The following is a 134878-nucleotide window of genomic DNA, read 5'->3' as shown; positions in this document are numbered from 1 at the left end:
CCCATTAGTCTGGACTTATGACAATAGAACATAATCTCAGTTGTATTCCAAGCTGATGAATCCAGCCATATGGGTCACAATAAATGTATTTCCGTTCCCTTCCTGGGTCACATGATAAAGTGACTCACCATAGCATTGGAGAAGGAGAGTTGAACCAGCTTTCCAATTTGGTTTGCTGAATGACTGTGATCACTAATCTCTTTAAGACTCAGTTTCTTTATCTCTAAAAACCTTAATCACCTCCCTTACCCAGTAAGGTCATTGTAAGGATCAAAATAGATATAATATAAAATACCAGGCACCTAACAGATAACAGACCCACGGTTAATGAGTTTCCTCCTTTGTTCAAGAGAGGCACTGCCATATTGTGTTTTGGAGCCTCAGGAGGACCCAACATATAACATAGCACAGAGAGAGTTCTCAGTAAAGGTTTATCCCTTTGATCCCTGAATCTCTTCATATTAGCATGCCCTCCAAATGGATCCACACATGCCACCAGACTTGGAGCCAAGGGGTTGTTAAGGTGACAAGGAAGGAGGTTTTTTCCTCTGGACCATGCCCTTTTCTTGGCCTAGAGTCCACACCTTTGTACTCACCGCCCTGGACAACATATCCTGCTGTTACCGGAAAGCTTAGCACTGGTAAATTCTTCAGTTCTTGTGTCCAGCTAAAGAAGAATTTAGGCAAAATGTGAAACTGTACTAAAAATAATAGTAAAGTCCATTAGGAAAGGAATTTAGTATAACAGGAAAAAAAAGAGAAACATTTCCTTGCTCCCCATGCAGGAAATGGGAAAAATTCAAAATGGCAGCCCCTATCTCTTAGTTTTATCCTTTCTGAGCTGGAGGAATACACATAGTCATTATGATACAGGATCTAGGTGGCTAAGATAAGTGCTAAAACAGGGAGGTGTCAAATCACAGGGACAAAACATGCTTTTTTCCATTTGCTAGAAATATCTTTTCCTCCCCTCCCCTCATCCAAGGTGCCTTGGAGCTTATTAACATCTCAAAGAGAGAAAGGTGATGCAGATTGCCCAGAAATGAAGACAGCCCTATTCTTGTAACTTCACATCCAATAGGAGATGGGAAGAGGTAGCTAGCTGCTCTGGCTTTTTGGTTTTTACTCCTTGTTCCAATGTCTGGTCCTTTATATATTTAATAAAATAGTATAATTTCCCCCAACTCCTCCTCCATCTATCCTGCCTCATTTCCCCCCTAAATAACTTTGATCTCTCTTAATCTTAAAAGGGCTGCAGAGGGACAACACTGTCTTCTATGGCTGCTTCATGCTGAGATTAAGCACTGGCCCTACCTAGAAGAGAACCAAAAAGTCATTTCCCTTTCTTAAATTTAAGAGGTAACAAGGAAAATTTGGTTGGCAAGAAATTTAGTTGATGGATTACCAGGATCAGGACCAGGAGACATCAAGTTGTTTTTCTAAAAGATAATTAGCAAAAACCAAAAACCATCTTTTTAAGTAAAAAAGATTGTTTTTATGTGTGGATAAAGTTAATAGGATTTTTAAGAAGAATCATAAAAATATGAAGGAAATGTATAAAGTCTATGTATTTAACATACTGAAAACACCTAGCATCCACAGAAACAGTAGAGTAGATTGATATATGCTTTAAAGATGGCAACAGGTATCCACCTGCTGTCTATTTTAGATAGCAATGGTCAGCATCTGGTGGCATTGGCCCTTGAATTGTATCATCTATAGTTTTATAGCTTGGAGACAACAGGGGGAAAAACTTGGTTAAAACATTAATAAAGTTCAACATACAAAAATCAATAAATGTAATAAACCACATTAACAGAAGCAAAGACAAAAACCACTTGATCATCTCAATAGATGCAGAAAAAGCCTTTGATAAGATCCAACATCATTTCATGATAAAAGCTCTAAGAAAACTAGGAATAGAAGGAAAGTTCCTCAACATTATAAAAGCTATATATGACAAACCTACAGCCAGCATTATACTTAACGGAGAAAAATTAAAACCATTCCCTCTAAAATCAGGAACCAGACAAGGATGCCCACTATCTCCACTCCTATTCAACATAGTACTGGAATTCCTAGCCAGAGCAATTAGGCAAGAAGAAGGAATAAAAGGAATACAAATAGGTAAAGAAACTGTCAAAATATCCCTATTTGCAGATGACATGATCCTATACCTTAAAGACCCAAAAAACTCTACTCAGAAGCTTCTAGACATCATCAATAGCTATAGCAAGGTAGCAGGACATAAAATCAACATAGAAAAATCATTAGCATTTCTATACACTAATAATGAACAAACTGAAAAAGAATATATGAAAACAATTCCATTTACAATAGCCTCAAACAAAATCAAATACCTAGGTGTAAACCTAACAAAAGATGTGAAAGACCTCTACAAGGAAAACTATGAACTTCTGAAGAAAGAGATTGAGGAAGACTATAGAAAGTGGAGAGATCTCCCATGCTCATGGATTGGTAGAATCAACATAGTAAAAATGTCAATACTCCCCAAAGTAATCTACATGTTTAATGCAATTCCCATCAAAATTCCAATGACATTCATTAAAGAGATTGAAAAATCTACTGTTAAATTTATATGGAAACACAAGAGGCCACGAATAGCCAAGGCAATACTCAGTCAAAAGAACTATGCAGGAGGTATCACAATACCTGACTTCAAACTATACTACAAAGCAATAACAATAAAAACAGCATGGTACTGGCACAAAAACAGACATGAAGACCAGTGGAACAGAATAGAGGATCCAGATATGAAGCCACACAACTATAAGCAACTTATCTTTGACAAAGGAGCTAAAAATATATGATGGAGAAATAGCAGCCTCTTCAACAAAAACTGCTGGGAAAACTGGTTAGCAGTCTGCAAAAAACTGAAACTAGATCCATGTATATCACCCTATACCAAGATTAACTCAAAATGGATCAAGGATCTTAATATCAGACCCCAAACTCTTAAGTTGATACAAGAAAGAGTAGGAAATACTCTGGAGTTAGTAGGTATAGGTAAGAACTTTCTCAATGAAACCCCAGCAGCACAGCAACTAAGAGATAGCATAGATAAATGGGACCTCATAAAACTAAAAAGCTTCTGTTCATCAAAAGAAATGGTCTCTAAACTGAAGAGAACACCCACACAGTGGAAGAAAATATTTGCCAACTATACATCAGACAAAGGACTGATAACCAGAATATACAAGGAACTTAAAAAACTAAATTCTCCCAAAACTAATGAACCAATAAAGAAATGGGCAAGTGAACTAAACAGAACTTTCTCAAAAGAAGAAATTCAAATGGCCAGAAAACACATGAAAAAATGCTCACCATCTCTAGCAATAAAGGAAATGCAAATTAAAACCACGCTAAGATTCCACCTCACCCCTGTTAGAATAGCCATCATCAGCAACACCACCAACAACAGGTGTTGGCGAGGATGCGGGGAAAAAGGAACCCTCTTACACTGTTGGTGGGAATGTAGACTAGTACAACCACTCTGGAAAAAATTTGGAGGCTACTTAAAAAGCTAGACATCGATCTACCATTTGATCCAGCAATACCACTCTTGGGGATATACCCAAAAGACTGTTACTCCAGAGGCACCTGCACATCCATGTTTATTGCGGCACTATTCACAATAGCCAAGTTATGGAAACAGCCAAGATGTCCCACCACTGACGAATGGATTAAGAAAATGTGGTATCTATACACAATGGAATTTTATGCAGCCATGAAGAAGAACGAAATGTTATCATTCGCTGGTAAATGGATGGAATTGGAGAACATCATTCTGAGTGAGGTTAGCCTGGCTCAAAAAACCAAAAATCGTATGTTCTCCCTCATATGTGGACATTAGATCAAGGGCAAACACAACAAGGGGATTGGACTATGAGCACATGATAAAAGCGAGAGCACACAAGGGAGGGATGAGGATAGGTAAGACACCTAAAAAACTAGCTAGCATTTGTTGCCCTCAACGCAGAGAAACTAAAGCAGATACCTTAAAGCAACTGAGGCCAATAGGAAAAGGGGAACAGGTACTAGAGAAAAGGTTAGATCAAAAAGAATTAACCTAGAAGGTAACACCCACGCACAGGAAATCAATGTGAGTCAATGCCCTGTATAGCTATCCTTATCTCAACCAGCAAAAACCCTTGTTCCTTCCTATTATTGCTTATACTCTCTCTACAACAAAATTAGAAATAAGGGCAAAATAGTTTCTGCTGGGTATTGGGGGGGGAGAGGGAGGGGGCGGAGTGGGTGGTAAGGGAGAGGGTGGGGGCAGTGGGGAGAAATGAACCAATCCTTGTATGCACATATGAATAATAAAAGAAAAATGAAAAAAAAACATTAATAAAAGGTTTAATAAAGAGCATCTGGATTTCTCCTGGAGTATAGAAATAACAGGTAATAAAGAGGCAAGAGTTCTTGTCCAGTTGGGAGGTACACAGGCTTGGGCATCGGGTCATCATGATTATGAATGATTCCTTTTTAATCTCTTGCCTTTAATTGCTTTTGGATGGGCAGAGCATAAGTGACTCCTTTTAGAATCTGACAATTTCTATTTCCTCTCTTGTCTGAACAGTTCAGTCTTTCTTTAAGCTTTTTTTGAAAGATCCCTTGTTGCTGGGATAGCTTTGTCCTGGCAGGTTTTTCTTCACTGCCAGGACCCCAGTTGGTCTGATTTGGTCCCACGTTGGAGGGAAGTAACAGGCAGGTCAGGTGGAGTCAGTGCCATTAACACCCTTTTTGACCAAATTTAAGCAACAAAGAGGTTTAGAAGAAGTGGCTCCTAGCTGGGTTTACCTGAAGTCCATTATGCTTAATTTTGTCTGCCTTATAGGTTATGTCCTGGCATAAACTGTAATCCTAGCTACACAGGAGACAGAGATCAGGAGAATCTCAGTTCAAGGCCAGCCTGGGCAAATAGTTTATGAGACCCTACCTCGAAAATACCTAATATAAAAAAGGGCTGGTGGAGTGGCTCAAGTGGTAGAACACCTGCCTAATAAGCATGAGGCCCTGAGTTCAAAGCCCAGTACCACCAAAAAAAAAAAAAAATGCTCCTTAGTTTAGTTTGTTAGATTGAAGTTGTACTGTTGTACTTCCATGGAAGATTGACAAAAGTTAAAGTTTACAAGGAAAGTGTGGGGAGCAGATTAAAGCCTATGAGAATTGGACACAAGCAAGGTGAGATACAATTAATTGTTTTCATCTATAGGTCGAGACAGGTACAGCCCCAGCCACAAAACAAGGAAAGGCAGAACATCTGAGTCTCCTAAGTTGTGTTCAGAGAAGAAGGAACGCAGGTTTCTACTGTTGCAATGTCATGCCCCTCCCCGTGCCTCCACCCTGTTTGCTGCTATAAAAGACCCCTGAAGGAGGAAGAAGGGCTTTTGCTTTTGGCTTTTGCCTTTTGCCTTTTGGGGCTTTACTTTGGGCTTTTTGGTGTGGGAAGCTTTTGGAAGGGAAAAGAATTATCGAAGTAAAAAATTGCTGAAGGGAAAAGAATTGTTGAACGGAAAATGCTAAAGAGGGTTTGATAAAAAGTCTGCACTGAGAACTTTAACATAGGCTTCAGAAAGCAAAGCTGAGAAAGACCTTCATACATATCCTTAGGAAAGCTAAAGCTAAAGAAAAACCAAAGAGAACATGGGACAGTGCTCAGTGCAAGGCTAAGGACTGAGACCTTAGGAGTTATGCAGGTGCAGGTTGTAGGCGAGGCTGTTTGCAAATCTGAGCACCCAGGCTTTAAGAGAGCTAAAGAGAGATGAGACAGTGCAAGCCTGGGGGCAAAAGCCTTTAAGAGCAATTAAACTAAAGATAAGCTAAGAGCAAACATGGGACAGTGCAAGCCTAAGGAAAGAGGTTTTAAGCAAGGTTTTAAAGAACTATAAGGAGAAAGGCCTTAAAGAATCAAGATAAAAAAAAGAAGCAATGAGGGTTGTGCGTCCCCAGCCGAGCGTACAACACACCTGACCCCAGATTTCTTTGTCTATCCTATATCTTTTCTAAAATCTCCAGTCGCCCCCTAGTTAAGCCCAGTTAGGCCCAGTGATAACCAAGGAGTGAGAGAGAAAACCTCGCTCCTGCAAGAGAGGGAGCACAAGAAACAGCACCCCCTTCAGGGTATAAAACAAAGCCAATTAGAGCAAATACGTAAAGAAACAGACGTTTGAAAAATGAGTACTTGCTAGACATGTTTTCTATGGGTTTGACTGAAATGTCTTAGAGAGGATTCAAACTGCAGAACAGTCATCTTCAAACCTTTAGTAATTGTCAACAGTTGAGTTATTTTTATTATATATAGCATTTTAGAATATTAATTATAATTGACAGCATTAGATCACTACAATTAAGCTCTCCTTGTTACAACTGGGAATACCTGTACACAAGTCTGTAAACTGCTACCACCATTAACAGTCTTAATTTTTTAAAATGCAGTGTTTTTAAAAGTGCTATATCAAGCTGGTGTCCTCCAAATTAAGACTGTCTTTAATGTTTATCTGTATAGGTTATACTTTTAGAAGTATTTAAACTGCTTTTGCTTTAAAAATATTGACTCCTCACTCAAACCCACGAATTAACCAAAAAAAAAAAAATGGAGAAAAGCTTGGCATCTCTATCTCCATTTTGTACCCATCATCCTTTGCTCTGAGCCATTCTTAGAATCAAGGAAGGACAGGAATGACCAATAACATCTTTATGACAAGGGACAAACACTATCCCCTAGAGAACAGAGGAGTCTTGAGGACAACTACCTATAATGATGAAGTTGCACTAGGGGGCAGAAGCAATCATCTCATGAGAACCAGATTTCTCCCCTCAAGTGATGACAGTGATAACAATTTCTCGGGATAACCAGAGACAATGATCAACCAGGCCACACCTCTGACTGGGACTGTTTAGCTATACATACCTTTGTCCCCTGCCCTAATCCTTTGTCTCTTTAAAGCTAAAACTCACGTCTGTACTTCAAAGATGGCTGAAATTGGGCTGAAGTGCTTACTTTTCCTCTTGCCATGGCATGCCCAGGGCCATATAATAAACTTCCTTTCTCTGCCCTTCACCATGTTTGTTTATTTGGTGTCCAAGGACAAGTGGCCAGACCTGACAGGTGGATGACCAGGAGTTTGGGCCTGGGTATGGAATTATGTTTTTAAATGTTTATTTCAAGTGTATTTGTTTTCACACATGTTCTCTGCACTTCCCAAACTCAGAAAGTGCTGAGAATGAAGAGTTCATTTTTTTCCTAAAACAAACCTAAATTTGTATTTCCCCAGTAAGAATATGACCCTCTGTCTTTTGAGGTCATTAAATGTTTACAATAAAAATACAATTAATAGGTATGACTAAATGATGTGTTTGTTTAAAAATTTAGCTCCTCCCTTGAACAACAAACTCTATTGTTCAACTGAGAAATGACCTCTGTTGAGGACATCAAAACATCTTTACTGTGTTTCTAAACAGTATCCAAGAAAAACTAGTCTAGTTGTTAGATCAGAAGGTGTCACCCTAAATTGAGTTTTAAAGAACTTATTTTGGATTTCAGGAATGTAAGTTGTTCTCTTTGCCACCACAAAAGCAGGAATTGTGGCCCGGCCACAAGAAAAGATGAGGGACAGAATGTTGGCAATAAATCCTTCTGCCCTAGAGAAGAGAAAAGGAGCTAGCAGAGAGGGAGGGCTACAAAATCCAAATCAAAGTAAGCTGCCTGTTTAACTTTTGCTCCTTCTACCCTGGGAATTTCTCTGTGGAAAAACAAACCCCTAAGAATCCAGCTAAAGCTCTGTGCTTTTAGTACATTTGCTTTCCAGGTGATGGAATGCAGATCTCTATGGTAATGGGAGATTGAACTGGAGGAATTTATCCAGAAAAGAATTTCCACCACTGAGCTGCCTATAACGTGTGGAGTAAAATTAATGGAAGTGGAGTCAAATTAACTCAAAAGGGCCAGAGGTGGGTCTTAAAAGAGGAAAGGGGACAAATGTCATTGTCAATGCTCCAAATGGGTATAGTACTAAAAGCAATGATAACCATCTTATGCTAGCCTTCTTTGCCAACTTTAAAATATTGCAAATGAGGAACTTAATCAACCAATGAGGATTCTAAAGTAGGAATTCATTAGTATACATATTGCCGGATACATTTCTCCTTATGGGATTTTACTACATGGCAAACCTAATTTGCAAGGAGAGAAATTTTTACTGGTGCATTTGGTTATTTTGTGACGATACAGAGCCAGGCACCAGTGGCTCACACCTGTACTCCTAGCTACTCAGGAGGTTCAAAGCCAGCCCAGGCAAATAGTTCAAGAGACCCTATCTCAAAAAAAAACCAACACAATAAAGGGTTGGTGGAGTGGTTCAAGTGGTAGATAGAGTGCCTGCCTGGAAAGCTCGATGCTCTGAGTTCAAACCCCAATATGCCAAAAAAAAAAAGATGACCACATGCTTTATAAGCAGTTAGGTTCCAGTTCAAGAGGCCAGTGCGCAGGGGGTGAAAGATTTCACAGAACAACAAGAATCAAAGCAGAAGCAATATTTTCCAAGGGAGGAAATGGGCCAATACTAAGAGGTATCAGCCCAGAATAAGGTTGGGGCTTATAAGCATTTGAGATGTAGAAGGAATATACTGTTGACATTTTGGGGTTTTTTTGGTACAGCTAGCTGTTCCAGGAAGTGGCTGGGATGGTCAGTTTCTTAATGTTTTACCAGGGTGGTTGTTTTTAGCTTGTACAATCTTTTCTATGACATCATGAGGTCGACTATATTGTCAACAAGATGCAAGTGGGGTTCCACTTGCATCCAAAAAAACAGTTTCTGAAAAACAAAGTAAAACAGCCTTCCTACCAGACAAGATGGCGTCCTCTACAAAATGGAATTAGGCTAATTTGAGTTGGAGGCCTTACATGCACCCGTCCAGGAAGGGATACAATGTTTATAAGCATAGATTCTGATGACCATCATAAAAATGTGCTTCCTAGACAAGTAAAGCCTGCCATTTCGGCACTGTTTTTGAACAAAGTATAGTCTGGCCTCTATGAATATATTGATTTTTTTCCCCCTGTGGCTTTTAGTCTCACTAACTTACTTTTCTCTCTCTTCCCAAAAAGTGATTACCCTCTCACTGATTATTATGATATTGACATTTTACCTCTCTGAGCCTTTGAATGAGGTGTTAATCTTGCAGCCAGGATGGCCAGTCCTAATGTCTTTGGTCACAAATGTCCAGAGTGGTATAGGAGAACTCAGCAATCCACAATGTCCTTCTCACTCTTGCTGAGAGAGGCATACCTGGCACCCCTCACCTGCCCAAGCCTCTCTTGGCATCTGTGGTAAACCCATCCCATTGTGGAGGCCTGCCTAGGACTTCTCTCCTCCCCAGGTCACCTTGAGGCATGTATATAACTTACAGCCAAAGCACCTCTGACTATGAAGCTGCCCCTGGTCTGACTGAGGTCAAGTTTTCATAGACATGATCTGGGTAGGCTGCCTTGTGATCATGCATTTGGCCCTTCACCATTGCCCATTTTAAGTCATCGAATTAGAGACAGACTGGGATGAAGAAGAAAAGCCAGTCACCCACCTGGAGGCAGGTTAGTGGGTTAATGGCATTGGCCATCATGGAAGGGATAGTATATAAATTTATTCATTAGTCACCATAATTATTTTCCTTTGCTGTCACCCTCCATGGACTTCCACAAAGCCTAAACTACCATGGTGTATATTTCAGGTTCCTGAGCAAGCAACTCATTTTACAGCAAAAGAAGTGCAGTACTTGTCTCAAGTCCATAGAATTCACTGAAGTTACCATGTACCTCCTTCCCAGAAGCACCTTGTTGGACACAGTGTTGGGATACCTGCTCAGCAGTCCATAATTACATACTTACCTGGCAGGGGAGATACCATGATCACGAAGGTGATTTTCCCAAGGCGAGGCTTATTCATTGCACTCCGGATGTGCTGACCCCTGCAATCTCCCCAAATGTGGGAAACTCAACTGCATAATTTGTGGTTGTGAGGGACTGCGTTCACGCTCTCCCCTGGAAAAAAAAAACTCCATAATCATGCCTGTTGGGAGATAGCCCCCTGTAAGGTAAGGCTGCCAGCCTACAGGACACCCTATACATCTTGAGCAGTAGCTCCCACAGTCAGATTTCACAGGTCTGGAAATCAAGGTGTTCCTCTCCTGGATAACTCTCCTGTGTTTGACTTCTGTTCTACCAACTTTAGGAGTCATCATCCCAGGGTTGGCAGAGTGGCTTATGGTAGAGCACCTGCCTAGCAAGTGTGAGGCCCTGAGTTCAATCCCCAATGCCACCAAAAACTAATTAATTAATTTATAATAATAGGAGTCACATCTCAAAGTGTGAAATTCTTCCACCAGGAAACAACTGGTTCCACCCAGAGACTAGCTTTGTGGAAAGCCTGGTGTCCCTAAACTTGCAGATCCTGCTGCACAGCAGCGATACTCAGACAGCAATGTGAGTTCTCCACCAGTAAATCCAGCATGGCCACTCCACGTCAATTGGAGGTGCCCCTGGAGGTTGCACCAATTTTGTGTTCTAGGAAGTTGGAAATTTGATTGCAACAACTGTAGGAGGTAGTATTTTTTTCTCCTTTAGTTTGCAAAACTCACTGGGCACATCAGAATTGGCTGGCAGTTTTGGAGGCAACATGCCTCCCATGGAGGTCAGCAAGAACATTTCTTCTTCCCCAGCAAAATATACCTCTCTGAACACAGTGCAAGATGAGTGAATCCTCAATGTTTGTCCCAAACTGCTAATTTGGGAAAGAAATAACAAGTGCATACATACCTTGATGTTCTGTGATTCACATAACATATGGAAGAGAACTAAATGCATTTGATTTTAAGTATAAAATATTTTGGTATCTTGGCATCTAATTTCTTTTTTAGTTGGTGTTACATTACAGAAAGAGAGCTATTTTATACCTGTTATTATTATCCTGTCAAAAATGACAGCATAAGCACTATAATTGAAAATCTGGATATAGAACAAAGTGTGCTAAAGGAATGGGTGTGTAGAAGATATTGTATTTGGCAGAAGGGTCTTTAGAGAACCAACCAATAGAAATATATCACTGAATGGTCAGATTCTGAAAAGCACTAAGATATTGTCCCTGGGATGTTCGCCACCATGCAGGGTGTGCATTCTGTGGCTGTTTCAATGGGTTTTGATTTTAGAGGGGGGATGTCTCAGGTTCTTGCTTCATATAAAAGGAGCCATAGTGCTTTTGTATCAATTCTATTTTTTTTTTCACCTTTGAACCAGACTTTTTGAGAAGTATCATTCCAGGCATTAGGAATTGAGAAAGATAGCACATAAAAAATAAATTACTATCATCACCAAATGTAAAAAGGGAAAGTGATGTCCACCACCCTTTACTCTATCTTTTCTCCTCTGATGTGAAATTCTTCCCTGATTATCTACTGAATTTCTGTAGGTGCATGGATGTAATAAATATCTATTCTTTGGTTTACCAATCCTCACCTCTAACCCCTTGATCACCACCTCCACCTTTCTGTGAACTCTTGCACTCTTTTCTATACAGTCACTATAGCAGCAGTGTGACAACCCTTGGCTCCAGGTTATTAGTACAGTATAAGTCAAAGGACTCAAACAGAGTCAACAAGTGTCTCCCCAGTAGCTTAAGGAGAAGGACAGAAACAGAGAGAGAGAGAGAGAGAGAGAGAGAGAGAGACAAAGAGACAGAGACAGAGAGACAGAAACAGAGAGATAGAAACAGAGACAGAGACAGACAGAAGAAAGGATCTGTAAACTATGAAGCCTGGGAGTGTCACAAGGCTGTAACATGAAGAACAGAGAAGCCAAACCACAATAAAATTAGAACAAAGCAGATGCTGTAAGAGAAGTATACCTCATACACAAAGAAAAAATCCTAGGTCCTCTACGAAGCACCAGCTCCTGTTTTGACACAAGGCCCAGTTGTACCCCTGCACAGAGATCCCTCAAGATGTTCCACTATCACTGGGTGCCAGTGGCTCACATCTGTAATCCTAGTTACTGAGGAGGCAGAGATCAGGAGGATCATGGTTTGAAGCCAGTCCAGGAAATAGTTTGCGAGACCATATCTCAAAAAAACTCATCACACACAAAAAAAAGGCTGGTAGAGTGGCTCAAGGTGTAGACCCTGAGTTCAAACACCAGTACCACCAAAAAAATCTCTTTAAGATATTCCACTATCCTGATTAAACTCCCCTCTTTGCTTAAGCTGGTTCCCATTGGATTCCTGCCACTTACAGCCAAAACACCCCCTACTAATTCCCCAGCCCGTCTTTGGAGTCTATTCTATGTCACTGACTCATCTGTCCATTCCTGTCCAATGTCAAATGTGTTTTAATTGCACAGCTTTATACTATATCTTAATATCTGATAAGGCAAGTTTCCTAACTATCATTTTTAAATTTTTCTGTCGTCTATCCTTATAAGTCAAATTCCAAAAAATATTGCTCAGAAGTTTTGACTTGAATAATCCTGAATTTATAGATTAATCTAGGGAAAATTAATATCATCGCAACACTAAGACTTCCTAGCCAAGAGTCAATAGGCTATAACAAATACTTTTATAGCTTTCATTAGCATTTCACAGTTGTTTGCACACACATTTCACACATTCATTCTTAGGTATTTTATGTTTGGGTTACTACTGGGCATCCTCATCATTTTTGCAGAAGTTTGGATATGGGGACAATAATAGATGCCTCTGGTGCCTCACATCTCATCCCCTTGACCCACTGATTTCAGTCACAACACAGTAGACAGTTCCATAGGAGTTCAAACAACTCCTTATGCCAACAGCAATGTCCCGCTGCAAGCTTGAGCCATGTGTCTCAGAGCTTTTTCTATGGCCAACTGGACCATCAGTGTAGCCCAGACCTGCCAGAGGATTAATACCCATGAGGAGCAGGGGCTGGGGGAGAAATCCTCCAGCCACCTTCCCTTAGGTCAACCATTCTGTACACTTAGGAAATGCTAATGAGCCTTGGTCACCCATCATGGGCAGCAACCTACACATGCCTCCCTACTGGACTTGCCTCCTTCCCCCACCTGTCCTTCACTCTTACTTTTTGGCATCAGCTCCCAAGAAAATCACCCTGGAAAGTCCTTCTCTCGGGCTTTGCTTTGAGAAATACTCAAAATAAGACAGTCTTATCCTAGGATTCTGACTCATAATGAAGCAAATGAATTTTATAGGAGAAACATTCAAACAGTTGGTTTCTCAAACATGCCTGTCAAGAGCTAGGACAACCTGGCTTACAGTGGAGAGCCCATGCCCTGTGTGGCTTCAGGTGGGGAGCAAACATGACAGGAGGGAATGGCTAAATTGGCCCTCCAAAGAACCAGGACTAGGGGGACCAAAAAGCCCTAATGGCTACTCAGGAGACAGAGGCCTCAGGCAGTTAGCTTAAAATTCTGTCTGCAAAATTAAAAGCAAAAGGACTGGGGGTGTGAATCAAAACGGCAGAGCAACTGCCTAGCAAGTGAGAGGTCCTAAGTCCAAACCCCAGCACTGCAAAAAAGAAGCTCTGATGGATATGGTTCCCTGTCCTCTGACTCTCCTGTCCAGCATACTGGTGACACGGAGCACACAGACTCACACATTGTCTTGCTGTAACCCAGATCTCCTTGCATTCTTCAGCATGTGGCATCTTACCCTACAGTTCCTCCACAACTCTACTCAGATCTGGGTCTGCTTCACTCAAACTCAAGCCACAGCCTACACTTTATACTCCAAAGTTGACTTCAGGCAATACAGACAGAAACAAGACAGTGTCTGGAGAGGGGCCAGGGTGTCAAGTGAGCACTTTCTGATGGGAAAGGAAAGCCTTTGAGAAGGGAAGAGTCCATGGAGGGGAGCTGGTGAGTACACCAGAACAAAGCAACAGCCATGGGTGTGGGTTAAGGAAGTGCAGATGCCCCTGGCTTATGATGGTTTGATTTAGGATATTTCTACTTTACAGTGGTGCAAAAGTGATTCTCACTCAGTAGTGACCATTCTTTGAATTTTCAATTTGGATCTTTCCCCAGCAAACAATATGCTGTACGACCCTCTCTCGAAATGCTGGACAGCAGCCAGGTGCTGGTGACTCACGCCTATAATCCTAGCTACTTAGGAGGCAGAGATGAGGAAGATCACGGTTTCAAGCCAGCCTGGACAAATAGTTTTGAAAACCCTGTCTCAAAAAAACCCATTACAAAAGAGGGCTGGTGGAGTAGCTCAAGGTGTAGGCCAAGTTCAAGCCCCAATACCACAAAAAAAAAAAAAAAAATTTCCAGACAGCAGCAAACAGCCGCAGCTTCACAGCAGACACACAATCCCAAGGGGAAATGGCCACAGTTTACTGCATTGCTAAACTGCGATGGAGGGGAGGGTTGGTTTGATTTGGTTTTTGGAGAGTGGCTACATAGATAAGCTCATAGCTGTATACATTATTTTACAGCTTGTATCTGTTATTTAATTTCTTAAAGCGAACTATTGCTACCAATTTTCACCATACACTCAAGACACAATATTCTGGAAGGAGTGGCACCTTCTAGAGCTCTTGCCCATCCTCAGCTACTTTAGAGAAGCAAAAGGAAAGATTAGAGAGTTCCTAAAATAGAGATGACAAATATTTACTACAATACCCTTTGCCCACTTCTCTGTTGGGTTATTTTTGATTCCTTCTTTTGTAGGAGTTCTTTATAGTCTGGATAATAATTTCTTGTTATAAATGTTGCAAGTATTTCATCCTAGACTATTGCTTGTTTCTAATTTTAGTTGTCAGATCTGCCAATCTTTTCTGTAAAGGCAAAATATTATTTTCCCGCATTGCACTTGTAAAAAATTTATCATCTGCTGTATTTTTGTTAAGTCATATCTTTAGGTCCTTGAAGTTTCTGGTTCAGCTCTAATGATTAAGACATGTGCAAAAATTGAGAGAAGCCAGATGACAATAATCCTAGCTACTTGAAAGGCTAGAATTAGGAAAATCTAGATTCTAGGCCACTCCAGGCAAAAATTTTGCGAGACCCCATCTCAACCAATAGCTGAGGGTGGTGACACACACCTGTCAGTGGCACACACGTGTCATCCCAAGCTACAAGGGAGGCTGAAATCAGGAGGATCATGGTTCCAGGCCAGCCTGGGGGAATGTTTTCAAGACCCCATCTCAAAAGAAAAATGCTGGATGTGGTGTCATGATCTTGCTATCCCAGCTAAGGCTGAATGCATAAAATAGGAGGATCTTGGTTCAAGCTAGCCTGGACAAAAACAAGACCCTATCTCCAAAATAACCAGAGCAAAATGGAGTAGAGGCGTGGCTCAAAGCAGTAGAGAGCCTGCTTTGCAAGCATAAAGCCCTGAGCTCAAAACTCCAGTCCCCAGTGCTAGAAATGGGACCACTGAAGACCACCGGAGTCACAAATTGAAGACACAAAATCAGTGAATTGTCTCAGCAACGCAATTTACTTCTGCCTCTGACTTCCTCACTGGTAGGATCAGGGTGTTGAAGGGGGACATACAAGACTCTAAGAGGCCATCTCTCAGCAGTCCCTCAACTATGGGTTTTAAGCCCAATTTCCCTTCCAAGGAAATAGGGTATTGCTTTCTTTTTACTGTCTCTCCAAGGGTTCTTAAGTCAATATGAATTGGGGGGGATTTCTAGTCTTCTTGGTTCCCATCTTTTGCCCAGACCTCAGGAAGGATCCTGTTTTCAGCCTGAGCTGTCATTAAGTTATGAAACCTTAACCCTTTTGTTAATGATTTTTTACCTCTATCCATGGTTTGGATATCAGGTCCCTTCCCAGGAGGTTGGTCACTGCTTCAGGTACAAAAATAAAATTTATCCAGGCTTCTCAGTCTTGGAATCTGACCCGAGTATTTTCAAAAAGGGGAACACTGTCTCTTTTCACTCCAGAGAGTAAAAGCTGGCCTGAAGAAAGAGATAAGCCTGGGGGTGGAATGCTGAGGGACGATCTGCCAGCTCCAGAATCAACCAAGAAGGTGATCTCCTCTTCTTTGGGACCCACTGCTAAGTTTGTCAAGGGTTCTTTGGAGGACCCATCTAAATAGAAGAGCCCCTGACTCTCCCTCATTCTTCATCAAAGGTCATGAGGAGAATCACCTTTTCCTCCTTTTTTAGTTGGCATTCTCTTTTATAATGTCCCAACCCTTTCCACATCTGTAACACTTGTTCTCCCTTGTCCCTTGGAGTCTGTGATTTTGGTCTCCCCTTTGGGACTCCCTGAGGAAGCCTCAGTCTATTGTTATAGGGAGCATTTTTTTCCTGGGTAATCTGTCCAGTGGTGGACAGCATGATCGTAGCCTTTGTCTTTGTTTCCCTTTGTCCCATCTAACATAAACCTTTTTGGCCTCGTTCAGTAATTCCTCTAAATGCCTGTCTTTCCAGTTTTCTATTTTTTTGTAATTTCTTGGCAACATCAGGCCAACTATTAGCTATAATATTTAGTTTAAGCATTCCCTGCCTAAAGGGGTCATCTAAATTTAACACTGAGTACTTTCTCACTTGATCCTTTAGCTTATTAAAGAAATTGGCTGGGCCTTCATCTTTTCCCTGTTGTATATCAAAAGCTTTGGCCATATTTTGAGATCTAGGAACTGACTCCCTGATTCCCTTGATAATCAAATTTCTCAAGTCCCCCATCTCCCTCCTGTTGGCTACATCATTATTGTACCAAAGAGGGTCCTGGATGGGAAATTTTCTATCTGCAGCTTGGACGCCTGGGTCCACAGGATGTTCTTGTTCCCATGTGGTCATGGAGGCCCTCCTGATCATGGTCCTTTCCTCCCCAGAGAATAAAATTCCTAAAATGGACCTGAGTTCTGCCCAGGTGTAAATTTGTGGTCCCAGGAACTGATCAAGTTGATCAGCAACCCTTTGTGAGTCCTCAAAAGGTGGGGCACTGACAAAGCCAGTATTTCCCTGCTCTGATTGGGACCTCTCTGAGCAGATAAAGGGTCTGAGGTTGCCCCTAGGAAGAAGGGCAGAAAGGGAGGTTTTGACACTGTTAGAGTTCCTTCTTGAGCCCTGGAAAGGATGGCTTCTGACTTGGGACTGAGACCAACAGGGAGTTCAAGGGCTCAGGTTAGGGTTTATGGAGTTCCTGATTAGGGTCCTTTTCCTGATCTTGGGGTGTTGCCTGAGAGGCCTCAGGGTTAGAAGGAGGAGGCAAGCAGGAAAGAGAATCCCACTTGGGGGACTTTTCCTTTTGTTTACCCCTGTCCTTTTTCCCCAGCTTCAGGGGAAATAGAGTTACAAGTCCCTGTCTCCAACAGAGCAGGTAGTCAATTTCCTCCTGGCTCCCTGGACTTTTGTCATTAACATACTCGATGAGCAGACCCAATCCTGTCTGACCCAAATTTTGGCCAGAAAACTGCAGGCTTGAGGATGGGTCCCTGAGTACAGATAAAACAACAATATGTGATCATTTGTTGCTTTCTTTGGTCTTTGGTCCGAGATTTTTGGACCAGTATTTTAACATCTGTCCTAACGGACAGTCTGTTGGAATCCTATTTTTAGTTTCATTCTCCTTAGATCTCTTTTTACTTGGGTTATTTGCCATCCTGTACTGCCTGGTTGGTGAGATTCTCGAGCAAAGGCTCAATCCCCCCTTCTCTTGGAGATGTCTTGCACTCCACTCCACCTGCTTCCATCTCAGACCAACTCCCTCGCAAGACAAAATCTGGTTGGTAGTGCTACTTGGCAAAAGGCAGGTCGGTATGAACCCCTGACTAGGGTGAGCCATATGTAGTCATCAGGATATGTATGGAAGAGCAGATCTGGACTCCACTTTCACCCTGTGTCTCAGACACATCTCATTCACTCTCACACACCCTCCAGGGTGACCCAACCACCAATGAAGTACTTGCCACCCAGTGGTGTTTCTTACCTTGGTCTGTGCACAGAGTTACCTAGTTGCCATGGTACTTGCCAGGGCTCTTTTCCCCTGAGTTGCCAAGAGAATTCAGGTCCAGAATAAATTTCCAGTCTGGGAGCACCGGTCACCCAATGCTCCAAGGCTACCACAACGAAGCAGAGCGGAGTATCTCCCTCGGGGGAAGAGGCTTCCTCACCACCTCTTCTGGATGGAATTATCCTGGTCAACCCCCCAAATTGTTAGAAATGGGACCACCTAAGACCACTGGGGTCACGAAACGCAGTGAATTGTCTCAAAAAGGCAATTTACTTCTGCAGAAGAGTGTGCAGGCACAGAGGCACAGCAAGCATATGGAGCAGGAAATCTCCCATTTTATCTCTGAGGCGGTGGGTCCTGCCCCTTTACTCAGATTAGTCCTTGATCCCCACGGTCTCCTTGCAATTGGCTGAAACTTGAAGCCAGGGGAGGGGTTAGCATTCATACTCTGGCGGGGAAATGTAACTTAACTTTACAAAAACCCAGAATTTACACAAGCTAAAATGGCGACCTTATTTCAGAATGGCCCTTTGGCTATTGAGACACTTCTTGACAGAAAAGACTAATTCCTCACACCATGCTGGGGGTATGGCTCAAGTGGTAGAGTGCCTGCCTGGCAAGCACGAATTCAAACATCAATATCACCACCAAAAAAAATACACAAAGTCCAGTCCCACCAAAAAAAAGTTGAGAAAAAAACATAATGAACACCCTTGTACCTTCACCCACTTCAATACTTATCCAGATAAGTGGGACCAGTTCTGTTTCATTTACACCCTTCCCTTGTCTCCCCTAACCCTGATTAATTATATCAGAGCAAACCCCAGACACATCATTTCTCCTGTAAACATTGGAGCATGTGTCTTGGAAATATAGAGTCTTTTCTTTTAAATTTAACTCCAATACTATTGTATTATCATACCAAAAAAATTTATAAGAATGCCTTATCCAGTTACCATTTGAATTTATGTGATTTTTCCAGGTCTTTTTTGCAATTGGTTTGTTTCAAAGTCCGAGCATTGTACGTAGTTGTGATGTTTCTCACTCTCAAAGCTCTTTTAGCCTGTAACTATTCCTCCATCTTTTTTTTTTTTTTGGCAGTACTGGAGTTTGAACTCAGGTCTTCATACTTGCTAGGCAAGTGCTCTACCACTTGAGTGACTCCACCAGCCCTTTTTCGTGTTGGGTGTTTTTGAGATGGGGTCTTGTAAACTATTTGCCCAAGCTGGCCTGGAACCGTAAGCTTTCTGACCTCTGCCTTTGAGTAGCTAGGATTGCAGGCATAAGCCCAGTTTCCTTCCTTTTTTTGTCTTGCCACTGTTCTTCTCATTAATGAAATCAGAAATCAACTGTGTAAAATCTTCCATCCACAAATGCATACCCATGTAGGTATTTCTCTCTCAGTACATTTCCCATAAACTGGTAATTAGTGCTGGAGAACTAATTAGCTTCAGGCTCAAGGTTCTGTTACAATCATTGCATAGGTGAGGATGTGACATCCCTGTGGCATCACAATAGAAGGTACATAATGTCCACAAATGGAGCAAGCTTTCTCAAGCTCCTGTTCTCCCTGAACCTAACTGGGGACAACTGGAGATGCAGAAAGGACAAACAATAAAAGACAGACATGCAGAAAGTTGGGGTCAGGTGTGCTGCACTCTGATAGAGAGGCATGACAGCCTCATTACATTTTTACTTCTCTTTATTCTGCTTCTTTTCTCTATCTTTAAAATTTCCTTCTAAAGTTTTCTTCTTTTCTAGTCTTTAAAACCTTACTTCTAACGTCTACTTCTCTATCCTTTGAAGTCTCTTGCCTTAGACTTGCACTGTCCCATGTTCTCTCTTAAAGTCTCAGTGCTCAGACTTGCAGACAAACAACAGCAGCCACATCTAAAAACTGCATTAGCATAACTCTTAAAGTCTCTGTCCTTAGACTGGCACTGTCCCTTGTTCTCTTTAGCTTTTCTTTAGCTTAGCTTTTCTAAAGCCTATGTATAAAGTTCTCGGTGCAGAAAGCTACTCTGGTGGAGAAACACAGCTAGCAGCAGCCAATCAAAATCCCCATCAAAAAAACCCATGTGTCCTACTTCAGCAAGTCCTTTATATCCAGTGGTAAACAAGGAGGTGGAGCAACAGTTCTCAGGGAGGAGCAGTGACATTGTAACAAGAGAAACCTGAGTTCTTACTTCTTTGAACATAATTTAGGAAAAGCAGCTGTGCTGCATTTTGCCTCTTGCTCTCTTCACGTTCTCATAGGCTTCTCATAATATACTCCCCACACACAAACGTTTAAAAACTGACTTCCCCTTTTCTAGTTTTGTATTCTTATTTCTTTCTTTTAATGGGCCTCCAGAACTAGTCCAGGTGGCAGTGCATTCCTCCTCTGGATCCCTTCGTTAATGGAAACACTTCCCATCTCTCTTGGTTAAGGGTCATGTCACGTGTGGGGCTTGAGATGCACACACTTACATTGTTCCTGCTGGACTAGAGGTGAGGTTCCAGCTATCCCCACTCTGCAGTTCAAGTCACCCTCTCACCATCAGCATCTTCTCATTTGCATGTTTTCCCTTCATCCTGGTTGCACACTCCCAATCTCCTTCCTGCCTAAGCAAACACTTGAACGAGTTTGACACTTTGTCCTTGAAAATATATGGATCCTGTAATACTGTGTTGTGCAATGTGTTTGTAGGTTTTTTACTTTAATCAATTTTATTGTGTTCTAGACTGTATTCTCTTTTTACTTCTCATCCAATGCTGATTTTAGGTCTATTCATGTGGCTGTATATCTAGTTATTGTTTTAATGTTGGATAGTAACCTTGAGTATACCCCATCAGGCACACTCCCCACCATATGCTCTCAGTAGGCACTAGGTTGCCTCCAGAAGTAAGATATCTTGATTCATTGCACATGTGTGTGTGTGTGTGTGTGTGTGTGTGTACGAGAGAGAGTGCTGGAATAAAAATCAGGGCCTTGTGCATGCTAAACAAACACCCTACCATTTGAGCTATATCATTAGCCCTATGTAGGCACTCTTTTTTTTTTTTTTTTTTTTTTTGGCAGTATTGGGATTTGAACTCTTGCTAGGCAGGCGCTCTACCACTTGAGCCTCTCCACAGCCCTTTTCTATGTTGGGTATCTTTGAGATTAGGGTCTCTGAAACTATTTGCCCAGGCTGGCTTTGAACTGTTACCCTCCTGATCTCTGCCTCCCGAGTATAGTCAGCCACTGGTGCCCAGCTCCATGTAGGCATTCTTAATCCCACTAAATACCTTGCACAATGGCTATTCCAATTTATGTTCCCGTGAACAATGCTTAATGTTCTAATTTCCTCTACATCCTTTCCAGCACTTGACGTTTTGTTAATTGGATGGAGGGGGCTCACAATGTTCTAAATTGCATTTCTATACTTGCTCTCATATAAACATGTCCTCACATGCACAAAGACCTGTGGGTTCCCTGATCTATGAACTGCCTGTTTCTGCCCTTCACTACTTCTGCAATGGGTCTTGTCTATTTCTGTTTCTACATTCTTTCCACACTGAGTGTCTTCCATTTGTCCCTCCAGACCTACTTTCTACCCTTTTTGTTCTGTGGCCTGGAAGGCTGAGCAGTACGACTGCATCAAATTGCTCCCAAGCCGTCTGTCTTCCAGCTCTAGAAGAAATCTAAGAGAGAAAGAAGAGGGTGAGAATGTTGACTCTTTCAGCTCCTTCCCTGCAGGACTACTGTGGACTAGCTGCCTCCTGCAACCAAAAGTCACTGCTCCTGTTGAGAGACCCTCTCCTCCTAGGTCCCATTCTGGGACACCTGACTTCCTACCCCATTTTTTGTGGCGTCCCTAACCTTGCTCACACACCTTTCTTTTTTTTTTTCTTTTATTATTCATATGTGCATACAAGGCTTGGTTCATTTCTCCCCCCGGCCCCCACCCCCTCCCTTACCACCCACTCCGCCCCCTCCCTCTCCGCCCCCTCAATACCCAGCAAAAACTATTTTGCCCTTATTTCTAATTTTGTTGTAGAGAGAGTATAAGCAATAATAGGAAGGGACAAGGGTTTTTGGTGGTTGAGATAAGGATAGCTATACAGGGAGTTGACTCACATTGATTTCCTGTGTGTGGGTGTTACCTTCTAGGTTAATTCTTTTTGATCTAACCTTTTCTCTAGTACCTGTTCCCCTTTTCCTATTGGCCTCAGTTGCTTTTAAGGTATCTGCTTTAGTTTCTCTGCGTTGAGGGCAACAAATGCTAGCTAATTTTTTAGGTGTCTTACCTATCCTTCACCCCTCCCTTGTGTGCTCTCACTTTTATCATGTGCTCACAGTCCAATCCCCTTTTTGTGTTTGCCCTTGATCTAATGTCCACATATGAGGGAGAACATATGATTTTGGTCTTTTGGGCCAGGCTAACCTCACTCAGAATGATGTTCTCCAATTCCAGCCATTTACCAGCGAATGATAACATTTCGTTCTTCTTCATGGCTGCATAAAATTCCATTGTGTATAGATACCACATTTTCTTAATCCATTCATCAGTGGTGGGGCATCTTGGCTGTTTCCATAACTTGGCTATTGTGAATAGTGCCGCAATAAACATGGGTGTACAGGTGCCTCTGGAGTAACCTGTGTCACAGTCTTTTGGGTATATCCCCAAGAGTGGTATTACTGGATCAAATGGTAGATCGATGTCTAGCTTTTTAAGTAGCCTCCAAATATTTTTCCAGAGTGGTTGTACTAGTCTACATTCCCACCAACAGTGTAAGAGGGTTCCTTTTTCCCCGAATCCTCGCCAACACCTGTTGTTGGTGGTGTTGCTGATGATGGCTATTCTAACAGGGGTGAGGTGGAATCTTAGCATCACACACCTTTCTTAAAGCATCCTCCAATTAGCCATTTTTGAGTACATAATGTATTTATTGTTTGATGGAAATCTAACTGATACATTGGCACTAAACTGAAATTTCTAAACTTCATGCAACTTCACTAAATTATTCTGGCTTTCTGGTCTGTGTTTTGGAGGTCTTATTGAAGAAGTCCTTCCATATTCCTAGGATATAGACTTATGCCTTCCTGTATTTTCTTTTCTAGTAGTTCTGTAGCTTTACCTTTTCTGTTTATGTCTTCAGTCTTTCCAGGATTCACCTTTGTCTGCAGTGATAGAGATGAATCCAATTATATTTTTTCTTCTTATAGAGCCAATTTTCCCAATAATGTCTTTCTTCCACTAATTGAGATGCCCTCTTTATTATATAGTAAGTTCCCATTTACTCACAGGTCTGTCTTTGATCTTTATTCCATAACACTGTTTTCTTCATCTGTTCTTGTATCATTAACAGTACTGTTTTTTATTATGGATTTTTTTATACATTTTAGTGTCTAATAAGGCCACTTTTCCCTTCCCCCAATTTTTGCTTTTTTTCTCAAATTGACTTTTATCTTGCCATATGTTGTGTGTGTGTGTGTGTGTATTTGTTGTTGTTGGGACTGAGTTTTGAACTCAGAGCTGTTTGCAAAGTAGGTGCTCTTCCACTTGAGCCACGCCTCCAGTCCATTTGCTCTGCTTGTTTTGGAGATGGGGGTCTTAGGAATTATTTTCCCTGTCTGGTCTGGAACCTCCATCCTCCTGACCTCAGCCTCCCCAAGTAGCTAGGATTACAAGTGTGAGTCACCAGTACCCATGCTTTTAGTGGGTATGAAGTTGCTTTTAAAAATCCAGCTAAAAATTTCATTTCTATTGCATTAAATGTATACACTATTTTGGAATTTTCTCTTTTTCTTATATATTCTTTATACATCATTATGTTGCTAACTAGTACACCTGCTAAAACCTGTTACTAGTTCTAATTATTTTTGTTATTATTTTGGTTTGGTTTGGTTTTGGTAGGACTAGAGTTTGAACTCAGGGTTTCATGCTTGGAAAGCAGGTGCTTTCCTAACTTTTTATGCTTTTTCTTATGTATCTGTTCTGGGTTTTTCTTCTCCTTTCCTATATTCCTTTAAATTTTTTCTTCCTTCCCCAAAATTACAACCTCTACCACCTCTACCACTAAGGGATTTACCCAAGAATTATAAAATGGTGGTTAAAAACATTGTTTTTACTTTTCTGTTTTAAATCTATGCATTTGAAAACCTTTGCCTTTCTAAAGCTGTGTTGGGCTGGGGTGCAGCTCAGTGGTAAAGCATTTGCCTGTCATCCATGAGGCTGTGGGTTTGATTACCAGCGTGATAACCTAAAATTGTGTCCATAATCCTTTTTATCTCCTTCATATTTATTTTATTTACCTTTCCAAGAATCAGATTTTTCTTCTCGGTGGTACTGGGGTTTGAGCAGGGCCTCACATTTGGTAGGCAGGTGCTCTACCACTTGAGTCACATCCTCAGCTACAATTTTCTTTTATTGATTGTATCTACATTTTTATTTTCTAGCTTTGCTTTATATTTTTATAAAGTCCTTTGTTCTATTTTGGGGGGGATTTCTTTTGTTATTCTTTTTCAAGTTTCTTCAGTTAAAACATAGCTTTTTCTAATTCAGTTCTTTTAATAAACGTGCCATGGCTCCATGCACTTCCTCCTGAGGACTGCTTTAGACCATCCCAAGGGCTTCTGCATGCAGTGCTCACTGTACATAGTTCTAGAAGACTTGACCGGTTCATTTCCATTTTCTCTTATAACTAAAATTATTAGAAAGATGGTGAGAAAATTATATGTAAATGAAGCTTTTTTAGGTTGTACTTTTGTGTTCATTTCTAACTGCTTTACCCTGGTCAGAGCATTGCTCCATTCTGGAATTAGTTGAGGTCTTATTTATGGGCTAACATTTTCTCCACTTTTGTTAACAAGGCCATAAGCATCTGTAAATCCTAATTAGCTTGCCCTTGTTCCCATCCTTGGTTGTGGATTCTTCCATGGTCCTGGTTGTCCTTGTGTGTTTGATGACTCTGGGTTGCTTTTCATGGTGTTTGTCACCTTTCTATGAATGCAGATTCTGACTATTGTGATGCATGGCAGTGAGTGTCACTCACACAAAGTTCCTGGGATGGTTCAATTTCAGGGGAGTGGCTGCCAGTAGGTGGTCGCCAGTAACATTTTATCTTACAGCTGAGACTCAGAGAGGAGAGTAAGGTGCCCCAGTCCACATGCCTGTAAATAACACAGCGGGCTGCTAGTCAGGCCATCTGGCCCAAAGCCCACTCAGTTCTCATGACGACCTTGCTGGCCCAAAGCTTCCCAACACCAATGAGCCCACTCCTGGTTCCTAATTCTCAATGACCAGACAACTCAGAATATTTAAGTATACTTCTCTTCTTTTTACTCTTAAAAAAAAAAAAAAAAAAAGAGGTTAAAACTGCACATAGTGTCATGGGCTTCAATCTCCCCCAAACATCACCCTACATCCTCAGACACTGTCCTTTTCCCCATCTCTTAAAATCCTACATGTTGTTGGCTCAAGTGGTAGAGCACCTGCCTAGCAAGCATGAGGCCCTGAGTTCAAACCCCAGTATGCCAAAAAAAAAAAAAAGCCTACATGAAAATTCCCAAGAATGTGGAGACCCCCAAGGTAGGAGGATTCCCAATTCCAGACCTTGGCAGCTCAAGGCATTAAGAAAATAAATTAGAGGGAGGGAGACTCCTAGCTGGCCTTGCCCAACTCTGTCTCGCAGACCCAGCGGTAGGGCCTCTGGCAGACATCATCATTCCAGCGACCATCGGGGGTAAAGTGAGCACAGTCCTCGCCTCCTCCGAGCCCATGTCCGAACCAGTTATCTGGCTGCTCTGGTCTCCAGTTCCTGCAGACAGGAGATAGCCACGTGCACCAGAAGTTCAGACTCTCAGCCAGGTCTCAGGTGCCCTGCCCAGCCTAGGGCCACAGGATAGGAAGGCAGGGTGTTCCCAAGTGGAGGGAGCCAGCTGCAGGTAGACGCACACACTCACTTGAATCCTTTTTCATAGTCAGTCCCGTCCACCCATCTCCAGGGCCCATTTTGATCAGTTAGGCCCATCCAAGTGTTTATAGGGCCCATGTGGTGCTGAACAAATCTCTGGGGAGAGAAGATGGGGCTAGTGACCTCTCCTTTACACCAGCCAGTCTCCCAGAAGAGCCTACCAGGGCCTCACCTGCTCCTCCCAGGAGGTTACCACCACCAGGTGGGCATTCTCCAGCTGACAGTACTTATCAGCCTCAGGCCAGGGTTTCGCAGAATGGGAAAACCAGTAGCAACTGCCTTCGAGCTCCACCCAGTTAATAGGGCAGCAGGTCCTTTCAGAGCCTGAATGGGAGATGGAGGGTGAAGGGCCGAGGTGCTGCCTAGGGGAAGGGGCAGGAAAGTAGAGCTGGATGCCCTGGCCCTCACCATTGCCCTGAAGGACAGCCATCTGACAGCTCAAGCTTCTCAGGTCAGACACAAACTGCTTCACGTGGAGCAGCAAGCTGGAGTGATCTGGGGAGGCAGAGGACAGAAGGAAGAAAGTGGGGAAATGAGGAGAAATGAGGTGAATATGAACATGAGGGGAGGGGCCTGGCATCTCACTGGGAAAACCAGCCACCATGTCCCCCACACCTCACACACACACACACGCACACACACACACACACACACACCTTCACTCAGGTCCTGCTGCTGTTTCTCCAGCTGGGACTCCAGCAACTTCATCTTTCTTCCTACACTGCCTCCTGAGGGAGAGACTTGCTCACTGTCACGACATCCCCACCACCCCTCAGCCCTCAGGACTCAGCTCCAGACCCCTTACCCTGGGTGCTCAGGGCCTTGACTTCCGCCTCAGTGCTCACTGTGAAGTTGCTGAAGGTGTCTCTCAGGCCCTGCAGCTCCCCCCGCAGCTGGGAGTCTGCGCAGGAGGGAGTACGCCAAAATGAAGTGTGTGTCCACTGCCACCATACATACCCATCACTTCCCTCACTACTGTCCTCCACTAACATTACCCCAAAAGTTGCTCCCTTCTCCGCCCACCCGTCAGGCACCCACTTTGAGATCCAATCACACAGACAATAACCAGCAGCAGGAGGCTGAGGCCCAGTGACAACAGGAGGAGGCAGGGTCCGGAGCAGAGACGCTGTAAGAAGGGCTTGGGAGGTGGTGGCCCTGCAAGAGAAGGTGTCAGGAGCTATGGGATACCAGCGAGCCGGGTGCAGCTCCAGGGTCCTAGGAAGGAAGCAGGCTAAGCATCTCTAGTAGACTAGGAGGGACCATATAGGTTAAGAAATCTGGACAACAACAACGAGCAACCCTGTAGGGCCAGAGACAATCTGATGTGGGTAGGAAAAGATATGGCAGGGGTGCAAAGCTTTGACCTTCCCTTACACTACTGAAGCCCTGAGTCTTTGCTGGCACCTAGTGGCACAACTCTGTCATTGCCGCTTATGAACCTCATCAGAGTTGCCCCCTGGGGAGTCGCTGCTCCATACATGAAAGTAGAAAAGAGGTTGATTTCTCTCTCCATGAATTCTGCCCATCTTTGGTTGCTTGCCGGGAGAGCAGGAGGGGTCTTTCCCATCCAGAGAGAAGAGAAAGACGTAGCCCTGTCAACATGAGCTGGAGTATGAAGACCTACCCTCCCCTCTCCTCCCTTCCCCTACGCCCCTTCATCTTGGCTAGGAGGACGAAGAAGTGGCAGAGGGGTTTGTTTTGAATGCAGTGGGGCCTTATTCTCCCTCACAGCAGAGATCCTCAGCCTCCTCACAAGCATCCCCAGCCTATCCCCTTACACACACACACACACACACACACACACACACACACAACCCATGGCCAAGGCAGAAAAGGGGCCTAAAAGGGGCATAACTTCAGAAGAAACAGACAATAAACTCATCTCTCCAACATTCAGTTGCTCCCACACCTTAGGTCCACCCCGTCCATGGGGTCCTTGGAGATATGTGACCCGATTAGGAAGGTTGGGCACCTGTCACCAAAGAAGGGACTCTAACCCCATGCCCTGAACCTCTGCTAGCAGGGACCACTGAGCTGCCATTTTCTGGGAGAGTGGGGCACAGACAGAGACAGAGAGATAGCCAAGGGTCACAGAAAAAAGCAGGAGCTGAGAGGTGACAGCCACCAACTGCTCGCCTTTCAGATGGGGCAGCCTCCCTCACCTTTCCAGCGCTGATGGTGGTCATTCTCCTCATTATCCAGATGCTGGAGATCTTGATACTCCTTCGTCATGATAGCACTGGCACTGGGCCTGGGACAGACAAGGCTGTGGCTGGAAGGTGAGGTCCTACCCCTTTTTACATCCAACTAGGTTATCCCCCATGGGGGTGACCCCATGGAGACCTTTCTTCTTTCCTCCACCCTTTTCCAAGTCTCACATCCAAAATCCAGCCTTTACCATTTTCCCACTTGAACCCACACACACGAGGCCCCTCTACCCCCTCCCTCAGTTGCCCCCACATCCTCAGCCTTTCCCCCCATTTTACTTGCTGAAGTTCTGGAGATCTGACTTCCAGGTCCCTCAATGCTATGCAGGTCCCAGGCTAAGGCGGAAGCTGAAACCAGGAGAAGCGGGGTGGGTGGACAGCCCTGGACAATGGGAGGGGAGGGGACAGGGTCCGTATGAGGGCCCTATGGGTGTCTGAGCATGCCAAACCTGGCATCTCCAGTGCCGGGGACTTTGGACGGTAAACATACGTGGCAATGGATGTGTGGGGGTGGGAGTGAGGGGGATGGGCTCACACATATACACACACACACATACACAGTCACCTCATTCCTCATTGTGTAATGTCAGAGGGGGGATCAGGCTTGAAGGGGTGGAAGACACAGTTGATGTTTCCCCTCTGTCCCTCCCCTTTCACTTCCTGCCTCTGAATTTCTCAGAATTATTGGTGTCTCCAAATATTCCTGACTAGGATCAGAAGGACCGACCAGTTACCTGCTCTTGCCCAATCTGGGCCTGTGACCCTGGCATCCCAGTCACAGCCTGCAGCTCTGCCCCAGTCTCCCCAGTCACAGCCTGACCCCCTCACTCTCCTGTAGTCCTACAAACAGATAGGCCATGGGGATGGAGGGAGAAGAGGGGCAGCAGGGAACCTCCACTGGGAGTAGGGCCAGCAAACCACCATTGATTCGGCTGTATAACCTAAGGCCTTTTGATTGTCCAGTTCATTGTCCCATTCTGTACAACCTATTCTGCAGAAGAGAGAGTAAGCGCTTGCCAGGATAACACTGCAAGAAAGCAGCAGAGGGAAGACTGAAACATGGGCAGCCTGACTCCAGGCCATGTTCTCATTCAGTCCACACAGCAGGGCTCTGCGTCCCCAGAGATACTAAAATGTGGCACCTCACAATCTGGGGGCTCCAAAGAGGGCTGTCCGAATTTAAGTTATGCTAACTTGGAAGCTGGACAATATTAAAGATGATCACTTTAGACTTCAAATGTGAAGGCTTGCAAATCCCACTTTACAGCTATTTCAAGGAGAAAACTAGACTTAAATTGTGAGAGTTTTAAATTATGTGGGATATTCAGGAACACATCACTTGCATAAATTGTGACAGCTTTGTGTGCGCCCTCATTTATTGGTGTCCTGAAAACCCTCGTGTTGTTTACATGCTCTGGACGGGCAGCCAATGCTTTTGGTGACAACTGAGCTGTCAATTTAACACTCTAATATTATCACTTATGATTTGGTTTATTCAGACAAATGAACCTACATTGATTTGGTGAGAATAGTGGTTAACCAGAGAAAGTTATGGAAGGGAGCAGAGGAAACCTCTGTCTTCTTGCTCTGAATGCTGTTTACATAATGGTGTTCAGCTTGTAAAACTGAAAAAGCCATATACTTATGATCTGTGCATCTTTCTATTTGCATGTTGTCTTGAAAGAAGACATTTTGAAATCTGGTTTCTATCCTATAACTCTGTGTCCCAAACTCATTGATTAGGAAGCAGTGCTTCGACTAGTGCAGAACATGTGTATATGTATATTTTTAATCCCTTTTCATTAGATCTCTATTTTAGAGAGATATGTTTTATAGTGTATATGTAATAGATTTGTATACTTGTGAATATGTGTTAGTTATCTATTGGTACAAATAATTACCCCAAAACTTGGCAACCTAAACAACGAACACTTAATTTCCAAGGATCAGTGTACAGCTTAGCCCATTGATTCTGGTTCAGGTTCTCTCACAAGGGTGCAGCCAAGATGTCAGTCTGGGATACATTCATTTGAAGACTGGGATGGAAGATCAACTGCCAAGGTGACTCACTCACACGTGGACTGGTTAGTGCTAGCTGTTGGCAGGAGGCCTCAGTTCCACTCCACATGGGCCTCTCACAGGGCTACTTAAGTGTCCTCATGACATGGTCACTGGCTTCTTCCAGAGCAGGTGATCCCAGGACACAATTCCTTTTATGGCCTAGCCTCAGAAGGAACAGTTCAGTAATTCCACACTACCCTGTCAGGTCGTCCCTATTCAGTGTGGAAAGAGACCCTTCAAGGATGCAAGTCCCAGGAGGTGAGAAGCATGGTCATCTTAAAGAATCACTGAATACATATTGAGAAAATAAATGCTCAAAAATATTTTACTTAGAGTAACACAAAACCGACATTTAAAGACTGGGACTATAAAGTATGAAGCCTATAAAGAGTTGCAGGAAGGGCTGGGGAAGGAGCTCAGTGGTAGAGCACTTGCATAACATATGCAAGGCCCTGAATTTAATTCCTACAACCACCAAAAAAGAAAAGAAAAAAGAATTGCAGATAGGACAGTAATAAGGTCAGATCTCAGATCTCTAAGGTGAACAATGGTCTGGCCTTAGTGTGGAAGATGAGTCAAGGGTGGATGGCCCATAGGCAGGGAAATTGAGAAGTTGTTAGTCCCAGTGAGAAATTGTAAGGCTTGAGTCCAAACAGGGAGAGCCACATGGACTGAACATTAGCAGAAGAATGGAGTAGGTCTGGAGCTGCTGAATGTGCACTGAATTAGGGGACAGAAAGGGGAAGGGGGACAGAAGTGCACCTAACCAGGGTCCAGAGGCTATTGTAGATGGGTCTGAACAGAAGGCAAATCTTGGGCATAGCCTGGTGTGGCAAAGTACCCTGTGATGAGCTCCACTCAGTAAGAGGGCAGGACAGAAAGAAAGCAGCTTGAGATGATGTTACGGTTTGAATCTAAAAATATCCCTCGAAGGCTCCTACGTTAAGGGTTCAGTTGGCGAGATGTGATTGGATCACCATAAGGGCTCTAACTTTGTCAGTGGATTAATCCATTGATGAACTCATAGCTGAATGGACTATTACAAAGTAGGTCGTGGATGGAGGAAGTAGGTCACTGGAGACATGCCTTTGAAGGATGTATCTTGTCCTTGGTCCCTCCTTCTCTCTCTCTGCCATGAGGTGAGACATCTTCACCACCATGATACTCTGCCTTAGCACAGACCCATAGCAATGGAGCCGGTCAACCACAGACTGAAATATCTGAAACCATGAGCCAAAATAAGTCTTTCCTCTTTTGTTTTCTTATGTATTTTGTCCCGGCAGCAAAAAACTAACATAGATGGAGACACAGATGGGAAGTGGTGATGACCTTCTGGGCTTCCTGGGGACCCCAAGGGCCAAATGAAAGTCTGCCAGAGCAGGGAACCAGTGGCTCATGCCTGTAATCCTAGCTACTCAGGAGACAGAGATTAGGATTGCAGTTCGAAGTCAGCGTGAACAAATAGTTTCCTGAGACCCTATCATGAAAAAACCCTTCACAAAAATAGGGCTGGTGGAGTGGCTCAAGGTGAAGACCCTGAGTTCAAGCCCCAGTACCACAAAAAAAAAAAAAAGTCTGCCAGGAACAGGAAGTCTGGGAAATATTTTTCAGGTTCAGGGATGCTGGCAGAAAGGGAGCACATAGATACTAAGAGTGGGCATGAGGATGCTGAAGACTAGAGAGTACCCGGGAAGAGGCTGGAGGGAACAAGCCTGACGCTTGCTAATAGACAGATCTGGGATCACCTTGTACTCATCTGGAAAGTGAATTTAATGCTTATCGCAGTGATTGTCAAGGTTAAATGAGACAGGGAGTAAAACACACTTAGCATGGTGCCTGCACATACTAAGTGCTTGGCACATGCTGGGTGTTTTATTTTTATTATTCCCCAACAATAGCACAGAGTTGAGTTGGACCTCTTCAAGTGAGTGGAAAAGGGGTTGGGATCCAGATGGGAGAGGGTATTTCTTTGCACTCCTCAGAAGGTGGTTAGCTATTTCTCTGGGACAAAGCTGAGGACCTGGGAGGGTGGCTGAGTTCAGACAGCCCCCTTTCCTTGCACAGAGGAAGAGACATGGATTCTGAGCTGCCCCTCAGAGCACTTTCAAATTCGAGTGGGGTGGGCCCATCTTGATCTTGCCTCATTCCCAGAAAGTGGGAGCTACATCACCTGCTTCTCAGCACCCCTGGCCTGCAGAGACTGGCATCAGCAGATCTCAAGCAAGGCAGGACTAAGAGGTATAGCTCAAGTGATAGAGTGCCTGCTTTGCATTCGTGAAGTCCTGAGTTCAAACACTAGTCCCACTAAAAAAAAGAAAAAGCAGCTCAGCATTGACTTTCTGAAGAGGGTGGCCTACAGGTCCCCATAGCAAGAAAAGGCCAGGTAGGGCTAGGGCTCAGATGAAGCAGGAGAGGTTATAAGAGATGCACTCAAGTTGGAGGGCTCAGCACCAGGGGGTATAAGTGAGGGAAGACAGGCTGCCAGGGCCCAAAGAAGAAGGTGGCACTCTGCATATGAGTACACAATCTGAACTGACATGCCCCCCCCACCTTCCAAGGGCTTCAGTATCCCCTCTCTGCAGTTGACAGGGGCCCTGCCTGTGGAGCCGAGGTGCCTGAGCTCCCTGTCTCTAGCAGGGGCTTTCTCCATCCTGGCTCTCACCTCCCACTCTCCACCCCAAGCACCTCCAAACTTTCCAGCCTTGGCACAACTGGGATTCTGTGACCCAAAGCCCTCTCTATTCTTCTTTCCTACTTTTAGAGGGTAACAATTTAAAGTTTAAAACTAGAGATGTTCCTGGGTTTCACTTTCAGTTTTATCCAATATCGGGAAAAAGACTAAGAGGTCAACAACAATCATCATTGCTATTTCCTACAGTGTGCCAGACACTGGGCTAAGGGCTTTGCAATTACTGTCCCCTTTATTACTCAAGAATCCAGCAAGGTAAGCCACCACTTTACAGCCAGGGAAACAGGCTGAGAGGTTAAGCTACTTGCCCAAAGTGACAGTGATGCCACCATAATCTCTCATAACTTCAGCAACTACCTGCTGGGCTCTGTATTGCCCCCTACTGTATATTCTCCACCAGCACCCAAAGCCCTTTGCTAAAACAGAAACACTGTCACTCCCCTCTCACAGCTTCTGACAGCTTTTCATGGCACTTAGAATAAAATCCACTTAAAGGCTTTATGCACCAGGCCTTGCTTACTTCTCTGCCCCATCTGTTTCTCTCCACCCTGCTGCACCCTGTGCCCTCCTTCTGTCCTCCAACCTTCCAAACTTAACCCAAGTTGCTCTTCCTCTCCTTAGCACTCTGCCCCTACCCAGGTCTTTGCTATCATGCAGGTCTCAGCCCAAATGTTGCTCCTAACAAATATTGCATGTTTTCTCTCATATCTAAAATTATAGGAATATTATATTGAAAAAGGGAGACTGTTTGGGAAAAACAATGGAGGGAGGGTGATGGGGTGAGTGTGATCAAAGTACATTATATATGTGTGTGTGTGTGTGTGTGTGTATGAAAACAGCATAATGAAACCCACTAAAAACTTTTAAAAAAAAAGCTGCATGATGAGAGGAAATCAAAAGTAATAGGGGAGTGGATCTGATCAAAGTACATATATGAAATCCTTTTGTACAATATACGCTAATTTTAAAAAAGGCCTCCCTAGCTATCCTGTATAAACCAGCATGGATATGTCCAGTGGTCACTTTTTTTGCTTAATAGTACTCACTTCTAATTATCTGCATTCGTTTACTTCCTATTACCTGTCACCCCCACTGAATGGACCCAAAGTTCTCTGAGGACAGAGATGTTGCCTTCCCAGTACTTAGAAGATCCAAACAAGGATTTGTTGAAAGTCATAGGTGGGGTGAGAAAAGGAGCCAGAATTTGAATCCAAGTCAGTTTGGGAGACTAGGGCTTTTGTCCACTAAAGTAGCTGCCACCTCAAGGACCCAGAGGAGTTCTCCATAGACTTTGGCAAATCCATCCTACAATGTTACCATGAGGCAGATGTGCCATGAAATGGAGAGGGAACTTTTGTGTAACGATGCATATCTCTAGACCAGAATATTTTTCAGGTATACAAATTACTTTTATAATTTAAAAGTAATGCATGTAAAGTTAGGTGATTCTACTCCTTCCAGGTAAACTATACTTAACCTTAGATCAGACCCATTACCTCGTATACACCTTCCTCAGCTCCCAGATTTCTCCCCCTTGGCCCTCAGTAGAGAACCCCTGCTCAGTCTCTCATCACCTGCTCGAACAGAGAACAAGCCAAGATGATTATATGGAAAATGTCCTTGGAAGCATGATTCTCACCCCAGCGGGACCTCAGAATTACCTGGGAAGTTTCCTGAAATGCAGACCCCAGGATCCCTAACTCCCAGACTCAGGGGATTGGGTCCTGTGGGACAGGATGCTACACAGAAAATTCTGCCCAGCCATCCAAAGTGACACCCCTTTAGGGATCTCTGCCTTGATCTTTGCATCTGTTCAGCCTGGTGCATCCATGCCCTCCCCAGAGTCGCTGCCACTTGTGCTGGTCTTTTGCAGCCATCTCTCAATTTTGCTAAGGGGTGGCTACAAAAAGTGTGCTTTTGAAACTGTTCAGGATTTAACTTTCAATTCTTATAGCCTGCACCTTGGCCTTCCCCACTGGGGCTCTTGAGAGTCAGAAAGACAAGGGTGGTATTGCAGCTCGTGCTAAAAACTGGCTTATCTGTGTCACAGCTGAGGTCTTCATAGTGGGAGTTTGTCAACCACATGAATAGTGGAAGGAAGGTTGAGAACCACTTTTCTATACAGCAGCAATCTGAGATACTTCAGGTGCAATTTAGGGCCAGAAAAATGTGATTCTGCAAAAGAACTAAGATTCTCCTTTATAATAAAGAGCTAAGTAATACACCACTTCCCTTTTTTGCCCTAGCCATCAGGAAGCCCAGAGATTATATTTATTCTCGTAACTAGTACATTTATCATATTTTTAACTTTGTTACCAAATTTCTATTTTCCTACCCTCATTATTTGCAAAGCTGCTCCAAATCTTTCCTGCCAAAATGGGACATAAAGAAACCCAGTGAATAAATATTCATACAACATTCCTTATCAGAAAACCTCTGGAAAGATTATCTCCAAAGCCCAGCTCTGTCCACAACTCCAGGAACATAAAGAACATTTCCTCTATACACAGTCCAACTTCTAAGGGTTTCACCTGCAATTTTTCAGCTTTACAATGGTGTGAAAGCAACGCCTTCAACAGAAACCGTAGGTTTGATCTTTTGCAAGCTCATAATACACTGTGCCATTCTCTCTGGATGCTGGGCGGCAGCAGCAAGCTGCAGCTCACAGTCGCCCCACTGGATATTTAGTACTTTATTATACAACAGGCTTTGTGTTGGCTGTGGGCTGATGTAAATGTTCTGAGCACCTTTAAGGTAGACCAGGCTAGGCCATGATGTTTGGCAGGTGAAATGTATTAAATGTGGCTTTTACTTAAGACATTTTTAACTTAAATGAGTTTATTGGAACAGGAGCTCACTGTAAGTTGAAAGGCTTCCAGTTTTTCTTTAGGGACTAATATGCTTCCAACAGGACTGAAGCAGCCCAGGGGAATGACCAGGGCTGGATTAAGTTTGCAGAACCAATACAAGTCTGTCAGTGACTTTGTACAGAGCTCCAAACAGTTGGCCAGAGCTCCTGCTTCCTTGATTGGCAAGGACCCTTTTCAGGCCTAAACCTTATTGTCTATGGGTTGGGGTGAAGAAGGATCTGAATTTACCAGACCCCCTACCCTATCCCTGGACCCCCACCATATCTCCCTCCACACCCAGGTCCCAAATAACCAAGCCACACACTGTTTCAAGTATCTGTCTCTTCCTTTCACTCTCTCAAAAGAAAAAATAAATAAATAAATAAATAAATTGCAGAAGGCGGCAGCATTTCCAGTCTTCCCCTGGCTCCCAGACACCCAACCCCTGACCCCGGCCCCCCCACCCCCCTCCCGTATTCCCCACTCCCTAGACCCATCCCTCCCCTTTCCCCAAAAAAAAAAAAAAAAAAAAAAAATCCCAGGAAAAAAAAAAAAAAAGCCACAATTAGACCTTCCACTCATGCAAACCAGCAAAGAAAAAAGGTGGGGGGTATGTGGAAGGCAGAGGACCCACAATGGAGTCCCCCTACTTCTCCCCCCAAAAACCACCTTTGAGAAGAAAAAAAAAAAATGGAGAAAAAAAAATGAGAACTCAAGGGACATGGGGAGTTATGATGGGGGCAGGGCCAGACCTTGCTTCAGGGGAGCACAGGGTGCTCCTTCAGAGGGCCCCCAACTTCTGGAATGTGTGTGGGAAAAGACGGGGGAGGGCAACAGCCCCCAGTGGGTCTGTGTGTGCATTGGGGGCGGGCAAGGGTGGGGGTCCTAAGGAGCAAGGGCTCAAAACCAGGAGCCCCGCTCCTGCCCCCCGACCCCAGGTTCCTGGGGTTCAGGAGCCTAGTTCTGGGGTGCAGGGATACATGCAGAGGAGTGTCCCCCCTCCAATGGACTGGATCCAGTTAGAAAGGAAATAAATAAGAACGGGCAGGAGGGAGGCTGGGGATGCGAAGGGCTTGGGCAATTCAGTCCAGACCAAGGGCCCGGGCGATGGTGGCAGGGCAAGTCCAGGCCAAGCCAGGGCAGGAATCAGAGTCTCTCTCGGGCTGGAACCCAGATGTAGGGGCCTGAGAGGTCCTCAATGACGCGTTTCACCTTGTGGTAGATCTCCTCAAAGCTGTCACCCTCCACGATGGCTGGGAGTGGATGGAGCAAGGGAGTGAGGTCAAGGGCCCAAGGATGCTTTACCAAGGGAGGGACCACAGGAAGGGACACTTTTTTCTAATTCTCCAAGCCACGTGCCATGGGACTGTACCTACCCACAGGGGCACTCCTCCTATACCATCCCCTCAGTGGGGCTTTGTCAAATCTGAGCAAAGGTGCTCTATGTGTGGCTCCAGCCTCACCTGAGAAACACTCTGTGAACTCCTGCTCCAGCTTGGTGGCTCTGTCAAAGGCTTTGCGGGCTTGCTCCTCTGTGATCCGCTTGTTAATCTCTCTGTGAAGGGAAGAGAGACACAGACCTGAGGGTGGGTGGGTCCCACCTGCCTTTTACCTCCTTCATCCGGGAGTAAGTTGCAACCTGTATTTTCTTATTTAGATTATGTAGTAAAAACACAATTTCTGATGTCCTTGGGAACCACAGATGAGCCCTCACTGGTGTAACCCACCCCAGCCAGGTGCAGGTGCTCCCAGGACCTCTCAGGAGCTCATCCTTCCAGCCTTCAGCCCCACCGAAAGGATCCAGAAAACTCCCAACTGCCTGAGGCTCTGACTTAACCCAGCTGATGTGTGCCCCCAGGGGCTGCTGGGAACTATAGTCATGCCTAGCCCAAGGCAGGAGAAGAGGGGAAAGGCCTGGGACTCCCTGTACCCTCTAGCTCCAGCTCTCCATGCACATCCCCCTTTGAGGGCTGCTGGAGTTGCTGTCCAAGGTTCTGAGGGAAGAGTTCAATGCAGAGGCCTTGAGAGGCCCAGGACCATACAGATGTAGGGAGCAAAGGGGAGGCCCCTGGGACCATACTCACAGCACATTCTCCAGGGAGCGGGGGCGGATGAAGATGGCGATAGGGTGCAGGTGGGCCGCCTGCAGCCGCCGCACAGCATTGGCGGAGACATCGAGGATGCAGTGCTTCCCCTGGGGGCAGGCAGGGTAGGCGGAGGGGGACCAGCAGGTAGCAGGAAAGGACAGACAGAGGTGCCAGGAAAGGCACAGGACACGGAAAGGTGGGGTGGGAAGTTGGCCAAAGGGGAAGAGACATAGATGTCAAAAGACAGGTGGGCAAGAGAATAGGAAGAAGTATGACAGAGTGGCAGACAGAAAGAAAAAGGAAATGGCAGATGGAAAGCCAAACCCAGGAGGGTAGGGAAGGACAGAATGGAGGATGTGATGAGAAACAGGCAGGGAGGGGACCCAAAATATGGAGGCAGAGCAGAGGCAAGAGGAGTAGCAGACAGTGGGGTGGAGGTGTAGAAGACAGGCCAAGCAAGGTAGGGAAAGAAAGCCAAGGAAAAGGAGAAAAGAAGTAGGATAGAGGGAGGAGGGGAGGAGGGAGGGGAGGACGGACAGAGGACAGACAGATGGAATTAACAAACAGAGACAGATGGGAGGGAGGGGAGGCAGATGGAGAATGGAGCCAAGGAAAGAGGGCAGGCAGGGTAGGGAGAAGCAGGGAAAAGGAGTTAGGAGTGGGAGAGGGGAGTGGAGGCCACAGGAAAAGGAAGGGGAAAGGGCCAAAGGGGAGACAGGAAGAAGGCAGAGACCAAGTTGGGGGACACCGAGCCACCAAAGACAAGGCCACAGAAAGAGAGGAGAAATAGGGAAAAAGGAGGAAGGAAGCAGAGGAAAGAAAGGAACAGATGGTAGTGGGGAGTGTGAGGTCAGGAAGCAAAGGGAGCAGGGCACGAAAGAACAAGCAGTCAGAGTTGCCCAAGAGGAGAAGGAGGTGGAGGAGCGGAGCGGAGTGGATACCCAGCAGGGAAAGAGACAGAGAGAAAGAGAGTTAGAGAGAGCTGGAGGAAGGCAATGGGGTGGGGAGAGGGCAGGAGGAAGAGGATGGATGCCCTCTAGGTCCTACCTGCTCTGCCACCTCTCGCACAGACTGGACGCTGGTCCCGTAGAGGTGGCTGTTGTACTGGCCAGCCTCAATGAACTTGTGTGCCTGAATGTCCTTCTCCATTTTCTCCCGGGATGACACAAAGTGGTAATCCCGGCCATCTATCTCATATTCCCGCTTGGGTCGTGTCGTATCTGCCAGGAAGTCACCCCAACCCACAAAGATCTAACCACCATACCTCTAGTTTAGTACTGATCAACATCAACCAAATTCCCAGAGTACCCAGATGGTCCTTGGTAGGAGGCCACTGGGGAGACCAAGATTGAGAAGGGACAGAGTTGCCTCCCAGGGGCCTCCATCTCTAATCTGGGCTTGCCATGTTAAAAGCAAGGGTGGGTGAGAAGCACCCCTTCCATAAAGATTCCTGTGTCCCCCTTCATTCCAATGCCTATAGGCAGTACTGCCTATGGCCCTCACAAGTAGAGCTCCTCAGAGCACCCCACTCCATCCCCATATCCACCTCCACCTCCATCCAAGGCCCCAACACTCACGGGGGACACAGGATCCAAACTTGTCAGGGAACTCGGAGAGAAGATCATCATTGGCGCGGTCCTTGGTGGGTCCAAGGATGATGATGGGGCGAGCATAGTGCACTGAGGAAAGAGAGCCAGGCTTAGGCAGTGAATAAACCGGAGGAGCAGGAAGGTTGGGGCCAAGACAGGGGCCAAGGCTTACCTTCCATCTGCGTCACTGTCTCATAGCTCAGAACTGAGTCTTCTCGACCTGAAAGGAAATAGAACATCTGTGATGGTCTCCAAGATAGGAGACCTACAGCCCCCGTCTCGCCTGCCTTCCTAAGGAGGTCAAGGGCACTTTGGTGTTCATCTCACCCCAGGGTTTCCTGACTGACCCTACCTACCCTGTGATCCAGAGCTGGAGCCCCAGTCCTAGGAAGAAAAAGCAGACCATGCGGTGGGTTAAGGATTCAACTCCATGAAAACCCCTACCTTTTCCACCAAGCTCACCCCTCTGCCACCTACCTTGGCCTTTAACCTTGACCACTCCCGTCGTTCAACCCTGCAGGATACATGGAGGGATGAAAGGCAGGAAAATGCCCAATGGGGGAGCCTAACAGTCCCCACCTTCTGGACCAACTGAGAACCACCATCTCCCAGCATTGTCACTTGTGTTCTTGTGTTCCTCAATGAGTTATCTGACCCAAAGTTTCCTGGGAGCCATAGTCCCCAGCAGGGCCCAGCAGACAGACCCCCACAAGTTCCCTACTGACTGCCCACTCTAAGGGACCTTAGAATCGTCGGGCCCTATGACAGGAAGCTCAGACCCCGGGAGCCTCACCGCCGTTTGCTGGGAATGAAGCCAATGTCATCCGTCTCACTGTCAGAGTGGACTCGCCGTGCCTGCCACCACTCCTCATCGCTAGCATCAATTACATGCAGCACGTCCCCAAAGCGGAAGCTCAGGGCTTGGCTCAGGAAGCCGCAGTCCTTGGTCTTGTCATAATCAAACAGGGCCCTAGAGGGCAATTAGCTACAGATCAGAGCCTGGCTGAGGACTCTGGGAAGGATGCACCAGCCACCCTGAGAACCAGCCAGGAGATTCTGTAAAAAGGGTTCTGAAGGTAAGCACAGGATGATGGTGGCATACCCACGGCAACCCGAAAACGCAGAAAACAAAAACTCTGCTCTAACTCAAATCACCACAATGAGGCACACCATGTATGCAATTTCCAGAGTGACAGCAAGTACCCCAGAAAGCAGTTTACAATATACATCTATGTCACAGAGTTACTCTGAATCTGCTCACATTCATAATGGGAAAAAAATTTGTTTACTCTTATCAGAATCAAACTCCTTTCAATGAGTCACAGTCAGGAAAAGAGAAGGATCAACCTCCGAAAGAGCAAAGAGGCAGACAAAAGCAATGGAACTGGGAAGAAGGGAAAAGACCCCAGGATCATGTTATCACCTGGCAGTCAGAACTGAACAAACTTGGAGACCTACTGTACCCCAGCAGGGAGGGAGGGCCAAGCCTGAAACAAAGCCTCAGGTGTCTGGGTGGTGCCTTTCAGTAAGAAGGAGCACAAGCATCCAGGTAAAAGATAGGAAGCTCAGTCTAGAATGTGCTGAGTATGACATGCCCATGGGACATCCCAATGGTGATGGCCAGAACTTCAGTTCTAGACTCTAGGAGACATTTGCAGAGCAGAGTGGCAGACAAGGCCAGGCAAGGGGACAGATCCAAAAAGACAGAAGACCAGTACTGCCAAAAAAACCCCAGAGAGACAGAGAAGAGAGAGAGAAAAAAGCTGCAGTGCCTACAGCAGGGGAGGGAAGGAAAAAGGAGTCATCAGAGTGAGGAGGCCAAAGGAGGGGGTACATGCGGCTCCTGAAGAGACGGGAGACATGAGACAGGGCCGGGCTTGGGTGTAGTTTAGTAGTAGACTACTAGCCTAGCACACATAAGGGTCTGGGTTTAATCCCCAGCATGACAAAGACAGGGGGACAGGAGAAAAATAAGAGACAGGCACAAGACAGCTGTGGTCCACCTCCCTCAGACGGCCCATATGGATGCCTAGGCTGGGGCAATATTCAAAATATTCCAAAGCCAGGTGTGGTGACAGGCATCTGTAGTCCCAGCTACCCAGGAGGCTGAGGAAGGAGGATTGCTTAAGCCCAGAAATTGGAGGCCAGTGTGGGCAACATAGCAAGACTTCATCTCAAAAAAGAACAAAAGAAGAGGAATGGAATGAAACAAAAAGAAAAAGGAAGGAGGGAGGAGAGGGAAAAATACTAGAGGCCCATGCTATGCTAGACACACTGATCTTTTAGACATCCAATTGTGAGTCAGTCTGGGAGTCCTTGGGGAACTGCCAGGGTGACCAGGGGCTAGAAGGCGTTTGGGATACTTGGGGCAGAGGCTATTTTCCAATATTAGCCAAAGGTCAATTAGCCAAAGGTATTCCAAAGGTTAGCCTGTGCAGTCAAGCCTGTAAGCACAGGGGGAACGGGAGCCAGGCAAGGTTTAGGGAAAAATCCAGCTGAAGAACAGGGGTCAGCACGGAGGGAAAAGGAATCCACAGAAGTCTAAAGAGCCCCAAAATTCTGACCTGATATAGAAACCCCTTTTGGGGTTGCTCCGCAGGGAGGCAGTCCCTGAGCCCAGGCTACTGTTCATGAGTTGTTCCCGAAGGTCATGGATCTTAGCCTCGAATCTGCTATACTCTGGGAAGAACAAGAAGGTTCTTAAACTCTGCCCCATTCTACTGCCACATCCCCCTCCCCAGCCACTGAAGTCATCAGCTGAGGAGACAGAGTTCTGTGGACCATTTTAAGCCAAGAAGACAGGGAACGTCAGGCCTGGTACCTTCTGGTTTATACTGAGCAATGATCGTGACCGTCTGACCTGCGTTCTTCAGGGCAATGGCAGCCTGCTCATGGCTGGCATTGCGGAGGTCAACACCGTTGACCTAAAGAGGAGAGGAGAGGCTGTCACCAGGAACAGGAAGGCAGCACTTCCCAGGTTCAAGTAGAGCAGGGAGTAGTCCAGCAAGAGGACCAGGCTTTGGCCACCCAGCCCCTTCCCAAGAGCACTGGGCTCTGTCTTGGGGGGCAGGAACGGTACAGACAAGGCAGGCCTTCCCTCACCGACAGGATCTGATCCCCCTTCCGCAGCTCCCCACTGAGGTCGGCGGGGCCCCCGGCCAGGATGAAGGAGATGAAGATGCCTTCACCATCCTCGCCACCCACAATGTTGAAGCCCAGGCCTGTGGAGCCCCGGTGGATCACAATTCGCCTCGGTTCTCGGGGAATATCTTCCTCCCCAAGCAGGTCCTTGGCCACTGGGGAGTAGCGCCGAGGCGAAGTGGGAGTCATGGCTGTGGGGTAGTCAGTGCCCAGGTAGCTGCTGTGACTGATCTCGTTGTCCAGGTGTTGGGAATAAGCTGAGGAAAGACAGGGAAGGATGAGATGCAAATGCAGAGGGCGACAGCACCCACTGACCCACCCTTTCTGGAGTAAGCCAAGAGCACCAGACTAGGGCTAAAAAGTTATTTTGCCAGAGATACTTGGTGGGAGTGATAAAGGAGACGTCAGATCCAGCAACATCATGGATCAGGAATTTATAGGTGACATCAGAGGCTTGTTCTCCTAGAGGACAAAGGACTTGAAGGTTGTATGTCCTCAGTATGCCAGGAATGGTGAAGTCAAAGGAGGATATTAATACCATGCTTGGGGAATTTTATTTTGGTTGATGTGTCTCTCAAATCTTAATCCACAAAGCTCCTCGCCATCATTTTTTGGGTTTTCTTTTTTCTCTTGGCCATTCACTTGTTGAAAAAACTAGGTCATCTATCTAGAAGATTTTCCCACACTCCATAAGGGAAATTCTAGCAGGAAAATACCCACTTACATCCCTGTGGTCTTGTTTAACATGTGCCTGTGCTCAAGTCTCCCATATATCAGGGGTTTGCTCTAGAAGCTTGATCAGATTCAAAATCAGGTTTATGGCCACACCACCCTGAACACGCCCAATCTCATCTGATCTCAGAAGCTAAGCAGGGTCGGGCCTGGTTAGTACTTGGATGGGAGATTCAAAATCAGTGTGAAGGGCTGGGGAATGTAGCTCAGTGCTAGAGTGCCCATCTAGCATTCAAAAGGCCCTGGGGCTCAATCCCCAATACCCAAAAGAAACACAATTATCAAATTCAGTACACTTCCCAGGAGGCACTGTGTGCTTCCTTCTGCATTACAAGAGGCCATCTGATTGTCTTTCTGTTAAAGGAGATACATGGGTAGAGTCAGGAGTTGTTAGCCTGCTCCATCCACTACTAGCCTTTCACCTAAGTTTTTGCAGCCATTGATCACTTCCTGCTTCTGATATTCACCAAAGACTGCAAAATTCTACTTCTTTTCTTGGGACGGGGAAAGGAAGAATATTTATTAATGGAAATTCTTCTATAAAGAACAGTCTCATGCTAGGCACCAGTGGCTCATGCCTGTAATCCTACTTGGGAGGCTGAGATCAGGAAGATTGCAATTAGAGACCAGCCTGGGCAAAAATAGTCTTCAAGACTCCATCTCCGAATTAACTAGAGCAAAATGGATTAGAAGGGTGGCTCAAGTGACAGAGCCCTTGCTTTGCACAAAGCCCTGAGTTCAAACCCCAGTCCCACCAAAAAAAAGTTTTCCATTCAGAAACATTGTTTTATATCCTTCAGCAAAATTTCATTGTTTTCTTCATATACTTCTTACATTTCTTGTCAAGTTTATATTTCTATCAGATGATAACAGTATTCCTCCCCTCTGCTTTCCCCTCTAATCATAATAATTAAAAATGTTATGACAGAACTAGGCACTGGTGGCTCACACCTGTAAACCTAGCTACTCAGGAGGCACAGATTAGGAGGATTGCAGTTGAGGCCACTTGGAGCAAAAATCAAGACCCTATTTCAAAAATACCCACACCAGCCAGGTGCCAGTGGCTAACACCTATAACCCTAGGTAATCAGGAGGCAAAGATCAAGAGGATCATGGTTCAAAGTCAGTCTCAGGAAAAAAAATGGGCCAGCAGAGTGATTCAAGTAGTAGAGTGCCTGCCTAGCAAGCATAAGGCCCTGAGTTCAAATCCCAGTACTACAAACAAAAAAAATGTTGTGACAAAATTGCTCCAGAAAAAATATCCTGGTTGAGATATTTTCTTGCTCTCTACGTTAGAGCAAGAAAAGAAGAATAAATATAACCCATATTCAAAAAGAGAGAAACAAAATTATCCCTTATTTGGAAATTATACTACGGTCTGCTAAATTAAAATGTTAAGTGAATTAACTGAAAACTTTAGAAATAAAGTAAGAACTTAAGAATGTAACCATGTAAGATAAATAACAAGAATTTGTAGCAATAAGAAGACATAATGGGTAAAAAGATCCCTACAGATAAAAATTCTGTGGGGTTGGAGATATAGGAACAGTGGTAAGAGTGATTGTCTAGCACTTGTGAAGCCCTGGTTCAAGCCCTAGCACATGAAACATGAAATTTTTGAAATTCCAAGAACATGTACTTGTGTCCAAAAATATCAAAATCACAAACATATAGAAATCCTGATTTAAAACAATAATAGCAGTAACAAGAGGCACCCTTGCCTAGTTCCTAAATTAATGGACACACTGCTCAGATGTTTTTTTTTTTTTTCCCTGTACTGGGGTTTGAACTCAAGGCCTACACCTTGAGCCACTCCACCAGCCCTTTTTTATGTTAGGTATTTTCGAGATAGGTCGAGATAGGGTCTCATGGAATTAATTGCCCGGGGCTGGCTTTGAACCGCAATTCTCTTGATCTCTGCCTCCTGAGTAGCTAGGATTACAGGCATGAGCCAGCAGCGCCTGGCTTCACTTAACTGTTTAATATAATAAATCATATTGAGACTTCCTAGTATTGAACCATCTTTAGTTTCTGAAACAAACCTTATTTTATGACAATGTTATTCTCTTAACATCCTACTACAGTATTGTAAACTTACTTATCCATTCAGAAGCAAAACTGGTCACTACTTTTCCTTCTTTTATGTTATGTTTATGACCATTTGAATTGGCCTTATAAAACGACATATGAAGCTTTCTGTTTTTTCCTATACTCATACAAGTCTAAGAATCATCTATTCCTTGAGAATTTAATCAAATGAGCCTTAAAACTAAGTGAGCCTTGTACCCTTCATGTGAGAAATCATTCACAATCTTGTCTAGTCCTGTGGTAACTAATTTTCCATCTCTTCTCCAACCACCACAAGAATCAGAGGCTGAGGTCATCCTCTGTGGATAATTCACAGAGGAACGCCATAGATGACACAATGGGATTGCAGTCAAAGTGGGATGGGTCACGGGGAGCTCTGGGGTTCAGAGGGCTCTCACAGGTTGTGATGTCTGGGGGAGCATAGCTGTCACTCAGGTAGGCATTGCTGGGCTTGGCCACCTTTAGGTAGACAACATCGTATGTGTTCTTCAGGGCTGCCACAGCATCCTCATGCATGACGTCCTCCAGCCCCACACTGTTGACCTGGGTCAAGGGAAGCAAAGCTCAAACAGAGCCAGAAAGGGCCCCAAGGCAGATGTACTGGGGTGAGGCCTGCAAGTGAGACCCAGGTCTGGGCTAGAAAAGTTATGGAGCTCCTCACCGCCAGGATCTTGTCTCCAATCTGCAACCTCCCATCCTTGTGGGCGGCACCCCCTTCAATGATCTTTGTTACATAGATGCTGTTATCTCCAGGGATGTGCTGGTTCCCCACACCCCCTGCGATGCTGAAGCCAAGACCTGGAGGATGGGGAGGACAAAGGGGGGTGCCCAGGTGCCTGAAAAACAGGCCTTGGGAAGCAGGAGTGGGGGCTGGGGGGAAGTAGGACAGCTGGGACAGAGATGGGAACAAAATGGGTTACTACCTTTAGGCCCTTTGATGAGCTTGATCTCCATGACCTTCTCAGCTGGGGGTTTCCGGCGCATGACATAGAGGCGCACAATGGAGCCTGCCTCTTTGAGGGCCTCCACTGCAGCTGAGTGGGTCACCTCCCGCACATCCACTTCATTTACAAACAGGATGCTGTCGTTGACCCTGGGAGCAGCAAAGTGGGCCTGAGCCAGGAGCTTCCTGCTGCCCTGGCCCTTCCTTTCAGTGGTACTAGCTTCCTAACCCCTGTCTCCTCTCCCCACCTGAGGCGGCCATCCTGGGCTGCTGCTCCACCAGGAATGATCTTGGTGATGAAAATGGATGGGTCGTCACCGATGTGCGGGTTGTCAGTGCCACCTGCGATGCTGAAGCCCAGACCTGAGTTACCCTGGGAAGAAGGAGGGCAAAATCATCAGCTCCCCTGTCAAGGCAAGTGAGGAAGGAATGGATTGGATGGTTGCTATCAGAGCACAAAGAGACGTGGCTAAGGGGCTGGCCACTTAGAAAACATGGGCTCAGACAGCAGTATAGGCAGGGGACCAAGGAGACCTCAGGTGGAGAAGCTGGCTCACCCTTTCCAATGTGATCTCCTCGTATTCCATCTCCCCCTCGGTCCCGTTCACCTGCAACTCCAGCATGGGACAGAAACATAAAAACAGTAAGACAGACATTCCAGACTGAGAATTGGCCCTTGCTCTCCATGCAGGGACTCATGCCTTTCCTCCCTCTTTTTGCAATGGCCCCAGCCCCAAAATCTAAACAACTCACATATCCTGGGGCTTCTAGGGTATCTGTGTTGACAATCACAGGGGGAGAATTGGCCTGTGACAACAGACAGACAGAAGACAAAAAGATGCCTGAGCCTTGGTTCCAGAGGGAGCCCATAATCAAGGTGGGTCCCACCAGCTTGGCTCCCCTTTCAGCAGCTTAGTAAAGCCCACTCTGACATCCTTAGGGCCCTCAAGGACTCAGCCTCAGTACAGATTATACACACACACACACACACACACACACACACACACACACACACGTGTACAGATGCACATGTGCACAGATCCAACTCTGCCCAGCCCAGGCCCCCTGCATGTGGAAGGAGGTGTATGAAAAACCGGAAGAGACAGACAGGGGAGCAGCAGATGGTAAAGAGGTGGGGGGGGGAGGAATGCGGTGTTGGGGGGTGGGAAGCTTTTCACCGGATGTAACACCACTGGGTGTTACATACCTATGTGCTACGCTCGTATACCCCAGGGCTCATGTCCATCAGATCCTCCTCTCCCCTTCCTTCCTTGCTTCCTGTCTTTATCCCTTCATATTTACTCAGATATCTTCAAAACCCTCCCCCAGATTTGTCCCTTAGCTTCACACACATTTGCTCTAAACCCTGTGCCCTGGGAACCCCGGGTTTCCCCAGCTGCAAGTCCCTCCCTCCTTCTCACCCACCAGCTATCCAATCCACCCCTTCCTCCAGGGACCATGTTGCCTAGCAACGTATGTAAGACCAGCCAAGACCTAGGGAAACACACCTCCTGGAGGCCCAGTCGTCAGGACAACAGGGATGGGGAGGAGCATGGCCTAGGGTCAGCCAGGCACCAGAGTGCAGAAGAGCAACACTAGTCCTGCCTCTCCTGCCCTGGGTACCACTCCCAGCTATCCGGCTGTGAGCGCAACACATCCTGAATAACCTGCTTTCCCCTCTCTCCTGGGCCTCTCACCCTATGCAGTGCAAAGAACGTCAGGAAGAGGGAGTGGTAAAAGACATCCGGGACCCAGCATGCTCATCTACTCCCTCCCCCACTTCATTAAAGAAAGGGTTAATGTGAGGCATGCCCAAATCCATGACGTCAGTCGCCTCAATGCAGTCAGGTCTCTAGACTCCTGGGGCGGGGCCAGCTTTAGGCTGGTCCTAGGGGCTTCCCCAGTTGCCAAGGTAACCGAAGCCACGTCCCTATGGCAATAGGAGGAGGCTGCCAAGAGCCTCTTACCAGGGTCTCCAACCTATTTTCCCCTTAAATATTTGGGGACCACCAAGGAGGAGGATTTCCCAGCCTCCTTCCCATTCTTCCCCTCCAAAAGGATCTCTCCTATTTCCTATTTCTCAATCATTGAAACTCCCGACCATTTTCTGGTACTGTAATGGATTTCACACCCATACATCTATTAAACCCATTCTCCCTCCCCTCCAAATCACAGCAAACACTGTTGTCCAACCAATAGTCACTGACTGCTGAAATCTCATCCAAAAGCTCATTCTTTCAACCCTTACCCCATCCTTATCCTAGAACCTCCCCCATACCGTCCTTCATCCCCAACTATTCATCCCTATCCCTACCCCACCCCATACCCTCCATCTAGATCCCTGTCCCCAGCCTTCAGTTTCCACCTTCCAGCCCCAATCTCCATTCTCCACCAACTTCTCTGTCCCTATCCCATCTTCTATTCCCATCCGTTATCTCCTGTCCTTACCCTCCCAATTCGATTCCCCAGAGAACCTCACCATTCTTCTTTACTGCATCTTCAAACCCTCAATATTTTATTTATCAACCCCACTCACCATCTCCTCTGAAGACTGGGGCTTTTCCTGTTGTTCCTGATGCTGGTCCTGAGATTTCCCACCCTCACTATAGCCTCCGCCAGCCCTCTCCCTCCATTCCCATCTGCTTCCTGAGCTCTGGTCCCAGGATTCCTAGCACTGTACTACCACCCCTCAAGCCTCCCTTCTCTGTCTTCCTCCTATGCAGGGATATAATGGCCCCATCTTGAAAAAGGCATCTGCAAGATTCCAGTACTCCTTGCAGCCAAAGTTGCACACAAATACTCTGCACCACTCCCATTTCCAGGGCATCATTTTCCTTCATCAACCAGCTCAATGCACTGTCCTGATTTCAGCCTTATCCCAGTCTCTCTTGCCCCAGGACCCATATCCTTCCCACCCCCCTCCAACTCTTCTCCTGCCACTCCTAGCCCCAGAGCCTGCTGCAGCCACCTCCCTGCATCATCCCTTGGCTCAGAAACCTCCTCCCCATCTTCTTGGTGAAATGTCAGCTCTCTACCCTCTTCCTGTAGCATCTCATACCCGTTGGCTTCCCCTTAATCTCATAACTTGACTAGTGCTCTCCCTTCCTCCCTATCCTGTGTCCCCAGAAGAGGTGATTAAGGGGGAAGAAGATGGACGATCTCAGAAACAAGGCCTTCCAGGGCTGGAGAAGGGAAAGATTACTGTGAACAAGAAGAAGGAAAGAAGGGAAAACAGGTGGTGGTGAATAATAATGGGGAGCAGGGGAACAGAAAGAAAATACGGTGGGGGTATGCCCAGAGGAGGAGAAAAGATAGAGATGTCCAGAAAAGGGTGAAAATGGGAAAGACCAAGGGAGAAGACCATCAGACTTCAGAGGCCTGAGCTGGGGATCAGCTAGGGGGAAGGAGATGCATGCGTGGGAGGAAGAGAGAGACAGCATCAAGAACCAGCCAGCCAGCAGGGAGGAAACGGCAGCAGAAGAGGAGGGAGCACAGGAGGGGAGCAAAGTCTGGGGCAGGGGAAGAGACAGAAAGGCCCTGCAACAACATGAAGTCTCAGGCCAGACAGATGGAAAGAGCTGGGGACAGGGAGAGCCAGGCCCAGAGGCGGAGATGGGGGAGGAGGCTGGGAAGGGACAGGAGCAAATGAGGGCAGCAGGCGCTTAGAACAGAGCTCTGGACACAGAAAAAACGGGAGCGGAGGTTGAGGGTGTGAAGGAATGAGGGGGCCCTGGCATTGGGGGGCGTCCTGGGGGATCCACACATCTCAGAACACACACAAACACACACACCTCAACATGCTCACACAGCACAGCTACGCACTGTCAGTCACACACATTCTGACTTTAAGCTACTGCACCCACTCCCACTGGCCTGGCCTGTTTCTCCTCTATGGAACCAAAGTGTTTCCAGCCCACCTCCACTTGCCTGCTTCCCCAGGCCCCAAGAGCCCAAGCCCTAGTTGCCCTCCCCCAAATCCCAACCTTCCCCCCCCCCCACAGTTCTCACCCTACCGGCCCTTGAGGATTGCAGCAGCTCCAAGTTTCCGGGGGCCCGCACTGGGGAGGGGGCCACCAGAGTCTCCTACCTTGAGGGGAGAGAGGTGGGCGTGGCCCACGACCCCGTGGACTGCCTCGAGGTGGGATAAGTTCCTCTCCGCCACGTGCACCAGTTCGGGGGCGTTTACCTGGTTGGGGAGGTGGGCAGGGCTGTGCTCCAGAGGGGGCGTGTCTTCATCTTGATAGCGGTATTTCTGAGGATAGGGACCGAGACGTCACTGGAATAGTCCACCGCCTCAGGCTCCAGGCCACCCGCCCAGGAGCTTCCTCTTCCCCTGGCCAGTGCAGTGCGGAAGGCCCTGGGGCCTGACCAGCTCCTCCCCCTCCCTCTCTTCCAGCCCATTGGCTCCCCTCTCTCCACCCTTCAGACAGCCCCCTCTTCCCGCCAGGGCCTCAGCAAACTCTCATCTTCCCCCACATCCTAGCCCCATCCCCCAGTTCCTGATCCTCAAATCATGGGACCCTAGCCTTCTACCGGAGACACTCCCCCTCCTTGGGCATCTGTTGTCTTCACCCCTTTTCAGGCTTTCCTCTTGCATCCTCTCCATCCTTCAATAGCTCTGGCCCCTGATCCTTATACCCCATTTTCCACATCCTATCCCCAACTTCTTTGCTTCTCTCACCATCTTAATCCCCCTCCCATGCTCCACTTGCTGCCTCTGCTCTGCATGCCACCCACTTTTACTGCCTCAGTCTCCCCATTGCAGCCTCTCTGCCCTGTGAGCAATTTGATCTCCAGCACCTTACATGCCTGACACAGGGACTAAAGTCAGGTCCTTCAACTACAAGTTACTTCACATCAGTCCCCCACCCCAACCCAGGCAGGCCAAGGCAAAACCTGCTATCCCTTCACAGGCTCCCTGGTCCCAGGTAATCAGCAAAGGACTCTAGAGATAGCCCAATCCTACAACAGCCCGAAGCCCAGCCAGCTAATCTGATATACTAGAAAAGGATGGAACTGGGGGAGGGACAGAAGCAGTAGGGCTCAGGAAGGGGTTAGGAATGGGTGCTGGGGCCCTGACTGGGGAAGAGAGTAGCATGCTGAGCCTTAGAGTGAATTTCTGGTCTCCCTCAGGCCTCTGGGGTATAAGTCCCAACATGGCACCTGACTCCCTGCCCAATTAACCAGATGCCATCTCAAGGACCTCCCGTGCTAGTTTAATAGGGACACGCCAGTAAATGAGATTAACTGGGAGCCAGAAAAAGAGGAAGGAGCAGATGGAGGCAGCAGTGAAGGCCAACAACTCTGAATGGCTCCTTCCACATCTGCCTTTGCTCTCCAGTGCCCCTTTCTTCAGGAGCAGAGTCCTGCAGAAGCAGAAAGCCCCAACTCCAGGCTCAGAGAAGGAGGAGTGTACCAGATGCAGGGCTCCCTCAGGGGCTGAAAGGACAAAATACACCCACTATTGCACATGGGCAGAATTCCCCTACCAGAAGTTTCTGAGAAGCTGACATACCCCAACATTTGGAAGACAATAGTTGCAAGATCAAAGGGATGAAGCTTATGAAGGACAACGCCTGATATTATAATTCTGAGGATGATGAATCAAGGCTGATTAAGGGCACAGTAAGAGAACTGAGAGAGGAAAATGGTCCCGTCAACATGAAGATTCTCAACCCAGGACTCAGAGGCAACTAGAATTAAAAATCACCCTGACATAGTTAAAGAAGGAAAATAGGGGCTCACCAAGTCTGGACCACAGACTCAAAGATTCCTAAATTTGCCGGGTGCCAATGGCTCATGCCTATAATCCTAGCTACTCAGGAGGATAGCGGTTCAAAGCCAATCCAGGTAAATAGTTCTCAAGATCCTACCTTGGAAAAAAAAACCTTACCAAAAAAAAAAAAAGTGGGGGCTAATGGAGTGGTTCAAGGTGTAGGCCCTAGGCCCTGAGTTCAAACCCCAGTACTGCAAAAAAAAAAAAAGGGGGGAGAGATTCCTAATCTCTCCTTTCAATACCATGGATACAAAAAAATATAAAGTGAAGCAGGGAGTATATAGGCAAAATAGCCCTCCTCAAAGGCTGAGTTGCCTTAGATTAACAAGTCTATGAACTGAAAGAGGCTGAGAAGAAGGTCTTGCGTCTAGATACTGAAAAATAGAAGGGACAAGGTCCAAGAACTGGGGGCTCCAAAAGGAAAGTGAGGAAGCAACTCTCTCCTCTCATTTCAAAAGTCTCCCAGCTCCCTTCAAGATAAATTTATAGCAGGGTCAAAACTTGCAGCTCCATGTGTTGGAGACTAGGGAAGGGTTTAAGTCCAATGTCCCTCCATCTTCATCCCACCTCACAGAGAAAATTAAGGAAATGTAAGTATGAACAGGGACAATTCGTTTATTCTAGAGAGGAAATGAAGGCAAGCTTTGACCACAGTTAAGACCCCAGACATCTCTCCCTGTCTCACCTCCATGGTGGGGGTGGGGGTGGGGAGTATTGGCACTGAGGAAAAGGCTTCTGGGATTGGGAGGCGAGTGAGGGAAATGGGGAACACAGAACGAAGAAACAAATTTCTCCAAATGTAGCTGGAAAAGGTTAGGGCCTACATTCAGTCCCTGAAAATTTTTGGTGTATATGTAATTTTGGGGGGGTGAGTAAGTCTGGAATGATAGGGGTGAGGGAGAGCAATTTTGAAACTGCAAACTGAGGGGGGCTGTCAACTCCTTTCAGTCTTGTATCACAAAGCAGCTAAATTAGGACAGGAAGGAGAACCCTCCCTCCTTTAGTCCAAGGGACTCAGGGCCCTCATGGATGACAGCTCCTATGCTATTGGGGACAAGTCTGCAACCCCAACATATTAGGGCTTGAGATAAGTAAAAGGCCTGGGGCCACAGGCGGAGTCGCTGTTGTTCCTTCCTCCTTACTCCCACCTCAAAAGCCCCAGCTTTGACCTGGAACCGAGGCTTGCATCCCCAAAATTGAGGGGTGTGAGTTAAAGTGGATAACAAGAGGAGGCGAGAAGTTGCCCCTCTGTCCGCGAGAAGTTGCAACCCAGAGACCCCGCACCAAGCCGAGGGAAGAGAGACAGCACTTGAAGCTCACACGCTGAGATTTGGGGGTCCGGGAAGAGGGAAGCGGGGTCGGATCCCGTACCGCGGCACATACCACGCAGAGACACATGGAGGCGAATCTGTTCCGAGCCGACATGGACATGGAGAAGGGGAGGGGGTCGAAGGGGAAAGGGGTAGGTGGGATAGCAAGGGTCCTGGGTTGGGGAAGGGGGAGGGGCAGAGGGGCGGGGGCTGCGGCGGACGCGGCGACAGGAGGCTGCGGCCCGAAGGGGGGGGAAGGCGCCTGCGCAGTGCAAGAGAGCGTCACGTTGGGAGTGAAAGAAGGGTGAGGGGAGACCCTCTTAGCCACCAACTTCCCTGGTTCCAGCTGTTTCTCTGTCGATTTCACCTTCCACAGTAAACTCCTATTTCCACCCTTCTATAAATAGAGCCACTCCTAAAATTTACCTCTCTGGTTCTCAAAGACCCCTTATCTTACCTAATCAATCCTCCACCCCCACCTTCACCAAATCACCAGGCCTCTAACCATTCCAAAGCCTAACTGGACATCTCGTCATTACCGTACTCCCAGGGTACAAAGAAGGAACCAGCATTGTCTCACTTCTAAGAGCCTACAGGGGGTCTAAACCGGCTCTCCCACCAGCCTCCACCCCAAGACTGTTACAGAACAGCATCCCCTCAGACAGAGGGGCTCTAACCAGCACAGTTCTCCCCTGCAGTCCAGCCCACCTGATAACCAGACAAGGCTTCAAGAATTTAAAGGACCACAGATCCTTGTGCCCTAGAATTAATATATCCTTTAAATCTTCCCTTTCTAAATCTTATGTTACCCAGTACTCTCTCTTATAGAGACCTTGAAGTCAATGTAAATATCACACTTGGCTGTAATATAAACACCCAAATAAGGAGTCTTTAAGTTTGTTTGAGGTCCCCATTCAAATCACTGAATCTAATGATAGAACTTGCTAATACATCAGTCCCCCAAACCACATCAAGAAACCAGTTTCAGGGAATATTTAATCTACCTTCAAGCAGACTCTCCAAATTCACTTTCAATCTCTTTGAATTATTTAAACCTTTTTATTAGGTAATATTTCCCTATCCTTTTATTTGTTCCTCAAATTCACAAATTACTCCCTTTTTCTAACTGCCCTCCCTGTATCTCAGCATGCCCCTCTCTTGATTCTAAATTCCAGTTTCGTTGGGAGATTGCTTCCAAATATATCTTCTCTACATCCAAGCCTCAAAAAATATTCACTAAAGATCTGGACTACAGTTTGCAGTAACCCACAAATCTTCCAGAAATCCCAAACCAACTGCCTCAGATCTTTTCGGTGGCTTCCATTTACTCTCAAACAAATGAGCCTGAAAGCCTGTCTTCCAAATATTCTCCTATTGAACACCTGCCTTTCCAGCTCTTAAAACCCAGTGAGTAGTCTCCTCTCAATTTGGCTATCATATAAAATGCCCAGCCATGGCAGAAACGACGGCTTCCCTAGAATCTCGTTCATGTATTACTGATCGTCATCTGTTAGATGCGCCCCACGATGGTCCCCCCAATGTCCTAGTTTCATATCTGGATAGAATGCTTGGATCCTCAAAGACAACCAGTGCGGAATGGGCTGGACTCAAAATTCCTTTATAGAACAGAAAACGATTTTCCTGCTTATCCACTAGTGGGCGCTATGATCCATTAAGACCCTCCCCCATTCCCTTTTTCCCTCCATTTTCCGTTTTCCCGTTGCCTGGCAACGCAGCTATCAAGGGCTTTGTCGTCGCCTAGCAACCGTCTCCCTGGAACATAGAACTGAGGTAGGAGGGGTGCTCTGATGAAATCTGAACAGGCCTCTATCTTAAGAAAATTGAGACGTCAGATCTCCAGCCCCCGGATTCTCCTTTCCAAAGACCCAGGCGCCCGCAGTTACTTGGACAACGGCCCCTTCAAACCGGTCTGCTTTCCACACAGGAAACCACTCTGCGCTCCTCGCGGGTCAACCCCACCCTCGTTTCGGTCAGGTAACCCGGTCCCTCCCCTTTCCGAGGGTTGTTGCCCGCCTCCTCCGATCGAGTAATCCAGGCCCCGCCCACCTGCTTCCAGAAGACCACGCCTCCGTCCACTTCCCGCCCATTCGCTCCACCAGCATCACCCACACTTGTCCTTCCGCCACGCCCCTCTTGGCCAATGAATGAGGCCGTTGGCCACACTGCCCCGCCCTCGGCATTTTAGCTTTGCCCAATAAGGACCACCGGGGAGGTTTAACCGCTTCGCCTCCGACGCCCTGGCCAAATGCCCCCGGACTTTTCTCCACTTTGCCCCCACCCCCACTTGTTCTGCTCCACCCTCCGCCACCCTCGCCCGGCCCGGTAAGTGCGCCAGGCACCCTCACTAGTCTCTGGTTACCATGGCAACGGCGGCAGCAGCGCGGGGACAAGGGGGAGGGACGGGGGCGGAGTGGGAGAGATGCTTAGAGATATACTGGTAGAGATATAGACACCGAGTAAGATTAAGTGATAGCTGTAAAGCAGAGTTTTTACACAGCACTGGACTGAGCACATCGTAGGGTTCAATAAATGTTCCTTAAATTATTGCGGCAGGAGTCTATAAATATAGACAACGAAAGATGGAGAAAGTCATACGGAATTCGGGAGCTCAACAACCACAAAGCTTGAGACTAACCCACCCAGCATTTTCAGCGGGCAAGAGCCATGTGCCCCCTGCTGGTTCCTCCTGGGCTACCCTCTGCCCTGAATAGAGGTGAACCACAACTCCCGATAGTCCCATGGGCAGCAACACGCTAACACTGAGGGAATCTTGTGCCTCAGGGCCTTATGGGAGTTGAAGTACCCCCACCCCCACCCCCATCCCGAGGCCGACAAGTTTTCTGGCAAAGGAATGTGGCAAGCCTGGGTCTCCATGCCTCAGTAAAACCTCCGAATGCAAAATTCTCTCCTTCAGGACTGCTGCATCCTGGGCTCCATCGAAGAAGTAGGAGTCTGGATGTGGGAATGAATAAACCCACCCACCCACCAGTAGCTGCCAATGCAGGCAAGTCCCTCACCCTTGCTGGCATTCACGTGTTGAAAGCAGAACCCACACATTCCAAAGGGCTTTCTATACACATCTATCTGTACACAAGGGACAATAGCCAGAGAGCCAAGGCCAAATAGCAGGCCTAAGGGCAGGAGAGAGGAACACAGGATCACACAGACATTGAAAGAAACCGAGCCAGAGAAACTGAGTCACAAAAATCTACCAAAACTACATGGGACTGGAGGAAGAAGCAATCTAGGGGGAAAAGGCTAAAGCCCAAAGAATGGGGAAAAAACAAGTAGCCCTAAGGGAGACAGGGTGAGGGAACTGGACCTAAAGGTTCTCAGCCTTCACTCTCTTCCAGTCATGCACACACGTGCACAATGCATGTGTACACACATGTATGAGTTTATGGCAGGGAACATGTGTGTCCTCAGCTCCCTCCCATGAGAAGCTGCAGTTCCCACTAAATATAACCCCCTCCCCAGCCTGTGACTCACCCAGACCCCGCCTCCCCGGCCCCCACTTCCTGTCCCACCCCCCAGCCCCCAGCTGCCTGCCACCTGCCCAAGCCTCTCTCCACACACCAGACTCCAGCTTGCCAGTCCCAGACTCTGGAAGCAAAGACCTAGGTATTCTGCAGCCCACAAGGAGCTTGCTTGCACTCCCCATCCAGGATCTCCTGCCCCTTCCCAGGTTCCAACCACAAGAACATTCTTGTATGGCTCCCCATTCTGCCAGCCCTGACCCCCTCCTACACGTTTTCACCCCAGTAGCCTCTTTATTCCATAACCTTCACATCCAGGTTGTAAAGTCTTTAGAGACCCTTACATCCAGGTTGTCCTCCCCACCTTGATCCCAAATGTTCAGGTATTGGTCCCCTCCATCTGCTTTGCTCTCTCTTTCTTACTCAGGGTAACTGTAGTGTGGGAGGAAATGGAGATATTGGGCACCTGCCTGGGATACCCCCAAATTTTGCACCACTTACCTGGTCCCCCTCCTAAAACCCCCTTTCTCCCCAAACTTCTCATCCTCAAGAGCTGACAACCTCAGCTGCTGCAACCTTCTAGCCTCCATGTGAGTACCCCAAAATTCTAACCTCATCTGGCTCATTCTCTCAAGTGATTCTGTGTCAGGCCCCAACCCTCTGACAACTCCCAACTATCTCAGTCCATATAATTGAACCCTAAATTAAGAGTTTCCTCGAATCAATACCCCCAAAACATATTTACAAGAGGTTTGTTCTATAGCCTGAAGACTCACTCCTTCCCTGCCAGCTGACACCCCCCAGACCACTCAGATGCTCACAATCATAACCTTTACCCTCATGCCAAGAGCACCCCAAAATTGGACAAGGCATCTGGAAGTCAGCTTTTTCCCCCAAGAGAAAAAGAACCCCTAGCCCACCTTCCCACATACAGGAGCAGGACTCCAGTGTGAGCCAGTCTTCTCCTTAAGTAAATCACCCTCAAACACTGCTGGTGAACCCCTAAACCCACCAGGCCCCTAAACCACAGAACACCCTAAATTTTCCATTTCTCTATAGGTACAGAAGGAGCACTCTAGGAGGCACCTGTGACCAAATCCAGCATTTTCTCAGATGTGAACCCCAAAACTAAATTGTGACACCCCCCAAAATACACCTTACTTCTGATGTTCTCACTCCAGGGCCTCTAGCCCCAGTTAAGGCCTGCCTAACTGCCCCCCCAACAAATTCATTATCACCTCCCAGTCTATAACCCCCCCATCATGCTTACCTTGGTTGTCACTATACAGAGACAGTCCATGTTGGGGGGCCTGGCCGCGGCAGCGGGTAAGGGGCTCTGACTTCATTGGAGTTTCGTTCCTCCCCTCGGTGGGTTCTCACCCCTCCCCCCTCCGCACCCCACTTTTGCAGGGGGGGCCAGGATGGGGGGAGGGGTGAGAGGGGAAGGAGGGGGTTGGAGGAGAGGGTAGGGGAGCGTGGGAGGGAGGGAAGGGGGGCCCTAAAAGGGGCTCCCAGAGGAGGGGAGGGGGCTTGGGGAGCACACCCCGATTCTCAGGAGGGGCGGGGGCACCGGGGGCTGGCAGCCCCGGAGTTCGGGGGCTGGGGCATGAGCTGAGGTGGGGGAGGGGAACTGGATTTCGGGGAGCCCCGGGGTGGGGAGGGGTCTTGCCAAACGGCCAGGGGCTAGGGGCCGTGGCGGGGGGGGGGGAGTGGGGTGGGGGGTTTGGAGAAGGCAGCGGCCGAGGGAGCCGAGGAGCCGAGGAGGGAAGGGGAGAGAGGAGGAGAGAGGAAGCAGGGGGAGGGAGGGAGGGAGCTAGGAGCTAGAATGGGGGGGGTGCCTTGGCAGTGTTAACTCCTTCCGTGCTGGCAGGAACCCGGATAATGGGAAAGGAGCTAGAAGCAGAAGCTGAGAGGCCCTAAGGCAAACATGGAGACCTGGCCAGCCTCCAAAGATGACAGCAAAGACCATGAGGATGGATTTCATTTCTTGGAGGAGAAAACATCCACAGTTGGGCTAGCAGCACCTATGCTGTTTAAATGCTGGAGGGAGGCCATGGCAGGGGGTAGGGTGTGAGAGAGGGGTTGACAGGAGGGAGTCCCTGGGGGCCCAGTTCTCCCCCAGGCTTCACAGGAGGGAACCTGAAAAGTAATTATGTCCAGGACTCTTTAGTGCCTGAAATTGGGGCAGGCAAAGAAAAAGGAGAAGAAAGGACTACAGGACTGGCAGAACAAAGTGCATTTTCAGTGCCCTCAACCCCTGGACCACTGACTCAGGATTTTGTGACCAGGGCCCCAAGTCTCAGTTTAATACTAGCAAGACTTTGCTCACCCCTCCAGGCTTGCTGGCTCCCTCAGGAAGCCAGTCACTCAACCCTCCTTACCTGATTCTCTGAGATGGAAGCCTCATAATAGTCCAGGATGTCTGTCACAGGAGCAGAACTAAGTCATCCTCTCCCACCTCAGGCCTCTCTAGCCACCCTTGCCACCATCACTTCTGTTTGGTAAGGGAGGAGCTCCTCTAGGCACTGTTGGGATGACCCCTGCATGGGGCTCCAGCTTGGACCAAATGCTCTCCAGCCCCCAGATTCTATATTTGCCCTCATAGGCCCAGGCCAGCCCTTTCCATCATGATCCCTCAGAAAAGTGGAGTTACTCACCCAGCAAGGCCTGGAAGAGGTCACTGTGCAGCACTGTGAGGAGAGGGGGTGCCCATCGCAACAGTGGGGGGGCCAGGAGCCAGAGGGCTGACCTGGGAGCTGTTGAAAAGCAAGTGACTGAGGATTGGAACCAGGAAGAGACTACCACACTGTCACCTCAGCTTCCCCAGCCTTTGTCCTTTTACCCCATACGATATGGAACAATTCAGGGAGAAATGTCACCAAGTCTCAGACCCCTACAGACCTCCCCTCCACAAGGACCCGTTTTTCACCTCTTGGTCTCTGGGACATCTCTCTCTTCTCTCACTTTAATCGCCCTAATCCTCCAGGATTGGAGTTGAGCTGCCTTCTCCCCACCCAATTCTAATTGATAGGTAAAGCCGGCAGTCTTCCAACCAGCCAATGCTTGTTCATTCTTCCCCAGGTTCCAGGCCCCACCACCACTATCTTGTTCACACGCACTGTAGCCTTTTCTCCCCAAAGCCAGGCATAATTTAGCCACATTTTCCTGAGGGATTTGAAAGAGGATCTCCCTCAAGGAGGCTCCAGCAACTCATAAAACAAAGCTGAGGCTATCTCTTTCTCTTCTCCCAGTCCTGATGCCAGTACAGAAAAGGGGATATACATTTCTTTTATTTATTTTTTGGTGGGACTGGGGTTTTAACTCAGGGCTTCATGCGTGCAAAGCTGGTGCTCTACTGCTTGAGCCACAATTCAGTCCATTTTGGACTAGTTATTTTGGAGATGGGGGGGGTCTCACAAACTATTTGCCTCTGGTTGGCCTTGAACCAGAACCTGGTCCTCCTTGATCTCAGCCTCCCAATAGCTAGGATTACAGGTGTAAGCCACCAGCACTTGGAGGATTTATTGGAACTTCTTGATCCAGGGCTTGAGAAGTGTGGTGGGCGGGGGTGGGGGGTTGGGGGGCTGGGGGGCGCAGTGAGAGAACATAAAGAATTCCTACAGATCCTCTTAGGCCTGGAAGAATCCTTCTGTTCAGAGGTCTAGCCTGGACACAGGGTCTCTGCAAGAAACAGGACAGAGAAATGGTCAAGAAGCTCCCAGAGGCCTTAAAGGAGCGGCATCGAAGAGGGGATAGCTCCTACTGTGCATTTTTTGGTGGTTTTTTTTGTTGTGTTTTTTGGCGGCAATAGGTCTAGAACTCTGGGCCTCACGCTTGCTAGGCAGGCGCTTGAGCCACTCCACCAGCCCCAACTTTTTAGTGTTTTGAAAGTGATACCTCCTAGGTCTCAGGAGAATTCACTTGAGATACACCCCAGATCCAGTCTGCCACCCCATCATTCCTCTCCCTTTTGTACTGGTGGAGACAGATTTCACAAAACTCCACGCATCTGGCATCTTCCTTCTAACTCCACCTGGGAAGTTCTCCCTTCAGTCTACCGTCGCTGTGCCTGTGGCTACAGTTGCCTAAGCTCCTCCCTCTTCCGCCCATTCTATCACCCCCTCAGCGGACTACATTCTAATTCAGACTCGCGGAATGAAGAGTTTGGGGGAGACAAGGGACGCCTGGAGATCACTATAGGTCGGCCAGAACATGCAGGAACCCGGGACGCCCCGGAACTACTACTCCCAGCATGCGCCGGCACCCGGAATCCCCGCCCCCACCGCGCGGTGCATTGTGGAAGATGAATCAGGGCCCGTATACCCAGCCTTGGGCAGATAGGACGAGAGGGAGGTCAGTGTTAACATAGTGGCAGCTGGAGCGGCTGACGCTGGCAGCTGGAGATGCAGACCGCTCGAATGACCCCGAGCGTGGGGCGGCAACTGCTGAGGTTAAGAGGCCGAAGGTCTGTGTATGACACAAAAGTCGGGAGGGTGGGAGACACGGGGTCAAGACTGAACCTCCACTTCCCACAGCCCGCGATCCAATGCGCTCCTGGAGCAGCCCCGGCTTGCCTCTGCCCATCGACCCTATGCCAGTGGGGCCGCTCAGGTAAGTGACAGCAGTCTTGGAAGTGGGGTTCCATTTCAGCTTCCACTACTCTGCCGCCGGCAGGGGTCTCCCTCTTCGTCCCGTCACCTGGTGACAGCTCTGGCAGCGAAAGTGGGGGAAAGGGCAAGCCAGGGTGCCCTGGGGTGAAACTAGGGAAGAGGCACTGTGTCCACCCAACACTCCCCCCCCCCCAGCTAGCTCCTCCCTTGTACTCTCCTTGGCCCCAAAAGCCCCTATCCAGGCTTGGCTAACCATCCTTTTCCCTAGGCGGTTCTAGACAAGTCAGACTCCCCCTCCTCCGATGCTTCAACCAGGGAAAAACCGGCCAAGGCGGTATGTGGCCAGAAGGCCGGGTTGACCTAAGCCAGGGGTAGACCCACCCCAACCAGGTTTCTGAAACCCTTTTCTCTCCCTGCCCAGGAGTCTAAGTCCTTTGCTGTGGGGATGTTTAAAGGCCAGCTCACCACGGAACAGGTGTTTCCATACCCCTCTGGTAAGGGAAAGGGTAGTCAGTGCTCTGTGGGTTCAAGCCAGTCTCCCTCATCTGACAAGCCTGTTCCTCCCCTCCCCACCACTACAGTGCTCACAGAGGAGCAGACACAGTTTCTCAAAGAGCTGGTGGGACCTGTGGCCCGTTTCTTCCAGGTGAGAAATGACTGGGGCCTAGTCCCTTATGGAGTGGACAGAGATGCCAAGGAGTACAAAAAGAGTCTAACATGAAACCCTGTGCTTTCTTAAGGAGGTGAATGATCCTGCCAAGAATGACACTCTGGAGCAGGTGGAGGAAAACACTTTGCAGGGCCTCAAGGAGCTGGGGGCCTTTGGTCTGCAGGTGCCCAGTGAGCTGGGTGGTGTGGGCCTCTGCAATACTCAGGTGAGATAAGCCTCCTTATTTCCCAGTATCCAACACTACTCCAGCTTAGCAGATTCTGCTCCTTCCTCAGGCATGGAGCCAAGGTCTCTTCCAAGCAACTGCCCTGGGGGCTGTGGGACTTTGGTTTTCCCAGCTGTGTATGCAACACTCCCCACAAAATAAACCACAATCTGTAGTCTCCTAGGACCATGGATCTGACCCTAGTTCCCAAGTCCCTGGGGAGTGCCTGTCAATAGGGTAATAGGAAGTCTTCACCAAGACCTAAGACAGACACCAGTATTGTGGTGGTGGTGGTGTTTTTGTTTGTCCCCAGTACTGGTGATTGAACCCAGGAACTCATACAAGCTAGGCAAGTGCTCTAGTCCTAAACTACATCGCCAGCCAGCTTTGCCCTTTTTATGACCCTACTTCCTTCCTATACACTGTGGAGATGGCCCAGGTCAGGCCCTGTCCTGTTGCCCATACTCTCCTGCTGAAGGTAGGTTGCCATGCAGCCAGTTAACAGCCCAGATGCCTACTTCCCCTCCAGTATGCTCGCTTGGCAGAGATCGTGGGTATGCATGACCTCGGTGTGGGCGTTACCCTGGGGGCTCATCAGAGCATCGGTTTCAAAGGCATCTTGCTCTTTGGCACGAAGGCCCAGAAAGAAAAATACCTACCCAAAGTGGCATCTGGTAAGGCAACCCCAAGAGACCCAGGGATTGGGGGTGTCCTGGGCTTGGCACAGATTAGGCAAGTTTTTATGTAGATCACCACATAGCTCATCACATCACTTGGAGATTCTGGAGATGTACCACAGTGTGCTGGTGGGGAAATGGGAAGGAAAAAAAAAAAAAAAACCTGATGGATATTTCCAGAGGTGTTGAGGATCTGTCCGGGAGGCTGGAGGGGAGGAGAACAGCAGCTGGATACCCATCAAGATTCCTGGTAAAGGAGTCAACATCTCATCTCTCATTTCAACAGGGGAGATGTTGGCTGCCTTCTGCCTAACCGAGCCCTCAAGTGGATCAGATGCAGCCTCCATCCGAAGCTCAGCTGTGCCCAGCTCCTGTGGAAAATATTATACCCTCAATGGAAGCAAGATTTGGATCAGGCAATCTCCCATTTCTCCCTTCTTCTCCCCCTCAGCCTAATTCTGGCTCTGCTCTGAGCACTCCATGCTAACCACCCCCTCATTCTCCCACAGTAATGGGGGCCTGGCAGACATTTTCACAGTCTTTGCCAAGACACCAGTTACAGATGCAGCCACAGGGGTCGTGAAGGAGAAGATCACAGCTTTTGTGGTGGAAAGGAGCTTTGGCGGTGTTACCCAGTGAGTGGGTTTGGGGAGGAAGAGGTAGGACTAAGGAGAGGGCACAGTACGGGGCTCCATTATCCAGTCACTCTGGGGGTGTGCAAAGGCCAAAGCAGGTGTGCTGCATATGCCCTTTGGGACGTATGTGTGGAATCCAAGACTGGCTCCAGCAACATAAAGTAATAGGACATAGGCCTCTGTAGCCTTGAGTGTGTGTCAGTGCTTGTTCCCTCTCAACAGTCTAGGAGTTAAAGAGTTCCTCCATGATCATAAGGAGTGGAGGGACTGTTTTCCCCATGGCAACCTATTTCCACCTTGACTTTTCTGCCCTGCCCTGTCATAGTGGGCCCCCCGAGAAGAAGATGGGCATCAAGGCCTCGAACACAGCAGAGGTGTACTTTGACAGAGTACGGGTGCCAGCAGAAAATGTGCTGGGAGAAGTGGGGGGTGGCTTCAAAGTTGCTATGCACATCCTCAACAATGGAAGGTTTGGGATGGCTGCAACCCTGGCAGGTACCATGAAAGCCATCATTGCCAAGGCGGTGAGTATTCTGCCCGAGTCCCCAGCTAGCCTGAATGAATCATGTTGTCCCCCTTTCCATGTGTCCTTGTTCCCTAGCAAGCACTCCCTACGTGAGACCCCATCCCTCACCTGCTAGCAGCTTCAGACCTAGTAGCTTAGCTCTCCAGCCACTATGGACAGAACTCTTTGAGTGTGGCCAAAGTCCATCCCTCCTGCTCAAGCCCAGTCCCCCCTCCTAGGTAAGACTACAGACGTACATGTACTCTCTTCCAGGTGGACTATGCTGCTAATCGTACTCAGTTTGGAGACAAAATTCATAACTTTGGAATGATCCAAGAGAAGCTGGCCCGGATGGCTATGCTGCAGTATGTGACTGAGGTGAGGGCCTCCTATGCCCCTCTCCTTGGAGCCATATGTAGTTTTCTTCATAGTCGGTTCAGACTACAACCCCCAGCAGCACCTGGGGCAGTGGGTCTCCAGCTTTACACCAATGCCCTAGGGGATGCGGGGAGGCATAGTCAGTCTAGCTTCTTAAGTGGGAGATACTGTTCTGCTGAGGTGCTTCCCAGAGGTACTACAAGTTAATTCTAACCCTACCCTCATCCTTTATTTCCACCCCTTTTAAGAGGTCCAATGCTTGGAAGCCCGTGATGTACCAACTCAGAGGACCAAATATGTAGATGTGTTTGAACTGACCACAGAATTAGAAAGTGAAATCTAATGCAGCCTTTTCCAATTTTCTTACGCATGTCCCAACCATGCCACCTCAGTCCATGGCTTACATGCTGAGTGCCAACATGGACCAGGGATCCACAGACTTCCAGATAGAGGCCGCTATCAGCAAAATCTTTAGCTCGGTGAGGACACATGCATGATGGGAGGGAAGTCCAATTGGGGAGCTCAGCTCCAAAACCAATCTCATTAAATTCTTTGTCCCTAGGAGGCAGCCTGGAAGGTGACAGATGAGTGCATCCAAGTCATGGGGGGCATGGGCTTCATGAAGGTACAGGATGGTCCTTGGCATGGGGCAGCTGGGTGGAGTAGGTAGGCACATCTGAGCAGGGACTTATGATGTGTCTTTCCCTGTGCTAGGAGCCTGGGGTAGAGCGTGTGCTCCGAGATACTCGAATCTTCCGGATCTTTGAGGGGGCAAATGACATTCTTCGGCTGTTTGTGGCTCTGCAGGGCTGTATGGTAAGAGAGAGGAGAAATGGGGAGGAGGGGTAAGGAGGACAGTAAATCTTGACTGTAAGACCCTCTCCCCACCCCCAGGACAAAGGCAAAGAACTCTCTGGGCTTAGCAGTGCCCTAAAGAATCCTTTTGGGAATGCTGGCCTCCTGCTGGGAGAGGCAGGCAAACAGCTGAGGCGGTAAGCTCAAGGGCCCAGAGCCAGGGGAGGGCAGGGTAGCGGGTGGCAACTAACCAGTCATTCTCTCCCTTCCTCCTAGGCGGGCAGGGATGGGCAGTGGCCTGAGTCTCAGTGGAGTCATTCACCCAGAGTTAACTCGGAGTGGTGAGTTGGTGAGTAGTCAGGTAGGGCAAAGCTTGCTGCAAGGGTTGATGAGGAAGGCTCCTCTGAGCCCTATGACCCTCACCATCTCTTCAGGCAGTGCAGGCTTTGGAGCAGTTTGCCACTGTGGTGGAAGCCAAGCTGATAAAACACAAGAAGGGGATTATCAGTGAGTGAACTCTGCCCCATTCCCCACACCCCAATATCACCTCCCTCAAACTAACCCCCCTTTCCCCCAATCTACCTGACAGATGAGCAGTTTCTGCTGCAGCGCCTGGCAGATGGGGCCATTGACCTGTATGCCATGGCGGTGGTTCTCTCCAGGTGAGAAGGCAGGGTGGGAGACCTGAACCACAGGGAGGCTGGGCCAGGGGCATAGCTAAGGGCTATTTTTTCCTGCTTCCTGGCTAGGGCTTCAAGATCCCTGAGTGAGGGCTACCCCACAGCCCAGCATGAAAAAATGCTCTGTGATAGCTGGTGTATTGAGGTAAGCCTTGGGGCTACTGGTGTAGGTGGACACAACTGGAGCCACAGGCCTGACCCCCTCTTTCCCTCTCCCTAGGCTGCAGCTCGCATTCGGGAAAACATGGCTGCTCTGCAGTCTGAATCATGGCAGCAGGAACTCTTCCGTAACTTCAAAAGCATCTCCAAAGCCTTGGTAGAGCGGGGTGGTGTGGCCACCAGCAACCCCCTTGGCTTCTGAATCCTCTCAGTCATGGCCTGACCAAGTTATGTGCCTTCTCTTGGGGCTCTGGTTCACCCTGTAGGGAGCCTTGTGTTCCCAGGACTGTGCCTGCCCTCAAGAGTACTTACTGCCTTACAATAAAGTTTTTAACACAGAAGGCTTTGCTATTATATCTCAGTTATTTTCCTTGGTCTCCCTCCCAAAGAAAGGAGCCAGAGGCTTTGGGGAGTTTGCCTCTATTGCTTTATTTGGTGTTTTATACAAGTGACTAAAATAAATAGAACAAAGGTAGTTACATGGCCCCCAAATACCAAATACCCCAGCTTACTTGGACTACTATGTAGGGTACCCAATCCCCTTCCTCTTCCCAGGGTACCCAATCCCCTTCCTCTTCCCAGGGTACCACTGACCACCCTCCACCCTGCAAAGGACAGCACTAACTGGGCAAGTGGAGGTGGTCACATTCTGGAGTTAGAAGGGACCCAAGAGATGGGGATTCTTCATATAAAAGAGGAAATATCTAGTAAAAATAGTCCCAAAAATGTAAGAAAATCTATCTGAACCCCTAAAAAAAAGATTTATAAAAAAATAAAGCTAAAAATAACCAAAGGGCCCTTATCTACCCCTGAGAAGGGGCAGGACCAGGCACTGCTGGTGAGTCACAGTGGCAATAACCTTATGGTAAGCAGCAGCCACCAGGCTGAGCCCAGGCACTGTGAAGAATTGAGGATGTGATTGAAAAAGACACCCAGTCACAGAACAGAAGCACCAAGCCATAAGTGGACAGGGCAAGGGCAAAGACCCAGCATGGCCCCATGGTGGGCTCTACATAACATCTACAAAGAACTCACTGGGGTTGCCCATAGCCATGTGGAAACTTTGGCGGCTGGCTGTTAGTTCTGGGGGCACAGAGCCCAAGTCTCTGACTGGAGGAGCCCCTGGGGGCTGTACTGCTGCAGGAACAGGGGGTGGGGGTGGGGGCATCATGACCACCATCATGGGGTTGTAGGGGAGAGCCATGCCAGGAGGAGGTCCATAGGGATGGAGGCCTGGATGGGCTCGGAGATTGGGAGCAACCGCTGTTGAATTCCTGGATGGAGGAGGGACCCCATTGCCAGTCCCACCAGGTTCCCCACTTCGCCGAAGACTGCCCCCCCGGCTGGAGGGCTCAGACTCACTGCCACTGCCCGACTTGGACTCAGGGGCCCGTTCCTCAGGCCTCCCTGTGCGCCCGGCCCCCCCATCACTTCGTGTTGACCCACTGCTCCGGCTCCCTGTGAGGGGAGAGGCATGGAACAAGTAAGACTCAGCCCAGGGTCCTCTTGGCTTCCCTTGCCCCCCAGCTCTATCTAGTCTCTCCTCCCTGGCTCCCCTCCTCTGTACTCCCAGTCCCTGGCTACACTGGTATCTGGGGGGTGACTTACCCTCACTGTGCTGGCTGCTAGCACTGCCCCCACCGTAGGTGTAGGAGGATAGTTCGTGGTAGGGTGGGGGCTGTGGGCTGTAGGGGTGAGGGGCTGGGTACTGGTAGGAGAAAGTGGGCAACAGGGGCCAGGGAGTGGCCCCAGGCAGCGGAGCCAAGGTGTCCTGGTCTGAAGCCCCACTGGAACCATCATTATCATTCAGAGACAGGTTGACTAGGTCTGGAACACAAGGAAAGAGAGTAAAAAGTTACTGCTTTAAGAGGCCAGGACTAGCTAAGTGCAATGGCTTGTGCCTATAATCCCATGTACTCAGGAGACAGAGATCAGGAGGATCAAGGTTCAAGGCCTGAGATACCATCTCCACCAATAAAAGCTGGGTATAGCAATTCAATCATGCCTGTCATCCTAGCTCTTTTTTTTTTTGGCAGTACTGGGCTTTGAACTCAGGGCCTCATGCTTGCTAGGCAAGCACTCAAGTCTTGAGCTATGCTCCTAGACCTCATCCTAGTGCCTATAAATAAGAGAATCATGATCCTGACCAGTCTGGACAAAAACATGCAAAACCCTATTTGAAAAAAATAACCAAAGCCCAAAGGGCAGGGGCATAGCTCAAGTGGTACAGTACTTTCCTAGCAAGCACAAGGCCAAGTTCAAACCCTAATACCACCAACTAAAAAAAAAAAAAAGAAGCCAACACTCCCAAGAATGGGGAGGAACTAAGAACCATTTCTCCAGAGCCACCCATAATAATAAGGATCAGATATGTTACAAAAAAAAAACTGTTACTAGGACAGGGGCACAGTAAGGGCAACTACTAATCCAATACACTCAAGAAGAGGTACTTCTTCTCCCAGGAGATACAGCTCTGCAGTTAGTGCATAGCTTATTCCACAGAACATGGGCATACACCAATCCCCAGTAGCCCTCATCCTCGGCCAGGACACATACTGCTCAAATGCCCATGGTGGCCCTGTAGTTTCTGGGCCAGATATGAAGTTGGAGAGGCAGGACAAGGCAGGCTGAGCTGCTCTGCCAGGGCCAGGGACTTACAACTCTCACAGCCACCACTGAGGTCCCCGAAGACGTAATAGCACTGCTCAGAGAAGGTGATCTTGTTCACAGTGTGTCGGATGAGACCTGCCTTCAGTAGCCCACTGGCATACTTTCGGGCCTCTCGGCGCTCAGGAAAGCCCTCCACATGATGGTAGAGCCAGTCGACCACATCTGAGCCTGAGATCACCCACAGTGGAAAAAGGCCTCAGATTCTCCTCCCAACTCCCACCCTCAACCCTGCCTGTACCATTCCCACTTTTCATCTCCTCCTCCCCTTCCTATGTGACACTGCCCAGGACCCAGTGGTACCCAGAAAGGCATTCGGGATGGTGATCTTGAGCCACATGCGGTCCCGGACTTCCAGACCAGACTCTGGAGCTGCCATAGCCTTGGTTACAGATGCCATGTCCATATGGATGGAGAGACCCCGGCCTTCACAGCCTGATAGAGGAGACAATGAGAAACTGGGGAAAGGGCTCACTCACAAAGGGCAACAGGAGGTGGGCTGGGGACTCACCATCAGGCAGAGAAGATCCAGATGTAATGGTGCTCATGGATGAGGAGCCTGGATAGGCTGGAAAGGTACCAGTGAGTGCAGCAGAGTGTGATACCCAGGCAGCAGGATCAATTGGCTGAATAGGCTCATCTGGGACAAAGAAAGCCACCAAGATAAGCACTTCTCAATCCCAGAAAACCAGCCCTGTCCCTCCAGGATGCAGACTCCCATTCCACCTCTCCAGTAACATTCTCCAACCCATTCCCTGTATTCTGCAGAACCAGCCCAACCTTCAGGCTCCCCTGATTTCTTGACTTCAGAGCCTTAACTAAGCATCACTCACTCACTCACTTCGGGGGAGAGTGAAGTAGGCTTGGGGAGAAGGATCCCAACACTTGGCCACGGTCAAGACAATTGGGCTGTGGGAAGAGAAGGCCAGTTATTTGTGGAAAGCAAGAGGCCTCAGGAGTGCCAAGGCCTGGAACAAAAATGGATTAAGGGACAGAAAAAGGGAAAAGAAGAGAACATACACATGGCTGGCCAGAAAAAATTAGAGTGGAGGATTCCACAATGTGGAAGACTCACCAACATGGATAACTTAAAAACACACTGCTGAGTCAAACAAGGGAGTACATGCTGTACAATTCTATTCACGGAAAATACAAAACAGGTAACACCGAACCATGTTATTCCAGGGTTCATGCATGGGTGGAAAACCATCAAGTGAAGCAAAGACTTCCTTGACCAAAATGGTCAAGAGGATGATTACCCCTTGGAGCAGTGAGGAGGTTGGGAGAGGGAAGGGACACAGAGAGGGCAAGTTTTCTGAGGTATCAGCAATCCTCTGTTTTGTAATCTAGGTAGTAGACATGGGTAGTTACTCTAACATTATTTGTTACATCATTCATTTCTATGCATAATTTGTTATGTCTTACCACTTTTTAAAATTGCAAAACAAAAGGTGAAAGGGCCAAAACAAGAGGCCTGAGGATCTGAGATAGCTCAGAGGCTCACCCAGGCTTGTGCACAATATCTCTCAGCACCCGCACAGCATCATCATTGCTCATGTTCTCAAAGTTCATGTCATTCACCTGAAAGTGAGGAGAAGCTAGTCAAAGGCAGGATGGAAAACCCAAGGCCCCTGTCCAGTGAGCTCAGCAGCCCACCCCGGCACACCTGCAAAAGCATGTCTCCAGGCTCGATGCGGCCATCGGCTGCCACAGCACCCCCCTTCATGATGGAGCCAATGTAGATGCCTCCATCACCCCGTTCATTGCTTTGGCCCACAATAGAGATGCCCAGGAAGTTGTATTTCTCTGTAGAAGGAGTCCATGTGAGGAGAGAAATGAAGAAGCTCCAGGAACCCACAAGACCCACAACTCCCCTCCCCTCAATCAGGCCCCTCCATACCCATGTTGAGTGTGACTGTGATAATATTGAGAGACATTGTGGAATCCGTGACACTGCTGAACGATGAGGTCTGTGGTGGGAAGAAAAAGAGGTAGACTATCCTTCAACAATCCAGAAATAAACCCGAAATTGACCACCTAAACTAAGGCCCACTTGTCCCATGAGAATCCCTCACTCTCTCCATTCGAGGTGGCCGCTGCTTCCTCCGTCTCCGGTGGCGCTTGAGAAGGCGGGAGGCACTGCTCTGCTCTGTGGAACTGCTGAACCTGACGGGTTGGGACGAGAAGCACTTGGAGGTCGAAGTGGTCATACGGTCATGAGAAACATAAGAGGACTGACTAGAAGGAAGGAAGGGAGGGGAACAGAAGCAACCCTGGGAAGAGACACGTAGAGCCATACCTGCTCATGGTATCATCCTCATCGGAATCTCCCAGGCTGGTACTCTCCAGCTCACTGGTCATAAGAGTAGAGGAACTTTCGTACCCAGCCAGGTGGCGCTCCAGCCTTGAGGAACCACTGGGCCTGTGGCCTCCAGCTAATATAAACGAGAACCTCAAGAGCCAGGCCTCCCACCCTTCATTCTCATCAAGGCTGGGGCCTGCCCCCGCTTCCCAGCTCCCAGTCTACCCAGCCACCAGGGACTGGCCCCCCTCACCACCATGCTCACTGCTTTCTCTCCTTCGAGGTCGCTCTCGCCTCAATGACACAACTGACTCAGTTTCTGTCTCAGGCTCCAGATTTTCATGGCTGCTGGACACATTAGGGCTAGATGGGCAGAGATGATTTCCAACCCACCTCAGTAGGACAGGGCTCCAAATCCTCAGCCTCCCTTCCCAAAGGGCTTGGATTCCCTCCTCACCTCCCTCCCCTGGACTCAAGAATGCAATGGACTTACTGGAAGGATGGAGGCCTTGAGTCCCCAATACCGCTGGTTCTCTCTGGTGGCAAACAGGGTAATGGTGGTGGAGGTGGCACCAGTTCTGTCCGAGGCTCATGGGCCAGGGGAGCCATCTCAGATTGGGGGTTATCTGATGACACTAGCTAGAAGAATGCAAATGAGAAAACATGGCTCCACCAGAAGGTGCAGTATGAGCGGGATCCAAGGTAAAGATCAGAAAGGGCAGAATCTAAGAGACTCTAGGGAAAAGCTCAGAAAGCGTAGCTCCTATAAGAGACTCCAAAAGGAGAAGGCTAAGGGACTCCCACTGGCTCTCCAAGTAGGTAGGAGGTAGAGTTAGGGCTGCAAACAACTCGGCCGGGTAGGGCTTTAGAAACAGATTGAGGCTTGGAGAAGTTTGGTCATCAGTAGGGACCCTTACCCAGGATACCACTCTTCCATTGAAGCAAGGGAGGCGGGCGTTGTCATCTGAAATTTCTTCCTTCACCACTCTGTAGAAAGACACCAGAGATCAATGAGGCTGGATTAGCCATCCTCACCCTCAATCCCATTCAAATTTTCCCCTGATCTTCATCCAGCCCAAGAACAGTTACTCTCACTTGCCCTGTCCAAGTCTTCTACTCTTACACTGAAACTACTTGTTCTCACATATGAGAAATTTCCAGACACACAATTACCTTTCCTTATTTCACCTTCTGTCCCCAGCTCATCCTCAGGGGCACAATGCTGCTCCAAAGACTTCCTTCAGTCTGATTCAAACCTTTCAGTACAATTTCAAAGGCCATCCCCAACGGTTACACAGCTGCCTAAAATATGTCTGACTTAGGAGCCTTGCTGACAGCCTCTCCCCAACCCCATCCCTGTGCTTTACGCACCTGCCCAGACAAGGCTTTGGTCCTCATGTAAGTCTCTACTGTTCCACTTCCCTTTAGTTTCCTCTAATTCACATCGGGAAAGCTGTCCAAATGTGGGTCTTTGCCTGGGTAAAAACACCCATTAGAAGAAACAACAGTACCTCCTAATTACAATAGCTTCCAAGGAGAAGGGAAGCCAGGCTTCCCATTCCCCTGTGCTTCACGTGGCACAAAACTCTGCACTAAGCAAGCTCCTCAGCCTCATATATCCCAAAGCTCAGCCATGAGGGTCTTTAGACCCATAGATTCTTGCAGTAGACTGGACTTGCCCCTTCTTCTCAACCCCCACACCCAAACATTAACACCTGTTCTGTTCAACACCATATCCTGGGCATATAGCACCATCCCTGACGCTTAACAGGCATTAACAAATTATCTGTTGACTAAATAAAAAGACATAAGAACAATTAGGCTCTCAGACACACAGATACATTCTCACCCTCAGATTAACATCTTGTCTGATTAACTCTTTAACCTACTGTGGTTTGGAAGCTTTGGATATATGCCACCTTAATCTATTTGCTATCAATGTGACAACAAAGGCCAGTCACTATCAATCTGATCAACATAACCCAATTATCACCATAGCTCAGTCTACTCCAAGGCAAGCAATTTTGTATTGCTATAACATAATCTACAAAACTAGCTAACCTCAATACTAATAGTGAAAATTTCCACTCACCCAGAATTTACTGTGTACCATGCACCTTAATTAAGCATTTCAGAGTCTGATTGTCCCCATGTCACAAATGAGGCACAAAAGTTAAATTGCCCAAGATTACAATGTCAAAAATGAGCAGAAGAACCTTGATTTAAAGCCAAGAGAACTCCTAAGAGATGAACAATCCTTCTAGGTAGAGTACATGTTGTTCAGTTCTCCTAGCCAAAAATGATGCTTTCCGTCAGACCGGGATCTTCACAGGTAGGGAATCTCTCCCTCATTTGGGTGATAAATAACCTTTGTGTCCCCAACACACACCCCATTCCTGCTCCTGCCAACCCAGGCTATTCCAAACTAATCCAGCCTGCCTTCAAACTCTAAGGCTCAGGACCCAGAGGGCTTAGTCCCAAAGGCTGTAAAGAAGAGGGCTTACCCTGCATTATTTACAAACCAACTCTAGCTCAGGATAGCCCAGAATGTTACAAATTACCTCAGAATAGCCCAATCTATTCAAATAGATCCTACAGTGTCCCCACAAGCAGCTGTCTACACCAATATAGACTATAATATCCCAATACAGCTGTCTGTACTAGTTAACACAGGCCCCAGCAGTTTTATTTGACCCTGTACTGACTACCCAAAAAAACCATGTCTGGCCCCAAGAGAAACTCCAACCAACCAAGTAAGTAGAATGGCCCAAATTTCTCCAAAATAATCTATTTCAGAGCAGCCTAGAATAGAGGCCTGTTTTACATTGGTACAGAATAGGATGTCCCAAAACAATGCTGTCCACCCAAGAACAGGCCAGAATATCCCAAGTTGCCCCAGTACAGTATAGTCTACATCAAGAGATTACAGAATATCCCCACACAGCCTGTGTGCTACACAACTGCTCAGAGCATACCAAATTACCAAAAGACAAGTCAATCTATCTTAATACAGTCCAGAATATCCCCCAAATCAATATGTCCCCATCTCTTCTTGTATAGCCTAATCTTTTCTAGTATGGTTTATTCTAGCACAGTCTGTCCTTCTGTAAATCTAAGCATAACCTTGTCCCTTCTGGAATAGGCAATCTACCCCACCAAACAACTGCTCCACTATAGGCCAGAAAAATCCCAAAGTATATCGGTCTTCCTCAATATCACCCAACCCACTTTAAAGCCTCAGTCCTTTCCAGTCTAGGCCTCGCGCTCACCCGAAATCCTGATCCATAGACTTGAAAAAGTACTTAGCGCCCGCGGGCCGCTGCAGAACGCTCTTGAAATCGCCGAGGGTGATGCGCTCGGCGGGGACAGGGATCTTCACCAGATAGGGAGTCTCTTCCTCATCCAGGTGGTAAATCACCTTCGTTTCCCCGACGCCACCGCCCCCCATGCTGCTGCCCGCCATGGCCTCGCCCGCGCACTCCCGAGCTCCACCGCCCACCCGACCAGGCTAACAGCCCCCGCCGCGCCTGCGCACACCTGCAAACAGACGCGCGAAGGCCGACAGGACTAGACCTGTGCGGTAGATGGGTAGAGGGGGTAAACGGTGGGGCACCAGGGGTGGGGGAGCCCGCCGTAAGGTGCGACCCAAAACTGCGGACGCGGACGCCGCGCGCCACCTACACAGACGACCAAAGAACGCTGCAGGTCCCCGCCCACCTCTCACCATACCACGTGATCCAAGCCCGCCCACCACAGGCCGCCCTGTCACGTGGCTATGGCTAGTCACGTGCTCACCTGGCTCCGCCTAAGCTCCGCCACGTGATCGCTACCTTGAGCAACGGTCTCCTGGTTCTAAACGACTCCGCCTCAAAGTGTGCCCCCTCCCCCAGCGTGGTGACCAAACTGGCCTCTGCCTTCAAGAAGCAGGCAACTGGCTTCCACTCAGCCTTACCTAACCAGGCAGGGAGCATAAAGCAGCAGGGAGGGTGGGAAGTGGACCGGGGTGGGGACATGCAAAGCCAATTGGGGCCCTAGGGTTGGCTACTCTAGCCTAGGATGGGTAAAACAGACAGGGTCAATTTTCAGATTGGACCATGAGGGGTGGGGGTTTCAGCCCAGCTCCAGCTAGTCTTCTGCCAGATTTTTCAAAGCCTCCCTCCCAAGCAGAACAATCAGTGAGGGCTAAAAACACAAAAGAGCCCACTCTGCTTTATTTACAACACGCAGGCTATCTGTACAAACTGCTGGCCAATATTAAAAACGGGGTGACAATTGTCACCTTTCTGCTTTCCTTCTTCACTTGGCCAGGCTCTGGTACTCCACCTTTGAGCTGCCATACTCAAAAAAGGGAAGTCCAAAATTAAAAACACAACCGGTAAAGAAAAATAAATGAGGAGTGAAATAGAAGAAAGGATGAGGGAGGGGAGTGTTATATTTACACTAGAGTTTTATATAGACAACTGTCCCATTCCATCCAAATTTGAACCCTGGCCCAGGAAGTGAGGGGTGGCAGGTCAAAGGGACAAATTATGTCCAGAGATCTCCACAGATCCAGATGGCCTTCTCCCATACAACCCCCCACCCCAACCGCAGCAGGTCCAATTTCAAGTCCATGGAGCAGCAAGGCTAGGTTAGGAACTGAAGACACTCATTTCCAAACAAGTCTCCCTTGGGAATTCCTGCCTTGAAGTGGGGGGTACAATATCCAAGCTCCAGGAAATAGGCTGAGGACCCTGAGGCTCAGTTCCCAAGTCCTGTTGTCATTCAGAAGTTCCAGCCTAAGATAGTGATGTCAAGGCTCTCCAGATTTGGGAAGCCCCCCTATCCGCCGGGCCTCTGGCCGCAGTTCCTTGCACTTCTGGCAATAAAAGAAGTCAGGGACATTGGTCTTCTTTATCTTAGCACAGGAGAGGTGGATCCATGTCCCGCACAGGCTGCACTCAATCATGGGCCGCCCTGCAAAGGGCTTTCGGCAGTAACACGTGATCAGGTCCCATGAGTCATCACCTGGGGAAAAGAAGGTTTGGAGTTTTGCCTGAGCTCTTGGATCCACAATACCCCCTTCCCTCCCACCTCCAAACACATTTTCGCTGGACAGCTGCCCGTGTCCAAACTTCTCACCTGATTCTACCATGATGTCCTCATCCATGACCCGCATCTCGCCTTCACTGGAACTGGCATCTCCATCTTGGCTTGTTTCAGTGCTGCCCACTTCCTTGCCTTCGCTGTCAGTGGGGGGAGCTCCTTCAGGATGCACTGTGGCAGGGGGCCTAGGGGCCTCGAGGGGTGTTGGTAACACAGGGGCTGGGGCTTCACCCCCTACCACTGTCGACATCTCTTCTTCCTCTTCCTCCTCCTCCTCTTCCTCCTCCTCCTCTTCAGAGTCTGTATCACTGGGGGGTGCCCGGGGAGGACCAGGAGGTGGGAGTCGATCCCCACGCTCTGCTTTTTTCAACTTCCGCTTCTTACTCTTCTTAATTCGAGACCTCTTTTCTCCATCCCCAGGAGCTGGCCGAGGCCTCCGAAGCACCCCAAAGCCAGCCCCCCCTCCTGGCCCCAACTTTCTGTTCTTTCGGTCCTTCTTTCGAGGAGGCTGGGAGAGATCCCCCTGTGAAAGGGATACTGGGGTGAGAGCAGCAGGGGACCGAGAGGTATGTGTCAGGGATGTGGGGGACAGTGGAGATGCCACTTTGGGCCCATCCAGATCAAAGAGAGAGTCCTTGAGCTTCATCTTCTCAAGCAAGGTGGCACTGTCAGGGGCCTGCAGACGAGAGAAAGTGGACCTTGGAGGTCCTGGCTGGGTGGGACCTGCTTGAGCTGCCCTTCTCTTGGATGACTTTGCTTTCTTAACAAAAGTTTGGATAGTTCGAAGGTCTGATGGGGCCGAGTCCCAGCCATCACTGTCAGCTGCACTCTCACCTCGCAACGGAGAGCTAGAGCCAGAGGCTGGCCAGTCACTTTCCTTAAAAGGAGGAAGACACCAGGGTCAGCAGAAACCTAGTGTCACCTCATCGCCTCCATAAACCCAGTCTGAAAACTAGGGACTACATCTTCCCCAAAGTAAACTCCTCCAAATATCAGGTGTTTGAGATTTATTCTCATCCTAATTTCCATCAGCATCTCCTGACCACTTGCGTGTTACCTCTACCCTCAAGTTCTAGCCATCTCTTCACTGCTCTACGCCCAGGGCTTGCATCCTCAAAATCAAAGCCAGTATTTCTTTAGTCATTTCTGTAGTCTTACTTGTTACTGTTTGCAGCTCCCTAAAATTCATCCAGAACACCTTCCACTAACAGCAACCCAAGACCCATCCAAAATCTTGATCAACAGCTACAAATCCTCCCTAAATCACTGCTGCTCAAGCCAGTCATCTCTATTATGCCCTCCCATACCAGCCTTCCCACCACAAACCTAACAGTTTGCATTTCAGGCAAGCTTCTCCAATAAAGTAATATAGTCCCAGCTCGAGTTGATTGTTCTATACCTACCTCTTTGCTAGCGGGGATGTAACCAGCATAAGCCAAGACAAAACTGCAGAATTTGTTGAAATCCTCAATTGTTCTCCTACGTTTCTCTGGTGGCTGAAAGAAAAGAAATGTAGGTAACATGAAAACCAGATAGGAGTGTAAGGGACCCACAGGCACAATCCCTAAAGTGAGGGAATCTAGAAAACCCGAAAGGGGAGAACGGCCTGCAAAGGTAAGGGACCACTCACCTGAGTCTCTGGCTTCAGAGTCGGAGGTGGATCTGTAGAAGCAATAAAAGCTGAGTCAAGGCACTAGGAAATAGTATGTGTAAAAACCCCGCCTCTAAACCTTGGAGGTCCCAAGTGAACCCAGTCCTCTCCTAAATCCCTGGACAGGCCAGCAGGCCCCCAGCTGTGCTGGACCCGCCCCTGCTCCCCCTTCCGCCCCACGTGGGGCGGAGCTTGGGCGCTGTGCCCTCACCAGCCTCGCTATAGCGCTCCCCTTCCCCCTACCGGAGGCCGGCGCTCCGCCCCACCAGTCACCACTCCCCCAGTCTACCCCGATCTCTCAGCGCTCCACCCCGCCATACCGCTCCCAGGGCCGAGCCCGGGCCACCGCCCGCCCCCGTCCTTCACACGCGCCCGGAGCCCAGAGTTCCTACCCGGCCGCGCTCCACCGCCCTGGGCTCTCCAAGACCGCACACGCAGCCCGCCGGGCCCCAGGGTCCAGGATGACCATGCTGAACCGCTCTCCGCCCTCCGGCCCCCTCTACTCGAGCACGAGGCCGGGCGCGCCCCTCACCCCCACCCAAAACACACACAGGCACACACACCCAACACTACTTCGCGTCCGGGACGACCGGAGAGCTCGTACCCGGACGCGGCCCCACCTGCGCCCCCCCACACCGCGCTCCCCACAATTTCGCCGTCCCTCCGCCCCCATCCGGGGCCTTAGCCCCTCCCCGTCTCGAGCTCCTCAGGCTCCCCGCCGGGGCCCCGGGCCGAGTCCGGAGCTTCTCCTGTCGCCGCCCCCCCCACCCCTGTACTCACCAAGTCACTAGGCTACGAACCCCTAAGCTCTAGCCCCCCCTCAACCAGCTACTCTCCCCAGCAGCCCTGCGGCCGCCGCCGCTGCCCCCTCACCCTCCGCAACTCCCTCTAACCCTCTCTGACCAACACCCCCCCCGCAAGTCGCCTGTCTTAACCCCCCACTCCGCCCCACCGCCCCTATAACTACTCAGCTCTCTCGCCCCGCAACTACTCCCGGTCCAAGTCCCTCTACCACAGACAATACCCAGACCTCTTCTTCTTCCCCCAACTACCTGCCCACCCCTCTAACAATCACCAGGCTATCTCTGGCGGCAACTATGGGAGCTCCGGCACCAGGGCCACAAACTCCCCCGCCTCGGCCAACTACCGGGCCCTTCACTCAGTCCTCTGCTACGTCCTCCCTCCTCAACTCTCCGGTCCCCAAATCCTCCAACCCACCAGCTCCAGGGCCCCAGCCAGTCCGAGGCCATTTCAGCCACTAACCCCCCGAATCTCAGGCGCTCCAGCTCGTATCCCTACCCCCCCACCCCCCACACACACACACACACGGTGAGTGATCTCCAACTATCCCAATCCAGCCTCCCACTCCTCTTTCTCCAAGGTCTCTCAACTCGTCGCTCTCCTCCTCCAAAGCAAAGCCCCCGAACCCTTTCCCGCACTCCCCCGCTGGGCTCTGGGGCTCGACCTCCAAGTTTGCCAATTGATTCCTCCCCCGCCTCCCGCCGCTCCGTGCCGGTCGACAAGCACTCACCTTCGGGACTGGGCTCCGCCATGGCTTCCAGCATCGCCCCCTCCCCTCCTCCCGGCCCGGCGCCCCCCTCCCCTGAGCCGGGGATCCCGGTGCCGCCTCTGGTGCTTGGTTGCTTCTACTGCCTAGCTCCACAGAAGTGTCTGCTTCGGCCCGGTTGAGACTCCAGTGCGATAAGCCGCTGCCGCCACCTCCCTCTACCACTGCCTCCCGCACTCCCGGACCGGGCCCCCTCCCCCCGCGCCGCCGGCCGCCTGCTCCCTCCTCTCTCCTCCCTCCCTCCTCTTCTCTCCCCTCCTCTTCCCCCCCCACCGGCGCCGACGCGCAGTGCACCAAGGGGTTTGTAGTCCGTCCGGGGACAGCGGAAAGGAAAGCGTAAGAGCTTGCGAAACTTCAGTTCCCAGCAAGCCATGAACTAGCGCAGGCGCAGTAAGACGCTCCCCTCCCCCGGGGAGTGGCGGGGAGATAAAACAGGAGGGTAGAGCGGAAGAGCGCGCGCAGGCTCCTGGGAAATGTAGTCTAGGCGGACGAAAAATTATATATATAAGAGGAAGAAGGGTTTAGCACTCTCGGCTACCATACTGCCTCAATTCTGCGCCTTCTTTCTCCTCAAAGGGGACCGTCCCACTTCCGGCCAGACAGAAGAAATGACTTCTGGGAGATGAAGTCGTCCTGGTAATAACTCCCTCCTCCCAGTCTTCTCCCTCCCTGGAATTCGACTCCATTGGATCCCACATGCTGGCACAAATTCTACAAGTGACATGCAACTGAGAACAGTCCTTTTACCACTTATGAAAATCTCTTCCTTCATCCAGAATAACAAATTTGGATATGCTTAATCCAAAGTATAAAGTACTTGCAAACTTTCTCCACAGGAAACCATAGTAAAAATAATTTTTTTAAACATTAAAATCCAACACACATATATAAAAACTAAAGTTTCATGAAACAATATTCAAGAGTATTCCATTCAAACGCACACACACACACACACACACACAAAGTACCCTTTTGAAAAGAGGGAAATCCTCAACAGAATAAGCCAAAATATATTTGTATTCCTCCAATCTGTACCCATTCCTTCTCTTTCCCCACTAGTTAAGCCCACAAGGCTTTCAAAAAACTAAAAACAAAAGGGAGAGGAGAGCAACACAAGGCAAAATTCAGTTCAACTTGGTTGTTTCCTTTATTGATGTGCCTCCAACCTTCCCCCACAATTTCAGTCCCTTCCATGTACCCCCAGAAAAGGTTGAGAAAAGGAATTGTTGGATGTTGCGGTTCTGACCCTCATGGACAGTTAGAAAGGAAATAGAAACCAAAACAATTACTGGATGTGGCAGAGACTGACAATCAAGTCTAAAGCAAAGTAGGGTAGGAGGGGGAAGAAAGGAGAGGTATAAGAGGCCATGTCCACCATTACCCCTTCTGCAAAGAGGGGCTGCAGAGAAAGCCTCAAATATTAAGCACAGGTCCTGAAGAAGGGAGATGTTTTTTGAGCCGGAAGGAGGAGATGGAGGTCAAGGAAGGGGCGCCACCTCTCTTTTTGTAGTATGGGATCCCCACTTCAGGGGCAGCAGCTTCACAGACCATAGACACTTTCATCACTGTAGGCAATGTATAGAAAGAAGTCTTCTTCATGGTGTTCCTGGAGTGAAAGCAGAAAATATTATTCAGGCAATTGGGCTTCAGTTCTTTAAAGCACCCAACACCCAGATACTTCATTCAAAAACCACTCTTTCCTCCGTTTTTTCATTTGAGACAGGGTTTCCCTAAGTAATCCAGGCTGGCCCAAACTCACTATGTAACCCAAGCTGACTTCTAACTCTAAGATCCTTCAGTCTCGGCTTCACAAGTACTAGGATTACAGTTTTGTACTACCGTGCCCCGCAAGAACCAATTTTTAAACACTTCAAAAACCAGTGCTTGACGTGCTCCCTAAGACATCAGGCCTTAGGAGCTAAGCGGTATCATTCTTGCAACAGTCTTGAGCAAAACTGTCTCAAACTAACTGTTCTCTGGCATCTTGGAATGAGAAAACCTGGGTGAAGTCCCCATCAGAACTCATCAGAGTTCATCCAGCTCACTGTCTCTTGCCTTCTTTCTACTCCACTGCTCTGTAAACCCCAACCCAGGACTATCATGAAAACTTAAGTCTAGAAAACCAACTAGTCCAAAAAGTGTTGACCTAATACTTTGTTCCCTTCAAGTTCTCCCAACACTCCTTTCCAAATTTTCCACTACTTCCCAGGTATCTACCATACCTGGTATAGCTGACCCATAGTGGCACTGGTAGGTGGAATGACATTGTTGACAAAGAAAAACAAGGCATCCTCAGCTCGGAGATGAATTCGCTTCCGGATCAAGAAGTAAAACTGACCAACTACCAAAGATACAAGGTGCAAGAACGTCACAGATGTCATCAAAGCTTTCCAAAAAACAGCTGCTAGGTGGAGCCTCCTCCCACAGAGATGGAACTCCCACCCACAGAAAGGAAACCTGAATCTTGGGACAGGTTCTCACCTGTGAGATCAGAAGGCACCAGGTATTTCTTTTTGTCCAGGTCTCCTATTCGAGCTTTGGGAGCTTTTTCTACTATCACCTGATAAAGGAAAAAATATAAATTAGAAGACATAAGGAATACAACCCACAGCTCCACCTGTCAAGAACTCAAGCTACAACATTCCCAGTACTTAAACCTACCCCAGTCTCATCTCTCTTTGTACACAGAGTGCAGTACGGGGAGCCCAGAGATCCTGACCCCACTGGCTCACCTAAATATCCACGATAGATCCCGGAATAGCGCGTCTTAATAAACAACTATCTTAATCACAGTAGCAGGATGATTTACTTAAATCGAGCTTCAATCTGGGAAACCTAGCTAGCTGGGATGATGACCATGTGAACCGCGGGCTGTCAAACTCTCTTAAGACCTCTACTCCCACGAATGCCAATGCTTCTCTCTCCCATCAACCCCTTACCCACAGCCCAATGGCTACTACACTCCTTTCCCTCTCAGACCCAGAATCTCAATTTCTGGCTCACTCTCCACCCCACCAGACTGCAAGCTGACTCCGCATTGCCCGTACCAGACCGAAGCAGAGGCTGTGGCGTCAGCGTTAAGAGCCCCAAGCTTCGGCCCTGACTACTGTCCTCACCGGGACCCGGTCCGGATATTTCTTTCGGATCTTCTCGCCCTCGGAGCGGCGCTTCTCGAACGGATGTTCCTCTTTGTACACGAACTTCATCCTCCCAGGAACCGGGCTGGACCGAGATGGGCAGAGGGAACCCGGAGGGGGGAGGGGGCCGGGATAGGGGGCGGCGGCAGCAGCGAAGCGCGGACAGACTCAGCGGAGCGATCCGCGGATTTGCGCCACTTCCCTATTCACCAACTCCGCCCCGACCATCTGAGCTGCCCCGCCCGCTAAAATACGCCACTAGCCTAGCGCCTTAACGCCACCAGCGCAGCACCACCCACTGCCCGCCCCCCTCACGCCATCAGCGTAATTGCTTTAGAATCAATTTGTGGGCTACGCTGGCAACGTAGCAGAGGTTGGCTTTGGCTGTCGTTGAAAATAACTGAAAACCCTTTCCCGACCTCCATCCCCCAAAAATCTGGGGCGGGAAAGGGGTAGGAGATGGTAATCATAGTATTACTTGGTTTTCCACAAGTTCTTCTCAGAAATTACGTAGGGGAAGAGCAGACAATTACAAGGACGGCTATTCACAAAACGTGTTGCTACGCTGAAGGACGCCGTTGACACCAAAACAAAGTAGTACCCCAAGTAGCAGAGATGGGCTCCAGAAATATGTGCATAAGGGAAAGAGATTCATATAAATTGCTTACAGTCCCGGAATAAGTGGACCACTGGGGACTGTAGGAGGTCCAAAAGGTAGGGACTACGCCAGCGCGGAGGAACACTCTCAGAATTTGTACGGCGAAAATCATGTGGTCGAGGAGACGGGAGGAGCATCACGTGGCAAGGAAGTAGAGCCGGCTGGGGGGAAGGGCCGAGGAGCAGGCGCCCTGCCCTGCCCGGGGACAGCCTGCTTAGCGACGATGTCCACGTCAGTCCCCCAAGTGAAGCCCAGTCTTTCTCCAGGTACATGCTCTTTTGGGTGTCCAAGTTTCTCCTCTTTTCATCCTTCTACACCCTACAGCCATCCTTCCACTCCCCACCAGAGCCCCAGCCTTTGCTCTTCGAAGTTATTTGGTGTTTTCTGAGAACCACATCCCCATATTATCATCTCTCCTCTACCTCCAGTACCAGTGTACCCCCTCTGCTTCAGGGATAGGGTAGATGAGAACAAAGTTCCCTCCCTTTATTTCCCAAAATCCCAGAGAAGGACCTAGGGCAGTTTTGGTTTCAAAGTTATAATGCATGGTTTAAAAGAGAGGAAAGGAAAAAAGAGAAAGTTGGTTACAGGTATGGGGGAACCTAGAGAAAAAAAATTGAAGTAAGGAAGGACAAGATTGGGGAAGATCCAGTGGCCCAAAGTCCCAGTCTCCCACCCACAGCCCAGCCCTTGGAGCAAGAGTGATGAATTATATCAGTTTTATACAAGAGTTTAAAAAAAAAATCACAATAAAGCTGACTTGGCTTCTCTTTTGAGCCTCCAGGAACACTGTATGTCTCTCATCCTGGCCAGTCCTGCCTCTCCACCAGACAGTTTCAGCTCACGAAGGCCTCCACGTGTCCCAGTCTGGGATTTTCATGGAGGGTGAACAGGAAGTTAGAGTGAAGCTGCTTCACAGTCCAGCCCATGTGTCCATCCAGACTCCAAGTGGAGTGTAGGGCTCCCAAGGCAGAAAGGGGTGGGAGGGGTTGACCCTGCCGAGGCAGTCCTCACACTGGACAGGGCATCAGACATGGCATCCCACGGGCTCTCCTCTTCCCCCCCACCCCAACTCAGGTGGAGGGGGAGCAGCTGTCACCAGAGCCTATGTTGGTGAAGGTTTCGGCTCAGCACAGAACGGACATCAGCGGTGAACCTGGATGACAATAACTTGCATTGGTGGGATACCTTACAGTTGACATCTTCACAACACTAGAATAGGCGGTCTCACTGGAGATGAGGGACACAACTTCTCACCACTTTCACTTCATTAGACAGGTTCAATTTAACCAAAACCCAACTGCTGAAAGTGACGAACTCTATGGTAAGAAGACCTGGTCCAAACACTTAAGTTCTTAAGGGAAGACAAGTAAGTAAGTAAATAAACATTTTTATTCTCTTGGGGTTTCCTACCTTTTCTTTTCCTCAGAAATCCAAGTATCTAGAACCTGTTTCCCTTACCTGAGAGCATCCAGCATTGGGAGCAGGTTGAGAAGGGCAGTGTCGCTGGGGTCACTGAACCAGGATTTGATCGGGATGGCATTGTCTAGGGTGGGTGAAAATGCAGAGGAGAAAAGGATTCAAGAGAGCCTGAGGGCTGGGCACCGGTGGCTCAAGCCTGTAATCCTAGCTACTCAGGAGGCAAAGATAGGAGGATCACGGTTCAAAGCCAGCCCAGGCAAAGAGTACCAAGAGACCCTATCTCAAAAAACCCTTCGCAAAAATAGGGCTGGTGGAGTGACAAGGTGAAGGCCCTGAGTTCAAGCCCCAGTACCACAAAAGAGCCTGAGAGTTTTTCCTGAAACTTATTACTTACTAAAATATATATAGCAGGGTGCAGATGGTTCACACCTATCATCCTAGCTTCTTGGGAGGCTGAGATTGAGAGAACTGAGGTCCAAGGCCAGCCCAGGGAAGTAGTTTGAAAGACCCTATCTCCAAAATAACCACCGCAAGAATTAATAAGTAAAATAACCAGAGCAAAATGGACGGGAGGTATGGCTCAAGCAGTAGAGCTTTGTAAGCATGAAGCCCTGAGTTCAAACACAAGACCCTCAAAAATAAATAAAACAAAATCCATATTCTTGGGCTGGGGACATGACCTGCCTGGCAAGTAGAGCACCTGCCTGACAAATGTGAGGCCCTGACTATAAACACCAATACTGCCAGAAAAACAAAACAGAAATTAAAAAGCTCCCCCAGGTCCATGTCCTGGTCCTTCCAAACTCATCACCCTCCCCAGTACCTGGGTGGCTCCTGTAAGCCCCTGGGGAATTATCCAGGATCACAATGCTGGAGAGGTCACTGTGGACTACAGAGAGGTCCTTGATGTAGCTGCCCAACTCCAAAGTGCAGTGCTGGAAAACAGAGGATTATACAGTATGCCTTCCCCGCACTGCAACTGCCTCATACCCAGATCCCTTCCTGGTGACCTGCCTCCCAAGTCTGATTCTAGCTCTTTACCTGTCTATAGTATCTCCTCTTGAGAATGCTTCTGCTATTGTCCAGTTTATCTGCCACAGCAGAGCCATAAATCTCCATGCTTGCTGTAAATACCACCAGCTCATACCACTGGCTTACCTGAAATAGATTTGGGAGGTGTCATATGAGGTGATCACTCATTTAGACATCCTTCTCTTGCAGCCTACTCCTTCAGGCCTAAAAGCAACATCAAATGTCTCTGGGTCACAAAATTCTGAATCTCCCTGCAAATGTCCAAATTCAGTGTCTTAGGGTTCATACACCCTTAAGATTCATAGATGCAAACACAAAAGAGCAGGATGTCTGTGAAGAATAGAGTTACATCAGTACAACAGGTGAACCCCAAATTCTGTAAGCCACTCCCTTATCTCCCTATGGCTTCTCCTCTCCAAAACTGTCTTCATTCACTTCCTCACCCTTTCCTCCAATCCCCTAAATTCCCAAAGCCCTACAACCATTGCTTCATCACAGAGCCTTCCTTAGTTCATGCACACTCACCACTTCTAAGAAGAAATCCACATGGGGCCTCTTATGGACAAAAAACCGGACTGGATGTTTGTCTATTACCACCTGTAGAGGAACACATAAGAGCTGGGAGAAGTCCCTTAGCACCACCACCCAGACCTAGACACCCCACCCCCACCCCTACTGCCTGCTTCTCTACTCCTGGCTGACACTAGTGCCAGGGCTTGAGATTAAGCACTGGGACTGGGAAAGGGAGTCCAAGTCTGGGAAGAACAACAGACATAAGTATTTCATCACTCCCTACCCCCACACACCTTGAGGATGAAATCAGGAGGTGTCCCAGGCCGCACTGTGGGCCTCAGGACCCCATCGTGGTGAGAGTGAATAAGTGTCTCGTCCAGATCCAACACCAGGATCTTCCTCTTAACCTGGGCTGAACCGTAAAAAAGAAGAGATAAAAATGACTAACCTCCAGCCCAGAGCTGGAACCCTACCTCCAAGGAGTCTTCTCAGCCAGCATACTTACCTAACCTATTCCGGGACACAGGAGATAAGGGGAGGATATCATATCGGACAGTTTGATACTGAATTACCTAAGAATAGCAAGAGAATTAGAACACTTAACAAGGAAATCTTCCCTATAACAGTAATAGTAATAAGTAGCATTTACCATATGCTAGGTACTGCGTATGATTTAGGATTATTTCATTTAATCTTTAAAACAATCTTAATAGGGCTGGTGTAAGAGACAGAGCACTTATCTAGCATCCAAGATACCCTGGGTTAAATTCCCAGCACAACAAATACAACACAAAAGAACCCTAATAACAATATTATCCTTGTTTTAAAGATAGTGAAACAGAAAAATACAGGAGTTGATAACTTCTTTCCTGAGGCTACATAGCTAGATTTATCTCCTCAGTTACAATGAAAACTCTGAGGTGGTTCAAGCTTACTAATCCTAGCTATTTGAGAGATGGGAGATGGGGAGATTCACAGACCAGCCCAAGACCCCATCTAAAGCAATGGCTAAGCACAGTGGTGGGTACCTGTCATCCCAGCTATTAGGGGAAGCACACATAGGAGGATCACAGTCCATGTTAGAGGGGCATAAAGAAAGACCCTATCTCAAAAATAACCCAAGACCAGGTACCAGTGGTTCATGCCTATAATCCTAGCTATTTGAGAGGCTGAGATTGTGAGGATCATGGTTCAAGGCCAGCCCAGGCAAACAGTTTATAAGACCTCATCTGCAAAATAACCAGAGCAAATGGACTGGAAGTGTGGTTCAAGTGGTGGAGCATCTGCTTTGCAAGTGCAAGGCTCTGAGCTCAAACCCCAATCCTGCCCAAAAAATTACCCTCAAAAAAAAAAAAAAAGTCCATGAAAGCATGAATTTTGTCTCCATTATGGTGGTGAGTTAATATTAGTAAAATCTGCCCTCTTAATCTGATGCTGAACAAAGAAACACAAGGGTCTCCCACCTTCACTCCAAGGATTCTTTGTGGCCAGTCTTACAATCTCCCATTGGGAGCCAAGAGCCTCAAACTCTTAGTGATCAGGGAGTAGGAATCAGGAAAGGAATCTCTAAGGGGACCAGAGGATGAAGGAATCCAGAGGTTGTCAGGTCAGCTAAGTTCCTCTGGCTAGGAGCCACCAAGCCTATTTTAACCAACCACCTGTCTACTTGTGTCTTTACTAGCCAAGTCACAAGTTACAGTGAACCTCAGCACTCTATACAGTCTCCTTATCCTGGTACCCAGGGTGGAAAGCCCTATCTGCCAGGCTGACTGACAAAAGCATGGAGAAAGCAGTGAAATGACTGTTGAGTGAGAGGTGAAGAAAGGATAAGGATGCCATCACTTCAGCCTTCTCACTGTTTCTACAAGCCTTCGCTAGAGGGTATTTCCTAATACTCAGATCTCCATGTAAAGCCTGGTGATTCCCGTCTCTGCTACTTTCTCTTAAAGCACAAAAGCTCTTCAGTCCATGCCTAGGCCCCAAATCACACTAGAACCTGTCTCTCCCCTTGCAACCCAAAGGGCCATCTCCCCTTTAATCCCAAGGCATCTGCCCTTCTCTGCTCCCTGGGCCTGCAAGGAGGGCTGAAACAGCTCGGGTGTCCTGCCCTGCTATCTCAGGTTGCACATGCTGGGCATGTAGGGAATGCTCCAAGTATCTGCCAGAAAGGGGGTAGGAGAAGAAACCAGATTGGAAGGGAAGAGAGGACAAAAGGCGTGTGTGGGGTCAGTGCCACACAAGAGCAATTTTGGAAGTAATTAATCTTCCAATAGATGGACTGGACCACTACTCCCAACACCCAGAAAACTTATGGTAGGGAGAGAAGGGATTCTCAGAACAAGGTCAGACAGAAAGAACTGACAGCAATCAATATACATAAAGAAAACCCTAGAGCTAGACCCGAACTAGCCCCAAAATTTTCTTGGCTTCTAGCTCTCTTAGGGGACTAACTCTGCCTACAACTACCACCATCACCCAGAACAGTCCTTGCCCTAAATCAGGAAGTGGAAGGAATAGATGGGTAAAGGAGAGAATGAGTCCAAGGCCAGGCCATTCTCCCAAATCAATTAAGTCAACCATCACTACAACCCAGGGCTTTCTGGGAATTCTCTTGACCTAGGTGGCCCCTACCTGGTTTTCTTCTTTCATGTTTCACTGAGGTATGCTAAAGAGTACAGCCTTCTGTAAATCAGCTCACTCAATTTTCCTCAGAATTTGACTTCTGAGGATTTGCCTCAGTGATGAGAACACTAGGGCACATTCATTAAATGATGTTAGCTGAAGGAGCGTTGACCTTCGAGAAAAGCTCAGGGGGAGGGAACTCAGAGACACTGGGGTACATCCAAACAGTCTCCACGGGCCACGGTATTCCTTCATAATGCTATGGTCTCCTGGAGAAACAAGTGAGCCTTCAGATGCAAGCTCTACAACTGACCACCCGGTCTTCTAACGTGGACGCCCAACTTAAATATGCTCCCTCCCACAACGAAAGATGCCCATCATTAAAATATCTTTTCCAGTCCCAGGGCTTCAATAAATCCTTATACCCACAACTCACACTATGAAATAAGTTTCCAGGGCCTTTCTGGAGGAGTTCCCTTGAGGAGAACCAGAGGCTTCTCCTTCACACCCAGGGCTTTCCCCAAGTTTCCATTCTTGTTTGTTACCTATGCCCTACTACCCATCCCCAGCTTGACACACAGGCCTGTCTCTCCAAAAGCAAACATACCCAGAGGTTCCAATAAGAGAGGATCTTTCACGAGTCCACACCAACAATTCTGGCTGCCAGCAAACAGGTGTTCCCTGCCTCTAGGTTTCTTTACTAACTCCCGCTTTCTTAAATAGAGTCCCACCCACCACTCTAGCCCCCAAGAGTTGCCAAATCCCGTACCATTGAGGCCCTCCCCCCCCCCAAAAAAAAAGGAAGAAAAAGAAAGTAAAGAAGGGAGGGAAGGAAAGAGAGAAAGAAAGAAAAGAAAAAGATCGCGGTTCCATTGTAAGGGTCTCCTCCCCACCCCACGCTCTGCTAAAGATGCCCTAATTTTCTAGCGGGAAAAGCCCCCCGCCAAGACTCCCTTCCTACACCAAGAGGCCCAACACTTTTTTTTGAGCACCGCGGACAGAGGTCCCCACCACCGCCAGCACCCACCCAAACTCACCGTGCGGATCTGCCTCCGCAAAAGGTAAATGAAAAAACTCCAGAGCTTGGCGGCGAAGGCCACGAATGTGCGCAGCCCCAGCAGACACTGCGTCCGCATCATCCCGATGACCCCGGCACCGCCGGCCCCGGGGCCCCCGCGGCCCAGCTCCGCCAGCCCCCCGGGGGCAGCCCCCCGCCGCCGGGAGGGGGAACGGGGGCCCCGAGTGGCAGGAGAAGCTGCAGAGATGGGCACGAAGCGGGCAGCTCAGAAAGCCACCCCTGTCGAGGGGAAAGCCCAGCGGAACGGGGAGCTGGGGGACAGGCGTAGGCAGCCCGCAGGGGCCCACATGGGCAGGGAGTGGCACGGACGGCTCCGCGGAGGTTTCAGGCCGAGACAGGTCGGGCTAGGACGGGGTCCTCCGAGACCAAGAGGGAAGGGGATAGAAAATTGGGGGAGGGGGTAGTGGGGGAGGGGGAGGGAAGAGGGAGACGGGAGGGGGAGGGGAGGGGAAGGGGGAAGCGGAGGGTGGCCCGCTGCGCAGGCGCGCTAGGGGGCTGCCCGCGGGAAAGGGGCGGGTGGGAGCAGCGGCGCGCGAAAGGCCGCGGCTGCAGAGGACTGGCCGGCGGAGCGAAGGAGGGGGAGGGGGAGCCGATGGGCGCGCCCGGAGCGCTGGGCAGGAGTGGCCTCCCCCTCCCCGAGATCCGGGTCTCTTAGCCTTTGAGGAGCCGGGCTGCAGCCTCTGCAGCTGGATTTCCCACTCTGACAGGCGCCATTTTACCACCCAGAGGGCTCCCTCCTCCAGTCTTTCCCCCCTCCTCTTCCCCTCTGACACTACTTCCGGTGGTGACGTGCATTCGCTTCACCCAGACTAATGTTCTCTCTACTGGGTTTTATGGGGGTAGGGATAAGGAAACCCGAGTCCTCAGACCAAGGCTGCAGTACTGCGCACGCGCGCAAGGACCTCTGGGCGGGCCTTGGGGCGATGCCCGGAACGGCTCGGGCGGGGCGGGGTGACGTCACGTGCCCCAGGTTCGGGCAGTCTGGAGGTGGGGGCTCGTACGACCCCCAATCCCTCCCACTGACAACTGTCCCAACGGCTCTACTCCCAGTCACCGTGAAAATGCAGACTAGGGATATCGTTTCTATGCAAATGTGCGCCAAGGCTCGGAGGGGACCCCCCCCTTTCCGCATAAGTCCCCTGGGAATACCTCTCATTCCAGACTTTACCAGTTCTTAATGGTGGGAGTAGTCATGAGTGCCCCGCCCCTCTCCAGGTGAGGGGGCGGGGCCCGTGACGCCATCAGAGGGCGTCCAAAGAGGCGCCGGCAGTTTCTGAGATGCTGGAATCGTTGCTGGCCTTGGGCGGCCTGGTATTGCTTCGCGGTGAGGGATAGAGGCACAGGGACAGATAAGGGCTTGGCTCAGGGGGCAGAAGGGCCATGGGTCACGGGCTAGGGGTAGAAGTCGCAATGGGCTCGCGAAGTTGGAAGCCTCAGATCTCACTGTTTATCCATCCCTCGCTCTCCCCAGATTCCGTGGAGTGGGAGGGGCGCAGTCTCTTGAAAGCGCTTATCAAGAAATCTGCTCTGTGGTGAGTTATGCCGCAGCACCTCCCTGTCCTGCTCTGGGAAAGGAGCCTGTGTTCCACTCTTGACACTTCCTGTTCATCTCTGCCTTAGTGGAGAGCAGGTCCATGTCCTGGGCTGTGAAGTGAGTGAGGAAGAGTTTCGAGAAGGTTTGGGGTCCGATATCAACAGCCAGTAAGTACAACTTGGAAGGGATGTGGAGCCTCTGTTAGGGACTTTCTTTACAGCAACAAGCACGGAACTTGGTATATAGTAGTGGTACTGGACGGCGAGATATAATGATATGTAAACTGTAGAAATGAATGAAGAAGACAAGCAAGGCTTTTCTGTTCAACCGGAGGTGAAGAGATACAGCGGTGATGAAGAGGGGGATCCGGCTGCTGCTGACTGAACAAAAACAGCCGGTTTTTTGTTTTTGCTTTTTTTCCCCTGGTACTGGGGTTTGAACTCAGGACCTACTCTTTGAGCCACTCCACAAGCCCTTTTTTTGTGAGTGTGTGAGGTTTGTTTGTTTTTTTTTTGTTTTGTTTTGTTTTTTCCCGAGATAGGGTCTCACAAATTATTTGCCCAGTTTGGCTTAGAGCCTCGATCTTCCTGATCTCTGACTCCTGAGTAGCTAGGATTTCAGGCGTAAGCTACCAGCACAGGCAGGAGGTTTTTATTGATATTCTGAGACGAGCTAAAAAGATGCTTCCTTTCTTGTGCAAAAGCATTCTGACCTTGAGGTTTGCAGACTAACGGGTGGTCAACTTAACCCAGGAACTGCTGAGTTTCTACTATTGTTGATGCCATCATCTTGCATAAATGTTCTGGCTTTGTACTTGGTTTGGGCTTTATTATACCACTCTAGGACTGTAGGTGCTTGAGTTGCTGAGAAAGCACAAGGGCGGGGTAGAAGAAACACATGCCAACTCCAAGGGGGCAATAAATAGGCCAAGCTCACCCCCTGTTACAGTCTTGAACAAAACAATTTTTAAATGCTCAACATGTCCACATGCAGAGCTGAGTAGAATCTGATTCACCAAGATTGAGGCAGCAAAGGGGACAGACACTGCATGAAAACAAAAATGCCAATGTTTTTGTCCTATTTTAGTCATTCATCAGATATCTATAGCCTCAAGTAAAAAGTTAGTGTCTTTAGCAAAAGTAGTCAAGTTTCCATATAGTAACCTAGGCAACTATCATTCTAACCCTCAAGTCCATGATGTTACCTCCTGCAAACTAGTGAAAAGCTGATAATGTACTGCTCAGTTGCATGACCTCCAAAATTAGTGATTTTCAAGTCAACTATGAGCAAATGCTGTGATTTTCCTCTGACATCTGAGTGGATTCTGAGGGCTTACTGGGGGCATTTTATGGGATGAGATCTTTCTTCAGTAACAATTATTTTGTTTGTCATTTTGTGGCCATCTTGAACCCTACTAGTTTTAGCTTGGTCTTAGTCATAAGGAGCTCCTAGTCTGTAAAAATTCTGGCCTGGTGGCCTGTGCTGACCTTTTGTCCCCTTATGATTCCTGTTTCAGTAGCAGCTACTTAAATATTCACTGAAGGAGTGTATGTAGACCTTTAAGGAGGCAAGAATTAGTAAGAGAAATGATGATTATTTGGGCAGTCCAAATCAGAAACCCTAGAAGTTGAGAGAGTAATAAAAATAAAAGGCAGGTAGTTCATTTTAGGGTCAATAGACCCTATTGGAGGATAAGAATAAACAAGCTCTGCCTCTTGAATTATTCAGAATCTAGTGGTGCTTAATTCAGTCTTGTATTCCAGACTTGAATCACTAAATGCAAGCTACTGAGAGATTTGTCCTAGGGCAGAGGGAACAGCATGTAGAATTAGGGAGGTAGATGCATGTCTATTCATAGCAGGTGGAAAAGTTTCCTGAAATACCTGAGGTCAGGCAGATGGAGAGGTACCTGATTGTAAAAGCTCTTACAAATCATGAAAAGAAGTTCAGATGTGATCCCAAAGGGAGTTAGGAGGAAAGTTGGTAAGAGCACACCTGTTAGAAACAGTAGTCCAGCAATTATCATGTGGAGACTAGATTGAAAGGAGGCAGCCTGTAGACAGGGAGACCAGGTAGGAAGACTATTGCAGTAGTCCAGGTTCACTTATTAGGTGTGCATATTCTGAGCACCAATCATAAACCAGGTGCTGTGCTAGGCTCTGGAAGCAGAGCAGTAGATGAGACAAGCCTATTCCCTGTTTAATGAATCTTAGAAAACAATGTTAGGAGGTGACAAAGGACTTGCTTAAGGTAGTAGCAGTTCAGATGGAGAGTTTAGAACAAATGTCAAAGGACCTTAATGGATAGAATTCCCAGTTAGGCGATGTTGGGCAAATAGCAAAGCCAAGCTTGGAGCTTAGGCTGTCAGACACCAGAGTCTGTGTTCCCAATCACTGTATTTTCTCAGTAATTAGCTTTCATTAATATTTAGGGTATTGGCCAGGTGCCAGTAGCTCATGCCTGTATCCTAGCTATTCAGGAGGCAGAGATCAGGAGGATCACAGTTCAAAGCCAGCCCTGAGTAAATAGTTTGTGAGCTCCTATCTGCAAAATACCCAACACAAAAAGGACTGGTGAAGTGGCTCAAGTAGTAGATCACCTATCTAGCAAGCATGAAGCCCTAAGTTCAAACCCCATTACCATCCCCTCCCTGCCAAAAAAATTAAGGTATTAGTAAAAATTGAGAAAACAGAGCCACAAAGATGGGAGAAAGAAGTTTGGGATTGGAGGGAAAAGGTAATATTATGTTGCCTATTTTTCCTTTACAGGCTGGTTTACCATGACCTCTTTAGAGATCCTCTCAATTGGTCAAAAACTGGGGAGGCCCTTCCTGACAGACCTCTGGGAGCCTTGAGAGCCATGTGCAAGAGAACAGATACTAGTCCTATCACCATTGCTTTTGATTCACTGAGCTGGCTGTTGCTTCATCTTCCCTGCACCACACTCTGCCAGACCCTACATGCTCTGAGCCATCCAGACTCCTGCCTTGGTGAGACCTTCCTTTGGTTGCTTCTTCTCATGTATCTTGCCAAAGAATGTCTCCCTTTTCCTTTCCATCCTACCCTAAAAAAGAAGCATCAGAGATCTCCAATTAGGCCTTCTTAACATTTTTGAGAGAATTGGTAGGGGAGGGGTTGTTTGAGTTTCTTTTTTTTTTTTTTTTTTTTTTTTTTGGTTTTTTGATTGTTATTTTTAGACAGGGTCTCACTGTGTAGCCTAGGGTGGCCTCAAATTCACTGTTCTCCTGCCTCTCCTGTGTGCTGGAATTATAGGCATGGATCATCACACCCACATTTTTATTTTTCTTCAGTGTTATCTACCAATTGTTTTATTTTCAAGTTTTTTTTTAACTCCATTTCACTCATTCAATTAACAAATATTAAATATATATGATATCTGAGTTATAATTCTAAATAATGAAATAATAAAGGCTAGCCTTATAGTTGGTTCCTTTCCAGGAGCTCAGAGTCTTATAAAGGATACAGAGAAGTAAATAGGCATTTACAAACTAATAAGGTCTAACAAGAGCTGTGTTGATACAGGGACTACAATTTATAACACTGTGAATACTACAATAGGTTTTGGAGTCAGATACACCCAGATTCATATTGAAGTGCTTCAGTTTTCCCTGTAAAAAAACGAAAAAGAAGCCAGGATGGTGGTACATGCCCATATTCCTAGCACTTGGGATGCAGAGGCAAGAGGACTGGTGGTGTGGTGCAAGGGGTAGAGTGCCTGCCTATAGCAAGCTAAGGCCCTAAGTGCAAACTCCAGTACCACCAAAAAGAAAATGAGTTTGCCAGGCTCCAGTGGCTCACATTTGTAATCCTAGCTAGTTGGGAGGCTAAGATCAGGTGGATGGAGGTTCAAGGCCAGCCTGGGCAAATAGATCACAAGACTACATCTCCAAAATAACCAGAGCAAATGAACCGGAGGTGTGGCTTCAGTGGTAGAGTACCTGTTTTGCAAGCACAAAGCCCTGAGTTGAAACCCCAGTCGCACCAAAAAAAATTTTGATGCCAGTTTGATCTACACAGCAAGATTCTGTCTCAAAAAAAAAAAAAAGTGTTGTGAGACATTTGGTAACATTTAGGTTGAACAACTTGAAATTGACCTGTGGTTTGACCTAAAAATGCTGACTTCTGAAGGATTAAAATGTATTACTGTTTAGTGCAGTCCTTGACACTGTTAATGCTCCCAAAAGAGAAGGGAGAAACAGACTGAAATCTTGGCAAGTTACAAAACATGCAAGGAGTCCAATAAGAGAAGAGGCTGGAAAGTTAGTGGACACTGGTACTGACAGTGTTTGTTCCATGCTGAAGGACTGAAATCAGAGTAGTATCTTGTTCAGATTTGCATTGGAGTAGGAAGGTGTATTACTATGAACTGGAAGAGACTCAAAAAAAAAGACAGTGAGATTGGCCAAGCTATGGCAAAGTTGTGATTTGATTTGAGCTGCTCCTTTTCTTCTCTTAATTCTTTACTCCCAGGCCTCTACCCTGAATGCTCCCTACTCTCTTTCATGCCCTACATTTTTTGTCTCTCTCCAGGTGACAGCTCATCAGTACAGCGGGTACGTGTGCTGGGCCTGCTACATGAAGAGCTTCATGGCCCAGGCCCCATGGGAGCACTGAGCAGCCTTGCTCAGACAGAGGTAACCCTGAGTGGTAAAATGGGCCAGGCTTCAGTGCACATCCTCTACCGAAGACCCCAACAGCGTCCAACTTTTCAGGTCAGTAGAAGCAACAGGGAAAAGACTGGAGAATTGGGGTCAGAGAAAGAGGTGGCATGATAACAGAACATGAAAAAGCTGATGTGATTTAATACTTCCCTGTGTTTTTGTAGTGCTGGGGATTGAACCCAGGGCTTTGTGCATGTTGAGCATACAATTACTACTGAGCTATATCCCTAGCCCCTTTCTTTGTGTTTTCTGTTATTTACTTCATTTAATGTTTACATTTACCCTGTGAGCACATTTTATCTTCATTTTACAGACTGGTAAACAAGTCCAGGAAGTTTAAATTTAAGTCACTTGCCCAAGGTAGTAATCGGTAAGTGGCAAGTGGCATTGTCATGATTTGAATTCAAGATTGCTTGACTCAGAGCCTGTGAATTTAACCAATGAAAGATACTGTTGGACTGGAGGTGTGGCTCAAGCAGTAGAGTGACTGCTTTGCAAGTGTGAAGCCCTGAGTTCAAACCTCAGTTCCACAAAAAAAAAAAAAAAAGATACTATCTTCCAGAAAATGGGAAAAAAATTTAAAAGAGCAAAATGGTTATTAGGGGAAGGAAGTATAAGGTCCTGAATTCTCTCTGGTCTGTTTTGTAAAATGGAAGAAAACTTTTTAACTTTTCTTTTCTCCTCTCCCCAGACTCAGTGGTTCTCCATCCTTCCTGACTTTAGCTTGGATCTCCATGAGGGACCTCCCCTAGAGTCCCAGCCCCACCCAGATTCTCACACACCTCCGGTATCCAAGAGTGGCAGGGCCACAACAAGGGAAAGGAATAAAAGGAGAGAGAATAAAAACTGCAGAGGTTGGGGGTGGAGGTCAGGGATTCCAGGGATGGGGCTGAGTGGCAGCATCATTTGTACCTGCAGGTGGACCCCACAACTCATTTGACCTTTAACCTTCACCTGTCCAAGAAAGAGAGAGAAGCCAGAGATAGCCTGACTCTGCCTTTCCAGTTCAGCTCTGAAAAGTAAGGTTGGGGCTTGTATCCCTGAGTAGAACCCAGCATCTGGGTCACTGAGAGCTGTGGTGTTGACAGGTTATTGATTAACCTCTCATGACTTTATAGGGGCTGAAGTCCACCTCCAGAGACATGTCTGGGGAGTGGCTCTTTTTTTGTCTGTGTATATGTGTGGTACTGGGACTTGAACTCAGGGCCTTCACCTTGAGTCACTCTGCCAGCCCTTTTAGTGATGGGTATTTTCAAGATAGAGTCTCAAGAACTATTTGCCCAGGCTAGCTTTGAACCTCAATCCTCCTGATCTCTGCCTCCTGAGTAGCTAGGATTACAGGCGTGAGCAACTGGCGCCTGGCTGGGGAGTGGTTCTTTACCCACCCATACTTCTCACAATAACAAAAGGCCTTTCTGTCTTGCCATTAGACCTGTGGGTCCCAGCTCTGTGATTGGTCTCAGAATAATCTGGGCCTTGGCTAAGGCAGACCAGACCATGGGGAGGTGGTCATTTCTGCAGGCAGCAGTGCTAGGAGAACAAGAAGCTATATGGGTGTGGCAATGGCTGGTTAACAGGGCTTAGATGCCTGCTGCTCTGTGCACAGTGTGTGGGTGGGTAAAGCAAGACTACAGAATCCTTGCCCTTGAGCTCTCCCAGAACCAAGTAGCATTTGAGCTGTAACTAAACATAAAGGTCAAAGAGCCACTTTTATTTGGAAGAGGGTATTCAAACCTGACCCCACGCCCACCTTCATCAGCACCAATTCTTTCCTCCTCAGACAGCAGGCTCTGCTGCGTTCTGGGCCAGGCCAGACTACCAGCCACATCTTCTATGAGCCAGATGTTTACGATGACTTGGACCAAGAAGACCCAGATGACGATTTAGATATTTGACTGGCCAGATTTGACTAATGGAAGGATGGAGGGGCAAGACTAGGCTTAGAAGCATCCTTCTGTTCTTTGCCTTGACTTTACCCTGTCTCTGCCCAACCTTTGCTACTTTGTCTATATAGGTCCTGCCATGTGACAGGAAGCAGCATCAGATCAGGGCAGAAAGTAGAGTGAGGGCATACTATAAGGCAAGAGAATAAGAATCCCCCATTCCTAATAAAGTATTTTCTTTTATTAAAAAATCAACTCTGGTAACTATTTAAAGAGTGATGGGGGTGGAAATGGATGAGGGAAACCAAGCACCTGAGTCTTTAGCGTGTAGAGACATTGGGCCTGAATAACAGTAAAAATGAAATGGACTGGATGGCCTGGCACCACTGGTGTTCTCTTAAGTGCACTGAACTAAAGTAGACACACAATTCCAAGCCACCTGCAAGGATATGAATAGGAAAAATGCAAGAGACACAGAAAGAAAAGAAAGCCTACTTTCCAAAACTTAAGTTTTTATTATTGTACAAAAAGCACACCCTCTGTTTTTGTCTTCCCCACCCAACCCCCAAGAAAAACTGTACATGGTGTGCAGGGATGGAGTAACCAGGAGGAGGCCTGTATCCCACACCTTGCCCACAGGCTGAGCTCTCTGTCCAGGTCTTTTCAAGCATCTGGGCACACCCATAGCCTGTTATGCTGGGACTTGGAAGTCGCAGCTCACACATACTCCTTGGCAGAGTTGGACTTGGGGTAAGAGTGGGGTGCACGGTACACAGCGGCTTTGCTCTCGCTCCCAGGACAGGAGCAAGAGAGTAGTGCACCTCCCAGGAGGACCAGAGCAGACCCTGCCCAACCAATAAAGATGGCAGAACCAAACTCGTACCTGTGGAGAGAAGGGATAGGGGGGTCAGAACCCCGGCCTGTCTCTGTCTTCCCTATCCCAGGACCCCAGACTTGTTTCCTCAGAAGACAAGGCTCCTGGACTTACTTAACATTTGTGGGGGTCAAGGGGTTATAGAAGTCTGTGATAATCTGATGGCCATACCAGGAGCTTGCTATCAAGGCCGCAAGACCTGGCAAAAGAAAGGATTCTGATTCTCTGAGTGCCCAAACCAGCACCTTGCCCACCCTCGGTGCCACCTTGGACCTACGGATCACCTGCCACGATGAAAATGATGCCTCCAGTCATGGCTATACGGGCCTTCTTCACTTTGTCGTCTCCCCCACAGCGCGTGCACTTCATGCCCATTGCGGCAACAAACATGGCGAGGAAGCCCAACACCAAAGATACCACCATTAGGGCTCGAGTGGCCTGTAAGGCCGCTGAGGAAGAAAAAGGGAGCGGTCATTGCTGGGAATGCAGGCAGACCTCAGATGGCTCCAGCCTTTTCGCTGCGGACCGCACCCACTAACCCCTGAACCTCATCTTTCAGGCGTAGTCCTGGCCCCCCCACCTCCCCCCCCCCCCCCCCCGCCCCAGGCAAGGCCAGGCCCTGGACTGGTTGTTTCCGCCCCGTCCCTACTCAGCGGCCTTCCTGCTCCCGCCCCGCCCTCTGCTCCAGAACTCGCCCGGGGCACCAGGGTTTCGATGAAACCTTCGGGTAGGGGGAAGGGTTGGAGGGGGCAAAAAGAGAGCTGGAGATGCCGGCCGGAGCCCTCGCTCTGGCCACATAAGCCGACGCGCATCCAGCTCTGGCCCTCTTATCAAGGCCACGGAGTTTGCGGCTTCGGCTAATCGGTCGATAAGATTAGAGGCCGCAGGCGGCGACCTACGTCTAACAAACAGCACGAATCCGCGGCCCATGGCGCGGCCTCTGCTCTGCGCCCCCTTTGTCCAAGAGAAAAAGGCGGGAGAAGACAGAGACCATTGATTTCCCAGGGCGGAGGGAGAGGGGACGCCCGGGCCTAGACTTACTCAAGCCCAGGGAAAAGGGAGAGGCCTGAGAAAGGACAGCAGAGGAGCTCAGGTAGCCGGGTGCAGGTGCACGTGCGGCCACCAGAATCCGACACAACTCCAGCCCACCCCACGGCCCGGCGAGGCCGCGTCCATTTCCTCCTGCTCGCTGGCAACCAAGGGCGCCCCGTCATGGGGCCTCGACTTTGCCCCAAACCCACCCTGCCACCTCCACCCTGTGTGCGTCCGCCCCGTCGGTCCCGCGGCCTTACCCGACAGGCCGAGCACCGAGTCGTACATTTTGCAGCTCATAAGACCGGTGCTCTGCGTGACGCACTCCATCCACAGTCCCTTGTACATGGCCTGGGCCGTGATGATGTTGTCGCCCGCGTACGAGCTCATCTGCCACTGCGGGATGGCGGTGCTCGCCACCAGGCCCACCCAGCCCAGCAATGCCATGGAAAAGCCTAGCAACTGCAGCCCCGAATTGGCCATTTCCGCCTTCAGCAAAGACGGAACCCCGGGAGGGCGACCCTACAGCAAAATAAACAAAATCGGGGACAGCCCCACAAAAGACAACCTGGGTGGGCTTTTAAGTCACCCTAGAAAACAAAAAGGTTTTTGGCCGGGTGACTGCAAATCTTGTCACCCGAAGTGAACACAAAACGATCCCTCGGTAGAGGGACGGTCTCACGACAGAGGGAAAAGCCTTCCTCGAAGGACTGGTTCCGGACAAAAGCAGGGCCCACTCTCTCTGCGACCCTATCCAAAAAGGTGGAGGGGCCGTTTGGACGCAGTCCCCGGAGAATACCCGGGCCTATCGGCCCGAAGCTACGGTGCGCTGGAGAGGAAGCTGGGCGGTGAGCCGGCAGGTGCGGGCGGACAGGTGCGGCGCACCTGAGTTATATGTAGAGGGCGGGGGCGCGCCCCCGCGAGCACCGGGAGCGCGGGAGGGGAGGCGGGACCGAAGGGACAGCAGAGGGTGACCTGACGTCACTGAAGGGACACTCACCTGAACCGGAAGTCCTAGCCCCCACCCCTCCTTGCCCAGGTGATGAGGAAGAAACCTGAGCACCAAGGTCACGCCCCTTCACTTGCCGAGCTTTAACCGCTGGTGGGAAAGAGGCGGTGGCTTCTCGGAAATCCTAATTCTAAATTAGCCCTCCAGACTGGACTGCTATCGGGCACCAGGATGCCCCGTCCCTTCTGCTGCATCTGGGACGCTCCGGAGCCAAAATTGGGGGACGCTACTGAAAAGGCTCGGCACCGCCCTTTCTCTGGTTTCTCTTGCCCTAAGTGCTCTTTGTCCTGTCCCACGTTCACCTCCACCCTCTTCTGCCTTTTCTTCTGTCTCCTGCTCTGGCCTATTCCCCCTTCCCGGGCCCTGGCCCAATCGGGAGAATCACCGTTCTTGGAGTTTCTGCTCCCAGAGACACCTCCCAGCGTCCCTCTCCTTCACTGCCAGGACCCTCCTGCTAGGGCCCTCCAACAAACAGCTGGTTTCTGGGCATGGATCCCAACAAACCCAGCTTCCTGGTCCCCCATTCCACCCCTACAGGACTTCATGCCTGAGGCTATCACTATCCCCTCTAGCATCAAGGCCAGCACTGATGCTAGAAGAAACCACTGGGAACAGCCAGCAGAGGGTGAGAATAGGGAAGGGCCTATGTCAAAGTCTCCACTGCACCCAGCATTTCCCTTCCTTGGAGTCTTTTCAAGCCTACCCTCCACTTTCCCTACCTCCTCCTGTTCTCTTTCCCTCCACACTGTTCTCTTTCCCTCATCTGAGCCTGGGCCAGTCTATTTGTATACTCTCTTATCCCTTCACTCTGTCATCCCCTCATCACCCTGTCCTACCTAACAGCTGGCTTTCCAAGGTAGCCTTTTTTTTTTTTTCTTTTGGAGTTTGAACTCAAGGCTTCCCCCTTGCAAAGCAGGCACTCTATCGCTTAAAACACACCTCCGGTTCATTTTGGAGATGGGGTCTTGAGAACTATCCTCCCCTCAAAACTCCATCCTGGAGATCTCAGCCTCCCAAGTAGATAGGATTACAGGCGGAGCCACCGGTGCCAGATTCAAGGTACCTTTTAATTCTGCCTTCACACTCCTACCTCACCTCACATTCCTTATTCTCCCCAAGCCTTTCCCCCATCCTTCTTGCAAACATGTCTTCCAAGCTTCTCACTCCTCACTTTGATCATCTCTCCCTCCTGCCTTTTCCATTTTGCTTCCCATTTCCTTCCTTTTAGTCTATCACTGTCCCCTCTCTCTAGCATCTCAAAGCCCAGCAACACATGAATCTCATTTTCCTGTGTGCCCAAGGCTCTGTCCAGCCTCTTTTCTTGCCATTTTCTCAGCTTACCTCTATCCCCCATCTTCTCACACCTCTTCCCTTCTTACTCTAGCTCTCTCTCTCTCATCCCATTTTCCTCTAGTTTCAACCTCAGCTCCTTCACATTTCCCATCTGTGTTCTTCCTTCTCAAACATTTCCCCATAAATCTTTCCTTCATTTAGTCGATAAACTTATTACAGGGTCCTTCTTGTTCAAGTACTTAATCTGTGTTTGTATAAAATGCAGCCCTTCATGAATTCTGTTATTCATGTACATTTTACTTTTTGATTAATGGCTTTTTTTTTTTCAGTACTGGGGCTTGAACTCAGGGTCTTCATCTTGAGCCACTCTGCCAGCCCTTTTTTGTGATGGGTATTTTCAAGATAGAGTCTCAAGAACTATTTGCCTGGGCTGGCTTCAAACCTAATCTCTACCTCCTGAGTAGCTAGGATTACAAGCGTGAGCCATCGGTGCCCTATTTAGTCATGAGTTTAAACATGATTTCTTTTTTTTTTTTTTAAAGCAGGATTTCTTAATCTTGGCACTACTGACACTTGTGGCCAGATAATCTTTGTTGTCCTGTACATTATAGGATATTTAACAACAACCCTGATATCTATTGGTGTTAGTATATTTAAATGTCAGTAGAATGTTCCTGCCCAGTCTGACAATTAAAAATGGCTCCAGACATTGCCAAATGTCCTGAAGAGGGATAGAGCAAAGTTGATCCCAGGTAAGAACCACTGGTTTAGTGATATTGAGCATCATTGTGGATTTTTTTCTCTCTCTAGTACACTTGAAGTAAACAGTTGGGTGCCCAAGTGGATAGATAGTTGGAATGTACCAGGAATGGGGTATACTAAGAAGGAGATTTTAGGGTATATGAATGAGAGTGATTATGTGTTAGACCATGGACATAAGTTGAGTAAGAAGGGGTATAAGTAAGAAGGTGGAGAGTGAAAAACTGGTAGACTAGGAGGTGATCGTGGGGAGATGACAAAGCCTAGGATAGGGGCTTCTCGGGATGGATGGAAGAAAAGATCCTTGGAGATCCTGGGGAGCTGAGAGGCTGTGATTAGATTACCAAGAGGGATTTTGAAGTCAACAAGGATGATAGGATAGGGTGTAAAAAGGAAGATAAGGAGCCAGGTGCTATAGTTATCCATGAATGTGAGTGACAGACTAGAATGGAAGGCCTATTCTAACAAGTAGAGTTAGCAAGCAATGCACTTCAAGCTATCGCCATTGTTGCCAGGGATGTGGGTCAGTGTGGAGAGTGCTTGCCTAGCATGTGCAAGGCGCTAGATTCCGTCCCCAGCAGTGCCTCAGGTGCACGCGAATACGCACAAAGCTATGAGCTTCAAAGGAGCAAGGAATTTGGAAGGATAAAGGAAGAATAATGGTTCAGATGCAGCCCTAAGAAAATTAGAAAAGAAATTCCTAGGCTTAATAAAGAAATGTTAAACTTGTATTTGTTGTAGTGGTTTTATTTTGTTTTGTTTGTTTTGCTGGTACTGGGTTTAGAACTCAGCATTCTACCACTGGAGCCGAATCTCCAGCCCTGCATTCATTATTTTTTGAGATAGAGTCTCTCTTTACACCCAGGCTGGCATGGATCCTCCTATTTGTGCTTCTCCGCACTGTAGCTGGGATGACAGGCCCACCTTTTCAGCCATTGTTTGAGATAACATCTCACAAAACTTTTTGTCCAATCTCTGCCTCCTATTCTCTGTTTCAATGTCCAGATTTGACAAGGAACTAATAATCGGTTTGGGGTTTTGTTTGTTTAAGTTTTGCTAAAGGAGGATCAAAAGTCCAAGACCAGCCTGGACTACATAGAAAATTCAAGGCCAGCCTGAACTTCATAGCAAGACCCTGTCTCAAAAACACCAAGGGCTGGAGGGCCACATGTGGTGACACATGCCTGTAATTTCAGTTCAAGACCAGCCCAGGCCTTCTGCTGGAAAAGTAGAATCAAGTCTCCTCAAATAATGCCTTTTTAATTGTACCTTCTAGTAACATAGGTGTAGGACAGTATGTATCACACCTCTGTGAATGTGAAGTATCTTGCACCTGCTTTTTCTTAAAAAAAAATACATATATATATATATATATATAATTATATATATATATATATATATAATTTGAATTTTTGGCTGTGCTGTCAACTTTGGGAAAAGAGTATCCCAATTTACCTGTGTTGAATTAACATTGTACAGAAATTAATGGCCATATTGGTCTAGAAACATTAGACTTATTTAATTTATTTATTTATTTATTTTTGGCGTTACTGGGCCTGAACTCAGAGCCTACACCTTCAGCCACTCCACTGGCCATTTTTTGTGAAGGGCTTTTTCGAGACAGGCTTTTTCGAAACAGGGTCTCAAGAACTATTTGCCTGGGCTGGCTTCAAACCTTGATCCCCCTGATCTCTGCCTCCTGAGTAGCTAGGATTATAGGCATGAGCCACTGGCACCTGGCCAATTAATCTATCCTAAACATTACATGATTATATTATTCACCTTCAGTAAAACTCTCAGATGTAAATACTACTATTACCTCCATTTTCAATTTATAAATGAGGAAAACAAAGCATAAAGAGCTTAGGTAACTTTCAAAGGGCACAGAGTTAGTAAGTAACAGAGCTGGGGCTCAGCTACGGCAATTTGGGCCTGGCCACTGGGCAATGCTGAATGAGAGGACATGGTGGTAGCAGAACCCTCCTGCACTACTGATGAAAACAGAGACCGGGATCATTCTGAAGAGCAAGCTGGCAGTTCTTAGTCAAATTGGGTATAAGAACACCCTATGACTCAGCGACTCTGCTTCTGCAGATAGTTATAAATATAGAGTCATAGTCATAATCACAGACATAGATGTAGATGAACTGTCCAAAGGACTCTCGCACGAGTCCAGAAAGAATCTTGCGTGAAACTGTTCATTGCCACATTATTACTGTTGTGACTGGGAACTGAGATGACATGCATAGGTGTCCATTAAAGGGAGTGTTAGCGGGTAACATATAGTGTTATTGACACCATGGGAGTCATTCATACAGTAATAACTTTAGTCATAGAGCACAAGTGGATTTTAAAAACCCAAATGCGGGAGACGTGGCTCATGCAGTAGAGCATGTGCCTGGCAAGCATGAAGCCTTAAGTTCAAATCCTACCACTGCCCAAAAAAACCCTCAATGTTTACTGAAAATAACTAAGATAATGGTTATGGGTAGAACTTGTGCTTAGCATGCAAAAGGCCCTAAGTTAATTCCAAACACACAAAACAAGTAAGACCAAAGGGGAGTGGGGGAATTGGGAGAACAATGGAGGGGATGTACCAAACTGGGGTACAAAATATGTGTACATGGAAGTGTCACAACAGACCCCCTTGTATAACTATCACATACTAATAAGAACGTTTTTATTTTTAAAAAATCAGAATAAAATATATAATAAAATGCTATTTACATAAATTAAAATGTTTGCATTTGAAACTATTCATATTTTGCAAGAGCACAATTTTTTTTTATCTTATTATTCATATGTGCATACAAGGCTTGGGTCATTTCTCCCCCCTGCCCCCACCCCCTCCCTTACCACCCACTCCCCCCCCCTCTCCCCCGCCCCAATACCCAGCAGAAACTATTTTGCCCTTATTTCTAATTTTGTTGTAGAGAGAGTATAAGCAATAATAGGAAGGAACAAGGGTTTTTGCTGGTTGAGATAAGGATAGCTATACAGGGCATTGACTCACATTGATTTCCTGTGCGTGGGTGTTACCTTCTAGGTTAATTCTTTTTGATCTAACCTTTTCTCTAGTTCCTGGTCCCCTTTTCCTATTGGCCTCAGTAAAAGCACAATTTTTTTAAATGAACATTAAACACATTGGAATGGTTGCTTTTTTAATTTTTTTTTTTGGGGGGGTACTAGAGTTTGAACTCAAGACCTTGAGCTTGCTAGGCAGGTGCTTTACTACTTGACCCACCCCCCCAGCCCATGGTTGACTTTTTTTTTCTGTTGGTACTGAGGTTTGAACTCAGTACTTCACACTTTTGAGGCAGGTACTCTCCCACTTGAGCCACTCATCCAGCCTCCTGGGTTGCCGTTTGAAAGAAGAAAAATGAGAAATGGGTATAGAAATATATAATTTTAAAAATAAAAATAAAAGGGGCTGGTGGAGTAGCTCAAGTGGTAGAATGCCTGCCTAGGAAGTATGAGGCCCTGAGTTCAAGCCACAGTACTGCCAAAAAATTAAAAAATAAAAATAAAGGCAAACAAAATATAGAGAAGGAACAAGGGGAGGAGATAGTGTTGCTGGAGGTCAAGTGTCAAGGTTTCCACCACAAATTGGAAGCAAAGAGACCTGAATAGTAAGAGCTGAAGGCGGGAGTGTGGGAAAATCCCAGCTTTTTTCTGCTGTTCAGTTTCTTACCTCCTTACCTAGATACAGGAGCTTAGAAAACAATAGTCTACAGGGATTGGCTCCAAAATATTATAGGACAGAGTTTAGAAAAAGCTACAATGGGTTCTGAGATAAACCAACCAAGGATTGCTATACAAGATAAACACACAAACACACACACACACACAAGCTCTAATGCGTGTTGTATGTCTTCCTTCCTTTCAATCCTCTTTCTCCCATCTTCCCTGCCATTTTTCTCCTTCCCAACTCTCCCCTTATCCTCTTATGACTCACCTTGTATTTCTCCATCACTTTCTCCACACTCTTTCAACTACCCTATATCTGGTCCTCACTTGCTCTATCCGCCTCCGCTTTCTCTGAGATTGAAACACCTAAGATGGTCCCCCAGAAGCATTAGGAAGGAAGCATCCAGATGAGCAGGAATGAACCTTGCCCATGTGGCAGGATGGAAGCCAGGGCTCCAGACCCCATTCCTGCACCCCACCTACTGCACTTCTTTCACCTGCCCCCAACCTGTGCCTCCCTCCTATTCTCTTTTTGCCTTTTGGAATCTTTCCCTCCTCTTTTTCCCTCTCTTTGCCCTTCGCCCTTTGTGGTATTCCAGCATCTCTGGTTCTTTCTTCTGGTTCTTCTTTTTTTTTTTTTTTTGGTGGTACTGGGGTTTGAACTCAGGGCCTCACACTTGTTAGGCAGGCACTTTACCATTTGAGTCACTCTGCCAGCCCTTTTTTTAATTGTGTATTTTCAAGATAGGGTCTCTCAAACTATTTGCCCAGGCTGGCTTCCAACCATGATCCTCCTGATCTCTACCTTCTAAGTGGCTAGGATTACAGGCATGAGCCATGGGCACCTGGCTCCTTTTACCTTCTTGATCAGTACCTCTCTCCTTCCATCAATCTCTTCTCTTCCTTTCTACTCATAAATAATTGTCGTTCCCTAGTTGTGTTTGCAGCCATAAGCAGCAGACCTTCATGTTATTCACTCAAAAAAACATTAATTCACTCATTTATTCTCCTTGCTCTAAGCTTGATGTAGACCTTCTGCCCTTGAGGCTGAATTACAGAGAGAAGAGATGATAATAGACCACATGTGAGGACACATGGCTTTCTGGAAGAAAGCCCAAGAAGGTTTATCAGAGAAGGGAAGCATTGTTTTGAAGGATAAATGGGGTTCTCTGGCATTCTGGACTGTAAGGATTCATGTAACAAAGACAGAAAGTGAAAGAACACAGTGTATGCTGAGTTCAAGAAATAGTTGCAACAACTGTGGTGAGTCATGTCTATAATCCAGGCACTCAGGAGGCAAAGACAGGAAGATCTTGAGTTTGATGCCATTCTGGGCTACATAGCAAGCTCTAGGCCAGCATGGGCTACATATTGAGACTCTAGCTCCAAAAAGGGGTGGGGAGAGAAGTAGTTAGGCACTGACCATGAGGGGAAAGAAGGTAGAAGGTAAGGCAGGAGAGACAAGTAAGGCAGAGATCACAGATGAAGGGCAGAAGGGTTCCAACAAAGCAGATGACAAGAGCAATGAGGGTAGACATTTGAAAACTGCACTGAGTTCAAACCTCAATCCCACCACCACCACCCCTCCCCCCAAAAAATTGCACTCTACTCTCCTCTTAGGGAAAGAGGACAGGCAGTAAGACCAGTCAGAGTCACAGTGGTGTAGACTAAAATGGCAATAGTGCAGGTGCGAAAAATTAGATGAGTAAGAGTAAGTGAGAGAGAGGAGGTCAAAACACCAGTGGGATTGTGTGTGGTGCAGTGACAGAGGGACAAGAGGAATGAACCAAGACTTCCACTATAGGGGTGACTGGCTGACTAACTCACTGGGATGAGAAAGTTAGGAGGAGTACAGTGTTTGATCATGCTGATCATGTGAACTGCCCCATCCAGGCACCTGGACACCTGGATCTGGCGCTCCAGAGAGGCGCGGGTTGAATGCCACAGAAGTCTTAGGGAGGTGCAACCGCAAGCAATCACCAGCGAAAGGCTACCGTAGTCCAATCCGCTGCGGTTCTTCGCTCTCTCTCCAGGTGGCACTGCAGCCCCGCAATTCTGAGGCCCTTTTTCTGAACTCTACCCTCGGGGCGTCGGGTTTACCTCTCGAGACCCGCCGACACTAGGTCGTGCCCTCTCCGCTGGGGTTTAGCTGGGGATCCAAACCCGGCTCAGGCTTTGCAGAGCATGTCGTCCACGCGGCCAGCATATGCGTGGCGGCTCAGGGACTTCAGGGTTGATGGCATAGTCGGCGTATGCACCTGTCCCTTGGGCCACCTTCAGGAACCAACGTAGGGAATATGTGTACAGGAAGGGCCGGTAGGCAGTGCCCTGACTAGGGATGCACACAAAGACAGGACCATGGTGCAGGCCACCAGACCCAGTAGGAACGGAATTTCCTGCCCCGCCCACCCTCCCCCCACCACCCCGGTAACCCTCCCGTGGGAAGCGTGTAGCGAAATCTTTAAGGCTCCATTTCCCAGCCCTCCCCCGCTCGGGACAGGCCGGGACACCCGGGACCTGACATTTTGCCGCGCCTAATGTGGAAGCTAAAAATAGCCACTCCAGGTTACTTCGGGGCATTGTTCCTCACTCACCCCGCGCGCCGTCTCGCGCGCTCGGTGTCATGCCATTGGAGTTCCCCTCTCCCAAAGCAAGCACACCTGGCCCATTCCCTCCTCTTCGACCCCACAAGCCCGACCCACGGCGCTGGACTTAAGAAATTTCTGCAACCGGAGATCGTGGCTGGCGGGTGGAGTCCTCACATGCGGTTGGGCGAAGCCTTCTGTTCCTTGGGACCCTACTTGGAAAACTTCTCCGCCTGAAGCTGGCGGGAACCTGAGGGGCGTTTCTCGCCTGGTCCAGCAAGGACATGGCCTCACCCTCCAGCCCTACTAACTGGAGCCAAAAGGCCCCATACTCCAGGAGGGGGCGTGGCCTCCTGGGGTGTGCGGCTCCTGGCCAATGGGTGTTGTGAAGGGCGTGGCCCATGAAGGGGCGAGAGTTAGGTGGAACCAGCTCCTAGTAATTTTTCCCGTAGCCCGACTCGGACAGATCCCTGGGAGTCCCGCAACTCCTGGGCTCCTTGGCTTGTGACTGTGGGTCCCACCAGGCCCACCCTCCACACATCGCTTGGGGCCCTCTGTGGCCCCGCGTCCTCTGCCCGCCGGACGAGGGCCACAGATTGCTCTGTTGCCTTTCGCATCATTCCAGTTCCGTGCACCTCCAGCTCTTCTAAGACAAGATGCCATCGGGCTTCCAACAGATCGGCTCTGAAGTAGGGTTCAGCATTGCGAGGGCGGGACGGGGCACAGGTCTGGCTTTTCTTGGTTAGGGTCGTGGTTAGGGTCAGCTAGGGGGCGTTTCCTGCGCAGGCGCAGGGGATGGAGGTGGGGGGGCTGGCTATTTATACCCTGCCTAGACAACCCGTGACTGTTGGATTCCAATTCTGCCAAGAGACAGAGTGGGTACGGGGTACTTTTCCGGGGTCCAGGCCGCAGCTGGATTCTACAGAGTCCGGAGTTGGTCTCCTTTCTTACAAATGCGGTTCATAGAGCTGGATTAGGGGACACCCTGCCCTCCGTCCATCTTGGGAAGTCAGATCCGGATGAGTCTCGCCCTCCGGGAGCTGTCCGTCTGTCCAGGCTCGTGGACAGTGTTTCGAGGACCGGAGGCATTCTGTGGGCCCCACCCCCACTCCTGGCTGTCCTCCCGGACGCTGAACTTTCTCTCGGCCTTGCGGTGGGTGGAGGGGCAGAGGGGAGTGTCACACCCCCCCCTCCCCCAGCTCAGGTTTCCGTTTGGAGACACTCTGTGCCGCCAGCGAGCAGCAACCACTGCCACCGCCCCTCAGGCCACCATCCCTCCCTCTTCCTCTGGGCATGGTTCTCTCTGGCAAAATCCCGGCACAGCCCCCTGCTCCTGGTTGCAGCTTAGAAGCCGAAGGGAGGCAAAAGCAGAAATATAGAAGGCCACCCCAATGGAATGACTTGGATGTCCTTTTTGGGATTGCCCTTCTTGGACCTGTTGGCCTTCTGGAACTGGCTGAGAGAACCACCAGAAGGCAGGGAAGAGGACAGTGGCTGATGATAACAATAAACTTGTCGTTTATAAAACCAGTACTGTTGCAGTTACTGTTAACATCTGGTTTTGATTTTCACGCTTTCACTCACAGGTGAAAATATCACGGGGGGGCAACATCACCTCACAGAAGAGGAAACCTATGCTCAGTTCAGAATAGAGCAGTGACTTGCCCAAGGTCATACAAATCTGAACCTGTCCCAAGGTCACAGGGGAATTTTAAGACTTAGATCCTCAAATATTTCTCTGCCTGTGGATTCAAACATCCAGTTTCTCATCCATGCTCCTGTCGCTGTTGGATTGTGTGTGCTCTTGTTTACATTGAGATCTCTGCAATTCCTAATATGGCCCACTTTCTCTCCACCAGCATGTTGGATGGCACCCAGCATACTTAGGCTCCAACTGGGCCTGAGCCCCTGAAGGAAGGAAAGAAAGCATGATTCTATGTGACATGTCTCTCTATGCTTCTGCCTTTCCAGGATGGGGAACCCCCTCAGCAACGAGTGACTGGGACCCTGGTCCTCGCCGTCTTCTCAGCTGTGCTCGGCTCCCTGCAGTTTGGCTACAACATTGGGGTCATCAATGCCCCACAGAAGGTGAGGGGCCTGCAGCTAGTAGGATAGGTGTGCCTCAGGGGTGGTGGAAAGGGAAGGGTCTGCAGGGAATCACTCCCATGCTGTTCCCTCCAGGTGATTGAACAGAGCTACAATGCAACATGGCTGGGGAGGCAGGGGCCTGAGGGACCTGGCTCCATCCCGCCAGGCACCCTCACCACTCTCTGGGCTCTCTCTGTGGCCATCTTTTCTGTGGGCGGTATGATTTCCTCCTTCCTCGTTGGCATCATCTCTCAGTGGCTGGGAAGGTATGGGACTGGAGGGCAAGGGAGGTGGGAGTAGGAAGGAAGCATGGGCGCACTAACATTTACAGCCCCACTCTTTGCCTACCAGGAAAAGGGCTATGCTGGCCAATAATGTCCTGGCGGTGCTAGGGGGCACACTCATGGGCCTGGCCAATGCCTCTGCCTCCTATGAGGTACTCATTCTTGGACGGTTCCTCATTGGCGCCTACTCAGGTATCCATTGGCACCACAGCCCTGTGCTGTACCCTGCTCTCCTTTGCCATGCCTGGGCTCCTGAATAGGAGTGGGATGCAGCCCTCAGCCCTCTCTCTTTCCCCTATGCCCAGGGCTAACATCAGGACTGGTGCCCATGTACGTGGGGGAGATCGCCCCCACTCACCTTCGGGGTGCGCTGGGGACACTTAACCAACTGGCCATTGTCATTGGCATTCTGATCGCCCAGGTAAATAAGGTTGACCTTGTGGGGGTCCAGGCAGGGGGTAGGATGGACCTCCAGGGTTAGATAGGAACCCTGAGTCACCTGCCCTTCTTCCCAACCTTCTCCCATAGGTGCTGGGCTTGGAGTCCATGCTGGGCACTGCCACCCTATGGCCACTGCTCCTGGGCATCACAGTGCTCCCTGCCCTCCTGCAGCTGGTCCTGTTGCCCTTCTGCCCCGAAAGCCCCCGCTACCTCTACATCATCCGGAACCTGGAGGGGCCTGCCCGAAAGAGTGAGCTCACACCCTGTCTACCCCAGGCCCATGCCTCTACCCTGTCTTGCTAGCACCTGGCTTCCTCTCAGGCCCCATCAGGCCTGACCTTCTCCATCCCCAGGTCTGAAGCGCTTGACAGGCTGGGCTGATGTGTCTGATGTACTGGCTGAGCTGAAGGATGAGAAGCGGAAGCTGGAGCGTGAGCGGCCATTGTCTTTGCTCCAGCTCCTGGGCAGCCGCACCCACCGGCAGCCCCTGGTCATTGCAGTTGTGCTTCAGCTGAGCCAGCAGCTCTCAGGCATCAATGCTGTACGTATGGAGCAGCCTCCTTCTCCATTAATACCCAGGGTCTATCCATGTTCTTGTGGCTGGAGTGGAGGACAGGACATCTCTGCCATCACCTTTTCTTCTCCTTCACCTCTAGGTTTTCTATTATTCAACCAGCATCTTCGAGTCGGCAGGGGTGGGCCAGCCAGCCTATGCCACCATAGGAGCTGGTGTGGTCAACACTGTCTTCACCTTGGTCTCGGTAACTGCCTCCCTGAGTGATGGCCTGCACCACTGGCTTCACATCCCTGGGTGTTCTGGAGGTCCTATTCTTGGTTCCCCCACCCAAGCCCTCTCTCTTCCTGTGTCTTGAAGACCCCCCTGCCAAGCCCTGTCTCTCCCTACAGGTGCTCTTGGTGGAGAGGGCTGGGCGTCGGACACTACATCTCCTGGGCCTGGCAGGCATGTGTGGCTGTGCCATCTTGATGACTGTGGCTCTGCTCCTGCTGGTAAGACCTGGGGAGTTGGAAGGGCCAGTAGCCCAACACATGGGAACAAGCCCAAAAGGCTCTGTGGCTAGCCAGGGCCACACCATAACATTCATGCCTTCAATCCTGGGGTTGGCCTGCGTGCCAGGACTATGATGCTTGGCTCCAGAGTCAGCAGGGAGTATGGTCTATGCTCCTGAGGGACCCAGGCTGCGCTGGGCCTATTCTGGAAGGTAGCACAAGTCTGGCAGCCAGAAGAGAGAACCCTGTAAAGCCTTAGGAACAGTAATTCCTAAAGACCCAGCTTCAGAGCCAAAGGGGTATCAACCATCATAGGAGCTGAGACAAGAACATTCTCTATTCTTTGAATCCATTTGGGGTGACCATCCACTTAAATGTCTGTGATCAGTGCTCAGAAATGCTCCAGGGAGCTGGGCATGTTGTCACACATCTATAATCCCAGTTACTTGAATTTGAGGCCAACCTGTGCCAAAAGTTAGTGAGACACTATCTCAAAACCAAGGCTCTTGAGCTCCAAGTGCTGCTCGTAAGCCAACTCATTTAGAGCCTGCTTCCCCTGCTTATTTGGGGAAATGTACTTTCCTGATTTCACTCTCAATAAAACTCTGCTGCTACTTTGAAAAACCAAAAATAGGGCTGGAGGTGTGGCTTGGGTGGTAGATCACTTACCTAGCATATGCCAGACTCAGGGTTCAATCCCCAGTACTGAAAAAAGAAAAAAATAATTCTCCCGAGTCCACTTTAGTCCAGGGCAGTAGGGTCCTCCACAAGCTGCTAGGAGGGGTAAATTGTAGATTTCAGTTCTCTCCTGGGCCAAAGGGCAAGGAAGATCCAAAAGACTTGAACCAAATTTCCCACCTTCCCTTAGGAGCGGGTTCCAGCCATGAGCTATGTCTCCATTGTGGCCATTTTTGGCTTTGTGGCATTCTTTGAGATTGGCCCCGGCCCCATCCCATGGTTCATCGTGGCCGAGCTCTTCAGCCAGGGACCCCGGCCTGCAGCAATGGCTGTGGCTGGTTTCTGCAACTGGACGTGCAACTTCATCGTTGGCATGGGTTTCCAGTATGTTGCGGTAGGTCCTCCCCTCCTCCCCCAATCTCCCACACTGGGAGAGGCCAGAGGGGGGCAATCCATTGCTAGCCCATTGATTTCCAGTCAAGGATCCCCAACTCCCAACTATTGGTCCTTGCATCACTGTGGTGGAGCTGATCAAATTCAAAGGAGAAGGCAGAACTAGCTGGAATGGCAACAGAAGTGTCTTTCAAACAAACCAGTGGCATAACTTTAGACCAGGAATAAAATTATAAGCTTCATATTAATACTACAAATGGCTGGGAATCTACTCCAAGTGTAGTAACTCAGGCTGAAGGTGAAAAACTAAAGCAAAGTTAGGGTTCTGAGAATCCTTTTCTCAGTGCAAATTTTCATTTCTGGTCATTTGCATTGCCCCTTGAAGGAACCACCTGCTTTCTGTAGTATCCTCAGCTTTAGTTCGTCTTGCCTGAGACTACCCCTTCCCTCCCCACCCCTCTGTCAACACCTTTTTCTCCACCTGTCCCAGGAGGCAATGGGTCCCTACGTCTTCCTTCTATTTGCGGTCCTCCTGCTTGGCTTCTTCATCTTCACCTTCTTAAAAGTGCCTGAAACCCGAGGCCGGACATTCGACCAGATCTCAGCTGCCTTCCGCCGGACACCCTCTCTTTTAGAGCAGGAGGTGAAACCCAGCACAGAACTTGAGTACTTAGGGCCAGATGAGAATGACTGAGGCACAAGGTTGAGTGGGAGAACAAGCTTCTCCACCTCCCAGAGCCCCCTCCTTTCCTCTGCAGCACTTTAACCCTCTCTTCCCCATTACTTCCAGGGTGGAGAAAAAACCTGCAGTCTGGTAGAATTGGGAAGCTAGAGGGAAGGGTGGTCTGAGCACCCCCTCATTCCCCTCGTGTGACTCTCTTGGATTATTTATGTGTTGTGGTTAGCCCGTGGCCATTGGAATGGACCACTCTTCTCCCTCTTCCCTGCTGCCCGCACCTAGACTCAGCTCCAGAATACTTTCATCCCCTTTAGAGAAGGGGGATTGCAGGAGGGGAGGTACTAGCCTGACTTCCTCAGTGGGACAGACAGAAACAGGACGTGAGATTAAGAAGTCAAGTTTCCCACCACCTTTGACTCCTTCCACCATCTGGCATTTTTACCGAATTCTTGGCACATAGACTGGGTGAAGGGGGTTCTGTCTTGACCTCTCCAGGGCAAAGGACACACTCTCCCAAAGTCTAGTCTCTTCTCCCTCCCTGCAGGCTCAGCCTTCCAAGGCAAGAGCAAACACAACAGTTATCTACCCACATGTGGCAAGAAGGAACAGCAGGTACCCACATCTAGCCTTGGAACCCTATCCCACTTACTCCTCAAGGCTGCCAAGTGGGGGCCCCTCTGTTCCTTTGCTCCCATCCTGGATCATCATGACAGGCTTTTGACCAACTAAGGGCAACAGGGGACTTGAAAGGCTGCCTGTAAACACTGGCTGAGAGGAGTCTTTCATTATTTTTGTATATGCCTGAAGAAGGAATAGGGAGCAGAAACCAAAGAGCTGCTGTATTATAAATGTGTATATATAGATTCATCTATAAAGTCAGTATATGAAGACAAGTGTTCTGTCATGGAGGCACTGGAGGGTGGGCTGACACAGGGACCACTATTCCCTTGCCTGCTCCCCATCCTCCTTATCTGTCCTGCCTGGGCACGAGGCCTCAGAATCTTTTAGACCTTTTTTCCTTCCACCCCACTTCCATTTCTACTTATTGCTTTAATAGCAAATGTTCAATAAACTGTAGCCACAAGCACCTGGGCACTACAGGGGAGGTGACATCCCTATTTGACAGATGGGGACAGTGAATCTCAGTAATGATGGCACTCATCAAAGCTGCACAGCTATGGACACTTGAGCAAGGAGTCAAGGCCAGGCCCTGCACACTGCACAAGGAGGGGCCTTCCCCTCTGGTTCTGAAGTTAGTTACCAGAGATCCCTGATTCTCTAAAACAGAAAAGAGGCAGAGACCAAGACACCAGGAAAGCCTGTTTTTGTTTTTACTGGAGGCTCAGGTGGCACATGACAGTTCATAAAATGGCTTCAGAGGTAGAGGGTCAAGGGGAAACAAAAAATAAATTGGGATGGGAAAGAAAAACAACCAGGAGGAGGTAAGAGCTGGCTGGTTCCTTCTCAGCCTCACTTAGGGGAGAGTGAGTTGATGCCTCTGAACAATAAGAATGGAGACCTTCCTTCAACCCGTGATAGGGGAGAGGGAAGAGGAAAAAAAAAAAAAAAAGTGCTGTTGCTTTGGCCCTCCTGAGTCTCAAGGATAAAGGGGAAAGCCGGTGTTTTGATGTCATGAATTATGGGAAAGGGTGCAGGGGAGTGTTGGGTAGGGTCAGTTGGAAAAACTGGCAGATACCTAAGAGAGCAAAAGAAATGGATGAATCATAAAGGATGATAACTTATCATCACAACCCAGTCCCTGGCCTTCTCAGCCACCCGCCCTAAGAGGAGCAGTGGCTCACCAGATGGTAGCTCTGGGTGTCCTTTGAGTTGGAATCACTCCAGTATGGTGTGGGGGGGGTCCCCACTGTTGATGGGGGCTGAGGTCTAGAGGGAACAGCAGTGGCCAATTGAGACCCTTTTTTTTTTTTTTTTGGTGGTGGTACTGGGGTTTGATCTCAGGGCTTCATGCTTTCTAGGCTGCTAGGCAAGTGGTCTACCACTTGAGTCACACCCCCAGCCCAAGACTTGTTCTTCAGAATCCCCTACTTCAACCTTCTCCCCTTTCCCCTTCCCATTCCTACAATTCACATCCACAAGCTGGTATTGTGGTTCCAAACAGAGCTCAGGGTTGGGGCCTGCAGGAGGTGACATGGGCTTGACTGCCTCTGCTGAGGTTCCTTGGTAGGTGTGATGCCCACCAGGGTGGACCCAGAAGGCTACACAGAGGGGCAGGGCCAGGGGAGCAGAGATGCAAAGGAATACAGTAAGAAGAGAAGGAAAAAGGACAGAAAAGAGGGCAGGTGGTCCAAATCTTTCCTTTCATCCCAACCCCACATTGTTTTAGACACCCAAAATCCTCACCTCCGGGGCTGTGGGCTGCCGAGGGCCAGGAGGCTGCTGCCGTCGCCGCTGGAAGTAGGGGCGGTTTCGTGGGCGCTGGGGTTCAGGCCGAGAACCATCAGTGGGGCCTTGGCTGGGCTTGGTCTCACCATCCCCACCTTCTGTGGTAGGCTGCTGTGGTGGCCTAGGGCGGAAAGGCCTAGGGAGAGAAGTAGGGACCCCGAAGGGATCAGGGAACCCAGGGCAAACTGCTTCCCTCCTTAGGACTCCCCCAGCTGCCCCATCCATATGAGCTCCAGGCTCTTAGAACTCTTCTCCTATGTGGACCCAACACTGGATAATTAAGGGAAAGAATGAGCTACAGAAAGGGAGTCTTACCTGCGGTATCTGGGCCGGAATCTGGGTGGGGGCACCCGCTCATCTCCCTGCTGTTGGTCCCCTTCCAATGGGGCTGTCTCTTTAGGTTCTACCCCATCGGTGCCCTGGGAATGCACAAAGGCTTCAGTGGGCTATGGAACTGCCAGCTGTCCAGGGGCCAAATTGTTCCCAGCTCTTTCCAGCCTTCATTTCCCCTTCCTTTGGAGACCCTATTGTCTCTACTCTCATCAACTCTAACTTCTTTCCAGAATGTGGACATCTGGCCTCCCTAATGCAGTTTCCCTCACCTCTATGGGCTGTTGCTGATTAGGGGGTCGAGGGCCCCGCACAAACCGCCTTCGATAGAAGAAGGGTGGTGGGCGCCGTCTTCTGGGCCGCTGCCCAGAGTCCTCAGCCCGCTCCCCTTCACTGCCGGGTTCTGTCCCACCAGAGGGAGCCTCTGCCACCATAGGTGGTGGGGCAGCTGGGCGAGGCCGGGGGATGAATCTGCGGAACCTACGTCGATTGGGGGCATAGCGACTGCCCTTCACTGGCACCCCCCCGGGCCCAGTTACATTAGCAGCTTCTGCACCCTGGGAGGTGAAGAAACAACAATCAGGACTCACCCCATGAAAAATGCACAACTTTTGCAAGCTTGCTGGAATCTCAAGTCCCCCTTCTTTCAGCCCTAAACCTCTCTCTAGTTATTCTGTGGCTCCTCTAACAGCAGCTACTTGTTTCCTCTCCTCTCCTAAGAAGCAATGGAATGAGTTCTCATCTGGGAAGAAGCAACTTGCCCTTTTGAAATAACTACTACAGTTTCCCCCCACCCCAGACTTAAAGACTGGGAGTAGAATAAAGAGAGAGGGCCACTGTCCATCTTTCACTCCAGAGGGTTGATTCTGAGAAGAGTCCTGCTAGGGGCAGGACCCCATATGGAAAACAGACATAGAAGTCCTTGGTGAACTACAGGGAAGAAATCCAGAAACATTTCTGATTGGTGACAGGGACATATTATTTAGGATGTTATCTGAGAACAGCTCTAGCATTAAGAACATCCAGGTGAGAAGACAGCCCATTCCTACAACCAGAGGCAGAGCTGGTCCCCAGAGAGTCAAAGCCTGAGCTGACCTCCCACAAGCCTGGCCAACTCTGGACCCCACAGCAGCCCCCAAACCTTCTCTCCTTCCACGACATCAAACTCCACAGTCTCTCCATCTCCAACACTGCGTAGAAACTTCCTGGGATTGTTTCTTTTAATAGCTGTCTGGTTGGGGAAAAGGCCATGAGAAGGGTGAGAGCAGCAAGACCAAGTCTCTCTCAACCCTGCTGCACCCTCCACAAATTCCATTCTTTTCAACATTTTAGTTAGGGTCCTGGGCTGGAGGCAGAGCAAGGTGATTAAAGTAATAAGAGGAGGGGGTGGAAGTAGAGTGCTTGCCCACTTGCAAAGCCCTGGATTGGATCCCTAGCACTGCAAAAGAAAAAAAATAAAGTGGAGGAGTCATAAACTAAGGGCCTGGGGATCCACTGTGAAGTGACCACTGTCCCCAAGATGCTCACCCTTCCCCCCTTACCCCTCAGGGACTTAAAAAAGGGAGGCAAGAACATAAACTCAAAAACAGAACAAAGAGCGGAGATGGTCTTAAGTTGCAAAGTGGGTAAAACATGCTGTGCTTCTTACCTCAATCCCACTGAGAGCTCTCTCCACCAAAGCAGTGGTTCTCAAACTAGCGAGCACCAGAATCACCTGGGAGCTTGTTAAAACAAGAATACCTGGCCCCAGCCCCAAGTCTGATTGATTCAGTAGCTCGGACAGGGCCTGAGAATTTAGATGTCAGGTGATGCTGCTGCTGCTTCTGCTGCTGCTGCTGTAGGAACCACACTTTTGAGACCCACTGCACCCAAGTCTCTCTGGCCTGAGTTGCTTCCCTGGGAAAATTGCCCAATTCCTTCCTGTGGTGTTAACAGGTCCCAGGAGGTAGTGAGCATGCCATGCCCAAAGGGCAACACGTACAGTCCTGACAGCCATTCAGTAACCCAACGCAAGTGGGGCTAATGGTGGTTGATACAGGCACCTGAGGCAGATGGGAGTGCAGCTACTTCCACGTGGGCAGGCCGTTGTAAAGTTAAGAGCCAGAGAAACAGTGTGCAGCTAAGAGTTATGGCAAAGACCTTCAAAGAGAAGGCCAATTCCTCCCCTCAGAAAGTCAACCTAGCTCTTACCTGGTGAACAAAGACATCCTCCTTGGTGTCATTCCTGTAGAACAGGATGGGTCATTAAGACAGTGACTTTGGTAAGGCGCTCAGCTCCACTGAGGCCTTTCTACTTGCCCATACCTAAGATTGGTGAGCCCATTCTTACCAGTGTACTTGGAGTTACTTGGAAGGTACACAGGGCCCAGGGAATGAAAGAGCTAATAGGGCCCCCCCAGAAGCTGGTGTAAAAAGAAGTATACTTAAGACCTTGGTGAAAAACCTGGACTTGATGAGAAAAGGGCAGAAGGAGAAGGCAAAGGCACCTTGAATGACAGCACCTGCCAGTGCTCCACCTTCTACCCCAGGGGCACCTTAGAACCTGCTGGTGCTAGGTGTAACTGTCCCTGGCCAAAAGCCCTTCCTTCCCCAACCCCCACTGGAATTGGAAAATTCCACATCTCCTTCCTTCTATGCTCAAGAGCCAGTTCTGTCCATGCAGAACAACTTTGAGAAGGGGACAAAGTGTCAGGAACTTAATCCAAACTGCCACAAAATCTTATCTTCACCCTCAGCTTAGAGGTAAACCCAGGGTCAAGCCCCCTCTAGACACAAAGGGACCAAGGGTAAAAGAGAAGAAAATTCTCAGGCATTCTCTATCACTACCTTGCCTGTTACCCTGGTTTATCCTAGAACCCTAAGGACAGGACAGAGGGACTCCTTGCAGCAACCCGCCTTCCCCAGAACAAATGTTCTAGTTTTAAAGCACTTGAACTTGTACAAAGGTCAGCCTGCTAAGAGGGAACTCAGGCCTCCCAGGAGGGCTTGGCTAGGCAGGGTGCCCAGGCTGGGGAAGGTCCCACTGGGGGAGACATGGCTCTGTTCAGAATCCCCACTACACACCCTCCCCAGGCTAGGAGAGGTGGGGCTGCCAACTGAAGGAAAGCAGCAGTCTCCTTCGTCCCTCTCCAGATGCCAGCCTCAATCCCATCAGATGAGGATACAAATGAACCACAAGCTCTTTAAGGGAGATGAGTTGCGAGGGTGCTTGAACATTGCCCTTAACAGGAAATCAGGATTCCAGCCCCAGAGCCCAGGGGTGCAGAGAGCTCCAAAGGCACAGCAAACTAAAAATAATGAGGCAATTCCAGAAGAGACAGACAAACTGGGAAGGTCAGAGCCAGGTTTGCCAAGTTCCTGGATCATTAATCCTCTGTTGCCCTTGAAGATGTGGAGGCAGCTTCATCTTGCCACTTAGCACACATTTGTGCTGTGGTTAAAGACTTTCAACCAGCGTCAGCTGGGCATTGCAACCATGTGCCTTGGCAGGGGGTAGAGATGAGGTTGGGAACATGTCCGGTCCCACAGGCCAGTTCAGAAGACACCCATTCCTCCCACTCCCTGGGTTCCTTGGATACCTGTTGATGAATCCGTAACCATTCCGGACGTTGAACCATTTGACAGTGCCCAGGACTTGGATTGCTGCCAGGCAGATGCAGTGGGGACATTAAGATGGGGGGAAGAGATGGAGTTGGACTGAGTTTTGAGACACTCCAAAATCTAACCTGCCTCTCTCTGTTAAGCTTAGCTTCAAGCCAACCAGGTTTCACTAGCAGCTTTAAGGTATTCTATCCCAGTTCCGCCATATGGAATCACCCACACAAGGGGCTCAGGCTTTCAAAATCCACTTCTAAGATATGTTCTTCACATCCTACAAATCCAGGCCCTTCACCTACAATGAGGTACTCACCTGGTCCACAAAGTGCCACCCTCAGAGCGTTTCTAGCTCTCCCAGTGTTAAGGGTCCCCAGTAAACTTGCTTCTCAGGCTCAGAGGTTTACCTAGTACTAACCAGAGTCAACTACATCAAGCCTCCCGGAAAGGGGGCGTGGCCGGACCCTGAGGCTTCACTCTCTATCCCCTACCTCCCCGGGCCTAGCTGGACCTGCCAGCCCTGCCTTCCCGCTCAAGGAGGCACGGCAGGATTTCCCACCAGGAGAATCCACTTAGTTTGTTCCACAGCTACCAGCCCAGTTAGTTCTCTGGACAAGGCCCGACACCGGCTTTCCAGACCCTGCTACCCCTCCCCCAGTCCGCCGACCCCTCTAAGAGCCTCCCTGGCGCGCGCCACCCCCCCTCACCCAGCACCGGCTTGTCCGCCTGACTCCGGGCCGGGGGCGCGGGGGTCCCCGAGGCCGCCGTCGCCGGGTTGCCAGGGGTGCGAGGGCCTGGCGCCGATGGGGTCCCAGCAGCGGGGCCCGAGGCAGCTCCGCCCCCGCCGCCGCCAGCCCCGCCGCCTGCTTTCTGCGGCTCTCCCGCGGGCACCGGTACCACCACCGCTACCACCCCTGCTGCCGTCGCGGGCACCGTCGCCGCGGGGGCCGCTGTCGCCACCACTGCCGCCTCCGCCTCGCTCATCCCGCCGGATCCAGTACCGGCCCCCGCCGCCACCACCTCCTCCTCCTCCGCCGCCACCGCCACCGCCCCAGCCCCTCCCCCCGACTCGCGGACCCGCCGCCCGGCTCGGTCCTCGCGCCCCGAGCCTAGCCCGCAAGCCGGCAGCGGGCCCGAGCCAAGGCCAATCGCAGCCCGCCGCTGCGGCGCGCGCAGGCCCCGCCCCCCGACCACAGGCCAATCCTAACTGCGCAGGGCCCCCAGCCTCGCACGCCGACCCCGCCTCCCGGACTTCGCGCGGAGGCTGAGCCCCTCGCCCGCTGTCCTGTAAGTACACCTGGGCCCCGCCCCTCTATGGTCATATGACACGATCAACCCAGTCCATTGGTCTACGGTTCTTTCCCCTCCCCCCTCCGCCCCTTTCCACCGGCCGCGGGAAATCAAACGGGCCTGTCGCGCCCCAACTGCCACCTGGCATCTGCGGGAGAGGCGGGGCTTGAGGTGCGGTTCCAAGGTTGCCCGGGACGACCCGGGAGGGGGGCGGTAGTCAACAGCCTTAGTTGTAGCAAAGAGGGGCACCTCTCGCCTCGATTCTTCGGGCCGACCTCGCCGGAACACTGCCAGGTGTTCTGGTCCAACTCGGAGATGCTATATCCTCTTGCTGGAAAAAGCCGTAGAACGGTTTTCCCAGCTCAAGAGTTGTGCTCACAATCCGGACGGCTCATTTTTGTTTATTTTTGAGACTAAGTATGTATTAGGACAAAGCACATTTCTTCGCTAAGTTGATAAATATGTCCATCTGTGTAGCCAACACCCTAATGAATGTACATTCTTCTCGCCTCAGGAAGTTCCCTGGAGTTTCCCCCAGGCAGCCCCAGCCTCCAAGGGGCCACCACAGTTCTGACATCTCCCACCCTAGACTAATTTTGGTCTACCTTCAGTTTCCTCTGTTTAAAACATGCCCTCGGTGTCTCTTCTATATATCACCTCTTGTTTTTCTTATGGCATATTTGAAAATATTAAATGATCTTGACCATTTGCTTAATTCCCCTACAAACATACTGTGGGGGAACATACTGTGTTACTAAGTTGTAAACTCAGCAATAAGAACCTTGTAGTTGTGCCTAATGCCTGGAATCGGGCACAACGCCCAATGTTCATTGAATAATCGAATGGTCCCAGTACGCAAATGAGAAGACTGAGGCCTGAAGCAAGGGTGGTCTCAGGTTACTTGGAAGCCTGAGACGTTTGTCCAGGGAGCCTCAGTCACCCTCCAGAAGTCGCTCGTCCCCAATGCCGCCTCCCGACCTGGCGACTCTGCCCAGCGTGTATTTTTAACCAGGATAGAGCACCCGGGAGCAGCACACGTGCTCCCACGCATAGGTCGGCCCACCCCCCGTCGCACACCACGTGCGCTTCCCCAGCGCCAGTGTCCGCGCCATGGCCCTAGTCCCATCCGAAGCCCGCGGCCGCTGCGGTCGCCTCTCCCAGTCCCAGCGCGCCCTCTGCCGGCTGCTCCCGAAGGCCGTCGGGTGGCGCTTCCCGACTAGAAGTCCATCAGCTAGCTACTACATTCATCTCGAAGCCCTTTCAAAACTAAGAATTCTGACTTGCAGAGTATCGGGCACAGGGGACAGAAAAAGAGAAAAGGCAAGCAAACAATTAAGTCGCAAGGCGAGGCCGTGAAGGATACAGAAATGACGAGCCTGTCTTTATATGGTTAAAGATCCATTCAGCACTGTCCTCAAGGAAACTGTGAAGCCTGAGACCCAGCAAAAGAATCTCGTGGAAGGTATGAGGAAGCTCAGGTGTGGGACTGCTTAACTATGAGTTCGAGGATGAGGCGAGAGGAAGCTCAGAGGAAAGGAGTAACGATCCCTTTTTGTAGCAAGATTAAGCAAATGTCTGGAGAGTAAAGGGATGAGGCATTGCAGGGGAAAGTACCCCTGCCAAGTGGACACTCCCTGCACATGGAACACACCCTCTGTCCCCATGGAGAGGCTATGAATTTGTGTGTATAATATTCTGGTTATTTAAATATTTTGTTTCATTTTTCTTATTTTTCTTAATTTTTATCTCTGGTTATTTTTAAAAATTGCTCTGTGTTTGTGTGTGTGTGTGTTGCTGGGGATACAACCCAGGACCTCCTCATCCATGCTAGGCAAGCACACTATTACCGAACCACTTCCCCATCCGAATATTATTTAAATATTTTTTAAATAGTATGGATAACAAGGTCTCTAGTGACCAGGCTTCCTCCTTTTCCCATTGCTCTCTTTCTGTTTGCTCCTGCCCACCTGAAGTTATGTTTTACCTGTCTGTCTTGTTCACTATTAAACAAAGACCAAGCCGGGTACGCATAACTCACACCTGCAATCCTAGCTACTCAGGAGGCAGAGATCAAGAGGATCGAGGTTCAAAGCCAGCCCAGGCAAATAGTTTGCAAGACCCTATCTGGAAAAAACCCATCACAAAAAAGGGCTGGTGGAATGGCTCCAGGTGTAGGCCTTGAGTTCAAACCCCAGTACTGCAAAATAAATAAATAAACAAACAAATAAATAAAGACCAAACCCCTGCCTGTTTAACTATTGCTTTATATGTTTCCCCCTTATTTAAACACCAACCTTCCTGAACTTCTTTTTCTCATGCCACCAGCCCAAATCTAGTATCTTCCCCCACTTAAGCAATGCCTCCACCTTTGTTTTCATTTTGTTTTTGAGACTGTTTGACCTGCTGGGGCTGTTGATCCTCCTGCTTCCATCTTCTAAATGCTGAGATTACAGGTGTGAACCACCATGCTCCTTCTTCCCCCTTTATCTTTGGTGGTACTTGGGTTCCAACTCCTACTGTCCCTTCTTAATGGAGACATTCAGTGGATGTCTTTTGGTTCTCTTTTGACTCCATCAGGTGACATGGGTCTGTTACAACCCAACTTTCCCATATTCCTTCTTGCCTCTCCTTTTATGACTTGTCTTCCACCAACCCCAGTATTTCTAGGACCATGTTCTTCTGACATCCCTAGGTCATTTTATCCATTCCCCTAGCTTCAGCAAGTTTCTGATGGCTCTTAAACCTGAGTCTCCATCCCTGAGTCCCTCCCACCTCCTACCAGACCCTGAGCCTATAACTTTCTAGCCAATTGCTGCTCAGGCTTCTGAGCCTTGACCAGGCCAAGTCTAATCAACTCTTTTTCCTCCCTCCTCTCCAAGTTAAGTCATCATCACTTGCCCACATACAGTTATCCTTTAGTGTAGAACAGACTCCCCTGGATGCCCAGGCTGAGCACAGCAAAGATGAGATTTGTGGTTTCAAGTTGAGATAATATATTTTTTTTGTCAACACTGGGGTTTGAACTCAGGGTCTTACATTTGCTAGACAGGTGCTCTTACTGCTTGAGCCACTCCACCAGCCCTTTTTTGTGCTGAGTGTTTTTGAGATAGAGTCCCTTGAACTATTTGCCTGGGTGGGCTTCAACCACAATCCTTCTGGTCTCTGACTTCTGAGTAGCTAAGAATACAGACTTGACCCATAGGCACCTAGCTCAAGTTCAGATATTTGAAAGGTTAAAGAGACAGTGTCACCTTTGTCCCCTAGCACCACAAACTTCCAGCAACTTCCCCTTCAACTCTCTTTTGTATCCCAAATCAGTTCCCTTCTCCTCTCTTCTAATAGCTGCTCTCATTTTTCAGCTGCTAGATTGTTCTATACCTACTGCCTCTGTCTTCCTTTCCCATTCACTTCTTAGCTGCTCTCACCTCTGCCCTCCCCTTTGCCAGCTCTGCTAGCACTTTGCCAAAAACTTGATCTTTTCTCCATCCTTGACCTCCTTGTCCCACCTGCTATATCTCAAATCATTATTTACCACCTTCTTCTTTGAAGCATCTTGTCTTTTTCTTTTTAACCTAGTAGTAATAGTAAGAACTACTCTTTACTGAGCACTCTGTTTGTGCCACTCAGTAAGCTAAGTGCTTTGGATAGATTTGGTCATTTGGTCCCTCCTGGGAAATGGAGACTATTAGAATGAATCACCCAAACTTGGCCCTGGTGGCTCACACCTGTAATCCTAACTATTCTTGGGAGGCCCAGGATCGGGAGGATTGCAGTTCACAGCCAGCCTGAGCAAATAGTTCATGAGACCCCCATCTCCAAAATACCCAGAACAAAATGGGCTGGTGGTGTGGCTCAAGTGGTAAAGCACCTGCTTTGCAAGCACAAAGCCCTGAGTTCAAACCCCAGTCCCCCCACATACACACACACAGAAAAAAAAAAAACACACTCCCACACCTTTTTATTTTTTGTTTCTTTGATGATGGTATTGAGGTTTGAACTCAGGGCTTCATGCTTCCTAGGCAGACACTGTACATCTTGAGCCACATCTCCTGCCCTTTTTTTTTTTTTTTTTTTTTTTGGTAGTATTGGAGTTCAAACTCAGGGCCTCACAGTTCCCAGAGGTTCTGTACCACTTGAGCCACTCCACCAGACCTTTTTGTGTGTGTGTTGGGTATTTCAAAATAGGGTCTCGAGAACTATATCCCCCAGGCTGGCTTCAAACCACAATCCTCTTATCTCTGCCTCATGAGTATTAGGATTACAGTTGTAAACCAATGGTGCCCAACTTGTTTTGTTTTGCTTTTTATTTGCAGTACTGGGGTTTGAACTCAGGGCATTCACCTTGAGCCACTCCACCAGTCCTATTTTTGTGAAAGGTTTTTCTTTTCTTGTGTGCATGTGAAAGGTTTTTCGAGATAGGGTTTTGTGAACTATTTGTCTGGTCTGTGCATCAGTCCTGCTCTCTGCCTCCTGAGTAGCTAGGATTACAGGTGTGAGCCACTGGCACCCGGCAATTTTTTTTTTTTTTAAGAGAGGATCTTGCTATGTAGCTCAGGCTGGCCTTAATTCTCCTGCCTCAGCCTTCTAAGTGCTAGTATTACAGGCATGCACCACCGGCCTAAAAATCATCCCCATTTTACAGAGAAGGAAACTGAGGTGTAGTGAAATTAAGCAACAAGCCTAAAATCACACAGCTGGGGACAAGCCTTGGTGGGATTCAAATGCAGATCAGTCTAACTCCAGAACCCAAACTCTAAATTACCAGCCTCTCGTTCTTTTCAATAATCTTGGTCTCATGTCCCCTCTATCTTTCAGGTTTTTGCTTCCAAACTAAATCTCTAGAAAGACTGCACTAACTAGCCTTTGCTCCTTCCCTTAGCCCTAGCATTCAGTAAAGATATTAACATCTGCCATTGTACCTGATTCAATATACACTTTTTGCCCTTGTTACTCCTCTGTATGTGGCAGATACATACTATTTCTTTCTCAGACTTCTCCACAGCTGTGGGGTCTTCTATTTACCCCTTCCTACAGAACTAAGTCCCAGTTCTTCTAATCCTCTAACTCTATAAGCTCTCTCATAGAGCCCTCCCCAGTTCCCACAGCTTCAGATATGAACTAGTAGGAGTTAAATTTTGTTCCTGCAAAAAATATTTCAAAGAGCTATGGATGTAGCTCAGTTGGTGGTATATTGCTTGCCTAGCATGTACTAAGTCCTGAGTTTGAACTCTGGCACCAAAATAAATAAATAAATTCATAAACAAATAAGCTGGGTGTGGTGGCATATATCTGTAATCCCAACACTTTTGGGGGCAGGAGGATTTCAAGATCAAGGTCAGGGTGGGCTATATAGTGAGATCCTGTCTCAAAACAAATAAACAAATGTGGAGCCGGGAATGATGGTATATGCTTAGGGTAAATTCCCAGTTACTTGGGTGGCTGAGGCATGAGGATTACTTGAGCCCAGGAGTTCAAGGCCAATCTGGGCAAAATGAGACCCCTGTCTCAAAAGAAAGAAAATGTTGAGGAACTGGAAATGGAGCCCAGTAGTAGAGTGTATTCTTAGCTTATGTAAAACCCTGGATTTGTTCCTATCAACACACATACACACACACAGTACATACATATATATTAAACATAAATACACACACATAACTTAACCCCTGGTATATTTAACCTTATTTGGAAATAGGGCCTTTACAGATGTAATCAGATTAACATAAGGTCATTGGGGTAGGCCCTAATCCAACAAGATGGTGTCCTTATAAGAGGAAGCCTATGTGTGACATCAATGTTAGAGATCAAAGAGACTTCGGGGAGATGCCAGCAGAGGGCTTATTGTGGAGAAGAAGTGGCCCTGAAGAAGGGTTCCCCAGCAAGAGAGCTGGAGCCCCCAATTGCTTACAGACTGAGGGTGTTTATGAGGTGGATGAAGAAGCCCCAGGAAGGTCACTGGGTGGGATAATCCTCAATGGCTCTCTGATCCTCCCGAGATAATGGCTTAAGGGTGGATCATTCCTTCTAGGCCAGGTGGGAAGTTTGTAGTAAATGGCTAACTGTGAATGTCTATTTTTCTTTAGGGCCAGGTAGAGAGTTTCTAGTAAGTAACCTTCAAAGTCCCCTTTTTCTCACCCTAATAGTCAGAGACACACAGGGAGATAGACATTGAAACCTTGGATGAGTAAACTGTAGCGGGTGTACACTGAGGAGTATTATGCATCAAGTCTTGTCCTTTACAAGTCAAGTAACACTTGGGGCTACCAGAGTCTAGAAGAGGCAAGAAAGGATCCTTCTCTAAAGGCTCTGGGGGGAAAAATGACTATTTACATCTGGATTTCGGACTTTTGATACTAGGCCTTTTATTTATTTATTTATTTATTTATTTTTGGTGGTACTGCAGTTTGAACTCAGTGCTTCATGCTTGCTAGGCAGATGCTCTACCACTTGAGCCAAGTCCCTAGCCCAAGTTCAAGTGATCCTCCTACCTCAGCCTCTGGAGCAGTTGGTACTTCAGGAATGTCACTGTGTCCCACTGGGCTCACTGATATTTCTTGAGTGTCTCTCCCCGACCATGTGGGCAGGGAGTTAAGTACACTAGTAACTTACAATAATCAATGTGGGTTAGCAGTTCTGTGAACTGTCTTCCGAAAATTAAAATTTAACATGGTTTACAATAAAATATATTCGTTTATTTCTTCAACAACAAAAATGTATGGAGTACCTACTGTGTGCCAGGTGCTATCATGAATAAGACACACAAGATCCCTGCTACAGGGCCTACATTCTGGTAAAAGAAACTGTGAAATAAGTAAACAGATACTTATAAGAACATCGACTTAGGGGATAGGGTTTATGGCTCAAGTGGTTGAGTGCCTGCCTAGCAAGCAGGAGGCCCTGAGTTCAAACCCAGTATAAAAAAGAAAAAAGGAAAAGAAAAAAAAACTAGATTTAGGATTGAGTGAAGCCTTATGAAGCATGTGTGGATCTCCCTATTCCCATAGATTAGGAAACTGAGTTCCAAGCCAAGGTTAAACAAATGGAGAATCTCCTGGGAGTAGGAAAGATATGAATATGCATGTATTTGGGAGGCATGTGTTAGGTGGCCTGTCAGAGAACAGCTAGGATAGGTTGCAGCTGAATTCTGGCAAGACCCAAATTTAGGTGGAAACTTATTCTGAGTTCAGTGACACCTGAATGGCTGTCTAAAGCCCTTTATTTTATTATTTTATTTTATTTTTGGTGGGACTGGGGTTTGAACTCAGGGCTTCATGCTAGCAAAGTAGGCACTCAAAAAACCAGTGCTCCATCACTTGAACCACACCTCCAATCCATTTTGCTCTGGTTATTTTGGAGATGGGGGTCTCAAAAAATTTGTCCAGGCTGGCCTTGAACCACCATCCTCCTGATCTCAACCTCCCAACTACCTAGGATTATAGATGTGAGCCACTGGAACCCAGCTGTCTAAAGCCCTTTATTCTGAATTGTTTTTGATTGAATTGAATCATCCCAAAGGACCAAAACCATTGGTGGGGATTCAGGCTTCCCTGACAGGCTCCAGCAGGCAGTGAGGGTAGGAAAATGGTTTCCTGGACAGGCAGGTCTTTGGAGCCTCCTGATGAAACTCTGACGTCCAAAGTTCAGTCTGAGGAGGCAAGGTATCCCCTAAGATGGACTGCTCAGATGAACTGCATGACTGATTCCTTCCTTTCTAAAGGAGACTTCGGCTGTATGCAGAGATCCTCTATTGAGGCCCAGTTCATCTCTCAAGGCTGGTTTTTCTTTGGTGGAGATTAGAATTGGTGAGTCCACTCATCTCTGAGATGTCCAGCCCCCTTTTGTTGTTTGGTAAACTAAAATTCCATTTTTTTTTCATTTTTCTTTTATTATTCATATGTGCATGCAAGGCTTGGTTTATTTCTCCCCCCTGCCCCCACCCCCTCCCTTACCACCCACTCCACCCCCTCCCGCTCCCCCCCTCAATACCCAGCAGAAACTATTTTGCCCTTATCTCTAATTTTGTTGTAGAGAGAGTATAAGCATAAAATTCCATTTTTAAATTATAATTATTAACACACATTAATTGTATGAATGGGTATCACTGTAACATTTCCATATATGCATATATTATGCATTGATCATGTCAACCTACCCTTTTACTGTCTCCCCTCTCCTCTCTTCCCCATTTCCTAATATTCCCTTTACTTCTCTAGGCTGTCTTTTTTTTTTTGTAGTGTCCACATATGAGAAAAAACATGATAGTTATCTGTGTCTGGTTTATTTTCCTAACATAATATCCTTCAGTTCCATCCATTTTCCTGCAAATTGCATGATTTCATTCTTCTTTATGGCTGAATAATACTCTATTGTGTATATATGTCATATTTTCTTTATCCATTCATCTATAGACAGGTACCTAGGCTGATTCCCTACAGAAAAACATGGGTATACAGTTGTTTTTTGTGACAGAATCTCACTATGTTGCCCAGGCTGGTCTTGAACTCCTGGGTTAAAGCAATTTTCCCACCTCAGTCTTCCAAGTGCTGAAACTACACAGGTATGCACCACATCCAGCTCCCCTTAAATTGGGGGCACCAGTGCCAAGAAGACTAAGATATTATAAAGTGGCCTCAAGCCTTCTGAGGAGAAGAGCTGGTGGCTCCTGCAGCACGGTCATCTCTTAACTTCAAACTTCCATCTCACTGTTTTATCTTTTTTTTTTTTTTGGCAGTAGTAGGGTTTAAACTCAGGGACTCACACTTGCTAGGCAGGCACTCACTGCTTGAATCACTCTAACAGCCCTTTTTTGTGATGATTTTTTTCGAGATAGGGTCTTAGAAATTACTTGTCTGGGACTTGCTTTCACCATGATCTTCCTGATCTCTGCCTCTAGAATAGCCAGTATTACAGGCATGAGCCACAGGTGCCGGGCTCCTCCACGTTTCTTTGAAACAAGGTCAAAATCACAAAAGATCCCTTAGGGACCTCATCAGGGTGCTGTTCCTATACACATACCAAGTACCATTCATAAATCTTATCATTCACTGATGGTTGATAATCTAGTACTGTCCTGAGCATACAAATCAAAATTATATATTTGTTTATTATCTTGTGGGGGAGGGGGCACTCCAGGGGCTCTTGTCTTTGCTGGATTTAGGAATAAGCTCACAAGATACGGAAAGTGCACACACAGGTAGATTTATTAGAAAAAGAAAATGCTGCAGCTGGAGCAGTGCAGCGAGGCCTGGAACCGGTGGCTCCCTGCTCAGGTGAAGGCTGGACTTTTTATGGGCGCTTTAACTCTGGGTTAGGGTAAGGCTTAGGTAGGTTCTTTCCATTGGCCGTGGATTCATGCACATGGACTCTCTTCAATGAGCTGGTCTGTTTGCCCCTTATTGGGATGGGGGGAAACAACCTTGAGAGCATCCTGTCTATCAGCCCTGTGGCAGATTTATGAGACCATGTATATCCTCCTCAGGGTGCAGGAATCACAGTGCTCTCCATGGGGGATGGGATACTCACTCACTCATCTGTCCTTTAGGCGCCCAGACCCAACAATTTTTTTTTTTTTTTTAAATATGGGATGCTTCACGAATTTGCGTGTCGTCCTTGCGCAGGGGCCATGCTAATCTGGGTATCGTCCGATTTTAGTATCTGTGCTGCCGAAGCAAGCATAGAGACCCGACAATCTGATTACCTACAACTCCCAACTCTGAGGCAGGGATCGGGCTTCCTAAACTCACCAACACTCGGATCCTAAAACAATACTCAGTGAATATTAAGTGAATGAATAAATGAGTGAATGAGTGAATGCAGTCAAGGCTCCCGCTAGGTTCCCAGGAGCTGGTGCTCTGAGAACGGGGCCAGTGACCACGCCCCCTTCCCCTCCCCCCACCCCCGTCCCCCGTCCCCGCCCCACACAATGGTTCCTTTGAATGTTTGACTTTTAAGAAGGCCCTTGAGTATGGAAGGAAGAATAGTTTCTGCCTAGGCCCCCTGGAAGGAAAGTTAAATTCTTACCATGAAACATTTGAACCACAGGGAAACCTGATCTCCAAACCTTGTCTATTTTCTTTATATCTGGAAGTTCCTTGCAATAGTTGACTTCATTTGCATTCACATGCAGCACAGAATATATTCACATTTAACAGCTGGGCATTGGTGGCTCATACCTGTATTTCGAGCTACTCAGAGGCAGAGATCAGGAGGATTGTGGTTCAAAGACAGCCCAAATAGTTTGAGAGAGACCCTATCTTGAAAAAACCTTCACAAAACAGTGCTGGTGGAGTGGTTCAAGTGGTAGAAAACCTGCCTAGCAAGTGTGAGGCCCTTAGTTTAAACCCCAGTACTGCCAAAAAAAAAAAAAAAAAAAAAAAAAAAAATTAGCAAAAGACCAGTGTATACATTCCTTTGAACTGTGTCCATAAAAATTTAAAAATAGAAATCACTTTCTCAAACCCAAAAGAATCTTTCTAGATAAATGCAATGTACATATTGACAAATTGTAGATCCAACTTTTGTGTGTGTGTGTGGTACTGGGGTTTCACTCAGGGCCTACACCTTGAACCTCTTTTTTGTGATGGGTTTTTTTTTCAAGATAGGGTCTTGAGCCAGCTCCAGTGGCCCTGTAATCCTAGCTTCTCAGGAGGCAGAGATCAGGAGGATTGTGGTTCTTCAAAGCCAGCCTGGGCAAATTGTTCATGAGACCCTATCTCGAAAAAACCCATCACAAAAAAGGGCTAGTGGAATGGCTAGAGGTGTGGGCCTTGAGTTCAAGCCCCAGTACTACAATTAAAAAAAAAAAAAAAAGGGTCTTGAGAACTATGTGGTGCAATGGTGCCATAATTTATTTAAATAAGTACTGTTTACTTATGCCTTTCTATTACACCTATTTAATTTTGTTACATTATGGATTTAAAGAGTAAATGTTGAAACAACCAGAAAATGAAATTATTCTTGAAATACCCTAATCTTGCCATGTGTCCAAAGTTGTGAATTATAGAAATGTCCTCCAAAAAAAGTTAGGGATCTGGTAAAGCAAGGTACATAAGGACCAGATTTTGATAAAAGTCTTTTTTCACCAGGTGCAGTAGCTTATGTCTTTCCCAGCTATTCCAGAGACTGCAATCGGGAAAACTGCAGTTCCAGGCCAGTCAGGGAAAAGTTAGTGAGATTCCATCTCAATTGATAAGCCTATGTGGTGGCACATGGCTGTGATATGTATTATTCTAAGTGTACAGAGCACATTGGCAATTAGTTTCAGATTGTTATTAAAATCTAGTTTAAATATCAAACTGCCTTTCCTTTCTATGAAGTTCTGTGACTTTCAATGTAAATTCATGTCAATACTTACGTTTTGAATATCTAACCTATATACTGTACCATAAAAGTAAACTAAAATCTAAAATCACTTATTAAAGAATTGATCATTATTGTGTTGAAACATATTTCTGTTCCATTTCAAACTTTTTTCCCCATACTATGTTCTTCTTCTTCTTCTTTTTTATTTTTTGAGGAAGTGGAATTTGCACTCAGGAATTCACACTTGCAAAGAAGGGATTCTACTTTTTTTATTGTTTTGCTGGATGGGGGTACATTGGGGCATTTACAAAAGTTCTTGCAATGTATCACCAAATACATCATACTTGAATTTACCCTCCCCCCCCACCTTCATCTGCCCCCACCCCAGGGCTCTACTTCTTGAGTCAAACCTCCAGTCCATTTTGCTTTAGTTTTTTTTTCTTTCTTTCTTTCTTTCTCTCTTTGTTTATTTAGGTATGCTGGGGTTTGAACTGAGAACCACATGCTTGCTAGGCAGGAATTCTACCACTTGAGCTACTCCACCAGCCCTTTCTTTGGTTGTTTTAGAGAAGGGGGTCTCATGAACAATTTAGCTGAACTGTCCTTGAAGCATGATCCTCCCTCCCAAGTAGCTAGGATTACAGGAGTGAACCACCAATGCCCAGCCTCCATATTTTCAGTTTTTTGGCAGTACTGGGGTTTGAATTCAGGGCCTACACCTTCAGCCACTCCACCAGCCCTTTTTTGTGGTGTTTTTTGGTTTTTTTAAGATAGGGTTTCAGAACTATTTGCTGGAGGCTAGCTTTGAACAGAGCTCCAACTCATCTCTGCCTCCTGAGTAGCTAGGATTACAGGTGTAAGCCACTGGCACCTGGCCTTCAATTTTTCTTTTTAGTTTTTTTCTTTTTATTTTTTTCTTTTATTTATATGTGCATACAATGGTTGGGTCATTTCTACCCCCTTTGGCCTTCAATTTTTAATAAAATTATCAATTAATATTCTTTCCAAAAAGAAAAGAATAATAAAAAGAAAAAGAAAAAAAAATCATTCTCTCCCTTGAATTAACACATTTTCAAATTGAACAAAGTAGTTAAAAGAAAACAAATACATTCCC

The 134878-nt window shown here is 48.3% G+C and overlaps 11 protein-coding genes and 2 non-coding genes across 37 annotated transcripts; 4 read left to right on the top strand and 9 right to left on the bottom strand.

Annotated features, from left to right (window-relative positions):
* The first annotated feature begins 9902 nt into the window (after window positions 1-9902).
* Window positions 9903-10066, top strand: LOC141414161 (U1 spliceosomal RNA). The gene has a single exon (XR_012439245.1). It is a non-coding gene; the product is annotated as a U1 spliceosomal RNA (small nuclear RNA).
* A 15175-nt stretch (window positions 10067-25241) lies between these two features.
* On the bottom strand, window positions 25242-28570 carry Asgr1 (asialoglycoprotein receptor 1). Of its 2 annotated transcripts, XM_020151141.2 has the most exons (9): window positions 28408-28567; window positions 28084-28172; window positions 26960-27076; window positions 26727-26822; window positions 26578-26649; window positions 26330-26416; window positions 26094-26245; window positions 25911-26017; window positions 25249-25765 (listed from the first exon to the last, which is right to left on the bottom strand). In XM_020151141.2, exons 2-9 carry the CDS (start codon window positions 28151-28153, stop codon window positions 25609-25611), a joined length of 858 nt encoding a protein of 285 aa, XP_020006730.1. In that variant the 5' UTR covers window positions 28154-28172; window positions 28408-28567; the 3' UTR covers window positions 25249-25608. The 2 variants fall into 2 exon arrangements, with proteins under 2 accessions (XP_073903140.1, XP_020006730.1); XM_074047039.1 differs by lacking the exon at window positions 26960-27076 and having other exon boundaries at window positions 25242-25765; window positions 28408-28570.
* An 8005-nt stretch (window positions 28571-36575) lies between these two features.
* Dlg4 (discs large MAGUK scaffold protein 4) lies at window positions 36576-58522 on the bottom strand. Of its 6 annotated transcripts, none has more exons than XM_020151461.2 (20): window positions 58161-58522; window positions 50395-50559; window positions 47061-47114; window positions 46865-46924; window positions 46556-46680; window positions 46288-46457; window positions 46026-46162; window positions 45763-45907; window positions 42506-42801; window positions 42225-42327; window positions 41968-42082; window positions 40197-40373; window positions 39881-39917; window positions 39760-39787; window positions 39576-39623; window positions 39392-39493; window positions 38862-39034; window positions 37812-37921; window positions 37191-37282; window positions 36576-36980 (listed from the first exon to the last, which is right to left on the bottom strand). In XM_020151461.2, the coding sequence occupies exons 1-20, from the start codon at window positions 58188-58190 to the stop codon at window positions 36874-36876; spliced, it is 2274 nt and encodes a 757-aa protein (XP_020007050.2). In that variant the 5' UTR covers window positions 58191-58522; the 3' UTR covers window positions 36576-36873. The 6 variants fall into 6 exon arrangements, with proteins under 6 accessions (XP_020007050.2, XP_073903122.1, XP_020007039.1 ...); XM_074047021.1 differs by having other exon boundaries at window positions 46865-46915; XM_020151450.2 differs by having other exon boundaries at window positions 46865-46915; window positions 50494-50559; window positions 58161-58519.
* Window positions 58523-61178: 2656 nt separating this feature from the next.
* On the top strand, window positions 61179-66545 carry Acadvl (acyl-CoA dehydrogenase very long chain). 2 transcript variants are annotated; one of them, XM_020151469.2, is made up of 20 exons: window positions 61179-61355; window positions 61426-61501; window positions 61769-61834; window positions 61922-61994; window positions 62082-62146; window positions 62241-62375; window positions 62905-63049; window positions 63339-63468; window positions 63562-63687; window positions 64013-64211; window positions 64466-64570; window positions 64963-65049; window positions 65133-65195; window positions 65285-65386; window positions 65465-65562; window positions 65642-65714; window positions 65800-65872; window positions 65955-66027; window positions 66115-66190; window positions 66266-66545. In XM_020151469.2, exons 1-20 carry the CDS (start codon window positions 61294-61296, stop codon window positions 66404-66406), a joined length of 1968 nt encoding a protein of 655 aa, XP_020007058.2. In that variant the 5' UTR covers window positions 61179-61293; the 3' UTR covers window positions 66407-66545. The 2 variants fall into 2 exon arrangements, with proteins under 2 accessions (XP_020007058.2, XP_020007069.2); XM_020151480.2 differs by having other exon boundaries at window positions 61180-61340.
* A 44-nt stretch (window positions 66546-66589) lies between these two features.
* Window positions 66590-74895, bottom strand: Dvl2 (dishevelled segment polarity protein 2). 8 transcript variants are annotated; one of them, XM_074047027.1, is made up of 17 exons: window positions 74443-74580; window positions 72545-72648; window positions 72347-72475; window positions 72091-72160; window positions 71667-71812; window positions 71427-71536; window positions 71171-71306; window positions 70947-71037; window positions 70772-70841; window positions 70538-70677; window positions 70376-70452; window positions 69713-69780; window positions 69383-69511; window positions 69175-69306; window positions 68863-69042; window positions 67813-68031; window positions 66590-67662 (listed from the first exon to the last, which is right to left on the bottom strand). In XM_074047027.1, the coding sequence occupies exons 5-17, from the start codon at window positions 71780-71782 to the stop codon at window positions 67214-67216; spliced, it is 1917 nt and encodes a 638-aa protein (XP_073903128.1). In that variant the 5' UTR covers window positions 71783-71812; window positions 72091-72160; window positions 72347-72475; window positions 72545-72648; window positions 74443-74580; the 3' UTR covers window positions 66590-67213. The 8 variants fall into 8 exon arrangements, with proteins under 8 accessions (XP_073903128.1, XP_073903127.1, XP_073903125.1 ...); XM_074047026.1 differs by lacking the exons at window positions 72347-72475; window positions 74443-74580 and adding an exon at window positions 74711-74894; XM_074047024.1 differs by lacking the exon at window positions 72347-72475.
* A 471-nt stretch (window positions 74896-75366) lies between these two features.
* Window positions 75367-79690, bottom strand: Phf23 (PHD finger protein 23). Of its 3 annotated transcripts, none has more exons than XM_020151159.2 (5): window positions 79441-79690; window positions 77889-77920; window positions 77662-77754; window positions 76295-76934; window positions 75367-76180 (listed from the first exon to the last, which is right to left on the bottom strand). In XM_020151159.2, the coding sequence occupies exons 1-5, from the start codon at window positions 79472-79474 to the stop codon at window positions 75966-75968; spliced, it is 1014 nt and encodes a 337-aa protein (XP_020006748.1). In that variant the 5' UTR covers window positions 79475-79690; the 3' UTR covers window positions 75367-75965. The 3 variants fall into 3 exon arrangements, with proteins under 3 accessions (XP_020006748.1, XP_020006742.1, XP_073903130.1); XM_020151153.2 differs by having other exon boundaries at window positions 76295-77135; window positions 79441-79689; XM_074047029.1 differs by having other exon boundaries at window positions 76295-76781; window positions 79441-79689.
* Window positions 79691-80599: 909 nt separating this feature from the next.
* Gabarap (GABA type A receptor-associated protein) lies at window positions 80600-82812 on the bottom strand. The gene is made up of 4 exons (XM_020151492.2): window positions 82593-82812; window positions 81958-82036; window positions 81699-81817; window positions 80600-81082 (listed from the first exon to the last, which is right to left on the bottom strand). Exons 1-4 carry the CDS (start codon window positions 82680-82682, stop codon window positions 81017-81019), a joined length of 354 nt encoding a protein of 117 aa, XP_020007081.1. The 5' UTR covers window positions 82683-82812; the 3' UTR covers window positions 80600-81016.
* A 981-nt stretch (window positions 82813-83793) lies between these two features.
* Ctdnep1 (CTD nuclear envelope phosphatase 1) lies at window positions 83794-90357 on the bottom strand. Of its 3 annotated transcripts, none has more exons than XM_020151487.2 (8): window positions 89898-90352; window positions 86744-86810; window positions 86532-86650; window positions 86251-86322; window positions 85735-85851; window positions 85517-85628; window positions 84733-84817; window positions 83794-84427 (listed from the first exon to the last, which is right to left on the bottom strand). In XM_020151487.2, exons 1-8 carry the CDS (start codon window positions 89997-89999, stop codon window positions 84367-84369), a joined length of 735 nt encoding a protein of 244 aa, XP_020007076.2. In that variant the 5' UTR covers window positions 90000-90352; the 3' UTR covers window positions 83794-84366. The 3 variants fall into 3 exon arrangements, with proteins under 3 accessions (XP_020007076.2, XP_073903120.1, XP_073903121.1); XM_074047019.1 differs by lacking the exon at window positions 89898-90352 and adding an exon at window positions 88870-89575; XM_074047020.1 differs by lacking the exon at window positions 85735-85851 and having other exon boundaries at window positions 89898-90357.
* Elp5 (elongator acetyltransferase complex subunit 5) lies at window positions 89716-98291 on the top strand. 3 transcript variants are annotated; one of them, XM_020151511.2, is made up of 8 exons: window positions 91137-91262; window positions 91410-91470; window positions 91559-91639; window positions 94241-94461; window positions 96023-96204; window positions 96845-96940; window positions 97072-97172; window positions 97934-98291. In XM_020151511.2, exons 1-8 carry the CDS (start codon window positions 91217-91219, stop codon window positions 98046-98048), a joined length of 903 nt encoding a protein of 300 aa, XP_020007100.2. In that variant the 5' UTR covers window positions 91137-91216; the 3' UTR covers window positions 98049-98291. The 3 variants fall into 3 exon arrangements, with proteins under 3 accessions (XP_073903119.1, XP_073903118.1, XP_020007100.2); XM_074047018.1 differs by lacking the exon at window positions 91137-91262 and adding an exon at window positions 89716-89921 and having other exon boundaries at window positions 91410-91639; XM_074047017.1 differs by lacking the exon at window positions 96845-96940 and having other exon boundaries at window positions 91135-91262.
* Window positions 98292-98528: 237 nt separating this feature from the next.
* On the bottom strand, window positions 98529-100844 carry Cldn7 (claudin 7). Its single transcript, XM_020151518.2, has 4 exons — window positions 100203-100844; window positions 99195-99359; window positions 99025-99109; window positions 98529-98919 (listed from the first exon to the last, which is right to left on the bottom strand). Exons 1-4 carry the CDS (start codon window positions 100423-100425, stop codon window positions 98754-98756), a joined length of 639 nt encoding a protein of 212 aa, XP_020007107.1. The 5' UTR covers window positions 100426-100844; the 3' UTR covers window positions 98529-98753.
* An 8677-nt stretch (window positions 100845-109521) lies between these two features.
* Window positions 109522-116433, top strand: Slc2a4 (solute carrier family 2 member 4). Of its 4 annotated transcripts, none has more exons than XM_020151501.2 (11): window positions 109561-109964; window positions 111247-111363; window positions 111457-111629; window positions 111715-111839; window positions 111953-112068; window positions 112176-112338; window positions 112442-112629; window positions 112745-112849; window positions 112995-113096; window positions 113965-114168; window positions 114658-116433. In XM_020151501.2, exons 1-11 carry the CDS (start codon window positions 109932-109934, stop codon window positions 114859-114861), a joined length of 1530 nt encoding a protein of 509 aa, XP_020007090.1. In that variant the 5' UTR covers window positions 109561-109931; the 3' UTR covers window positions 114862-116433. The 4 variants fall into 4 exon arrangements, with proteins under 4 accessions (XP_073903114.1, XP_020007090.1, XP_073903116.1 ...); XM_074047015.1 differs by lacking the exon at window positions 109561-109964 and adding an exon at window positions 110134-110428; XM_074047013.1 differs by lacking the exon at window positions 111457-111629 and having other exon boundaries at window positions 109522-109964.
* On the bottom strand, window positions 116406-122219 carry Ybx2 (Y-box binding protein 2). 2 transcript variants are annotated; one of them, XM_074047016.1, is made up of 9 exons: window positions 121884-122219; window positions 121161-121224; window positions 119773-119806; window positions 118724-118813; window positions 117855-118139; window positions 117568-117671; window positions 117211-117388; window positions 116649-116733; window positions 116410-116542 (listed from the first exon to the last, which is right to left on the bottom strand). In XM_074047016.1, exons 1-8 carry the CDS (start codon window positions 122158-122160, stop codon window positions 116683-116685), a joined length of 1083 nt encoding a protein of 360 aa, XP_073903117.1. In that variant the 5' UTR covers window positions 122161-122219; the 3' UTR covers window positions 116410-116542; window positions 116649-116682. The 2 variants fall into 2 exon arrangements, with proteins under 2 accessions (XP_020007112.2, XP_073903117.1); XM_020151523.2 differs by lacking the exon at window positions 116649-116733 and having other exon boundaries at window positions 116406-116542.
* A 9816-nt stretch (window positions 122220-132035) lies between these two features.
* On the bottom strand, window positions 132036-132138 carry LOC141414351 (U6 spliceosomal RNA). The gene has a single exon (XR_012439404.1). It is a non-coding gene; the product is annotated as a U6 spliceosomal RNA (small nuclear RNA).
* Window positions 132139-134878: the final 2740 nt, after the last annotated feature.

This window comes from Castor canadensis, chromosome 11 (genome assembly GCF_047511655.1).
Source record: "Castor canadensis chromosome 11, mCasCan1.hap1v2, whole genome shotgun sequence".
Taxonomy (NCBI): domain Eukaryota; kingdom Metazoa; phylum Chordata; class Mammalia; order Rodentia; family Castoridae; genus Castor; species Castor canadensis.
The sequence above is the reverse complement of the archived record's forward strand: the minus strand, read 5'-3'. Positions and strand labels throughout refer to the sequence as shown.

What these genes read in the sequence shown, in the direction of transcription:
- Asgr1 (XM_020151141.2), bottom strand. Translation starts at nt 28,153, where the DNA reads ATGACGAAGGAGTATCAAGATCTCCAGCATCTGGATAATGAGGAGAAT. An exon ending in CCACCATCAGCGCTGGAAAG is followed by an intron (nt 27,077 to 28,083) that starts GTGAGGGAGGCT and finishes CTTCTCTTGCAG; the next exon opens with GGCCACCACCTCCCAAGCCC. An exon ending in CTGTGTGATTGGATCTCAAA is followed by an intron (nt 26,823 to 26,959) that starts GTGGGTGCCTGA and finishes CCTCCTGCGCAG; the next exon opens with ACTCCCAGCTGCGGGGGGAG.
- Dlg4 (XM_020151461.2), bottom strand. Translation starts at nt 58,190, where the DNA reads ATGGACTGTCTCTGTATAGTGACAACCAAG. An exon ending in GCCCAGGATGGCCGCCTCAG is followed by an intron (nt 46,458 to 46,555) that starts GTGGGGAGAGGA and finishes TGCTGCTCCCAG; the next exon opens with GGTCAACGACAGCATCCTGT. An exon ending in AAAAGGGGTTTCTATATCAG is followed by an intron (nt 40,374 to 41,967) that starts GTCAGAATTTTG and finishes ATTGCCCTCTAG; the next exon opens with GGCCCTGTTTGATTATGACA.
- Acadvl (XM_020151469.2), top strand. Translation starts at nt 61,294, where the DNA reads ATGCAGACCGCTCGAATGACCCCGAGCGTGGGGCGGCAACTGCTGAGG. An exon ending in TGGGCCTCTGCAATACTCAG is followed by an intron (nt 62,376 to 62,904) that starts GTGAGATAAGCC and finishes CTTCCCCTCCAG; the next exon opens with TATGCTCGCTTGGCAGAGAT. An exon ending in GGAAGCAAGATTTGGATCAG is followed by an intron (nt 63,469 to 63,561) that starts GCAATCTCCCAT and finishes ATTCTCCCACAG; the next exon opens with TAATGGGGGCCTGGCAGACA.
- Dvl2 (XM_020151411.2), bottom strand. Translation starts at nt 74,636, where the DNA reads ATGGCGGGCAGCAGCATGGGGGGCGGTGGCGTCGGGGAAACGAAGGTG. An exon ending in TCAAGGCCTCCATCCTTCCA is followed by an intron (nt 71,537 to 71,666) that starts GTAAGTCCATTG and finishes CTGCCCATCTAG; the next exon opens with CCCTAATGTGTCCAGCAGCC. An exon ending in CACAGTCACACTCAACATGG is followed by an intron (nt 70,678 to 70,771) that starts GTATGGAGGGGC and finishes CTCCTTCTACAG; the next exon opens with AGAAATACAACTTCCTGGGC.
- Phf23 (XM_020151153.2), bottom strand. Translation starts at nt 79,474, where the DNA reads ATGCTGGAAGCCATGGCGGAGCCCAGTCCCGAAG. An exon ending in GGCGGAGCCCAGTCCCGAAG is followed by an intron (nt 77,921 to 79,440) that starts GTGAGTGCTTGT and finishes TTGCTTCTACAG; the next exon opens with ATCCACCTCCGACTCTGAAG. An exon ending in GGACATCATGGTAGAATCAG is followed by an intron (nt 76,181 to 76,294) that starts GTGAGAAGTTTG and finishes TCTTTTCCCCAG; the next exon opens with GTGATGACTCATGGGACCTG.
- Gabarap (XM_020151492.2), bottom strand. Translation starts at nt 82,682, where the DNA reads ATGAAGTTCGTGTACAAAGAGGAACATCCGTTCGAGAAGCGCCGCTCC. An exon ending in AATATCCGGACCGGGTCCCG is followed by an intron (nt 82,037 to 82,592) that starts GTGAGGACAGTA and finishes TTCCTTTATCAG; the next exon opens with GTGATAGTAGAAAAAGCTCC. An exon ending in GGTGCCTTCTGATCTCACAG is followed by an intron (nt 81,818 to 81,957) that starts GTGAGAACCTGT and finishes TATCTTTGGTAG; the next exon opens with TTGGTCAGTTTTACTTCTTG.
- Ctdnep1 (XM_020151487.2), bottom strand. Translation starts at nt 89,999, where the DNA reads ATGATGCGGACGCAGTGTCTGCTGGGGCTGCGCACATTCGTGGCCTTC. An exon ending in TGTGTCCCGGAATAGGTTAG is followed by an intron (nt 86,651 to 86,743) that starts GTAAGTATGCTG and finishes TTTACGGTTCAG; the next exon opens with CCCAGGTTAAGAGGAAGATC. An exon ending in CTCCTGATTTCATCCTCAAG is followed by an intron (nt 86,323 to 86,531) that starts GTGTGTGGGGGT and finishes GTTCCTCTACAG; the next exon opens with GTGGTAATAGACAAACATCC.
- Elp5 (XM_020151511.2), top strand. Translation starts at nt 91,217, where the DNA reads ATGCTGGAATCGTTGCTGGCCTTGGGCGGCCTGGTATTGCTTCGCG. An exon ending in GGGTCCGATATCAACAGCCA is followed by an intron (nt 91,640 to 94,240) that starts GTAAGTACAACT and finishes TTTCCTTTACAG; the next exon opens with GCTGGTTTACCATGACCTCT. An exon ending in CCATCCAGACTCCTGCCTTG is followed by an intron (nt 94,462 to 96,022) that starts GTGAGACCTTCC and finishes GTCTCTCTCCAG; the next exon opens with GTGACAGCTCATCAGTACAG.
- Cldn7 (XM_020151518.2), bottom strand. Translation starts at nt 100,425, where the DNA reads ATGGCCAATTCGGGGCTGCAGTTGCTAGGCTTTTCCATGGCATTGCTG. An exon ending in CATCATTTTCATCGTGGCAG is followed by an intron (nt 99,110 to 99,194) that starts GTGATCCGTAGG and finishes TTCTTTTGCCAG; the next exon opens with GTCTTGCGGCCTTGATAGCA. An exon ending in TTGACCCCCACAAATGTTAA is followed by an intron (nt 98,920 to 99,024) that starts GTAAGTCCAGGA and finishes TTCTCTCCACAG; the next exon opens with GTACGAGTTTGGTTCTGCCA.
- Slc2a4 (XM_020151501.2), top strand. Translation starts at nt 109,932, where the DNA reads ATGCCATCGGGCTTCCAACAGATCGGCTCTGAA. An exon ending in CTGTCTTCACCTTGGTCTCG is followed by an intron (nt 112,850 to 112,994) that starts GTAACTGCCTCC and finishes CTCTCCCTACAG; the next exon opens with GTGCTCTTGGTGGAGAGGGC. An exon ending in CTGTGGCTCTGCTCCTGCTG is followed by an intron (nt 113,097 to 113,964) that starts GTAAGACCTGGG and finishes ACCTTCCCTTAG; the next exon opens with GAGCGGGTTCCAGCCATGAG.
- Ybx2 (XM_074047016.1), bottom strand. Translation starts at nt 122,160, where the DNA reads ATGAGCGAGGCGGAGGCGGCAGTGGTGGCGACAGCGGCCCCCGCGGCG. An exon ending in GGTTACGGATTCATCAACAG is followed by an intron (nt 119,807 to 121,160) that starts GTATCCAAGGAA and finishes CCTGTTCTACAG; the next exon opens with GAATGACACCAAGGAGGATG. An exon ending in TTCCGGCCCAGATACCGCAG is followed by an intron (nt 117,389 to 117,567) that starts GTAAGACTCCCT and finishes TTCTCTCCCTAG; the next exon opens with GCCTTTCCGCCCTAGGCCAC.